At 37.5% G+C, this 124,025-nt stretch overlaps 2 protein-coding genes across 3 annotated transcripts; one reads left to right on the forward strand and one right to left on the reverse strand.

Moving 5' to 3' along the window:
* Positions 1–13,756: 13,756 nt before the first annotated feature.
* On the forward strand, positions 13,757–43,702 carry SAV1 (salvador family WW domain containing protein 1). The gene is made up of 5 exons (XM_006067077.3): positions 13,757–14,205; positions 16,472–16,915; positions 29,424–29,694; positions 32,969–33,112; positions 42,288–43,702. Exons 1-5 carry the CDS (start codon positions 14,112–14,114, stop codon positions 42,487–42,489), a joined length of 1,155 nt encoding a protein of 384 aa, XP_006067139.1. The 5' UTR covers positions 13,757–14,111; the 3' UTR covers positions 42,490–43,702.
* Positions 43,703–44,758: 1,056 nt separating this feature from the next.
* ATL1 (atlastin GTPase 1) lies at positions 44,759–120,537 on the reverse strand. Of its 2 annotated transcripts, XM_006067078.3 has the most exons (14): positions 120,368–120,537; positions 90,126–90,373; positions 87,993–88,127; positions 87,444–87,548; positions 83,358–83,408; positions 81,076–81,132; positions 61,884–61,976; positions 60,681–60,819; positions 54,789–54,916; positions 53,629–53,685; positions 52,533–52,604; positions 51,027–51,458; positions 46,949–46,963; positions 44,759–45,134 (listed from the first exon to the last, which is right to left on the reverse strand). In XM_006067078.3, the coding sequence occupies exons 1-14, from the start codon at positions 120,399–120,401 to the stop codon at positions 45,024–45,026; spliced, it is 1,677 nt and encodes a 558-aa protein (XP_006067140.1). In that variant the 5' UTR covers positions 120,402–120,537; the 3' UTR covers positions 44,759–45,023. The 2 variants fall into 2 exon arrangements, with proteins under 2 accessions (XP_006067140.1, XP_025151589.1); XM_025295804.2 differs by lacking the exon at positions 46,949–46,963.
* Between the last annotated feature and the right edge of the window lie 3,488 nt (positions 120,538–124,025).

Raw genomic sequence — 124,025 nt, forward strand, 5'->3', positions numbered from 1 at the left:
CATCCCTTCATTCTTTCTGGAGTTATTTCTCCACTGATCTCCAGTAGCATATTTGGGCACCTACAGACCTGGGGAATTCCTCTTTCGGTATCCTATCATTTTGCCTTTTCATACTGTTCATGGGGTTCTCAAGGCAAGAATACTGAAGTGGTTTGCCACTCCCTTTTCCAGTGGACCACATTCTGTTAGGATGTGGGCAGGAATCCCTTAGAAGAAATGGAGTAGTCATCATGGTCAACAAAAGAGTCCAAAATGCAGTACTTGGATGCAATCTCAAAAACGACAGAATAATCTCTGTTTGTTTCCAAGGCAAACCATTCAATATCACAGTAATCCAAGCCTATGCCCCAACCAGTAATGCTGAAGAAGGTGAAGTTGAACAGTTCTATGAAGACCTACAAGACCTTTTAGAACTAACACCCAAAAAAGATGTCCTTTTCATTATAGGGGACTGGAATGCAAAAGTAGCAAGTCAAGAAACACCTGGAGTAACAGGCAAATTTGGCCTTGGAATACAGAATGAAGCAGGGCAAAGACTAATAGAGTTTTGCCAAGAGAATGCACTGGTCATAGCAAACACCCTCTTCCAACAACACAAGAGAAGACTCTACACATGGACATCACCAGATGGTCAACACCGAAATCAGATTGATTATATTCTTTGCAGCCAAAGATGGAGAAGCTCTATACAGTCAGCAAAAACAAGACCGGGAGCTGACTGTGGCTCAGATCATGAACTCCTTATTGCCAAATTCAGACATAAATTTATAAGAAAGTAGGGAAAACCACTAGACCATTCAGGTATGACCTAATTCAAATCCCTTATGATTATACAGTGGAAGTGAGAAATAGATTTAAGGGACTGGATCTGATAGACAGAGTGCCTGATGAACTATGGACAGAAGTTCATGACATTGTACAGGAGACAGGGATCAAGACCATCCCCATGGAAAAGAAATGCAAAAAAGCAAAATGGCTGTCTGGGGAGGGCTTACAAATAGCTGTGAAAAGAAGAGAAGTGAAAAGCAAAGGAGAAAAGGAAAGATATAAGCATCTGAATGCAGAGTTCCAAAGAATAGCAAGGAGAGAGAAGAAAGCCTTCCTCAGTGATCAATGCAAAGAAATAGAGGAAAACAACAGAATGGGAAAGACTAGAGATCTTTCAAGACAATTAGAGATACCAAGGGAACATTTCATGCAAAGATGAGCTCGATAAAGGACAGAAATGGTATGGACCTAACAGAAGCAGAAGATATTAAGAAGAGGTGGCAAGAATACACAGAAGAACTGTACAAAAAATATCTTCATGACCAAGATAATCACGATGGTGTGATCACTGACCTAGAGCCAGACATCCTTGAATGTGAAGTCAAGTGGGCCTTAGAAAGCATCACTACGAACAAAGCTAGTGGAGGTGATGGAATTCCAGTTGGGCTATTTCAAATCCTGAAAGATGATGCTGTGAAAGTGCTACACTCAATATGCCAGCAAATTTGGAAAACTCAGCAGTGGCCACAGGACTGGAAAAGGTCAGTTTTCATTCCAATCCCAAAGAAAGGCAATGCCAAAGAATGTTCAAACTACCGCACAATTGCACTCATCTCACAAGCTAGTAAAGTAATGCTCAAAATTCTCCAAGCCAGGCTTCAGCAATACGTGAACCGTGAACTTCCAGATGTTCAAACTGGATTTAGAAAAGGCAGAGGAATCAGAGATCAAATTGCCAACATCCGCTGGATATGGAAAAAGCAAGAGAGTTCCAGAAAAGCATCTATTTCTGCTTTATTGACTATGCCAAAGCCTTTGACTATGTGGATCACAATAAACTGCGGAAAATTCTGAAAGAGATGGGAGTACCAGACCACCTGATCTGCCTCTTGAGAAACCTATATGCAGGTCAGGAAGCAACAGTTAGAACTGGACATGGAACAACAGACTGGTTCCAAATAGGAAAAGGAGTACGTCAAAGCTGTATATTGTCACCCTGCTTATTTAACTTATATGCAGAGTACAGCATGTGAAACGCTGGGCTGGAAGAAGCACAAGCTGGAATCAATATTGCCAGGAGAAATATCAATAACCTCAGATATGCACATGACACCACCTTTATGGCAGAAAATGAAGAGGAACTAAAAAGCCTCTTGATGAAAGTGAAAGAAGTGAGTGAAAAAGTTGGCTTAAAGCTCAACATTCAGAAAACTAAGATCATGGCATCTGGTCCCATCACTTCATTGGAAATAGATGAGAAACAGTAGAAACAGTGTCAGACTTTATTTTGGGGGGCTCCAAAATCACTGCAGATGGTGATTGCAGCCATGAAATTAAAAGATGTTTACTCCTTGGAAGGAAAGTTATGACCAACCTAGATAGCATATTCAAAAGCAGAGACATTACTTTGCCAACAAAGGTCCGTCTAGTCAAGGCTATGGTTTTTCCAGTGGTCATGTATGGATGTGAGAGTTGGACTGTGAAGAAAGCTGAGCACCGAAGAATTGATACTTTTGGTTGGAGAAGACTCTTGAAAGTCCCCTGGACTGCAAGGAGATCCAACCAGTCCATCCTAAAGGAGATCGGTCCTGGGCGTTCATTGGAAGGACTGATGCTAAAGCTGAAACTCCAATACTTTGGCCACCTCATGCAAAGAACTGACTCACTGGAAAAGTCTCTGATGCTGGGAGGGATTGGGGGCAGGAGGAGAAGGGCACAACAGAGGATGAGATGGCTGGATGGCATCACCGACTCGATGGACATTAGTTTGAGTGAACTCCAGGAGTTGGTGATGGACAGGGAGGCCTGGTGTGCTGCGATTCATGTTGTTGCAAAGAGTTGGAATCTACTGAGCAACTGAACTGAACTGACTGAACTTCTCCACTGGGGTATGGGTGAAAGATATGGCTCAGAATATTGTCTATACCCCTTGTGGAGGAACAAAGGTCCTTCTCTTTGTTTAGTGACTACATTATTATTATTTGGTCTCCTTTGACAGTTTTCCTTTGTTTCTGCATGTTCTCACTTCTGATTAAACTTATTCTTTGGCTAAAGTTTTTCCACAGACAAAAGGCAGACTGAGCACACAGGGGGCAAAGACCATTATTAGTTATTAATTTTGATATTACAATAAAGTTCAGGATTTAGATGGGAGCAGTTTTGTGAAAAATGATGTGTGTGTTAATGGGATGAAAGAAATGGAGACAGTAAAGAAAGGTTGAAATTTTTTCCCCTACATTCTCAGTTATTGTAATCTCAAATCAAAAATACCATCAAAGTCATTGGAAAGGTTGATGATACTATTATTAAGAAAATTATCTTGCAAGTGTTTGATTTCCAAAAAAATACAAATAGTTCATACAACTCAATAACAAAAAAAGTGAACAATCCAATCAAAAAACAGGCAGCTATTTCTCCAAAGAAGACATATATATGGCCAACAGGCACATGAATAGATGTTCAATACTCCTAATTATTAGAGAAATACAAATCAAAACTACAATGAAGTACCACCTCCTACTGATCCAAGGGCCAACATTAAAAAGTCTATGATTACAGGGGTAGGAGGAGGGATAAATTGGGACTTTGGGACTGACATATACATACTATGATATGTAAAATAGATAACTAATATGGACCTACTGTATACCACAGGAACTCTTCTCAATATTCTATAATAGCCTATATGGGAAAAGAATCTAAAAAAGAGTAGTCACAGTTCTGAACACCTGAAACTAACACAACATTGTAAATCAACTATACTCCAATAAATGTTTTTTTTTAAGTCAAAATAACAAATGCTGGAGAGAGTGAGGAGAAAGGGGAACCCTCCTGCACTGTTGGTGGGAATGTAAATTGGTACAGGCACTATGGAGCATAGTACGGAGATTCTTTTAAAAACTAAAAATAGAACCAGCCAGCAATCCCACGCTTGGGCATATATCTGGAGACAAACATAATTTTAAAAGATACATGCAACCCAATATTCATTGCAGCACTATTTGCAATAACCAAGATACAGAAACAACCTAAATGTCCATCAACAGAACACTGGATAAAGAAGATATGGCACATATATACAATGGAATACTACTTAGCCATAAAAAGGAATAAAATAATGTCATTTGTAATATAAATAGTACAAATGAACTTATTTATAAAACAGGAACAGATTCACAGACATAGAGAACAGACTTATGGTTGTCAAGGGGGAGAAGTGGGGGAGGGATGGATTGGGAGTTTGGGATTAGTATTGATAGATGCAAACCATTATATATAAGGGCTTCCCTGGTGGCTCAGATGGTAAAGAATCTGCCTGCAAAGCAGGAGACCTGGGTTCAATCCCTGGGTCAGGAAATAGAATGGATAAACAACAAAGTCCTACTGTATAGCACAGGAAACTATATTCCATATCCTGTGATAAATCATAATGGACAAGTATATGAAATATATGTATATGAAAATAGGATATGAAACATCAAAAGGGTATGAAATATATGTATAAAATATATGTATACATATGTATGACCATTTTGCTGTGCAGTAGAAATTAACACGAAATTGTAAATCAACTATAATAAAATAAATTAAAAAGATAAAAGCCCAAAAAGAAAAAATTGTCTTGGCTGCTAGATATGATCATTCAGTTCTATTAATTAATCATGTATGAGATAATTAGGCCCTTGGAAGTAAGTCCATATAGGCTCTAAATTTGGACTACACTATTATGGAAACCCTGAACATTAATTTGTTTAGAGGCCAAGCAGTACTGTGATTTTATTAATAAAGCAAATCAATGAAATACAGTATTTTAATGGTACTATTATAAGGTTTTTCCAGTAGTCACGGATATGAGAGGTGGACCATAATAAAGAAGGCTGAGTGCCAAAGAATTGATGCTTTCTAATTGTGGTGCTGGAGACTTTTACGAGTCCCTGGGATTGCAAGGATATCAAACCAGTCAATCCTAAAGGAAATCAACCCTGAATATTCACTAGAAGGACTGATACTGAAGCTAAGCTCCAATACTTTGGCCACCTGATGCTAAGAACTGACTCATTGTAAAAGACCCTGATGCTGGGAAAAATTGAGGGAGGAGGAGAAGGGGGTGAGATGGATGAGATGGTTGCATCACTGACTCAATCGACATGAGTTTGAGCAAACTGCAGGAGATAGTGAAGGACAGAGAAGCCTGGTGTTCTGCAGTTACGGGATCGCAAAGAGTCTGATACGACTTAGTGACTGAAGAACAACAACATTAAGTGATTTGTAATAAAAGTTCCAAAAAAACTTTATAGAAGTTGTAGGACTTTAGAGGTATCTGTGTAATACATGAATCATAAGGAAGCAATCTGTTATTTTTAAGCCTTTTATTTACATTATCCTTTAGGTTTCCTTTTCTACTGATTTCTAGGACATTCCCTGAATCCTTTTTCAATGGCTCACTGTTTTTCTGCCTTTTTTTTTTTTTTTTTTACAATATTCCAAGTCTTTGACATTCTAAGCCGTCACATTCCTCAACTTTCTCTTTCCATCACTTCCACCTCTACTACAAGTACTGGCTAGTGATCATACTTGCAAACTCTCATTAAAAACTCTTGAAATTCCCCTCTGACCATAACCTCCTTGTTCATGCCCTCCAATTTCCTGGCTCCACTGAATCTACCCTTTGTCTAAAATGTTATTACTAGTTCCTCAATCCTGATCAGCATGAGGTAAACAGCATCACTTGCCAAAGGCAGAGGATCTTGATATTTAAAGTCCTGTTCAGACTTGTCTTGACTAAATGGATGATTTGGGTTAAGTTTTTAAAATACTAAGCTCTTTAAGGAATCTTAAAGATGTATCGACATGGGAAAACCCAAAGCAAAGTCTGCTTTCTTTAAAAATTTTGATTTTTAAAGAAAATTGCTTAGGCTTTTCTATATTAAAGAGTTTTTAATATTTACTGACAGTTCATTTTCAACTACTGTTCTAATCCCAAATTTTAAATTGATTAGTCTTGGTTTGTTGGATTTCATCCTCACGTTTTTTCAAAAGGGTCACAATGCTGTAGTCCCTCAAGTTTTCACGTTCCATTGCCTTATTTGCTTGAATTGTCAGCACTTATCATCTTAATTTGTTACAAATTATATAGATTTCTTAAATTCCATCCTTTCCCAGGTACTTCCTCCTAGGATCTTCTTAAATTCCAATCTGGATTAATTGAGTTCCAGCTGTGCAGCTGTGATACTGAGACAAATTTATTTCTCTCCTAAGTTACAGTCACTATTTCTTTCATCTCTGTCCTCCTGTTTTTGTTTTGTTTGTTCTTTGTGGGTATGAGACTTATTTTTTTTAGAACTTAGCTTCTGGTAACTTACTATGATAGGATATATGGAAAGTTTACTTTCAGAATTCTTTTATGCCCCCAAATGTCTATTCTCCCCTAATTTTTGACTGACATTATGGGTGGATATGGAGTTGTTAACTAAAACTGATTTCCCCACATTTGTTAGAAGTCATTGTTCCATTGTCTTACCTAGCTGTCCCAGATGATTAAAAACCTGATGCTAATCTGATTCTCATTCCTTTATTCTCATGACCTTTACTTTCACTGGAAGCTTTTAGGATCATTTTATTCTTGATCTGAAATTTTACAATGTCACATTAAGACAAGGATCTTTTCTCATCAATTTTGTAGAGCACTTGGGAAATCCACTCAATTGGGAACTTCCTTTCCCTCATCTTTGAAAAAATATCTTGTGTTCCATTTTGATGATGCTCTATTTTCTCTTCTGGAACCAACATTTTCAGGATATTGGGCCTCTTATATAGAGCCTATTTCTCTTATCTTTTTCCTCATATTTCACACACCTCTGTCTTTTTATTCTGTTGTTTGGGAGATTTTCTTAACCTATTTTCCTAACTTTCTTCTGAATATTTCACTTGGCAACCCCTATCTTTAATTTCTAAGAGCTCTGTATTGCTTTCTGATTGTTTATTTTTCATAGCATCCTGTTGTTGACTTATGAATGCAATATCTTTTATCAAATATCTGTTGATGGTAATAGATGAGTATGGTATGGTGAGTACAAAGCATTTAAAGTACTCACCATACCATACTCATCTATCCTCTGAATTATATGTATTTTCTTTGGGGCCTATTTTTCTGTTTATCTTTTTATCATTCATGTTGAAAATTTTTCTACAATTTTAGTAATCCTCTGTTGTATATTTATGTTTAAGAACGACACATTAAAAAAACACTTGGGAGTCTTAGGGATTGGGGCCTATGGATTGGCAGACTTCCCTTTGAGATGAGTTGTTTGTTATTTTGCAGGAGCTACACTTTAGATTGCCAAGACCTTTGTTCTACGGCCATTTGATTTCTCCAAAAGAGAAAGATCTTTTTTAAGATTCCCTTTCTGGTGAATAAATGCCTAATGGCCTGAAAGTCTATGGTGGATGGAGAGAGGAAGTTTGACTTTCAATTAGTGCCTTTTTCCAGCTCCACATTTCTTTCCTATCTTTAACCGAACCAGTTACTTGCCAGTCCTAAGTTTCTCTTAGATGTCTGGCTTTATATGCTTTCATAAGTATCAATATTTTAGGCTGTGGCTTCCTCTGTCCTACTTCCTCTACTCCCTTCAACCTCTTTTCTACCTTGTCTCAATCCCATCACTCTCTAATTGAAATTAATTGATGTCATGTCTACTGAAGGCCCATCTTGTGTTCTCTTAATAATTATAAGTTTAACCTCCTTTTATTTTTTCATTGTCATTTAAGTGGAGTTCCAGGAGGGAGAGAAGATATATTTATGTAATTAGACTCTATATGGAACAAGAGACTTTCATTTTTTTCTCTTAAAGCTTTGCATTCTGGCTCTAACTATAAGAATCCTACTTAAACTGCTTTCTTGCAAATATTTCAAACAAATGTACTTTTCATTCCCTCCTTTCCCATAAATATGTTTACCTTGCACCCTCAGGCTAAAGCTTATTGCCCCAGAGGAAAAAAAAATCAGTGGGTTCTTCAAGAAAGCAGGCCACAAGATGGAGAAAAGGTGATACAAAAGAAGTTCCCCTGGAACTTCTTAAATGGAAGTAAAGAGATTTTAGCATGAAAAAGAAAGTTTCCAGGCTTGAGTAAGAGACTATAGTTTTAAGAGGTTAGTGAAATCCGCACAGCTCTTCAAGACAGATGAATGCTTTCTCTTGATTTCCATTTGGGGATTTTGCAAATCATCTTTGCACAAGGTCCTGCATCAGCATGGACTGACAACAGCAAAAAAGAAATAATGGTGTGGCTTGTTACATGGTATTTCTGATTATCCCTTGGCTCCCATGTAGTGTAAAAGGGATGCAGGTGTTTTCACAGTAGATCTACCTCAGGAGACCCTTCATAACAAGAATCTTGGGTAAACTTTTACTGAGTTCTCAAACAAAAAAACTTACTAAAAGCCAAGTAAATATTCATTATTGCAAAGAATAATTAAAGTTGAAAGTGATTGAAGATATAGCCAACGTTGGAAGAAAAAGTTTCCAGAGAGGCAAACAGGCAGAAAGGCCTATAAAGACAGAAAACTGAAGTCAAAAGTTAGCATTGTCAAAAATAAGAGATTCATTTTGGCTAGCCATCACAGTTTTAGAGGACCTCTAAATCCAGGCAATCATAGTATAAAATATACGAACAAGATCAAAGCTTAGTAGCATCAAATCTCCCAGCTTGATTCCTTTTGATCAGACTTGTGATACTAATTTTCCACATTATCTGGGGGTGAGGGATAATTCATCAGACACTAGAGTAGTCTGGGAAGCCAACTTAGTTTTTATACCAAGTATTTATATTTTCAGAATCTCTCCTTTATGGGAAATACTTAAAGCTTCTGCTTAAAGGGTACTCAGGAATTGACTCTCCCAGATTTTAAGAGCCAAAACTCTGGAGTGTTAAACAGGATTATTATTACTTCTTCCAGAGACAGATGAAACTTATCTTGTCATATGACCAGGAAGAGTGGGCTGGAGAGTAAAAGAGCCTTTTATTTATTTATTTTTTTAAGCCCTCCATATTTAGGGCTTATTAGCACTTGGAGAAGGCAATGGCACTCCACAGTACTCTTGCCTGGAAAATCCCATGGACGGAGGAGCCTGGTAGGCTGCAGTCCATGGGGTCGCTAAGAGTCGGACACGACTGAGTGACTTCACTTTCACTTTTCACTTTCATGCATTGGAGAAGGAAATGGCAACCCATTCCAGTATTCTTGCCTGGAGAATCCCAGGGACGGGGGAGCCTGGTGGGCTGCCGTCTATGGGGTCGCACAGAGTCTGACACGACTGAAGCGACTTAGCAGCAGCAGCACTTGGTTCTTTCTTGGACAATCCTTCATTAGAAAGTTCACTCTTTTAAATTTTACATGCTTTTAGCAAGAGAAAGTAAAAATAACATAACAACTTTGGCTATCTTTGAAAAGTAGTAGCTTGGCACAAAATTTCATTTTTATGCTAATGATGACTTTATATGATGCTGATATTTTAACACTTGCTTTTTAATTAATAATAATTAAATATTAAATTAATAATTAAAATATTTTCTTTATTGCTATGTTTTTAATTAAAAACTGTTCTTTAAAAGATTAAACCTAAATAATATTTTTTAGATAAAAACATAGCAATAAAGATAAATACTTTAAAAGAAGAGAAATCACCTATATGCCTACTAAGGTAATTGTTTTTATTTTTGTATATTTTATTCTGCCTATGTGGCACAACCCTGCAGGGCTGAAAGACACTTTGGAAATCAACTAGTCCAAACTCTAATTTTCATGTGAGAAAACTAAGATTTTCTCCACAGAGAATGCAACTGCAAGGGGGAAAAATATCACTATTATGTAATATAATATTAACCCTCTTAAAAGCTATCTTTGGAGAATTACAACTGCAAAATCTAGATTCCTTAATAAAAACTACCAGAAATCCAGAAATTTCTACAAAACAGATGTGAATTCAAAGTGTCTGGACTTATAGATTTGAATTCAAAGCTCACATAATGGTATGCATTGCTACTACTAATGCTGTCTGCAGATTGTTGATCCTGGAAAGCACTCTCCTTGATAAAAAGGCAAACTGCAGATGTTAAAAAGTGCACTTTTGAGGTTTTCTCTCTGATATAACTCAAAGAACTGAAATAGCAGTGAAAAAGGGGGGTGTTCTTTGTTGGGAACATGGACGACTTTCAAAATAACTGTTAGAATCTGAACTTGCTGTTACTGGGACAAGACCCAAAGTTGGAACAGAATACCTCCAGTTCTGAGACATGTCTGCTACTAATCAGGAATAAAATCTTAAGCAAAACATTTAATTTTTCTAGTATTCCACATTAGCCTAGCTGATCTCAGAATTTGTTTTGAATTTTAAAATCTATGACTTTTCCTTCCATGAATGTGAAAGGTATCCTGTATTTCCATCTCTGGGAAAACCTCAAGTGTAAAGACTTGGCTCTATTAACAAGGTCTTAACATGCTTTTGTCCTCTTATGCTCCTTAGTATGTCCTGGGCAGAAACCTGGCACTTTTTTGGCGCCCCCTTCCTTCCCTTCATCTCCTGCCTTCATATCCTATCTGTAACAAAACTTCAATGTCTCTCCATTTATGTTTCATCACTCTTCTCCATCCACATGCTCAACACTTTAGTACTAGGCTTTATATCCAAACAATAGGAACAAGTAACTGCTTTTCTGATGTCCTCTGAGAGTACAATCTGCTATTCTAATAAGCTTCTATTTTATTGTTCTTTTTTTTAAATTCAGATATAGCTGAGGTACAATATTATATGTTATAGGTATGCAACACAGTGACAATTTTAAAATCTATACTCCATTTTATAATTATTATCAAATATTGGCTCTATTTCTTGTGTTGTATAATATATCCTTATAGCTTATTTTATACAAATAATATTATGTATAAAATATACACTCCATATTCAATCTGTCAGCAAATCCTGTTGACTCTGTCTTAAAAACATGTCCAAAATCTGACCATTTATCATCATCTCCCCTACTGTTACCCTGGTCCAAGCCAGCAATAGTTTTTGAGCATCCAAAGTGATCTGTTCAAAACATTAACTCAGATTATGTCATTTCTTTGCTCAAAGTGAAATTCTTTACAATGATACAATGTTATCTAACTTCAACTCCCACTACTCTCCTCCTGTGCTCCAGCTACATAGACCTTTTTGCTGCTGCTGCTGCTAAGTCGCTTCAGTCGTGTCTGACTCTGGGCAACCCCATAGATGGCAGCTCACCAGGCTCCCCCATCCCTAGGATTCTCCAGGCAAGAACACTGGAGTGGGTTGCCATTTCCTTACATTTCTTCAAATTGCTGGGAATATGGTGACTTGCAGGGACTTTGCACTTGCTGTTCATTTTGCCTAGAGTATTTTTCCTTCAGATAGTTGCACTACCAATTTCTTTTGTCACTACAAAGTCTCCTCATGAGCTAGTCATTCTATACTAAGATCACAAACCCTTTTTTTCCTCTTATTTTCACTTCAGCATGATCACCATGTAGTAGAATACATTTTATTTATTTTTCTTCTTTATTGTCTCTCTTCCCCATGAGAGTAGGGATTCTTTGCCTATGTGTGTTAGTCACTCAAGTCGCTCAGTTGTGTCCAGCGCTTTGTGACCCCATCGACTGTAGCCCACCAGGCTCCTCCGTCCATGGAATTCTTCAGGCAAGAATACTGGAGTGGGTAGCCACTCCCTCCTCCAAGGGATCTTTCAGACCCAGGGATTGAATCCAGGCGTTGCAGGCAGATTCTTTACCATCTGAGCCATCAGGGAAGCCCCTACCTATATCTTTGCCTGCAGCTATATCCCAAGCACCTAGAACAGTCTGGAGCATAGCCGATGCTCAATAAACACTTTTTAGTTATTGAATAAATAGTGAGAGATCAGTGTCATGGGATCATAAAGTATATAAAGATGGAGACAGGCACTAGACAAAATGTCTTACTTGTTCATGGCAAAACAAAGTTTTACCATCTTCCTAATCTTGTGTAGTTGGAGGAGGAAATGGCAACCCGCTCCAGTACTCTTGCCTGGAAAATTCCATGGATAGAGGAGCCTGGTAGGCTACAGTCCATGGAGTCACAAAGAGTCTGCGAGGCTGAGCAACTTCATTTTCATTATATATAGTTCCTTTTGGAGTAGCAAGTGGCAACCCACTCCAGTGTTCTTACCTGGAGAATCCCATGGACAGAGGGGCCTGGTGGGCTACAGTCTATGGGGTTGCAAAGAGTCAGACACGACTAAGCCACTAACACACACACACACAATCTTGTGTAAGTAGAAAATTCCTTGCCTTTTGTTAGTTGTTTACATCTCTTGTAAGACGGCTCCTATCTTAGGGAAAGAAAGCACTTTCCATTGTCAAAGCCTCAATTTGGTCACTAGGGGTGGATCCCATGTTATTTTTCAAACGTTATCTTGAACATTTCACACCTTTGCTAAGTTAAATAGAAGAAATCAGGGTCTATTTTAGATAAAAATCCCAGTTCTTGACCTTTAGTGCTCAAAATTCTCAAAAACAAAAAGAAAGAAATCTAAGACAGGAGTATTTAACTCTATGAAAGAAATTTTCACATACTGAGGTCTGAAGAAGTCACTCTGGATTGCACACAAGTTTTTACCTTGGCTAAAATGCCGTTTGTGGATTATCCAACACATATTGTACATCTGCTTTATTAACGGGCTCATTAACTTAGAAGTAATCTGGTGACTGAGCAACCAACACTTAACAAGGCTTCCATGATCAAGACAAAAATTCAATGTCTTCCTTCCTGGGATGCCAATGCTGTTACTCCTTCAGTGATGACTCCCTTTCCACGTACCAAGGCAATAATAACTTCCTGTGTTCCAAACTGATCTTTTTTTCTTTTGAAACCTTGAAGGAATATATCCCTGACTTATTGAATGTTTTATTCTGATAAAACTATGCTGAAACCCATGCTTCCCCTCAGGACTTCCTCCGAGTTACCTGAGAAGCTGTCTTCTGGGCTTGTATTTCCCAGTTTGGCTCAAATAAAACTCTTTGTATTCCCATGAGAGATTATTTTTTTCCACTGACAACTCCATATTTCCAAGAGGAAATATATGGTAAATAATGATAGTGATAATTAAATAAATCACGCTAATATCAAATTTATCTTACGTCACAGATAGTAGAAACACCACTTTGGCTTCTTCCTCCGTTTTTTCCTTTATCAGAAAGACGCACACTCCCTGGCACTAACGGAGTGTTTTCAACAAAAAGAGAGATCTAGATTTCTTTGGGTGCAGCATTGGCGTAAGGGTGGCGTTTCTTCAACTCTACAGGCGTTCTGTGCTACTACGGGCTTGAATTTACCAGCCCCCAAAACTCCAAGAGGGACGTCCTCTTTCGTGGCCGAGGACGCGAATGCATCTTGGGGGGCGTTACCAGCTCCCTCAAGGTCTTGAGAGAAAAATCTGCGGGTAGAGGAGGTTCCTCTGCAGGAGCGCGCCACGGCCTCCTGCGCTCAGTCTGGCACGTTTTGTCCAAAGTGCCCACCAGACCTGCTCCTCGCCGAGCGGGAGTGAAAGCTGCCGCTGCTCCTCCCGAAGACGCCGAGGCGACCCGTTAGCTGAGAGGGCGGCCCCGCGTCCCCTGGCCCGAGCCACGCCCGGGAGCGGGTGGGGGAGGGGTGGCGGCGCTCGCGCAGCGTCGAGTTTCCCAGAATTCCCAGCGGCCGCAGGGAAAGTTTACGGGACGTAGGCGGTGACAGTGGCTGCAGCAGTAGCGGTTATTAGGTGGCCAGCAGCGGACCATGGCCCTGGCGGGGCGTTCCTGGCTCTTCTCTCGGAGTCCTCGGGCAACGACGCGGAGCCGGCTGACTTCCGGGAAGGAACTGACAAGCGATTGAGCGGTGACCGGCGCGTTTAGCGCCCCGAACATGCGGCAGTCCTTGTGGGCAACCCCGGGCTGCGGAGAGGCGGCAGCGGCGGCGGCGGCTCGGGAGGGAAGGAGGCGGTGGCGCCGGCGGAGGTGGCGGCGGGGACGCCCGGCGCCCGGCGCGGAGCCTTAGGGCGGCTGCTTGGCGTGGCCTGGGGCCTCGTGGTCAAGGATGCTGTCCCGGAAGAAAACCAAAAACGAAGTGTCCAAGCCGGCCGAGGTGCAGGGGAAGTACGTGAAGAAGGAGACGTCGCCTCTGCTGCGGAGTGAGTGTCGGGCGGGGTGCGCCCACACCTGGCCTGGGCGGCCGCGGGCTGCGGGGGACCCGGGCTGGGTGTCCGACGCCGCTCCCCGCGGCTTGTCTTTCCTTTTGGCCTCTGTGATTTTTTTTTTTTAATGCCTGGAGTGATGTTCGTTTTTTGAAAGCTGATAAAGAGTAAAAAACTTAAGTTAGTCCACCTCCGTTTCCCACCCCCCCGCCCCGGCCCCGTCCGGCCTCTCAAAATCTACAGACTTCCCTTCTGGAAGCTATGTTGTTGGTTTTAATTACTGGAAGAAATTCTTTAGGAAACAAATTGTGCTCATCCCCTGGTTCTGTAGGAATTAAAGGGATTACACTGGGGCACACGTTTTCCTCTTGTTACGTCGAGATTTGCATTGTGTTTGCAAGCACTGCGTTTGTCACTAGCCCTGCTCGAAGTTGTGCGAACGCTTGAGTAGAATTCTTAGTCCAGCTGTTGGATGATGACGTCCGGAGGTGAAAGCTGACCGTCGCTATTGTAGCTGCTGCCCCAAAAGTCTCGTCAGTTGTAGATCTCAGGGTTGAAGAGCCAAAAATTATATGTGTTTGGCTGGGTTCATGAGAATTTCTTCAAATAAAACCTCCTAGAAATCCGCCAAAGACTCAAAATAATTTCCATCATACTTTCGGGAAAATTACGAAAAAAGTTGTGTGTATGTTTATAAACATTTTTTAATAGAGTGCATTTCGCTGACAGTTTACTTATTTTCAATTTAAGTATTTGACTCTAATTTTCCTACTGAATCTTTTGCCTTTTTAATTCTTGCTTGTGTGTTCAGGACATTTGTGAAGTAAGGAGCAAGTTTTTTGGTGTTCATACTGAATGCTGGGCCCTTTGTGTAAGTTTCCTTCTTGGAAGCTGGTGACTTTGTGACTTAAGCATTACCTCATATTGTAATTGGGAAAGCTTTTCATAGAGGTTCCTAGTAATATTTGCCCAAGATCGCACAAAAAGGGGTGGAGAGCATGTTTTTCCATTATAACCACATCATCAACCTTCCAGATTTATCCTTGTATTTGCAGTGCTTTCTTACAGAACAGATCGGATGGGTACATCAATAACCTGAAACTTGATTTTTAAAAACTTTTAAAAATAGTTTATTTTTCATTTACGTATTCTCTGAGGATTTTGGCCAAGTTTAGGTTAGCTTGCAGTTAGCTTCAGATAAACAATGTTATTCAACATTCCTTAAAATCATGAAATATGTTTGCCACACCTTTTAACAAATAACTTTTGATATATAGTATTTTGTTTTAGTTTCATCAAATGTTGAACCTTGTTTATTCGGATACTAATTTTTGTCTGCTTGGCTTCTGTTACATATTAATATGCGTGCGTTCTGATACTGTCTACTTAGTGAACTAATAAAATGGGCTCCAGTTCCAGTTTTCTTCTTGTTTTAAAGGTGTTTGCTTTCTAACCAGGAATGCTTAAGGTATTTATTTAAGTTTTATATTCAGAAGTACTGTATCCTTAAAGCCATTGCCCTGTTTTCTTCTGTTTTGAATTATAATTGTTCTTAAAGGAGCCATGGTTTTAGACTTGGCGTTTTTTTGTTTGTTTGTTTTGGAACTGATTCAACATTTGTGTGTCTCTTTGAAATGAGATTAAAAAAATTTTTTTTTAATTTTCATAGCTTAAGTTTTAGTTTTTCCATCTTTTGAGTATTGTACTATTGCTACATAATTCCAAGAGTAGGAATGCCAGATTAATAATTTTTTAATTTTTTTTTAAAGGAATTCACCTTTACATGTTTGAAAACAGCATTATGTTCTGTTTCATTTTTTAAATTGTGTTTTACGTAAAGAAGAGTTTGGGGAATTTTGGAAATGAAGTACAGTCTGCAAAACAAACTAATGTTAAGTTACGCTGGTAAATGTATCCATTTGTTAGATTGTTTACTATTTTTATACATTTAATCATGAGTATTTCATTAATACGTATTTTGTAGTTTAACTTACTGATGTTTCATCATATTATGTTTGGTAGTATGCAGAATATGTTTGATTCTGCTAGAGCATACTTATAACACATTCATACAAATTATAAATTCATTTGAGTGGGAATATGGCAATCAGCCTCAATTTAAAATACCCAGATACTTTGCTAAAGTTTTTAATTGTGTTTTCTTAAGTCCATTGAAATTTTTCATTTTGGGGTAAGATGTAAATAAACAACTTTGGAAAAGCATATTATTTACTAGTCATTTTATTCTTTTGTTTTATTATAGATCTTATGCCTTCTTTTATCCGGCACGGTCCAACAATTCCAAGACGAACTGATATCTGTCTTCCAGATTCAGGCGCTAATGCCTTTTCAGCTTCTGGAGATGGAATAGTTTCAAGAAACCATAGTTTCCTTAGAACTCCAATTCAAAGAACACCTCATGAAATGATGAGAAGAGAAAGCAACAGATTATCTGCACCTTCTTACCTTGCCAGGAGTCTAGCAGATGTCCCTAGGGAATATGGCTCTTCTCAGTCATTTTTAACAGAAGTTAACTTTGCTTCCGAAAATGGAGACTCTGGTTCCCGATATTATTATTCAGATAATTATTTTGATGGTCAGAGGAGGCGCCCACTTGGAGATCGTGCACATGAAGACTATAGGTATTATGAATACAACCATGATCTCTTCCAAAGAATGCCACAGAATCAGGGGAGGCATGCTTCAGGTAACTTAAAATATAAATACGACATTAGTTTGTATATTTAGATTTATTAACACTTCATTCAGATGATGTTGTTTTCTGGATTTTCTTGGAAAGCCAGCAGATACTCCTAGAGAACTACTATTCTGTTTTGCTAGTCTTGCTAAGCCAGCTTGCAAATAATTACTCACCTGCACTGAGGGAAAGAATTTTATGTCCATTAACTCATCTATTTAACTTATTTTATAACAGCTTGGTACATATCTGAAGTCTATCTAGGCAGTATGAACTTTGAAAACTTAGAAATTTTAGTGTCTATAGTTGGATTGACTTTAGGTTTAGATTTGGTAGGATGGGATGGTTAGGATTTCAGAGAAACTGGACTTAAACCTGGGAAAGCAAAGGCAAATAGGAAGAATTGGGCATGGTAGGTGATACCATGGACAACTGCATCATAGCTTAGCTAGAACTTGCTCTGTTTTGTTTTTAAGAGACCTGTTTTTGTAGTTAAATAATTATTTCCCGGGTTTAAAAAGGCTGATTGTCAAATGGTTGGTTGTGTGTTGTGTCCTTTTGTTCTTTTTGCAATGGGGAAAAATATTTTCCATATAATTTTTTAAACTCTGCTTTGTGTATTTGCTGACTTTGGGACATAGTACAAGGAGCAGAAGAGAGAGGTAAAATGCACAGTTCTACTTTATTCCTGAAGTACTAAGTTACACTAGGTAAACTGAAGCAAGCTGAAAAATCAAACTTTTTCATCTGATTTTTTTCCTAGTAAGTTGTAGGCTTTACAGTTTGGCAGGATAAAAATAAAAAATATCTGATACATTTATACTTCATTCATTTGGTATTAATGTTTACATGTCTAGTATTTTCCCTTTTATCTGTGTCCTGATACCTTAATTGGGAAAACAAAACCTATATATGCCAAATGATCACAGACGAATTAGTTGTTGTACTTTGTGTAAGGGGAGTCAGAAGAGAGATCAGCATAGGCTAGAATGCATAGAGAATCGTTCGTGGAAGAGGTGGGATCTGAACTGTTTTCTTTGAGCTTGGACTTCAGATTGACAGGAGACATAGAAAGGACATTGTAGGTGAAAAATCAGTGAAAACAGCAGATGTGTAAATCCAGGGAGCTGTGTAGTTCTGTCTAGTTTGAAGTAATAAGTTTGAATAAGGTGGAAAAGAGATTAGTGATGCAACAGCAGGCTATACAATTTAAACTCAGGTCAAGCAGAAGCCGTTGCAGATTTCAAAAGGACAAGATTTTAATTTTATGAAAGCAGTGTTTAAACATTAGTTTAGTAGTTGTACTCGGAATAAATTGCTAGAGGAAAGAGGACCTCAGGTACCAGTGGTGTTAGAGACGAAGTACAAACTTATGATGCATTTGAAGGAAAAATGAGATTTAATTACAAGTTTAGGAGAAAATAGATCACATAAGTTTTGAAAGTTGAAGAATAGTCTGGAAAAGGTGGCAAAAGCAGCTTATTTTGTGAAAGCGCACATTCAAGTCTCATTGGGATACTTAAGAGGAGAGGTTTTCTAGACATAGAAATAGTGCAATGAAAATAGGTAAGTACCTTTTTTGTTTTTAAAGTGCTTCTAGGTTAAAGGATTGACAGTTGCATACTTTAGTGTTTATTTTGGCTATTTCTAATATCCACATTCAGAAAACTAAGTCATGGCATCCAATCCCATCACTTCATGGCAAATAGATGGGGAAACAATGGAAACAGTGAGTTGAATGACTTTATTTTTTTGGGCTCCAAAATCATTGCAGATGATGACTGTAGCCATGAAATTAAAAGACTCTTGCTCCTTGGAAGGAAAGCTATGACCAATCTAGACAGCATATTAAAAAGCAGAGACATTACTTTGCCAACAAAGGTCCGTCTAGTCAAGGCTATGGTTTTTCCTGTGGTCATGTATGGATGTGAGAGTTTGGACTGTGAAGAAGGCTGAGTGCCGAAGAATTGATGCTTTTGAACTGTGGTGTTGGAGAAGACTCTTGAGAGTCCCTTGGACTGCAAGGAGATCCAACCAGTCCATCCTAAAGGAAATCAGTCCTGGGTGTTCATTGGAAGGACTGATGTTGAAGCTTAAACTACAATATTTTGGCCACCTGATACGAAGAACTGACTCATTTGAAAAGACCCTGATGTTGGGAAAGATTGAGGGCAGGAGGAGAAAGGGACGACAGAGGATGAGATGGGTGGCATCACTGACTCGATGGACATGAGTTTGAGTAAGCTCCGAGAGTTGTTGATGGACAGGGAGGCCTGGGATTGCAAAAAGTTAGACACGACTGAGCAACTGAACTGAATATTGTGTAGTTTTTAACCTTAGAAATAGTTTGTTATCCAGTAGTGAGTTTTTTTATGGAGAAGGAAATGGCAACCCACTCCAGTGTTCTTGCCTGGAGTATCCCAGGGACGGCAGAGCCTGGTGGGCTACCGTCTATGAGGTCGCACAAAGTCGGACATGACTGAAGCGACTTAGCAGCAGTAGCAGTAGCAGCAGTGAGTTTTAAAAATAAAGTTCATTTTTATAAATTTTTTTGGAGTAATACCTGCTTGTTATAGGAAATTTGCAAAGTGCAGAAAAGTAAAGGCAAAGCACTCATGATACCAGAGGTTCTTTGTATTTAGTTATTTTGTTCTTGTTCATCTTTTTGCATGACATTCTTTTTGTTTTTTAAACAGTGTTGTAATTATACCCAACTGTATACCTGTATACCCAGATATACAGTTTCATATACCTGCTTTTTTACTTGAATGAGTTTCTTAATGTTAAGCACTATTTATGTGGTGTTTCAGTGCCCTGTAATTTTCCATTTGGTGCATGTCTTATGGTTAATATTTTAATTATTTGCACTGGATGTCAGTTGCACCATGAGAACTCTTAAGTTGTGGCATGTGAGATCTAGGTCCCTGATCAAGGATTGAACCCTGGCCCTCTGCCTTGGGACTATTAGCCACTAGACCATCAGGGAAGTCCCATTATTTTAAATGTTAGTGAGGACCTGACCTAGTCTGGGATCATTTGGAAAGGGGAGAAGTGGGACACATCTGTATTGAATGGCCTTGGCCACTGATGGTTATGGAGGGATGAAGGGAAGAAGAAAAGAGTCAGATAGGATTAGCAAACCACCTGTCTGTATAGGAGGTGCTGTAAAAAATAAATGGTTGATATAAGTGAATGGATCTACAGATTTCAAGTCTGTCCTAAAAATAATAGCTTTATAGCAATCAGTTTATCATTAATAAAGATTGTTGTTCTTCACATTTACCTTCCCCATGTATATTTACCTTTCCCATATATACTTATGTTGCAGACATCACTGATAGCTCATGACACTTTTATGCCTAAAGTGTGAAGAAATTAGTGATACCCAGTTAAAATCTGATAACAATTTAAAATATTTTAAAATTCTGACTTGAAAAGTATTGCGTAAATACTGTAAAAACTAAATTTCTACTGATCCCATCTTAGGATCCTACTTATGCAATCTGATACAGGTCTTGTAATTTTAATGACAGACTTTAAAACAACTTTTCCCAATTATATCTTAGAAATAAATAAAAGTTAATTGGATATTTTTTCAAATTAAAGAATGTTATTTTAAAAAAGATTTGTATTCATTGCAGCAGTGGTACATGCTTAAGAAATTTCACTTAACATTAATTTGTACCAGGACAATAAGATTAGTATTATACCTTTCAGAGATAAAAATGGTACTACTTTGCAGGAGTCACTTAAGTGGCAGGGGAGGATTAATAACCTATTATTAACCAAATAGAAAAGCCTAATGGCTGTCTTTTCCAGAGGGAAAAAGTCTGAATATGAGATAGTAGCTGGAAATTTCTTGAATTCATCTTGAAAAGACTTGAAACTTACTGTATTTTCATATGCTGGAGAGAGTTCAAGAAATTTGAATAAATGGAAAGGAGAAAGTAAGTTTGTGGGAGAGTAAGGATGTGTTCTAGACAGATTTATTTTCACAGGTTTTAAATTTTGATTGCTGTTACTAATGTAATAAGCATAAAAAAGGTATGGAAGAAAAGTTTTGTGACTTGACCATCTGAGCCACAATGGAAGCCCTGAGAGTAGTAATTCCTGCTAATTAGTTATTAAACTTTTAGGAAACACCTTGTCTCAAGGGTTAATTTCATCTTATTGTAGTTAGCAGAAGTACAAAAAAAAACAAGTTGTATAATATCTTAAAGGGTTTTGGGGCCAGGACGTTCTACATTTAGCAGTGAAATTTGACCTTTAACATTTTGGCCTACATACCAATCAGGCAGTTACTGTATGTGCCAAAGAAAGGAATTCTGCTGTTAACAGGAAGTCTTTAGTTGGAATACTAAAGGCAAATTGAATTCCTTTGTTTTGCGCCTGAATAATTTAGTTCTATGCAATTTTAAGTATCAAACTTTTAAATATTATTTTTAAAGACAGCTAAAGAAATCAAGTTATAAACATCCAATTAAAAAGGTTCAGGCTTTACCAAACAAAATACTGGAGTTGTGTTTACTCCAGGAAATGCATAATTATTAGTTAACCCTAATCTTCTTTTGAGGATGTGGTAATAATCCTTAGGGGCACAGTTTTACTTGTACTTATTTGGAGAGGAGGAAAAAGGCAGTGGGCTTTGTTTAATCCGTATAATTTCTTACCAACATCTTGATTGTAACATGGGATGTAATGTTTAGTATTATCTTGGAGCTCGTAACCTTCATTAGGATTCCAGATTCCATTTCATGCCTGCCAGTGCATGAGATGCAGCAGACATGGGTTCAGTCCCTGGGTCAGATCCCCTGGAGTAGAAAATGGCAACCCACTCCAGTATTCTTGTCTGAAAAATCCCATGGACAGAGGAGCCTGGCAGGCTACAGTCCATGGGGTCACATAGACTTGGATGCAGCTGAGCACAGGCACAGAGCTACAGATATTACTGATAATGTTTTATGTTGTAGATAGGTGATGTCCAGTCCTTTTGTACTGTACATTCATCTCCCAATAGGTTTTATAGAATTATGCAAATAATAGTTTGAAAAAATTTTAGTGCATATGGCAGCTTCAGAAAGTAGGAGTGGGGGTTTGTCATGAAACTAAAACTGTTTATAGCTAGCTCCTAAAAGGTTAGGAATCATGGTTTCACATGGTATTGGTAAAGGTGATGAGCCTACTTGGGATTTGCTGGACTTCGTGGCTCCCTTATCAACCTGTCAAGGTTTAGTTCCTGGACACAAGAAGTTTTATAGGGAGGTCTTTGTGTTTCTTCTAAATATAAATTTCAAGTTTATCATAGTTTAAAAAATCTGGTTTTTGGTACCTACTATTGTTTACATGTAACAGTGCATATGTTTCTAAATTTAGGCAAGTTCAGTATATAGAAATTAGGATTGACTAAATGGATAAAACTGTCAAGACTTTAATACTCTCCAAGCCTGTATGGTTTTTAATTACTATAATAGCTTTTTGTTTTTAATGTATCATTTAGAAATCTATTTATATAGTTCTCTCTCTCTATATATATAATATATATTATATATACATACTTTATAGTTCCAGAGGGACCTCTTTTGGGTCATAATGTTATGGTTCTTATCAATAACTCAATTTGAATACATTGAATTAACTGTGTTGTTGTTAAGTCGCTAAGTTGTGTCCCACTCTTTATGACCCCATGAACTGCAGCACTCCAGGCTTCCCTGTCCTTCATTATCTCTTGGAGTTTGCTCAGACTCATGTGCATTGTGTTGATGATGCCATACAACCATCTCATCCTCTATCACCCCTTTTTCCTCCCGCCCTCAGTCTTTCCCAGCATCAGGGTCTTTTCCAATGAATCTAGAATTCTTTCTAAAAATTGCCATCCTTGGTTGTGACTAGTACTACAACATCTTTCGTGATGGAAGTTTGCAAAAGTGTAAAGCTGTTGCGTGCTTAAACAGTATGATTGTAGATATTTCCTATGTGCATGTCTTTAATACGTTGGCTTATTTCTTTTCTGTTTAAATATTTTCTCTTTAAGTACTGAAGTTGCTTAAGCTACACTTACTAAATGTCCAGTTGCAAATGGCAGAAGCCAAAGTCAGCTTTACCAGAAGGCGTGTTAGCTTTGTTTTGTCTTATAGTCACCATATGTTTTAGAAATATATGATTTTCTTCCCAAAGGGTACTCAGCAAGAGTGATTTTGTTTTCTTTCTTGCATTTTCCTTTCTGCCAGAGTACTTCATAGGAGATGTTATGTATTCTGTTGCATCAGATCCAGAGACACATAATGACTGATTTCTCTTTTTGTGATGTTAAGATTGATCATGGGATCCGATGCCATCCCAATTCATCCATCATGATATTCTCTGTCAGCTTTTCACCTAGTGATTTGGAAGCCAGTATTGATTATTGGCTAGATCCATATTTCATTAGCTGTTGCAAGTAGTGATATTCTAAGGTTGTCATTTCTTTATTAGTTGGAATTCTGTAAAGAAGAGTTCTATAGTGAAGAACTTTGCTTAATTAATTATTCCTTTGTTAGTATTTTGGGTATTCATATAAGACAGGAAACATGCTGGACTTTTCCCTTTACTTATGTTTTTCAGAATAATTGCCTAACTGCCTCCGGAGGTAACCAATAAGTTTTTCTTTTTAGTATCTTCATGAACTCAAGAATTTTTAAGAAATAAAACATCATGTTTTATTTGAATTTCACCAGTTTTTTCATTAATGTCATTTTCTTTTACAGGATCCAGTGCAGAGTACCTCATTACATTTAGTTGTCATATCTCCTTAGTGTTCTTTGGTCTAGAACAACTTCTTAGTCTTTTCTTGTTCTTAATGACCTTGACAAGTTTTGAGAAATACTTGTCAGATGTTTTGTAGACTGTCCCTCGATTTGCATTTTGTCTGATGTTTTTCTCATGATTAGACTGGGCATATTGGTTTATGAAAAGAATACCAGAGGTGAAGTGTCTTCATCATGTCATATAAAGGAGATACATGATCTCTTTATGACATTATTGGTGATGTTAATCTTAAGCACTTGGTTAAGAGTTGCCAGGTTTCTTACTGTAACGAACACTACATGTTTATTCTTCCAGTTTTTGTCTTCATCATTCTTTCCCTAAGCACACCTATTATCTCTGATATTTTTAACATCTGTTTTTTGAGGCTCTTGTTTTTCTTCTTTTTGATCTTCCTCCAGGGAGTTGATTGCTTCATTCATTTTTCAATTTATGGCAGTGGCAGAATATTTAATTTCATTTTTTTCTCTGCTTTGGCTCAACATTTTTTTGAATGTTCTTTTTCATAAGTTTTGCACCTTTTTGCCGCTTCAATTTTTCTTACAGAAATTGATGTTCAGATCAGATCAGATCAGATCAGTCGCTCAGTCGTGTCCGACTCTTTGCGACCCCATGAATCGCAGCACGCCAGGCCTCCCTGTCCATCACCAACTCCCGGAGTTCACTCAGACTCACTTCCATCGAGTCAGTGATGCCATCCAGCCATCTCATCCTCTGTCGTCCCCTTCTCCTCCTGCCCCCAATCCCTCCCAGCATCAGAGTCTTTTCCAATGAGTCAACTCTTCGCATGAGGTGGCCAAAGTACTGGAGTTTCAGCTTTAGCATCATTCCTTCCAAAGAAATCCCAGGGCTGATCTCCTTCAGAATGGACTGGTTGGATCTCCTTGCAGTCCAAGGGACTCTCAAGAGTCTTCTCCAACACCATAGTTCAAAAGCATCAATTCTTTGGCGCTCAGCCTTCTTCACAGTCCAACTCTCACATCCATACATGACCACAGGAAAAACCATAGCCTTGACTAGATGGACCTTTGTTGGCAAAGTAATGTCTTTGCTTTTGAATATGCTATCTAGGTTGGTCATAACTTTCCTTCCAAGGAGTAAGCGTCTTTTAATTTCATGGCTGCAGTCACCATCTGCGGTGATTTTGGAGCCCAGAAAAATAAAGTCTGACACTGTTTCCACTGTTTCCCCATCTATTTCCCATGAAGTGGTGGGACTGGATGCCATGATCTTCGTTTTCTGAATGTTGAGCTTTAAGCCAACTTTTTCACTCTCCACTTTCACTTTCATCAAGAGGCTTTTGAGTTCCTCTTCACTTTCTGCCATAAGGGTGGTGTCATCTGCATATCTGAGGTTATTGATATTTCTCCTGGCAATCTTGATTCCAGTTTGTGTTTCTTCCAGCCCAGCGTTTCTCATGATGTACTCTGCATATAAGTTAAATAAACAGGGTGACAATATACAGCCTTGACGTACTCCTTTTCCTATTTGGAACCAGTCTGTTGTTCCATGTCCAGTTCTAACTGTTGCTTCCTGACCTGCATACAGATTTCTCAAGAGGCAGATCAGGTGCTCTGGTATTCCCATCTCTTTCAGAATTTTCCACAATTTATTGTGATCCACACAGTCAAAGGCTTTGGCATAGTCAATAAAGCAGAAATAGATGTTTTTCTGGACCTCTCTTGCTTTTTCCATGATCCAGCGGATGTTGGCAATTTGATCTCTGGTACCTCTGCCTTTTCTAAAACCAGCTTGAACATCAGGAAGTTCACGGTTCACATATTGCTGAAGCCTGGCTTGGAGAATTTTGAGCATTGCTTTACTAGCGTGTGAGATGAGTGCAATTGTGCGGTAGTTTGAACATTCTTTGGCATTGCCTTTCTTTGGGATTGGAATGAAAACTGACCTTTTCCAGTCCTGTGGCCACTGCTGAGTTTTCCAAATTTGCTGGCATATTGAGTGCAGCACTTTCACAGCATCATCTTTCAGGATTTGAAATAGCTCAACTGGAATTCCATCACCTCCACTAGCTTTGTTCGTAGTGATGCTTTCTAAGGCCCACTTGACTTCACATTCCAGGATGTCTGGCTCTAGGTCAGTGATCACACCATTATGATTATCTGGGTTGTTAAGATCTTTTTTGTACAGTTCTGATGTTATGCTGTCCTTATTATATGTTATTGAATAATTTGGGTTTTTCTCTGCCAATTATTTGAAATTGGCTGCTGTAGTTGCTAGAAAGGTAGGGGATTGAGTAGGGAAAAGGGTTGGATAGTGTGTTGGGCTAAGTAGTTTTTCGCAGTACTCTGTTCTTATTTCCACTTCTTTCTTTACTGTTCTTCTACCCCATCTGCTTTTGGCAGTCTTGGTGTATATATATATTAGATCTAGGGATTTTACCTCTCTCTTTCTTTTTTTTTTTATGGAAATACAGTTGATTTACAATATTGTGTTTATTTCAGGAGTATAGCATAGTAATTTGTTGTTTGCAGTTGTGTTCCATTATAGGTTATTACAAGATCCTGGGTAGGACTTCCTGTTGTTGTTGTTGTTGTTGTTTAGCCACTAAGTCATGTCTGACTCTTTTGCGACCCTTAGACTGTAGCCCTTCAGGCTTCTCTGTCCGTGGGATTTCCCAGGCAAGAATTCTGGAGTGAATTACTATTTCCTTCTCCAGGGGATCTTCCCAACCCAGGAACTGAACCCATGTCTCCTACATTGGCAGGCGGATTCTTTACCACTGAGCCATAATTTGCTGTGCTATATAGTAAATCCTTCTTACTCATCTAGTTTATGTATAATAATTTGTGTCTGTTAATCCCATACTCCTAATTTTTCCTCCTCTCCCATTTTGGTAAACATAAGTTTGTTTTCTATGTTTGTGGGTCTGTTTTGGTTTTTGTGTGTAGATTCATTTGTATTATTTTTTAGATTCCACAAATAAATGACATCATATAGTATTTGTCTTTCTCTTTCTGACTGACTTCACTAATAGTATTCTCTAGGTCCATCCATGTGTTGCTGTAAATGGAAATATTTCATTCTTTTTTAGGGTTAAATAACATTCCATTGTGTGTGTTTTATACATGTATACATGCCTTATGCATGTACACATATATATGTATACACACACACCATATCTTTTCAAGCCAGTTGTCTATTGATGGACACTTGGGTTGCTTCCATGTTGAGTATTATAAATAGTGCTGCTATGAACATTGTGGTGCTTATATCTTTTCCAGTTAGAGTTTTCCTCTTTTCCAGGTATATGCCCAGGAATGGGATTACTGGATCATATGGCAACTGTATTTTTATTTTTTTAAGGAACCTCCATGCTGTTTTCCTTAGTGGCTGCATCAGTTTACAGTCCCAGCAGTGTAAGAGAGTTCCCTTTTCTCCACATACTTTCCAGCACTTACTGTTCATGGACTTCAAAATGATGATTCTGGCCAGTGTGAATTGATGTCTCATTGTACTTTTGATTTGCATTTCTCTAACAATTAGCGATATTGAGCATCTTTTCATGTGCCCGTTGGCCATCTGAATGTCTTTTTTGGAGAAATATCTATTTAGATCTTCTGTCCATTTTTTGGTTGGGTGGGTTGTTTGTTTTAATACTGAGTTGTATCCGTTGTTCATATGTTTTGGATATTAACCCCTTGTTGATTGCAGCATTTGCAAATATTTTCTATTCTATGGGGTTATTTTCATTGTGTTCATGATTTCCTTTGCTGTGCAAAAAGCTTTCAAGTTTGATCAGGTCCCATTTATTTTTGCTTTTTTTTTTTTTTTTTTTTGGCTTTAGGAGACTGATCTAAGAAAATACTGCTACAACTTGTGTTGAAGAATGTATTGCCTATTTTATCTCCTGGGAGTTTTATAGTGTTACATCTGAAACTGATGGTGGGTGAGGCTGGTCCTGAGGCTAGTGCCAGCCCACTGGTGGCTGGAGCCAGGTTCCGATGCCGCTGCTGGGGATTCCAGGACCAGTGCTTGTATACTGGTGTGTGGGCCTGGGTCCTAGGCCCTCTGGTGGACAGAGACGTGTCGTTGCGAGACTCAGGGCATAAGAGACCTGCTGGTAAGTGGGCTGTGTCCCAGCTGGGTTACTTGCTTGACTTGGCCTGAGGTGTCCCAGTATTGGCGCCCATAGACTGGTGGGCACGGCCAGGTCCTTTTGCTAATAAGTTAAAAGGAAGATTCCAAAATGACACTTACCAGCACCAGTGGCCTTGAAATAGAACAAACTCCTGAAACATCGGCCACAAGTGTGTGTCCCCAGTTTCCGCCTGCCTCTCTGGGAGGCTCTCCAAAATTAGCTGGTGGGTCTGACCCATGCTCCTTTCAAATTATTGCTTCTGTCCTGGGTCCCAGAGTGTGTGAGATTTTGTGTGCACCATTTAAGAGTGGAGTCTTTATTTCTTACAGCCCACTGGTTCACCTGAAAGAGAGCACTGCTGGCCTACAAAGCCGGAAGTTCTGGGGGCTTGTCTTCCTGATGAGGAAGCCCAATGTGGGATTCAGATCCCTTGCCCCTTGGGGAGAATCTCTACAGTTAAAATTATTCTCCTGTTTGTGGGTTGCCCACCTGGGGGTAAGGGTCTTGACTATATTGCATTTCCACCTTTCCTTCCCATCTTGTGGTTCCTTCTTTATATTTTTAGTTGTAGAAGATCTTTTCTGCTGGATTCTGGTTGTTCTTATCAGTAGTTGCTCTGTGAATATTAGTAGTTGTATTTTTGGTGTGCCCATGGGAGATGCGTTCAGGGTCTTCCTACTCCACCATCTTGACCACATCCATTTCATTTCTTTCATGAGTGTTTTGTAGTTGTCAGCATACTGAGCCTGCAGTTTTTTGTTTGATATGTAAATATTTAAATTTTTGGAGCTATTATAAGTGGTATAATTTGTTTTCAGTTACTAATATAAAAATATTTAATTGATTTTGTATGTTTACCTTATACTTGATAAAATTCCTTAATAGTTTTATGGTACAGCCAGATTATTTGTTTTTTAGCCATACTATTTTTAAGAAATCACAAACTAGGAATAGTTTTACAAGTTCATTTTTGCTGTTTTAGATGAAATGTCAAATCTTAACTCTTGAATGAGATGAATTTTTCTTTTCCTCACTTTCCTTAGCAGTATACATGCCTAATTAGCTTTATTAGTAATTAAATATTTGTATGGTCTGGTGATGGAAGCATCAACCAAAAGAGCCTAATTTCATAGATTCTAGTTTTTTTTTTTCTCCTTTTGTAATTAAATAACAGTAACATTGACTCGGAGAAGGCAATGGCACCCCACTCCAGTACTCTTGCCTGGAAAATCCCATGGACGGAGGAGCCTGGTAGGCTGCAGTCCATGGGGTCGCTAGGAGTCGGACACGACTGAGTGACTTCACTTTCACTTTTCACTTTCACTTTAGCATTGGAGAAGGAAATGGCAACCCACTCCAGTGTTCTTGCCTGGAGAATCCCAGGGACAGGGGAACCTGGTGGGCTGCCATCTCTGGGGTCGCACAGAGTCGGACACGACTGAAGCAACTTAGCAGCAGCAGCAGCAACATTGACTAGTTTTAAGAAAAATTTTATTTCTAACAGTAAAAATCATGATTTTTAATGGGAGAGTATATAATTTGGATAGTTTTGAGTTTTTCATATGGTATATCTTTTAGCTATAATAACTGTTCTGTTTCTTCTCTTTTTCCTCTCAGGTATTGGGAGAGTTGCTGCTACATCATTAGGAAATTTAGCTAACCATGGTTCTGAAGATTTACCCCTTCCTCCTGGCTGGTCTGTGGACTGGACAATGAGAGGGAGGAAATATTACATAGATCACAACACAAATACGACTCATTGGAGCCATCCTCTTGAGCGAGAAGGACTTCCTCCAGGATGGGAACGAGTTGAGTCATCAGAATTTGGAACCTATTATGTAGATCACACAAATAAAAAGGCTCAATATAGGCATCCTTGTGCTCCAAGGTAGAGTACTGACTATTTTAACCCTTTTGTTTGGAGATTGTCTAATGTTAGATTTTGAACTTACATGTTCATCAAAGAGAAAGGTGTCCTGATGTTTGATTTGAAAACTTTATCTTTCACAGCTTCTGGACTTATGTTTAGTAATGAATGACTTTAATAAAACAGGATCAATATTCTTATGATCAGGTTCTGTTTTAATATGCCAGAATGTTTTTATTAAAGATATCCAGAGATTGAAATAAATAAAATACTTATCTTTTTACATTTAAATTTCTTTTAAAATACAGACCTACCTTTGAATGTGTAGACTCTACTTTTGAATTATAATGATGTCTTGTTGTTTATTCAGTTTACAGATATTTTATGTTCTGTTTCTTAACTGTTGCCAGGTAAGAAAGCAAAAATTGAAACTGTACAGAACATCTCAGATCTGTTTGATAAATATAGCCAGTGATCTTTTGGGTTATTCTGACTGATGCTGGCCTATCAGTAGATTTCACTGATAGCTAGACTTCTAGCCTTTGAATTCTGTAGCCAGTTGTCAGATATGGCTGTTGAGCACTTGAAAATGATTAATCCAAGTGGAGATGGGTTATAGATGTAAAATACACACTGGATTTCAAAGTACATAAACTATTAAGTAATGAAATTGTAAATGTTTGCAGTTAACAACATTGAGCTCTCAAGAACTGAGCCGTAAAATTAAAAATGGGTAGAATATCATCAGCATATTGATAGCTGTTGCTTAGTATCATCTAGCAGAGCACAGATGTTTGGTTAGAGCATACTTTTGCATTTTTTAGAACCATTATAATTATTTTGAAAATGCATTTTAATATTATCACCCAGAAAACTAAGCTTTATCATTATTGTGTTGTTTTAATCATTTTATATGTTTGGATTTATTAATTCAACTTCAAAAAGCAGGTTTTTTCCAGTGATTCCATTTAGTGGCACTCATTCAGTGTTCATTGAACAAGTGACATTGTTATCCCTTCAGAAGAGCCAGATTCAGCACTCTGCATTCGCCAGGCTCTGGCCCCACTGCCTGCTGTCCCCACCATCTCAGGCAGGCTGCTGCTACTCTCCTTGGCTTCTGTTTTCAGGCCTGTGACATGGGGATGATTTGTCAGTTGTCCCTCCCACCTGATCACAATTCTTAGCCAAGGGCAGGGATGAGTCCCACTTATTTACTGCTGTGTCTCCAGCACCAAACACAGAAATTCACACAGGTAGATGTTTGTTGAATGAATAAATGATAGAAAATGATAGAAATGTGCCCCCTTCCCTGCCAAAAAAAAAGACAGCAAAATGTGGTTACAGTTTGATGTCACCAAATGCAGACTTTCTGGTCCATAGAAAAGTTTGAGTGTATAGTGAGCTTAGTTTTCTGTTTGTCATCATTAATCTTATATTGTAGAATTTAATAGTTTACAAAGCAGTTTTACAGTTTGCCTTTCTCAGCAGCTCTGTAGACTTTAAAAAGGAGAGAGTAAACACCTTTAATCTCAGATAGGTAGTATTAGTAGCTATTTGATTGTCTGTATTATGCAATCCTTATACATAACTCTTTATTATACTAGGCCATTTAATCCTTAGAACAGTCATCTCTGGTATGAATTTATTCCAGTTATACAAATCAGGAGGCTAAAGTTTAGAGAAGAGAAGCAGTATTCCGTCTACATTCACACAACTTGTAAGTGGCCAGTTTGACTTCAAAGCCTCAGTTCTTTCCCAATTCTATTCTTTCCCATCCAACTGTGCTATCAAGGAATATTTCACTTTGCACCTATTTATGAAAGAGTTGAAGATAAAATTCAGTACCATTTGCACACTGATCTTTAAATTGTTGACTACAGTGTAATCCAACACTTACACTTTAGTCCTAGTTTAGTACTGGAATGACCTTTTCTGATATACACATAAACATTTATGTTTGGAGGTAGGCTCTTCCAGTTTTGTCTCCAAGTCTGGAATAGGCCAGTTTGCTCTCTCAGAATTCAGTCTTTCACCTTCAAGTGGTTCCTTGAACCTTCAAGCTTTCCTTAGCATTTTCCCATGAACAGCTCTCATCCCACCTTGCTGTTCTCCCTCCTTCCCCCAACACGTATAGGCTGTTAGAAATAATTGAAAATGTGGCCTTTTTTATTTTAAAGTCTCTGATTTAAAACAGACTTTAATCAGCTCTAACTCCCTTATGCTCTTGTAAGGTTGTAAAAGTGGAAAGGAAGTGGTATAGTTAGGTGGATAGTTCAAGCACAGTACTCATTACTACTTTAACATCTATTCCATACCCTCTTTGCAACCTAAAGGAGAAAGAAAATATCCATTCTTAACTTTGAGAAAAATTATCACCTTTTCCAACATGAATTTATAGCTAATTACTTAGTTATTACTAAAATTTATGATTCTAGTTTTAAGCCTCCTTATAAAGGTTATAACTTAGCTCTGAATTCTTTTATAGCCTCCTTTGACATTGCCCTTGAAAAGAATAAATATCAGCCAGAAAAAACCTCTTAAAAATATGTAAAGATTAGCTTCAGTTCACTTCAGTCGCTCAGTCGTGTCCAACTGTTTGAGACCCCATGAACTGCAGCACGCCAGGCCTCCCTGTCATCACCAACTGCCAGAGTTCACCCAAACTCCTGTCCATTGAGTCAGTGATGCCATCCAGCCATCTCATCCTCTGTTGTCCCCTTCTCCTGCCCTCAATCCTTCCCAGCATCAGAGTCTTTTCCAGTGAGTCAACTCTTCACATGAGGTAGCCAAAGTACTGGGTTTCAGCTTTAGCATCAGTCCTTCCAAAGATCACCCAGGACTGATCTCCTTTAGGATGGACTGGTTGGATCTCCTCTAAGTCCAAGGGACTCTCAAGAGTCTTCTCCAACACCACAGTTCAAAAGCATCAATTCTTCGGCTCTCAGCTTTCTTCACAGTCCAACTTTCACATCCATATATGACCACTGGAAAAACCATAGCCTTGACCAGCCGGACCTTTGTTGGCAAAGTAATGTCTCTGCTTTTGAATATGCTATCTAGGTTGGTCATAACTTCCTTCCAAGGAGTAAGCGTCTTTTAATTTCTCTATATATCACTAATGACCTATAAGTTTCCAAGAGAAGGTGAATTTTACTTTCCCTATAGTATAGTTTAAAAAAAAAAAAAAGGTGGTAGAAGTTTGGGCAAGAGGCACTTTGAAAAACAAATAGTATTCTTATACTTCTTGTTTTATTTAGGGCCATTATCCTAATGCACATTGATTCTGTTTCCTTAGTGTACCTCGGTATGATCAACCTCCTCCTGTTACATACCAGCCACAGCAAACCGAAAGAAATCAGTCCCTTCTGGTACCTGCAAATCCTTATCATACTGCAGAAATTCCTGACTGGCTTCAGGTTTATGCTCGAGCCCCTGTGAAGTAAGTGAATTTACAGCACAGATTTTTGTTGTGGGGTGAGTGGAAGGCTGAAGGGAGTCTCTGGGCTGCTTAAACCACACAGCACTGTGTTTTTTCTCAATGATATTGGGGTTTTATTTTAAAAAGGGATATCACAGCTTATAAAGTTTAAAAGTCATTGACTAGAAATAGAAGTTTTACAAACATTGCATCTTCACTTTCTGTTAATGTGTAGACCTAGGCTGTTACATAGAGATGCAGTGAAAAGCTTACATTCTCATACGGGTAGGATAACTTGCAAATAAGTGATACAATGCCTTGTGATAAAAGGAAGGACCTGGTTAAGTCCTAGGTACATAGGTGAAACCAAGCAGGACCCAAGGGTGGTGAGGAAATACGTGTGGTGACTTAGGTTCTGGGATGAGATGATATGTGTTCACTGATACCTTAGCTTTGTTACTCTGGGCAGGGTGCTTAACTTAGTTTTGTCCTCTGTTAATTGGAGATAGTAATAGTATCTACTCTTAAGTTTATTAAGTATTCAGTAAAATAATGCATCTAAAATATGTGTTACAGTGTCTTGCACATTAAAAGAACTCTCAGTAAATGATGACTGTTATTTTTGCACTAAAGGTATAGGATAGTGGTTAAGATCAGTCAGGAAGGAAACTATCTGGAAGGAAAGTGTGATTTCTGTCTCCATTACCTACTAACTGAGTGACCTTGGACAAGTTACTGAACTTAGTTCTAAGTGTTTTTACTCTACTGAAACATAGAGGATAGTAATTTTATCTACCTTACTTAATGTAGTGAAGCTTAAGTGATTATGCAGAATGGTACAGCAGCTGACTTGAGTAAGCCTTAGTAGTAGTTTATCATTATTATGAGTGAGCAAGGAAAGCTGCCCCCAAAAGGGAAATATATGGGGCTAGTTTTTAAAGATGGCTATGAGTTTGCTAGGCTCATTGAGGATATTTGTAGGATAGTAGGCAATGTTCGGAGAAGGCAATGGCACCCCACTCCAGTACTTTTGCCTGGAAAATCCCATGGATGGAGGAGCCTGGAAGGCTGCAGTCCATGGGGTCGCTAGGAGTCAGATACGACTGAGCAACTTCACTTTATTTTTTCACTTTCATGCATTGGAGAAGGAAATGGCAACCCACTCCGGTGTTCTTGCCTGGAGAATCCCAGGGACGGTGGAGCCTGGTGGGCTGCCGTCTCTGGGGTCGCACAGAGTCAGACACGACTGAAGTGACTTAGCAGCAGCAGCAGCAGGCAATGTTCAGGGCTTCCCAGGTGGTGCAGTGGTAAAGAATCTGCCTCCTGATGCAGGAGATGCAAGATATGTGGGTTCAGCCCCTGGGTCAGAAAGATCCCCTGGAAGAGGGCATGGCAACCCATTCCAGTATTCTTGGTGGGAAAATTCCATGGACAGAGAAGCCTAATGGTTTTGGCCCATGGAGTCCCAAAGACTCAGACGTGACTGAAGTGACTGAGCACATGAGGCACTGTTCAATATAATCATGAATAAATGAAATATTTGCCTCAGAGAGCTCTCTTGGAAGACAGAAGCACTCAGATTTAATCCAGTGTGATAAAGATCAGTGACTGATATATACAAAGTGCTGTGATTTCAGAAAAGGGGATGTTTGAAAGTATTATAAATAGTTAATGATAATGCATTGTTTCCTGAACCATCCTGTGCTAAACTTTCAGATATGTTCTCTCATATAATCTTCCCCAAACCTATTTTATAGCTGAAAATAACTTAGTCTATGCTAAGATCATACATATATTAAGTGGTAGATTTCAAACTTTTATCTCTAATTCCAAAGTTCATACTCTTAACTTTTGTTGTTTTCTTATTTAATAATTATTATAATTTATTAAGTATTAAATTTATGGTACTTTGCTAGGTATTTTACATATAATAATTGCATGTGTAGAGCTGTTGAAAATTATATAAGGTAACATTTTGTAGCCTTACTCTTTTGCATTTCAAAAACCAAACTCTCAGCATAAAATAGGCCAAAGAAGAGTTTTAGAAAGTTTAGGATAATTAGAATGATTACACAATGAATTTGGAATTCAGTTCAATTCAGTTGCTCAGTCATGTCCGACTCTTTGCGACCCCATGAAACGCAGCATGCCAGGCCTCCCTGTCTATCACCAACTCCTGGAGTCCACCCAAACCCATGTCCATCGAGTCAGTGATGCCATCCAACCATCTCATCTTCTGTGGTTCCCTTCTCCTCCTGCCCTCAATCTTTCCCAGCATCGGGGTCTTTTCCAGTGAGTCAGCTCTTTGCATCAGGTGGCCAAAGTATTGGAGTTTCAGCTTCAACATCAGTCCTTCCAATGAACACCCAGACTGATCTCCTTTAGGAAGGACTGGTTGGATCTCCTTGCAGTCCAAGGGACTCTCAAGAGTCTTCTCCAACACCACAGTTCAAAAGCATCAATTCTTCAGCACTCAGCTTTCTGTATAGTCCAGCTCTCACATCCATACATGACCATTGGAAAAACCATAGCCTTGACTAGACGAACCTTTGTTGGCAAAGTAATCTCTGCTTTTGAATATGCTATCTAGGTTGATCATAACTTTCCTTCCAAGGAGTAAGCGTCTTTTAATCTCATGGCTGCAGTCACCAACTGCAGTGATTTTGGAGCCCAGAAAAATAAAGTCAGCCACTGTTTCCACTGTTTCCCCATCTGTTTGCCATGAAGTGATGGGACTGGATGCCATGATCTTCGTTTTCTGAATGTTGAGCTTTAAGCCAACTTTTCCACTCTCCGCTTTCACTTTCATCAATAGGCTCTTTAGTTCTTATTCGCTTTCTGCCATAAGGGTAGTGTCATCTGCATATCTGAGGTTATTGATATTTCTCCCGGCAATCTTGATTCCAGCTTGTGCTTCTTCCAGCCCAGCATTTCTCATGATGTACTCTGCATATTAAATAAGTAGGGTGACAGTATACCTCCTTGACGTACTCCTTTTCCTATTTGGAACCAGTCTGTTGTTCCATGTCCAGTTCTAATTGTTGCTTCCTGACCTGCATACAGATTTCTCAGGAGGCAGATCAGGTGGTCTGGTATTCCCATCTCTTTCAGAATTTTCCACAGTTTATTATGATGCACACCATCAAAGGCTTTGGCATAGTCAATAAAGCAGAAATAGATGCTTTTCTGGAACTCTCTTGCTTTTTTGATGATCCAGCAGATGTTAGCAATTTGATCTCTGGTTCCTCTGCCTTTTCTAAAACCAGCTTGAACATCAGGAAGTTCACGGTTCACATATTGCTGAAGCCTGGCTTGGAGAATTTTAAGCATTACTTTACTAGCGTGTGAGATGAGTGCAATTGTGCAGTAGTTTGAACATTCTTTGGCATTGCCTTTCTTTGGGATTGGGATGAAAACTGACCTTTTCCAGTCCTATGGCCACTGCTGAGTTTTCCAAATTTGCTGGCAATTTGAGTGCGGCACTTTCATAGCATCATCTTTCAGGATTTGAAATAGCTCCACTGGAATTCCATCACCTCCACTAGCTTTGTTCGTAGTGATGCTTTCTAAGGCCCACTTGACTTCACATTCCAGGATGTCTGGGTCTAGGTGAGTGATCACACCATCATGATTATCTGGGTTGTGAAGATCTTTTTTGTACAGTTCTTTTGTGATTTTATCTATAAAAGATCTCAACTGACATCCTTTTGAAACTTACTACTATTCTTCTGTGTTTTTGATGGGCTTCTCTGGTAGCTCAGACGGTAAAGCGTCTGCCTACAATGTGGGAGACTCAGGTTTGATCCCTGGGTCAGGAAGATCCCCTGGCGAAGGAAAGGGCAACCCACTCCAGTATTCATGCCTGGAAAATCCCATGGACCGAGGAGCCTGGTGGGCTACAATCCATGGGGTCGCAAAGAGTTGGACACGACTGAGCGACTTCTGTGTGTGTGTGTGTTTTGTGTATTTTGCCACCTCTTAATATCTTCTGCTTCTGTTGCTGGTGCTACTGCTGCTAAGTCGCTTCAGTCGTGTCCGACTCTGTGAGACCCCATAGACGGCAGCCCACTAGGCTCCTCTTTCCCTGGGATTCTCCAGGCAAGAATACTGGAGTGGGTTGCCATTTCCTTTAGGTCCCTACTATTTCTGTCCTTTATTGAGCCCATCTTTGCATGAAATGTTCCCTTGGTATCTCTAATTTTCTTGAAGAGATCTCTAGTCTTCCCCATTCTGTTGTTTTCCTCTATTTCTTTGCATTGATCGCTGAGGAAGGCTTTCTTCTCTGTCCTTCCTATTCTTTGGAACTCTGCATTCAAATGGGTATATCTTTCCTTTTCCCCTTTGCTTTTCACTTCCCTTTTCACAGCTATTTGTAAGGCCTCCTCAGACAACCATTTTGCTTTTTTTGCATTTCTTTTTCTTGGGGATGGTCTTAATTCCTGTCTCCTATACAATGTCATGAACCTCCGTCTATAGTTCATCAGGCACTCGATCAGATCTAGTCCCTTAAGTCTAGTTCTCACTTCCACTGTAGAGTCATAAGGGATTTGATTTAGGTCATACTTGAATGGTCTAGTGGTTTTCTCCACTTTCTTCAATTTCAGTCTGAATTTGGCAATAAGGAGTTCATGATCTAAGCCACAGTCAGCTCCTGGTCTTGTTTTTGCCAACTGTATAGAAAAGAATTCTCCATCTTTGGCTGCAAAGAAATAATCAATCTGATTTCGCTGTTGACCATCTGGTGATGTCCATGTGTAGAGTCTTCTCTTGTGTTGTTGGGAGAGGGTGTTTGCTATGACCAGTGCATTCTCTTGGCAGAACTCTATTAGCCTTTGCCCTGCTTCATTCTGTACTCCAAGGCCAAATTCGCCTGTTACTCCAGGAGTTTCTTGACTTCCTACTTTTGCATTCCAGTCCCCTATAATGAAAAGGACATCTTTTTTGGGCGTTACTTCTAGAAGGTCTTGTAGATCTTCATAGAACTGTTCAACTTCAGCTTCTTCAAGTCTTAACTGGTTGGGGTGGTCATTTACTATGATTTATTTATTTTTGGCCAACATAAACATTCCCTTACGTCCATTTCAGTCTTCTCAGTTTGTAAATTCATGGCTGTTGATATGTGGCCTGATGAGGAGGTAAGATGATATTTCAAGGTTTTGGTCTAAAAGGATCAGTTTTTTCCTCTGTAAGTCAAATTTAAGCCTTGTTAAGTGTAATGTTTAAATAGGTTCTAATTATAGATATTATTCTACAAAGTATAAACAGTGTTTGTCACAAGTCTGGTTTTTATTTGATTTGAAATTCTGTAGACATTTATCCATAGAAGTTAAGGTTTGGTTCTGAGCTCACCTCCAGAAGCCTCTATCTTACAATCCATATAGTGTAGAAATGGGATGAGGAGAGATGGTAGACTCGTCTTCCCCTTTTCCCTCTCTTCTTTCAGTCTTGATAGCACTGACTACTGCTGCATATAGCCTTTGTTCATATGCTGATCCTGTCATATATAACGTGTACATATATTTCTGTTTCCCTAAGTTTGGAAGAATATGTGCCTGTTGACATTTGTTGTTTCTGGGAGTTGATAAGATTGAGCAGGGTTATTCTTTCTATATTGTTATTTCTGCTCTATAGCAATTGTTAGAAATAGCTAAAAAGCTTTCCTATTGAGGGGAAAAAGATAGTACTTAAATGGAATGCTTTGGTTCTTATGGAAAAAAAAACCACAAACTTCCAAAGGTTACAGTCTCTTTCAACTCTGGTTCTTTGAACTAGCTATAAAACTATAGGAAATTAACCACTTAAACTTTTTTCAAATAGATCAGAACTTTCCCAGAATGGGCCAGTGAGAAGAGTTTATTTATAAGTGCTGTTTAAGCAGTAAAGGAGCAAGTATTCCTTTACTGCTTAAAACAAGAGGTCTAGAAACCTTTTCTGAAGAGGATTAGAAGTGGTTAATATTGTCTGTCAACAAAAGATGAGTTGTTATCTATGAATTAGATAATGGAGAATCAATTACTTATCTCATCCCAGAGGTTTTAGCCAAAAAATTAGCTTGTTTCTTCTTCTTCTTTAACAAACAATGGACATCAACTAGCTTTCTAAAGTGCTTTAATTCTATCTCTAGCAGTAACTTACCAAAGTAATGTTTGTATATACTTCTAGAACTGGCTTAGAACAGATAATATTCTAATCATTTATTGGTTTTAGTAAAGTTAGGTTTCTAAGTTTGATCATAGAAGTCTGTAATGTATCACGTAATTGTCAGCAAGCTGAACTATAGGAGAATATTGAAAGATTTAATCTTTAACAGGAAAAAGACCATCAGGAACATGTTTACTTTGTTATTCCTCACATGCCCCCACCCCAGTCCCCAATAGTTTGTGGCACAGACTATTTTATTCCTGTGTCTATGATCCTGCAGTGTCACTGTTGACTCACTTCTGGGTATAGGAGGAAAGGGAGTGGGCATACTGTTACATAAGGCAAGCACAGGGAACTGGGGCTATATACCATACCTGGGGCCTGGAATAGCAGTACTTTCTGGGCTCCTGAAGGCAGCATCCACTGGCGTGTGAACAAGGTATTTTGGTAGCATTACAGCAATTGCTATTTGTGTATATAGGCTATTTATAGTACCGTTTGAATAGAATACTGATGTAGGTAAAATATAGCAAAAGAAAAGGATACTGGAGTAGTTTACATCCTATTTTCTGAATGATTTACCTGTACAGAGTATAGTGGCCAAAAGTTAAACTGAAGCAGGTTATTTGGCTCATTAAGAATAGGAATTACATATTTTTTTTTCTTTAAAAAATTAAATAGCAGGCATAGGCAGAGGGAAGTCACTATACAGAAATAGCAGGGGCAAGGATTTGGAATGGAAATTGACAGATTGCATACTTTTATCATTTATGGTTTTCTTTAGAGTGCTTTTTCCTCTTCCCAGAGTATTTTCACTAAGTACTCTTGATTTTCTTGCTTCTACACAAAATCCTATTCTTGATGCCAAATGCTGAGATTGGGAAGTCAGAAAGTTATCTGAAGCTTTTTTCTTTATAAAAACTTGAGTGTGTATACAGAATGATGTTGTTTAGTTGCAAATTGGGTCTGACTCTTTTACGACTCCATAGACTATAGCCTGCCAGGCTCTTCTGTCCATTGGATTTCCTAGACAAGAGTATTTAAGTGGGTTGCTGTTTCCTTCTCCATGGGATCTTCCCAACCCAGGGATCAAACCCACATTGCCTCCATTGGCAGGTGGGTCCTTTACCACTGAGCCACGAGGGAAGCCCAAACATGTCTTAAAAACAAGTTTGATATTTTCTAATATTACCATATTTATTCTTCTCCCTCCTTTTTCTTTCTGTAAAGTATCCAGATGATGAATGAGCTTTAACATGCTTATAGTTCACCTGGCATAAATTTAAGCATCTTGAATCAGTAGACATTGCTGAAATGCCCCTTAGCTATGGAATTCAGACTTAAGGAGATTAAGGGTTTTTGTTGTTGTTAGGAATTATGAATTTGTTTCAAACAAATAAGTGAAATCTTAAGCTACATGAATGGCAGAGGTTCTAGGAAACACCACCTTACAACTGTTTCTTCATGGAGACTTTGTATTTTTTGTAGTATTTCTCCAATTTGGCAAATAGTTGGCAAATAGTTTCTTAATGGAGACTCAGTATTTTTTGTAGTATGTCTCCCAGTTTGGCCAACAGTTGGAGTTTCCCTCTAAAGAGAATATAACTTATTTTTTATAACTTATTTTTTATAAACTTAGCTTTCTGCTAAGTTTATCTGTTAGTAAATTTGCAGTGCTCATTAATTAAATTAATAAATTTGGGGTCCAAACTATATTTACCTTGTGATTTTGTGCTTCTGGTATTCTGGTACACATACCCAAGTTGTATAGAAATGTATGTCAACATGCCAAGCACAGTACGTGGCTCATAGTGGCTGCTCTATGTTTGTTTGCTGTTTCCCTTTTAAAAAAAAAATTATATGGTCCCCTTGGAATAAGATGATAAATTAGTTACCAAAGAATCATTGGGTAGGAAATGTTATAAATTATTAAGAATAAATTTATTAGAATTTACAGTTAAAGTTCTTTCCTGTCTGTTCTGCAGTATGATTTGAGAAATATATAGGTATATGCCTTGCTGTAGTTCTTTTTCTAGTCTCAGTAGGTATTAATCATTCAGAACTATTATTCTCGTACATCTTGGTCCCTATAGTTTTCTACCTTTCTGATCTTTTAGTCACTGAACAACTATATATATATATATATATATACACACACATATATACACATATACACACACACACATATACACACGTATATACATACACACCTCTATAGGTTTCATCCATAAAATAAGATAATTGGATTAGAATGCTGTCTTCAGGTCCCTTTCAATGCAAAGTGTAAATTACCATTTAATAGATTGTTGTATACTTCGTCTCAGTATGTGATGTACTTACCTTTGAAAAGGGACTAAAAGCCTTCTGAAATGTATATAAATGTAAACTTACATGAGTCCATCCCCATATCATGCAGTCTTCTACAGGCTTTATTCTCATTCTGAAAAGAGCTGTTCTTTCCTTTCGGCTTGAGTTTTTCTGTTTTTTGTTGTTGTTTGTAATAGCGTATACTCAGCCTCAGGATTATGCAGCCCACTAATGATGGTTCCTTTTCATTTGTTTACCTGCTTAGTTCCTTGTTTGCTATAGTGGACAGTATACCTCAAAAAGCTTTATCAACACTAATGACACAAATGATCTTGCCTATTTTTTTGTACTGTTCTTTGAGGGACAGTGTGGTCTAAAGTATTCTTACCTTCCTGACAGTTAACTTTGGATGAACTTAAAAACAGCATGAAATGTGTTCTTCAAAATTACAGAACCACAGTGATTTGAAATCAGTGTTCACTATTACCTAGTGTTAATATTAGAATAACTGATACATAAGATGAACAAAATAGGTATTTTTAAATTGAAATGAAGTAATATTAGCAGATTTTTCCTCTTCCTAAAAAAGTGTATTTAACTAGCAGATAATAACTTGGTTATTTTTAATTGAAGTTTGTGGTTTATTAATTATAGTAAAATTGATACTTATAAAATAGACCAATTTACTAATATAAATATATATTTATGTATATGGTGTGAACATATGTCTGATTGTGTTTTAAAACAGATATGACCATATTCTGAAGTGGGAACTCTTTCAGCTGGCTGACCTGGACACATACCAGGGAATGCTAAAGTTGCTTTTCATGAAAGAACTGGAACAGATTGTTAAAATGTATGAAGCCTACAGACAGGCTCTTCTCACAGAGTTGGAAAATCGTAAGCAGAGACAGCAGTGGTATGCCCAGCAACATGGCAAGAATTTTTAAGTTAACTTTTTAAAAACAAAATTTAAGTTTTATAAGGGCTTTAAAATATTTTCACAGATTAAAAAACTGCAAATACTTTGGTTAATAAAGGCAGCTTACTTTTTGGAAATTACAAAGTTCTAATTTTACATGTATTTTGTTATTAAAAATATTATTTTATTGAGAAAAAATGAGTTTATCATTTTAAGGGCCAACAATGACACTCTAAATGCTGTATATCTGAAAACTGCTTTGCATATTCTTGATGGAGACAAATGTCATTTAACCAGATATTAAACAGGAAATGATCAGTTGGTAAACTGTCACAATAGTAGTACCTTTCTTTAAAAAACAGAGAAAGAGATAATGTATGCAGTATTTAAAAAGCGTTTACTGCTGTAGTATGGAATATTGTCTGGAATTGGATGGTTTAAGTATTACCATTGTGTAGTTCAAAACAAAACAGGACTTGGAACCTTTATTGTGATACATTTTTATATATAATATATAGGGTTACTCTTCCCTGCCCCCAGCTGTAAAGAACTGTTTTAAAACATGTTGGGAAAATATTTTTTTGGTATGAAAGGGTGAAGGACCTGTAATATTTCAGAGATAAATTTAGGTAAAAGGCTCCAGCCTGTGTGGGAAAGTTGTGTACAGTACTCAAGAGTTGCTAATGTTACTTCCTTCCTTTGGGCCAGGGCTCTTAGGGCATTTAGTAACATGGTTCTGATAAGACTGAGGTCGCTTCCCAACAGCATAGCATGCTGCCATCCTAAACGACTGGGTTGAGCTGCCAAAAATGACAATCAGGGATTCATTAAGAAATCTTAGTCATTAAATTGACTGTATGTATTTTGTAATCTTCTAAGAGTTTGTCACAGAAGTTTAAAAGCTGGCATTTTCCTCCGAACTTATTTGCCTTTTGGTTTAGTAGTTATTAAGACACTGTTGATAACTAGCACAGTACATTTGACTGCAGGCAAATTTATGGCACAGCTAGCCTATAAATCTCTACAATTCTGTGAATTTCAACACTTGTTGAAATAGCTGTTCAGTTATATTTACATGTGTTGTAAATATGTAAATAAATTTTTAGTTTAGGTAATCTTTCAAAATATAAAGTACTGCTAGTTAGATATCGATGAATATGAATTATTGATAAAATGTTGAAAATGTTAAATGTTTGATTTTATATAACAAGCTTATTAAATATATTTTTGTGGAAACTAAATGTGTTGCATTTGAGTCCGTGTTTTATGCATAATGCTTACAAAGGTTCTACTTTTCCATTCAGCAGGCCCATAGGCAAAGGAAGCAGAATGAAAGGGGTATCCAAAAATGAAAATAAGCCAGTGGAACTTTATCAGTGGGAAAAGTTATTTCTCAGACCATGTGATCAAACTTGGCTAAGATGTGAGCTTATATATCTTAGGAACTCTCACATACTTTTCCATCTTTATTCTTTACTTAATATTACCATTTCATTTAACTAAAGCTTAGCTATTTCTAAGAAAGTTATAAATTACTTTGTTTTAGAGCTCCTGGATAAGAGGCATTACTTTTTTTTTTCTTTCATTACTGCACATTTTTACCCTCTAACAAGTATGAAATTCCACTACAGATTTTAGTAATTAGAAATACAATATAGAATCACTGGTTTAAAAGAACTGGAAGGTACCTAAAAGGGATCAGCATACATATGTTAAAATGAAAAGCTAAATCTGTAATGGTGTCAACATTAAAGAAAATGCATTTTGAATTTAAGAAAGAGATAGAAACTTTTCCTCTTCTGTATCAGCACCTCCCAAACATTTCCAAATTCAGTTGTTTTTAATCTTAGGAACCAGAGTAAACTTTAATAATAGTTCACATGTTAAAAGAATAAACCTATGATGAATACATATCTTTGTGTACCAAATGAAAAAATATACAATGCAGTGAAACTCAAATACATATACAAAGTGATTTTTTTGTGCATTTTTGATCAAGAGGTTTATATTCTATATTAAACAATAATATAAAAGAAGCAATATATAGTTTCTGATAAAGCAACTGAAAAGCTCTCTTAGATGTCTTTTATAATAAAAGCTAATGGTATATGTAAGATGGTATAGGTTGAATCAAGCCTATTGAACTATGTTTTAACAAATGCATATGTGAAATAATTTAAAAATTCTTCTGTAGAAATTAAATGAGCATATCCAAATGTGGAGTAATATTACTACATGGTTTAACTATAACCCAGTAGTAGTATTTAGTAAATTCAAGCAGAACACATGTACCATTATCATAAATAGACAAATTCTTTAAATTATAATAGCATATTTGAAGACAAAATCAAGAAACTATACATGTTAACAAATGATATAACCATGCATACATATATCTGCTTATTAAACACTGAAGTAAAAGAACTAAGCTGTAGTGCAGTCTTCAGAGGTGCTTGGCATTCTACTCTGTTCTGATGGAAGCACTTTGTATGTTTGCATGGAAACGTAAAACAATATTTAATTGACAATTTGGTCATGCACCTGTATTTTTTAAATTTGGGGTTACATTTTCTTCTTTTCTGATTGTTCAGTAGATTCTGACTTTGGTGCAGGAAAAGCTTGATGATACAGATGTCTGTGGGTTGCTGCTGCACTGTAAAGCTTGTATAAAGCCTAGAAATAAAATAATCAAGATTATTTTAAAAAATGATAAAACATTTTATTAAATACACAGATATAAATTTTTTCCTTTTAGTGTAATTTATGGTACTATATAAAATTTAGCATGCTAAATTTGGAATCCTTAGTAAATCTGTCTAACATATATACTAATAACTAGTATCTCAGCAGTCAAAAGTATTTTCAACTCTCCAGTGTGTTGATATTACTACTTATGCAGGTTGATCTCTATGGTAAATGTTCTATCCTTGGACTGCATTTTCTTTTATCATTCCCACCTTTTGGAGCAGAGCTTCCTAACCACTATGTCCCAGGGATGTGGAAAACTCATATTGTGAATATTATTAGTTTTAGAGTAATTATGGGAGCTCATAACTTGTGATTGCCAATAGCTAATTTATTATACACAGGTAGAACACCTGCTATTGGACCTTCCTGATAGGTTTTTCAGAAAGGGACCACTTTTTATTCTCCATAATTTCCTGATATGATGATGGGCTTTCTCAAATATGCTCTTTTCCCTTGCTTCCACTAATCAGTTTATAGCTTACAAAACCTTTATTCAGAAACATTACCTTAGAAAGTCTTTCTTCATTAAAACTACCTCTGTCGTTGTTGTTTGTCTGTGTAACAGTGTTTGCATCATAGAAATGTTTACATACTGCTTTCTGAAGTGTCCATAAATATTTTTGTTTTTTTTAACCCCTCACCTAGTTTCTAAAATTCATTACCTCCTCTGACTTTCACATAATGAACACTCAGTTAAGACCAATTTATCTGATGTAATTCTAGAGTCTTTAAAAAGTCTGAGTATTTTTAAAGGTTGATAAAAGCTTGATATCCTTGAATAGAATTTCCAGGAAATTCCATTCATTTTTATCTTTTTGAGTCTATATAGCTATTTTGTTAAGTCTGAATTATACCATCATCAATTTACAAATGCATACTGGCACAACCTTAGTTCTATTCTAATTCTAATACATTCAGTTTAATCATTAATGTTTTCTTAAAAGTTCATATTTTTTCTTAAGATTTGATTTACAAAGTTGAAATTTATTTTTACTGTTTTAGTAAATTCATTTTACTGAATTTACATAAAATAATTCCTTTTTGACTTATAAATATTAAATATATCCTTGGTATCTGATTGGCAGACATAATCTAGTTATATATAAAACAGCAGAAACCAAGGAAAGAATTACATACTGTCACTGAAGATCAGTTTTGCTTTCTGAAAGTAATGACCTAAATGATTCCACAGAAATAACTTTTCTTATGTGAAAATGATTCCTTCATAGAAACTTAGATTCTTCCTCAGATACAGACTTTCTGCACATGTGCAGTGGGAGAAATGAATATTAATTTACAGGTCAGGTCCAAGGTATGCCAAGAAAGTTAGTCATGCTACGTACTGGCCTGAAACCTGCTTAAAGTGGTACAGATATCTCTTTCAGAAGCCAAAGTTGAAAACCACTTCTAAAGGTTGTAGCTCTGTTTACTCTGCATTACTTAAGTTTCCTCAAGATTTTCATAACTACTTGTTTCACTCTGCAGTAGAGCAAAATGCCCAATGTTAGAGCTTAAGATTTTTGAAAATTTCTAAACATTCAGAAGTAAAATATTCCTGATAATCAATTCTTGTGTTTCATATGCAGATAAAATTATATATCATGTTCAGAGTAAATTAAATATTTTAAAACCTATCTACATTGAGACATCCTTTAATGACTAGTTGGTTTGTAAAATAAGACAATCATAATGTTTATAAATATACAAATAGTTCTTAATTTAAGAAAAATTTAACTTACCTCATTTGTACTTCCCTGTGGTAAAGGCAGATTAAAGGGGAGAAAAGAGAAGTATATATCCTGCTTCATTAATAGCACTATGATAATCAACCTTATTTACATTAGTAATTTGAGAGCATTTAGGAACAAATACACCTTGAGAGAGGGGACATATGTATACCTACGGCTGATTCATGTTGATGTATGGCAGAAACCAACACAACTTAGTAAAGCAGTTCCTTCCAGTTAAAAATATTTAGACCATATACCCCTGCAGATTTTTTCAATTTAGATTACGTATTTAATCTGAATCTTCTGAAGGGCCCAATTCTATATTCATCACAGATTTCAGCAGCATATTCTAGGAGGGCTTTGGGATTTACCTTAAATAGCCCCTCTTCATCTTTTGAGGTTGAGGGGCTTTTTTGAGGCAGTGGCTCAGAGGATCCAATTTTAATTAATTCTTTTCCAGTAGTGCTACCATTTATCAGTATATATCTCAACTAGATTCTTCAAAGACACACAGTATATCCATCAGTTACAATTTGGTTTTAAAGAGTATAAACATACTCAATGCTGAGATAATTGTAGCTATCACTTGCTACCTGCAGACCATAAATATTCACAAGTCTTAACTCCAAAATTTTATGAAGAATCTCAACTTTAGTTTCACTAAATTTATTGAAATTTTCATGTGGTAATTGAAGATACTTCAAGAACGAAAGGTGAGATGATTTTTATTCTGGTGTGTTTATAATTGTTTCCCCTGTCCATAATCAATTATTTGAACAGCAGACCATGGTGACCCTGGGTTGGTTAATTGGACCATAGAGGACAACTGACCCAGAAGCAGCTGATCCAGAAGTTGACCTAGACTCATTTTAGGGCCTGGTACAAATGAATAAAGAGACAATCTGAAGTAATCAGATACTGTGTTGAGAGGTTTTACTAAAAGAGACAGTGATATGACTTCAGATGGTCATTTATATATGCTCCTAACAAGGGTTCTATGAAGGCCTACAAGACCTTCTAGAACTAACACCCAAAAAAGATACCCTCTTCATAATAAGGAACTGGAATGCTAAAGTAGGAAGTCAAGAGCTTCCTAGAGTTACAGGCAAATTTGGCCTTGGAGTACAAAACGAAGCAGGTCATAGACTAACAGAGTTTTGCCAAGAGAATGAACTGGTCATAGCAAACACCCTCTTCCAACACCACAAGAGAAGACTCTACACATGGACATCACCAGATGGTCAATACCAAAATCAGAATGATTATATTCTTTGCAGCCGAAGAGGGAGAAGCTCTATACAGTCAGCAAAAACAAGACCAAGAGCTGACTGTGACTCAGATCATGAACTCCTTATTGCCAAATTCAGACGTAAATTGAAGAAAGTAGGGAAAACCACTAGACCAGTCAGGTATGACCTAAATCAAATCCCTTATGATTATACAGTGGAAGTGACAAATAGATTCAAGGGATTAGATCTGGTAGAGTACCTGAAGAACTATGGACAGGTTCGTGACATTGTACAGGAGGCAGTAATCAAGACCATCCTCAAGAAAAAATGCAAAAAGGCAAAATGGTTGACGAGGCCTTACAAATAGTTGAGAAAAGAAGAGAAGTGAAAGGCAAAGGAGAAAAGGAAAGATACCCATCTGAATGCAGAGTTCCAAAGAATAGCAAGGAGAGAGAAGAAAGCCTTCCTCAGTGATCAATGCAAAAAAAGGACAATAATAGAATGGGAAAGATCTCTTCAGGAAAATTAGAGATACCAAGGGAACATTTCATGCAAAGATGAGCACAATAAAGGACAGAAATGGTATGGACCTAAAAGAAGCAGAAGATATTAAGAGGAGGTGGCAAGAATTCACAGAAGAACTATACAAAAAAGATTTTCATGACCCAGATAACCACAATGGTGTGATCACTCACCTAGAGCCAGACATCCTGGAATGCGACATCAAGTGGGCCTTAGGGAGCATCACTGTGAACAAAGCTAGTGGAGGTGATGGAATTCCAGTTGAGCTATTTCAACCTAAAAGATGATGCTGTGAAAGTGCTGCACTCAATGTGCCAGCAAATTTGGAAAACTCAGCAGTGGCCACAGGACTGGAAAAGGTCAGTTTTCATTCCAATCCCAAAGAAAGGCAATGCCAAAGAATGTTCAAACTACTGCACAATTGTACTCATCTCACACGCTAGCAAGTAATGCTCAAAATTCTCCAAGCCAGGCTACAGCAGTACATGAACTGTGAACTTCTTGATGTTCAAGCTGGATTTAGAAAAGGCAGAGGAACCAGAGATCAAATTGCTATCATCCGCTGGATCATTGAAAAAGCAAGAGAGTTCCAGAAAAACACCTACCTTTGCTTTATTGACTACACCAAAGCCTTAGACTGTGTGTATCACAACAAACTGTCGGAAATTCTAAGAGATGGGACTACCAGACCACCTGACCTGCCTCCTGAGAAATCTGTATGCAGGTCAGGAAGCAACAGTTAGAACTGGACATGGAACAACAGGCTGGTTCCAAATCAGGACAGGAGTACATCAGGGTTATACTGTCACTCTGCTTATTTAACTTCTATGTAGAGTACATCATGCGAAAAGGCAGGATGAATGAAGCACAAGCTGGAATCAAGATTGCTGGGAGAAATATCAATAACCTCAGATACACAGATGACCACCCTACGGCAGAAAGCGCCTCTTGATGAAAGTGAAAGAGGACAGTGAAACTTGGCTTAAAACTCAACATTCAGAAAACTAAGATCATGGCATCTGGTCCCATCACTTAATGGCAAATAAATGGGGAAGCAATGGAAATAGTGACAGACTTTATTTTTCGGGGCTCCAAAATCACTGCAGATGGTGACTGCAGCCATGAAATTAAAAGACACTTGCTCCTTGGAAGAAAAGTTATGACCAACCTAGACAGCATATTAAAAAGCAGAGACATTACCAACAAAGGTCCGTCTAGTCAAACCTATGGTTTTTCCGGTAGTCATGTATGGATGTGAGAGTTGGACTATAAAGAAAGCTGAGCACCGAAGAATTGATGCTTTTGAACTGTGGTGTTGCAGAAGACACTTCAGAGTCCCTTGGACTGCAAGGAGATCCAACCAGTCCATCCTAAAAGAAATCAGACTATTCATTGGAAGGACTGATGCTGAAGCTGAAACTCCAATACTTTGGCCACCTGATGCGAAGAACCGACTCACTAGAAAAGACCTTGATTCTGGGAAAGATTGAAGGCAGGAGGAGAAGGTGACGACAGTGGATAAGATGGTTGGATGGCATCACCAACATGATGGACATGAGTTTGAGTAGGCTCTGGGAGTTGGTGATGGACAGGGAAGCCTGGCGTGCTTAAGTCCATGGGGTTGCAAAGAGTTGGACATGACTGAGTGACTGGACTGAACTGAACAAAACCAAGGGCTTTCCTGGTAGCTCAGCTGGTAAAGAATCCACCTGCAATGCAGGAGAGCCCGGTTTGATTCCCGGATCAGAAAGATCCCCTGGAGAAGGGATAGGCTACCCACTCCAGTATCCTTGGGCTTTCCTGGTGGCTCAGATGGTAAAGAATCTGCCTACAGTGAAAAAGACGTGGCTTCAGTCCCTGGGTTGGGAAGATCCCCTGGAGGAGGGCATGGCAAACCACTCCAGTATTCTTGCCTGGAGAATCCCCATGGACAGAGGAGCCTGGTGGAGTACAGTCCATGGGGTTGCAAGGAGTTGGACACGACTGAGCGACTAAGCACAGCACAACAAAACCAATGCTAGTCAAATGATAGGTTTTAAGTATGAAGTAATCAACAAATAATTGAGTCACAATCAGCTAAATAAAAACTCAACTGTTTTCTCTCAACTTTAGGGATAAGAAAAACACTACCTAATCCATGTATTTTTTGAAAAATAGTGAGACATTGACTGGAAAACTATTTTTATAGTTTGTATCTGGCCATCTTGACAAACTCTATATAAAATTCTTAAAGTCATGTTTACCTGTATATTTTACTATATCTAACATAGTGTCTGGAACACAGATGGCATTCAAATAGGTGCTGCATTTAGTTGAAGAGAATTCAGTGTTCATACCTGGTCCCACAAGGCTGCAGCCACTTGGTCTATTACAGCTCCCAGCTCTCGGTATTCTCCAGAGTACCGGATGTATGCCCAGGTGCACAGGGTGATAAGGGTCAGTCCCATTATCATATTGCATAGGCTAGCTATGATGTCCAAACCAATGAATCCAGTCACACCAGCAATCACATATGTGATAAAGATGACAACAAACAGTGTGGCTGGGGTACGAGCTGCATGGAAGATATTTTTGCTATCATTGTGCTTGATATACTGGATGTAGAGTTCATCTATTTCAGTCTCCAACTGTTGCAAGTAACGCCGGCTAAATTCCTCCCCACCCATCTTCTTCACCCCTCGAAATAGCTTCACAGATTCTTCCTTAAGCTCCAGATGTTTGGTCTGCAGGTCATTAGGGGCCAGAAACGGTTTGTCACCGCCACAGATCTGTGTCGAATAGGAAGTATTATTTATGCAGTGCACAGTAAAACTAGCAACTGTATCACAATTTTGCACTTAGCTAGCTGAATCTGTTAGAACACATTAATAATCAGAAGGAGCCTACATTTTATTTTGTCAACCCACATCTTTCCACACTCCATTTCTATCAGGGGAGACTGTAAGTGGGACTGGTAACTTTATAGGCGACATATTAAAGCCTTAATTTTTATTCTCTTTTCAACACAGATTGGAATAGCCATTACTTAGTCCAATTTCCTCAAGGTGAAAAGGTTTCACTGATTTTTGTTTGGAGTCCATTCAGTATTTTCTTCAAGAGACTAAATGGAAACATGTTAAATGTTCATGGACCACTTTTTCAACTTTTTTTCAAAAGTTACAAGGGAAATCTCAATTACCCATACCGTTAACTATGGGTGAGATTTAAATATACATAGGAGACTCTCACTCCATTTCCCCTTTAATTATGTCATAAACACCAGACCATATACTATATTTCCCTTGATTCCAAGGCTCTACCAATTTGGGGTGCAGTCTTGATTTTATAACATTTTCAGTGGAAAGAAAACTCATCACATTAATAGATATATACAATAATCAGTAGATGCATCCTAATTTAGAATGTTACTAGTAAAAAGAGGAAATATAGTACTTAGAAATGTTGGCCCTTGTGGTTTATTTGTTTCTAACAAGTTTTTATACTTAAGATAGAAATTGGACTTGTGGAATATGGGGAGGTATAGTGGAGAGGGTAGCATGTTATTTTAACTACTTTAGATCTTATAAATAGTGGAAAAAATCTGTATTCCTCCACCCTTTTAAAAAGAAATATGTTAGAGAGAGAATTCATTTAAAATACATTTAAATTTTGCATATATCATGTTCTCTTGATTTGTTTTTAAAATACTTGAGGAATACAATAAAAAGAAATGTGATACACATAGGCTGAGAAAGCATAAGTCAAAGCCACTTCTGCATGTGTATACAGTGTAACGTGGAAGAAGAATGAGTTCATGGAAGAAATACTGATTTTACTTAAAACGAGATTTAAAATATTCTTACCTCTTCCATTTTTTTATTGTATGTATCCTTGGCAGTTGCCACGGCTGCTAAATTATTAGCTTCTGCTGTGGCCTTTGGACAAAGTACAAAGTATGATGTAAAATGTTGTTAGACTTCCACATATATACACACAACGTGCAAGAAATATGCAAAAACTCAAGGTCATCAGATAATTTAAAAAGTGCTGAAATACTTCTGTATCTTCTAAATTAGTAAAATTAAAAATTCAAAATGTATAAAATATAGCTTACTCAATAAACCATAGTTCAAAAATGAATTTTCATTTGGAAGATTATTCATCTAAAAAATATTTTTAAGCCTTTCACCAAATGTGTGTGTATGTGGGAGAATCTATAAATCCAGACACATGGGGAATAATATATACATTTTATATATACTAATGGGCTTCCCAGGCAGCACTAGTGGTAAAGAACCTGCCTGCCAGTGCAGGTAGACATAAGAAACACAGGTTTGATCCCTGGGTCAGGAGATCCCCTTGAGGAGGGCATAGCAACCCACTCTGGTATTCTTGCCTGGAGAATCTCATGAACAGAGGAGCCTGGCAGGCTGCAGTCCACAGGGTCAGACAGAGTTGGACACGACTGAAGCGACTGCACACATGTACTCATACATAAAACTATGTCAACTTTAAAGATTACTACTGATAGAACAGTGTATCACTGATAATATAAAGGAGGCATTAAGATTCAGAAATTAAAAAAAAAAAGTATGGAAAAAGCAAGTTTTTCCTTTCTTGAATGTTTATTTGTAGAGGCCACTTGTTTAAAACATGGACCTGGCTTTTCTTGTCACACGTATGAATCTAAACCACAGTGAGTCTTTTCTAAACAAATTTAGTACAAAGAGAATGAAGACTCTCTTGTATCTCAGCACAAGTGAGGGTGCTATATGTGTATCTGAAAGTGATTAGATGAATCACTTGCACAAGTGAGTCGTTATTAGAAAAATAATCTGATATATCACTCCATCCATTATTTTTATATGGTGATTTCTGACAGCCAGATTGGAACATATCTTTAACTTAGCTTTAGTGACAGAATGTTTTACAATGTCAAGACTCCTGATGAATAAATACCTGTAACATGGATTTGGGATGTGGTAATTCTTCACCTTGATAGATCTTTATATAAGCCTAAAAAATAGGAAAGAAAAAGACTCATGTTCAAGTAATTCCATTCAATATCTATGTTAAATTGTATTTTGAGGTCTAAGGCCTTGACAGTTCAAAAAAATTAGATCTTGACAGTTTCAGGAACTATTATCTTTCTCATACTTTTAATTCCCTCTTATTATTATTAGTTCTTGTTCCTTTTTCCTGAAAAGCCCTTTGCACACATTTGCCAATCTCAGTCTTCGCAAAGGCTTACCTACCTCACATCCTTTAAAACGTTCTCACATCCCTCTGCTAGGAGTAATGTTTTCAGTTACCCACAGGAATCTGTACCTGCTGCTGCCTCAAGCTTTATGGAACACATCTGTTCAAGGGCCCTGAGTCGCCTACTAAAATTCTATGCTCCTTCATGGTGTTTTATGCACAGCAAGAATTCAAATTTTAGACAACCTGTCACTTTTTGCTGAGAGTGGTGAAGATAAACAATCACGAAGAAGATATACAACCACATTTGAAATGACAAAACATCAATTTAAAAATTTGTTATTTTAGTCCTTGGAGCATCAATCCAAAAACCAGATTGATAACTGAAATCCATTATATATGTGCATTGGTTTAAAAAATGTGTTTGGGGCTATCTGAGGTAAACAGGTAAATGCAAATTTAAAATATTTCCATTTCAAATTGGCTCTTGGTGCAGAAAGCAGGAAATGTAGCAGAATTTTCTCCAGTAGGAAGGCAAAGTATAACCCATTAGGGAAAATCTTGAGAATGAAGGTAAAATTCAGTATAGGTCATAAGTGAAGACTATGTGACCCTGGGAAACACCTCCTCCCCGTAAAGAGAAGCAAGACTTTTCCAACTCCTAGATACATTTCTGTTTCGAAATAATTTCCCTCAAGATAAAAGGTGACAGTAAAGTTACCTCAAGGAATTTTCTCAAAAAATAATTTCAGAAAGCAAGCTCCGCTTGGGAGTCTAATAATTTTTTAAATCATTTGTATATATTCCTCATACCTTTGCCCGCCATATTTCTATAATTTTCTGTTGTTTTAAGTAGGAACTGCATTCCCAAACATGTCAAATGTAAATACTCACAAGTGCTCTAGAAATAATAATGATACCTTGAAGTACTCTACCAGACCTCGGCAGGTGATTTTGTTCCCATTGATCTCTTTAATGTCAAGGTTCTCGGGACTAAGCAGCCAAGGAATGAGGATTTTCAAGTTTTTGATGAATTCATCATCTATTTCTAAAGTAGAAGAAAATTCATCATTATTTTAAAATTGTTAAAGGCTTTCATGGGATACCATAAAACATCCGGTAATTACCTCTATTTTTTCCCCAGTGATAAAGCTATCACTCACCTTCTGATCATCTAAATTATTCCTTAAACCCACTTTTCTCAGGGTGAACTATACTCCTTGCCCAACTCCTATTGCTAGTCTTTCTCATCTCCACTCCAATTACATATTTATTTTGTCTTTCACCTATAAAATAGCTTTCTTGATATTAAACGATGCATAAATGTTTCACACCCCATTCACATAACCATGTCATGCATTCTGATGCCTTTAAGTCTTGTTCACAGTTTTATACAGAGAGAGTTATAAATGGAAGAAGGGCAGATATTTACTGTCTTATAAGATGTATTCCCTCCAGAAAGTATATCCAAAAGTTTTCTGTGTTTACTGTGCCAATCTTATGAAAAGTGTATAGAACTGTGTAAGGTGTGTTAGCTAGTACTCAAGTTCAAAAAGAAGTGAAATTAGGGCTTCCTCTAGTAGTGAAACTCAACAACACAAAATAAAACTGTAAGAAAAGCAATGGAGGCCTTTTAGCTAGCTGGTCAGAAGTATTCTGAGTTATTTAATACAACTAATGGTGATTGCAGCCATGAAATTAAAAGATGCTTATTCCTTGGAAGGAAAGTTATGACCAACCTAGACAGCATATTAAAAAGCAGAGACATTACTTTGCCAACAAAGGTCCATCTAGTCAAGGCTATGGTTTTCCAGTAGTCATGTATGGATGTGAGAGTTGGACTATAAAGAAAGCTGAGAATTGATGCTTTTGAACTGTGGTGTTGGAGAGGACTCTTGAGAGTCCCTTGGATTGCGAGGAGATCCAACCAGTCCATCCTAAAGGAGATCAGTCCTGGGTGTTCATTGGAAGGACTGATGCTGAAGCTGAAACTCCAATACTTTGGCCACCTGATGCGAAGAACTGACTCATTGAAAAGACCCTGATGCTGGGAAAGACTGAGGGCAGGAGAACGGGACAACAGAGGATGAGACGGTTGGATGGCATCACTGACTCAATGGAGATGGGTTTGGGTAGACTCTGGCAGTTGGTGATGGACAGGGAGGCCTGGCGTGCTGCAGTTCATGAGGTCGCAAAGAGTCAGACACGACTGAGCGACTTAACTGAACTGATAACACATAACACATTTTGTAGTATTAGGTTCAAGCTTAGCATTACAAATTTAGCAAAGTAACACAGAAAACAGATATTCAGAGGACTCTTGAACACAGCAATAATTTTTTAAATCATACGTAAAAAGCAGAGACTTGGTATATCCAGAGACTTGGTATCTAAGCAAAGATACCATGATTTTTAAAAACCTGAATTTCAGCAGAGTCACTGAGTTTTCAGGCTTTGGGATTGGTGATTTCTAAGGTCTTAAGGATAAAGATTCAAACCTTATGATTGTATTTTGCATGTTCCCTGCTTGTTACTGAAATATCAGTTTACATAAGAATTTATGGTTCTTTTCTTTTGCTTACTGTTTTATGACATGTATAAGCATGATGTTGGAAATTCTTCCAACATATTTTCCTTCATGTTTTGTACAGCTTTGAAATTTGTGTCCATATTTTATGAGGACCTGGACAGGAGTTTATTCAAATTTATTTTTTTGTTTGCATTGTACCAGTTTTTACTGATAACTGTGCTCTGTATTTGGAGAAGGAAATGGCAACCCACTCCAGTATTCTTGCCTAAAGAATCCTGTGGACAGAGAAGCCTGGTGGGCTTGTCCATAGGGTTGCACAGAGTCAGACATGACTGAAGCAACTTAGCATGCATGCATGCATTGGAGAAGGAAATGGCGACCCACTCCAGTGGGAGCTCTTGCTAACAATATTAGTGGAAGAAAAGTAAATACATGACCCAGAACATCTGCAGACCAGTTCAGATCAATTTGCGGAGGTGTGCTCATCAGCCTTGGCTCACTGCAAGTGTTCAATAATATGTGTGGGTGGATGATTATTCATAATGATTTCTGTTTTCATCATTTCTTCAAGAATTTTTGTCACAAGAGTAAAACCTTGCTAGGAATTCAGGATCTAGGTCAAAGAAGTTATCTGTAATAATTGAGGACACGATACATGCTTTATAAGAATTCCACATGGCAGATGCACCTATGGTGTAGGGCTGCTGTGGAAACTAACCAAGGAAGATATTTTTTCAGGATCATTTGACTCTGACAAGTCATGAGAAATACATCTTTAAACATAATAACCTTGCACTGGGGTTTGGCTATGCTTTCTGAAGTCTAACTGGAGCTGTTAAGGAAGCAGCTCCCCAATTTATGATGTGGTTACCTGGTCATTCTACAGGTGGTATTATAACACAGAACCACCTCAGAAAAAGGTTAACTCCTTGTTAATTACAAGATTGGATCTGCTATATGAGGGGACATATTCAGTAGGCACTTGGTAAGAACTGGTTGAATGCATAATGAATGAATGTGATTCAGTGCTTTTGGTCCTTTTGATTTCCTAAATGGGAAGTGATTCAACTAATAGCAATTAAATATAATCATAGTAGCATAAGTTTTAAATAACACTGGAAATAGTAAGATAGGATAACAATTTTGATAATGTGAGGGACCATGAACAAAAGATAATTATAACAATTACTACTATTGATAAATGAGTTAGAAAATTATTTCTGTAAGTGTATCTAAAGAGTATGTGAGAAACTATCATCAAATAATTTCTGCACAATTGTTTATTCAAGATGTTTTTTCCCCTGGAGGCAACCACTCAGATGACAGCCCTCTGGAGAACAGCTTGGCCAGAAGACAAGACATTCTGGATAGAAATAACACCATATTATAAGATTCAGGATGGGATGAAAAACTGATGGAGACAGCAGACTCAAAACTGCCCAAGGAAACACTGAGGCACACTAGAACATTTTGGTGCACAGAGGGATTTAGCAGTAGTCTTGTAAAGCCTCATTAAAATGGAACTTTTGACAGGCAACTGAAGCTGCCTTTCATTTCTCTTTCCCTCAGGCTAGCCACTTTGGTAAACTTGCAACTCATGGGTAACTGTAAACCAATTGTGAGTCAATATATGTTTAGATTATGAGTAAAATTTGATGAGGAACAAATCTATTTAAAACTGTGATTTATATCTGCATGATTTATCTTAAACTCTTTCCCTGAATTCTTTCATGGCAAAATATATCTGTTAATTTAAGAACTGTAGCTGTGTACTACAGGAAAGGAACAAGGCAGGGTACTTTTTTGTCCCAATAAAGGACTGTTGTTGAAGGCCTGCTCCTGCTCTGCCTGCTTATGGCTCTCCAACCCCAGAGAAGAAAGAAAGGCCTTGTGGGAGCCCTCTCTTTATGTAATTTATTCAAAACACATTGAAGCCATTAGGTCACTGCACAGTATTAAGAGATCTGTGTGCTCACTGGTGGGTTGGAATTCATAAGTGACAGTGAAATTATACAATCTTGGAATCCATGCATTAATATGTGCCTGCCTACAGTTGTCTGTTGTATAACGAAAAGACAATTTTAAACATGTATAAAAACAATTGCTGATGATTGATAAATTTGTATTAACTACAATGGTAAAATAAAAGGTATCTGAGAGAAAACACTATGGATATATGGGGAAAAAAAACTGGTTTGCTTTTTGAACTTGCCAGTTCCACAAAACTGAACACAAGTTGTTCAGCTGTCATTTTTTAAAGTAATTTTAAAGTCCTTTGAGAACAACTGTGCTGCAAGGCTTGTTATGCCACTGTCTCATTCCCCCTGGCACAATGCAGAAAGGCCAAAGTAAATTAAGCACATGTTTGAATTTAGTGGTGTACTCAATGCTAGGCTTACAAATAAAAAAGTCAGAAATGTCTTTGTACTGAGGTAGGAGGTAGATTGGAGAAGGCAATGGCACCCCACTCCAGTGTTCTTGCCTGGAGAATCCCAGGGACCAGGGAGCCTGGTGGGCTGCCGTCTATGGGGTCGCACAGAGTCGGACACGACTGAAGAGACTTAGCAGCAGCAGCAGCAGCAGGAGGTAAATAGGCCTCCCCCAGGATAAAGCAAATGGAGATTCATTCCCTACTGATGGAAACTCCAAGTCAGGAATAGCAGGACAATTAAGGGAGGAGGTTGGGCCTTTCCCAGACCAGGTATTTCTTGTTTGCGAAGTCAGGAGACCTCCCTGAACATACATGTGCAGAAAAGGCTAATTGCAGGCGAAAGGAGGAGCAACGTCAAGGGATGCTTTACCTAGATGCCTCTGCAGAAGGATCCATCTTGGCTAAGAGATGCGTGTGCACATATGGAAGGATCCTGAGGTACACCAAAGATGGACTGCTGCTGCTGCTGCTGCTGCTGCTGCTGCTGCTAAGTTGCTTTAGTCGTGTCCGACTCTGTGCGACCCCATAGATGGCAGCCCACCAGGCTCCCCGGTCCCTGGGATTCTCCAGGCAAGAACACTGGAGTGGGTTGCCGTTTCCTTCTCCAATGCATGAAAGTGAAAAGTGAAAGTGAAGTCGCTCAGTCGTGTCTGACTCTTTGCGACCCCATGGACTGCAGCCTACCAGGCTCCTCTGTCCGTGGGATTTTCCAGGCAAGAGTACTGGAGTGGGGTGCCATTGCCTTCTCCGAAAGATGGACTGTGAACTAGGCAAATCAAAATGACTGGCCAAAGGAAACTTGGAAGAAATGCCCCATAAAAGTAATTCAAATTGCCATGAGGGTGGAACTCAGGGACTCTCCCTCTGAGTCTGCTTGTGTGTCCATCCACACATACTGTACTTTTTTTCCCTTCTTGATAAATACTTTCCTTGTTTCACTACTTTCCGTCTTTGTGGGAATTCTTTTCTGCAAAGCCAAAGGGCCAGGGCCCTTGTCACTGACCACTGGTCTAGTGGCTAGGATTTGGTGCTTTCACCACCGCAATCCAGCCCAACCTCTGGCTGGGAACCCAAGCCCCACTCTAAACTGTTGCAGGCTGAGGCCATGTGAGATCAGTACTACCTTGGATTAACTGCAAAGCAAATATCTAAAGACCTAATGATTATTAGGAAGGATTAGCTTCTGCTTCTGCAGACTCCTGCCTCCACCTCCTGCTGCCCCCCTTCCCTCTTTTTTTAGACAATTTGAATTGCTTTGGAATCTTAAAACATTAGTCATATCTCTCTGTTTAAGAGATGATTACATACTATTACTTTGAAAAACACTCTGGGGCTTTTGGTTTTTTAAGAAACTAGTCCTCATCCAGAAGATGCTTTCATTATTAGTGAAGTTTTTAATGATTTATAATTAAATTTTTCAGCAGCAGTTTGAAAGAGCTTCACTTCAGTATTATGCAATATTTTTTTCTATCTCTAATTATATAACAATAGAAATATTCCAATAATATAGACTTCTATTTTCCCTTTTAATATAAATGAGGAAAATGTAAAAGGAAGATAATAAGGAGAATTTCTCAATGCAGAGGTAAGCAGGAACCTCTGAGAAAGGGTGAGGGTTACTGCCCCCAAGTGAGTGCAGGATTTAGTCTATTTTCTCTGTGTACATATTTGGCACCCATAGAACCCCACAGATCAAGGAGGTGCTCTAGCATGAGCTGGGGATTCTCAATCCCCCTGACAATTTCTAGTTAGCACACCCAGATCAGTGAACAAACTAAACTAGCAGCTATAAGCCCAGTGGATAAAATCAGACTTAGTGACATAAACACATTCACTAAAAGACAGACAAACCTTTCAGTTTTCCATCAAAGTTTGGATTGGTAGCTACTTTTAGGCCAGGATGAGGTAGCAGAAAACAGGAAATTTTGGTGAAACAGGAATGGATGTGTTTTCGAACATTCTGTAGTTCTTCATGCTGGTTCCCTGAGACCTGTAGTAAATAATTCTGAAGTTTAAATGACTTTCAACACAAACTGAACTCCAAAAGAGTTCTGTGGCATTTATATTTGCTATGTCTGGTCACAATGATAAAAAATGACATGACAGGGCTGATACTAAAAGTTTTGGGTCAATTTGCCACATAGCCACATTTAAGTATAGTATACATATGGCATTATTACTATAATTAACAAATGTCTACTCTTACTCAGAAGAGCCTTCCAATTTTTTAGTACAAATTAGTGGGATTTTACTCCAGCTAGTTCCTACAAATTCAAATTTTAATTCAAAGTACTCACAAAGACATGAATAGATCATAAGATATTCCTACCTTCTTTTCAGGAGGTACTCAAAGACAGCCTCTTGTCATTTGGTAGGTATACATTTAAATTCTAGAAAGACACCTGGATAGTTGGGTATTTACATATAAGCTAAACTGCCTCCTTTTTTCCTATGTATTAGACAGTTAATAGTACAAATTATCCTAAAAATAACCATAGCCTAAAAAAGTAAGCTTAGAGATCCTGATTATCAAGAGTTCTTTTTTTAATCTCCATTTTTTTTCTGATTACTCATTAGGTATTTTTTTGGATATCTGTTCAACTATTGAATTGTCATGACACAGACAGTTAACAGCCTCTTCCTAATATCACATTCTGTGAACTACTAGCAAAATGTCCTAAGATTGACTTTGGGGATCTTAAAACTTAAATATTTTCTTAAATTGACTTTAAGCCTCTACTAAAACATGAATCCAGATATTTGTACTGTCAATCTCCAACTGATTTAACTCTTCAAATTAAAGATTTTATCTTTATGAGTAAATCATTGTTTTATAGATAGCTACAAAAGAACTCTTTTTCTGAATCATAATTATCGATAATATTTAAAATTGTAATTGACATTTTATTAAGTATCACTCTTAGTTTGTTCACAGAGATACTATGAAGGTCAAATGAGTTTGTGGCTATTGAGTATCTATTCAAGAAGTCACTCAACAAAAATAATTTTAGATCACTGTTGGGGAAATGTCATGCATCTAGACAGCTAACAAACCTTGAGGCGTTTCTCCAAGAATTTGGAGCCACCGTCAGATCCATATGAAAATTCGTATGGGAAGCTCCAGTCTCGAACGAGAAATATCAGACTCTAAGAGACAATAAGAACAAAGGATTGATAAAGGAACTCTAAATCGCCTCCATCTGTTTTTTACTGAAATATATTAAATGATATTGCCATCTGAATAGTGTTCTTCTCCATATAAAGGAATTAAAAAGCAAACATAAAACCTAGGAAAGTTGTTTCTGAGCATTCACTCCTCTCTAGATCATCCTACCTGTTTCCACTGAATGTGAACAGAAAGCTGCCCCCCAAATGACTAAAGTTACATAGTGCCATTCAGCCAGTTTGAGGCATCTCTGTCAGTTTTCAGGAAGCTTTTTATGAAGATTCAAGTTTTATTTGAAGAAAGTTTTCTCCTTCCATCCGTCTAAATATTTTTCCTCTATTACATCTGTCCCCTTCTCTGGGGGTTCTCATCACGCATACCTAGTAGGCAGAGGGGCGGGAACCCAGGTTTTATGGGGCCTGAAAGTTATACAATCTGTGCAGGGGAGAGGGCTCAATAGGAAAAAGGTACAAAAATGGGCTAAAAAGTTGATATTTATTTACAATGAGAAAAATAACAAATTACAATTTTTAAAACACTGACAAATACCACAAACACATTTGTAAAAATCCAGAAAAATAACTAATATACCTTTGTAATACTTTTTTCTCCCACTTTTTGACTGCAAATGCTTTGATCACTTTTTTTTTTTTATCACTTCTTCACATGACAATTTTGAAATATTTTCTGTTAGAAAGCTAATTCAGTCTTCCCTCTAACAAGGCCAAAATTTTTATTGTAAAAATGTTTTTTATTGCTAATAGTTTAGAAATATTTCAGCTGCACAACTTGTTATTTATAATATCATATTTCTTCATCTGTTAAATTGAGATAATAAGGGAGCCAGCCTCACAGGACTACTAAATGAAACAGTACACAGAAGACATTTCGAACAGTACCTGGAACAAAATGCTATGTTAGCTACTTGATTTGATTTTAATGGCCACATAGTATTTTAGCACATGGACAGAACTAACTTATTTTGCATTCTCCTAGATGTTTTCCAGTTTTTGTAAGTACTATTCTAAGAAATGCATTGATAAACATCCCTGAAGCTGAGTATTTGTTTATATCCAGAAGGATTTTTATCAGGGACTGTGTTCCCCAAATTAGAACAATCATTAGAATCATTTGAGAGGCTTTTAAAAGTACAGAATTCTTGGGCCCCCCTCCACACCTATTGCAACCAAGGTAAGAGCAGCTTTCCTTTATCAAGTGCCTATTGTAAGTCAAGCACAACACCAGTATCATACACATGATGTATTTCATGCACTGCTGCCCCAGGAGAGGTTACAATTTATTATTAGTCTTAAAAGAGATATATAAAAATCACCTTCACCCCCCCAACCTGATGTTAATCAAGTAATTTTCCCAAAGCCACAAGGCCAGAGTGGAAGAGCTGGCATTTAAACTTTAGAAAATTCCTGCTGCACTGCCTCAAAATTAAGTATAGAAAACATAGTTTACAATCTGACACATTAAAGCATTCTTTTATAAGTTAGATTAAGTTATACTTCAATTTTAGTATCTGGAAAAATGCAGGAACTTGAGGGAAAAATTAGAATATTTTAATGAAATTAGCTATCTTTAAAAGTCTAAGCGTTAACATCTCTGGGCTTCTAATTGAGCCTTTTAGTCTTGCCCATTAAAATTGATATTGCTTTTAACTCTCTTTTAAGCTTTCCCATCCTTTCTTTCCCTTTACAGTTTATCTGTTGAAGAACCTACAAATCTGACCTGGAGAGATTTCCATAACCTGAACCTTGCTGACTGCATAGTCACAGGGCAGTTCAACATGTTCTTTTGTCCTCTGAATTTCCTACAAATTGGCAACTGGATACAGAGTCTTGATCTGACTCTGGTTTTACTTTTTGGCAAGATTCTATGAAGCAGAGTGTTCTTTTATTAGGAGGCACATAGTATATGATTATTTCTCCTTTGGTGAACTTACGTTCAGATCAGATCAGATCAGATCAGTTGCTCAGTTGTGTCCGACTCTTTGCGACCCCATGAATCGCAGCACGCCAGGCCTCCCTGTCCATCACCAACTCCCGGAGTTCACCCAGACTCACGTCCATCGAGTCAGTGATGCCATCCAGCCATCTCATCCTCTTCGTCCCCTTCTCCTCCTGCCCCCAATCCCTCCCAGCATCAGAGTCTTTTCCAATGAGTCAACTCTTCACATGAGGTGGCCAAAGTACTGGAGTTTCAGCTTTAGCAGCATTCCTTCCAAAGAAATCCCAGGGCCGATCTCCTTCAGAATGGACTGGTTGGATCTCCTTGCAGTCCAAGGGACTCTCAAGAGTCTTCTCCAACACCACAGTTCAAAAGCATCAATTCTTCGGTGCTCAGCCTTCTTCACAGTCCAACTCTCACATCCATACATGACCACAGGAAAAAACATAGTCTTGACTAGATGAACCTTTGTTGGCAAAGTAATGTCTCTGCTTTTGAATATGCTATCTAGGTTGGTCATAACTTTCCTTCCAAGGAGTAAGCATCTTTTAATTTCATGGCTGCAGTCACCATCTGTAGTGATTTTAGAGCCCAGAAAAATAAAGTCTGACACTGTTTCCACTGTTTCCCCATCTATTTCCCATGAAGTGGTGGGACTGGATGCCATGATCTTCGTTTTCTGAATGTTGAGCTTTAAGCCAACTTTTTCACTCTCCGCTTTCACTTTCATCAAGAGGCTTTTGAGTTCCTCTTCACTTTCTGCCATAAGGGTGGTGTCATCTGCATATCTGAGGTTATTGATATTTCTCCCGGCAATCTTGATTCCAGCTTGTGTTTCTTCCAGTCCAGCGTTTCTCATGATATATATATATTCTCTGCATATAAGTTAAATAAACAGGGTGACAATATACAGCCTTAACGTACTCCTTTTCTTATTTGGAACCAGTCTGTTATTCCATGTCCAGTTCGAACTGTTGCTTCCTGACCTTCATACAAATTTCTCAAGAGGCAGATCAGGTGGTCTGGTATTCCCATCTCTTTAAGAATTTTCCACAGTTTATTGTGATCCACACAGTCAAAGGCTTTGGCGTTACATTACCTTTGCTTAACTGAAGCTCATTCTTCAGGAGATTTCTCATTAAGGGCTCATAGGAACAACATTCTTTGTATTCCTACATGCTAATAACATTTTGTGCCCTTGATAAGTGAAAGTCAATTTTGCTGGATATAAAATCCTTAGCTCACATCTTCTTTCCTTCAACAGGGACACGGCTTAGTTAGAATTATGGATATTTCTTGTTTCATTACAGTGTAAGTCCCCCTCACCCCCATGTGTATGTGTGTGTCCTGTGGATTCTTGTGGGGAAAGGAGAGATTCCTGTGGAGGAGAGCATTTAAAAATATCCATATACACTATCTTTAAATAGTCCACTATCTTTAGATAGATGTTCATTCTTGTCAACATTTTTGTCAAAATATGATAATTTGTATTTAGAACATTTCTACCTAAAACATGCACTTTGAAAATAGAGGTTAGATAAGAAGCAACTTTTGCAAAATAGAGGTTCATGAATCAGTGTAAATGAAACCAACTATGTGGATTTGGCTATATTTTGCATTTTTCTTGGAAGAGTTTAGTCTCTTTTCTTGGTCTTTTTCACTGGGCATCTTCCCAAATCAACCAAATGAGGACCATGTGTAGAACAGGATCAAAGATGAAGTCTTATTTTCCTAAATAAGTACCCTATATCCTACCTACCTCTAGTGTCAAATTCTAAGTTGCTTCTCTAATGTTCCCATCCAGTGCTGAGCTGGTATAAACTGGCTCTCCAACAACATCAACATGCCTTGATTTGTGGCATTTGACAATTTCTGCTGTGCAAATGTGCCTGCCATAGCTGATTTCAAGCTACTAACAGTTTAATAACTGGCTTATGTAACTCCTGAATATTTACTACTTAGCTCTCAAAGTGGTATAAGCCAGCTACAGTACACCCACTGTCCCCATCCCCTCCCTAAATAATGCATATGCTTTATGTTTATCCTGTATGGAATGCTATGAATTTCAGTCCTTATTTCAAAATCCATCCATTGTTCCACACTGCTGAATTTTGATTTGTTCATACATATAGGTCGAGATTTAAAAAGTCAAGAATACAGATTACTCTAACTTTCTCAGATAAAAATTTCTGAAGTCATACTTTTAAAAAATAAATTAAATCCAGTCAGGCAACTGGGGAAAATGATGGACCTACACTTTGCATATCCTTCAAGTGATCATAGGATGAAAATTATGAAAAACATTGAAACTTTTGTTTATTTTCCTTTGAAGACCATTCAAAAGGAGTGCTATAGCACCACTATTAGTGAAAAATGGAAAAAAGTTCAAATGCTCAACAACTGGGAATGGTTATATACATTATGGCATATTAATATATTACATAGCTATTAATATTACAAATGTGTGGAGTGTATCCATACATGTATTAAGTCAGTATAAAAAGGCTTACATGAAAAAATGTTATCTGAATTATAATGCTAAATTTATGTGCACATCCATTATAAGTACATGAAAACACTCCCAAACTCCTAGGAAAAAACTGTTCTAGAGTCATGTAGCCAGTGAATACCTGAACTGGTTTAACCTATTTAATCAATCAATTTCAGTTTTAATTTCAGCTTCAGGTAGTAAGTAAACACTGGAACTCATTTTAAACCTTTCTAAGTAAGTAATACCTCACTTCAACCAACAGTCCACTGGAAGCCAACCAGTGACAGCTTCATGCTTTAAAACTCAGTCAAGAATTAGAAGAATCACCTCAGAAAACTAACAGGCTATGTAAACCCATTGCTAACCTCTATAACCAGACACAAAACATGCTTCTGTATTAAACAACAAAAAAATAATTAAAAAACTGATGTCAACCCATTCTTGTCTCTGTAAACCATGAAAATCCAAGACAAAGCCCCCAACTCTACATAATAATCATTTGTTTTGCTCAATGAAACTCCCAAGTATAACTCTTTTACTAAATTAACCAATAAACTCAGCTCTGGTTTTCGTATCAGGTTTGAGTGAAGGTCTCATCCTCCAACAATTCTGAAGTCCTACTAAGATAGCTCTGAACGCCCTCACTGGGCAGTATTCCCTATGAACCTCAGGTTAACATGTGTACTTTCCATGTTCCCTGTTCCCAAATTCCATCTGTTGAAATTTACTTAGAGGTGAATCTGCCTCAACAATGATAAATCTGAGTTCTAATTTGTTTCACTGAGCTCTTGCTGCTGATTAATTTGTTATCCTAGAATTTTTGTTATAAAGACTCAGTGGGTCTTTATATGGGTCATTAGTTCTATGTCTCTGTAAAGGGTAATTCAACCTTTTTTTTGGTAAGTGTACTCATTGAATAAAAAATTATACCTTTTGTATAATGTTATTAGAACTTTTGGTTTAGAGGTATATTATTCAGTAAATATTTTTGCCATTAATCTTTTTTTTTGGCTGCTTTTCCTTCTTTTGTTTGAAAATTCATACAAAGTATTGTCTTGTATTTTATCTTGAATTGTCTTGTGTCACTGAATGTATAAGGAAGTGCTTTATAAAGAACACAGGCAAAGACCTGTCTTAAGTAGTAACCAGATTAATCAGGATGCTCCAAAGACTAAGGGTTGGAGGTCTGTTAAACCAGCAACAAATTTATGCAGAAGTAGTCAGTCAAATTTTGCCTTGGGTTCTCTACAACACTTAGAGGCCATTCTCATTCTTGTCAATTTGCAAATTACTTTGTTTAGTCCATAATGTAGGATCATTGACTATCAGATTATTGACTGTACGTAGCGCTGTTCTAACACTTGCTTGAGGACCCAGGTGCTTTTCATAAGCACACAATTTGAGCAACTTGTTTGTTACAGGCTTGTGTATATCAAAGCTGCAATCTTCTCCTGGAAGAATTTCTGCTTCCTATTTGTATTGCATTACAATCCTAATATTTGCATTTACAGTAATAAATTACCCTTAAAAATTTAGAATAACATTGTGTTAAGCTTCGGACATGTCAAAACAAATAATAAAAATAAGATGTTCTACAAAAATGAAGATAAAATAAAAAACACTCATTAGTCAGCTTCTTTAATGAGTAAACTGAGGCCTCAAAACAAACTGCTGACTCCAGAAGACTCAATTTCACTCTCTAACCTTCTGAAATTTACCCTACTGACAGTGTATCTCTCTCTGCTCAGTTTTATCTTCACCAATCACTTCACTCCTTCAATACATTTTTTCTTCCTCTGACCTCCTAAATCATTTCCTTAGTGATTTTTACAGGAAAGAAGTAGTCATATTGCCCCAACTGCTTAAAGCTACTATATCTGAAGACTATTGTATAGAAGTTGAGCTTAAACACTGGCCTCAGTTATAAGGAATTTCTTTTAGCACAGGAAGACAGAAATTTGCTGCAGAATTCAGGATCCTGTTGCTTAGTATCCTGAATTATCAGTTATTTTCCAACTAAGTTCACTTAGTTATTAGTCCCTCTTGTTAGGTTGGAAAAAAATTGTTAGGTTAGAAAAAATTGGTTAAAAGTGGTAAAAAGACCGGGAGAGCATTTAAATATCCCAGCTCATCATAAAAAAATAAGAATAAAAATTTTAATAGCCTTTCAGGGGCAAGAAATATAGAAAAACACAATGCAAGGCCATTTCAGAAGACTTTCTCTGAGATGAATTGGACATCGACTAAAAATTGTGAACAAAACAAGGATGAATCAATAGGAAACTTTAAAAATAGACTTCAGGAAAATTTCAAACAATACTCTCAGTACTTAAATAGCCAAAATAAAGGGAACATTATCTTCCCTTTTTAAAATGGGCTCAGAGGAGAGCGGGATGACAGCGGATGAGATGGTTGGATGGCATCACCAACTCAATGGACATGGGTTTGGGTGAACTCCGGGAGCTGGTGATGGACAGGGAGGCCTGGCGTGCTGCGGTTCATGGGGTTGCAAAGAGTTGGACACGACTGAGCGACTGAACTGAACAGACATAAAATACAGGAATCAGAAAAAAAAACTTGAAAGAGAAATCATCTACTTAGAAATTTACACTTGATGGCTGGCTTTTCAGACAGGCTTTTGTATAGGGACACCTATAGATACTTTAAGCAGAAAATCTGCTGAAAGAACCAAAGTTTCATATTAGCTAAAGATACCTACACTGTACATGATTAAAAAAGAAACTGAAGAATCTCTTTGAGTAAAAGCTTCCAAGGATACAGACAGAAAAATGAGAGAATAATCTATAACAGTCCAGGTTGTTGGTGGTGGTGTTTAGTTGCTGAGTCCTGTCAGACTCTTTTGTGACCCCAAGGACTGTAGCCTCGTCACACTCCTTTGTCCATGGGATTTCCCAAGTAAGAATACTGGAGTGGGTTGCCATTTTCTTCTCCAGAGGATCTTCCCAGCCCAGGGATTGAACCCACATTTCCTGCATTGGCAGGTGGGTTCTTTATCACTGAACCACCAGGGAAGCCTGAGTACAGATTAACCTCTTCCAAATTATCATAAATCTTGCTTTTTTATACATATAAAAAGGTTAGGTCATGGCAGTTATTAAATCAACAACATGGTCAACATCCAAGATTCAATGTCTTTTATGGCCTATTTCTTGATCCAATAGTCATGGCTTATCCTCCCTACCTCAGAGCAGGTACAGTCTTGTCTAAACTACTTGAAGCATCTATAGATTATGCACTAAGACCACCTTTAAATCCAATGATACCACATACAAACTGTTGCTAACTGAGAACATCTCACTTTTTTTCTGTTAGTCTTTACTAATTAAATGTGAAAACTTTTAAATTATAAACCATCAATGTAATACTTTCAATTCAGAAATCCTACTACCTTTTTCCATTGAAAAAGAATTTTATGATTGTGTTTCTGCAGTTCAAGAAGGGGCCACGCCCAGGATAAGCATTTTGGACACACATATCAATTTTTGACTTAAACTGTTTGTTCAAGGGTCTTATCTTAAAAATGTAAAGAGGTAATACTAGGCAGGATATGTAATAGCTACACCAAATCTTGAATCCAGGTTTTCCAATTTTGGGTCCAATAAGTTTATTTGTATGCAAACTATATATAATCCTAAATATGCATATAATGCCATAATTCAGTTCAGTTCAGTTCAGTAGCTCAGTCGTGTCCGACTCTTTGTGACCCCGTGAATCACAGCACGCCAGGCCTCCCTGTCCATCACCAACTCCCAGTGTTCACTCAAATTCATGTCCATCGAGTCAGTGATGCCATCCAGCCATCTCATCCTCTGTCGTCCCCTTCTCCTCCTGCCCCCAATCCCTCCCAGCATCAGAGTCTTTTCCAATGAGTCAACTCTTCACATGAGGTGGCCAAAGTACTGGAGTTTCAGCTTTAGCATCATTCCTTCCAAAGAAATCCCAGGGCTGATCTCCTTCAGGATGGACTGGTTGGATCTCCTTGCAGTCCAAGGGACTTTCAAGAGTTTTCTCCAACACCACAGTTCAAAAGCATCAATTCTTCAGTGCTCAGCCTTCTTCACAGTCCAACTCTCATATCCATACATGACCACAGGAAAAACCATAGCCTTGACTAGACGGACCTTTGTTGGCAAAGTAATGCCTCTGCTTTTGAATATGCTATCTAGGTTGGTCATAACTTTCCTTCCAATGCCATAATTAGCAAGCATTAATTAAATGTCTGCTGTATATAAAGTAGGTGGTGTGTGTATACTCAGTCATGTCTGACACTTTGGTACCCCATGGACTGTAGCCTGCTAGGCTCCTCTGTACCTGGAATTTTCCAGGCAAGAATATTAGAGTGGGTTGCCATTTCCTATCCCAGGGTATTTTCCCAACCTAAGGATAGAACCTGTCTCTTCTGAATCTCTTGCATTAGGAGTCAGATTCTTTACCACTGAGCCACCTGGGAAGCCTATAAAGTAGGTGGTCTAGACTAAACAAAGTTAACTGCAAAGGTTATGTTCTTAACATATTTATAATTTAACTAGTGGGATGGGATTTTCACATTCAACTATAAGACCACAAGCTATAGTTCAGTAAGCACCTAGCATCAGAAAGAGGACGAGAGGCATTAAGGGGTGGTGGTGAAATGCAAGGGCTTTGAGCCTGTGGCCTAGGTTGAAGGCCAGCTCTGCAACTTAAAGATACATGTGGCCTAGGACAAGTTTCTTAACTACTCTAAGCCTCGGTGTTTCTCCATCAGTTAAAAAAAAATAGAAAGGGATAAAGAAGGAGTAACAACATTACTTATTTTATATAACTATAATGAACATTCATGTGAATCATGTAAGAAATATACTGACCATGGGGACTGGCACAAAAATAAGAGTTCAATAAAATATTATTATTATTATGTAGGTCTTCCAGATATTTTATGAATCTACATAAGGACACTGGGGGAATCCTGATCTATACCACTGACCTAATTCTGAGTAGCCAGATGAATATTTTATTCTAATTTCATACAATTCTCAGATTACCTAAATCGCTCTCTGGACAGAATGTGATAAGGCACCTTTCTCAAACTGCTGTCCTTTTCCTCAGCCCCACCAATAGAATGTCTTTTCCTTTCATTTACAGCCCAAGCAGCCAAATAACAGCTTCTCATTTTCTCAGTGAAATCACGCATTTCTCTGGTATCACTTGGCAGTTTGAGTCATCATAGATATTTGACCAAGGATGTTTTGTTTTGAAATTCTGAAGTAGCTGAAATCACTATCAAATTTTATTCCTGAGAGGAACACTCAAATCACGGGAATAAAGGGTCCTTAAATATAATTAAGTAAACCACTGTAACATAATTTCTGATTTGCCATGCTGCTAAGTCACTTTAGTCGTGTCCGACTCTGTGCGACCCCATAGACGGCAGCCCACCAGGCTTCCCCGTCCCTGGGATTCTCCAGGCAAGAACACTGGAGTGGGTTGCCATTTCCTTCTCCAATGCATGGAAGTGAAAAGTGAAAGTGAAGTCGCTCAGTCGTGTCCGACTGTTCGCGACCCCAAGGACTGCAGCCTACCAGGCTCCTCTGTCCATGGGATTTTCCAGGCAAAAGTACTGGAGTGGGTTGCCATTGCCTCCTCCATATGTGGGACCAATTTGGACAGGAAAACTGTGAGAAACAGAAGGTTTATCCTAATATAATAGTACATTATCATAAGCTTCCTCTACTATTATTTTCTAGCAATCTTCAGTTTAAAACTGGAATGGAGATATCTGCTCACCAATAATTACAACTCCACTGAAAGGAACATGAAGAATTGAGTTCCACTCTTATTTCACAAAGAGAATTCAAATTGTTTTTTTCCCAGCTTTTGTGAGATATAATTGACATATAACACACTGTGTACATTTAAGGTCTGCAATATGATTATTCAATACAAATATATATTGTGAAATGATTACTACAACTGAGGTAGCAAACACCTCTGTCACCTTAGTTATGACCTGTGTATACAGGTACGTGGTGAGTTAAATCTATTCCAAAGGTTTAGGGTATTGATGGGCCTCTAAAAATACCAAAATGATTAATAAAAATGCTATGGGAGAAAATTGGGATGAATTAATCCGTTTCTTCTGTGTTAGCCACACAACCAAAATACTGATAGCACTCTTACCAATCTATCTCAGGGCATCATGCCCTAGAGAGGTTCAGAAATAACTGGATATATTCAGGGCTTTGGCTTAAAGGGACTAGGGTTCAGGAATATTGTGGCTTGTATCAATATTTAACCTTACTGAAGAGTAAACTAATTAAAGTCAGCTCCTGTAGACTGACTTACAAAGATACCCACCATAGAAATGCCACTGGGAAATTACTGATATCTAAAAAACTGGCTCAAGAGAACCTTGAGATTACACATTAGTAAACTGGGAGATGTTTCCATTTCTTTGTAGCCTATATAATTAGAGGACATGAAATGGTTACACAGTAAACTCCTAAGCTGTTGTAGCCAACAGGCACATTTAATAATATAATATTCAGTTCAGTTCAGTTCAGTCGCTCAGTCGTGTCCGACTCTTTGCGAGCCTATGAATCACAGCACACCAGGCCTCCCTGTCCATCACCAACTCCCGATGTTCACTCAAATTCACGTCCATCGAGTCAGTGATGCCATACAGCCATCTCATCCTCTGTTGTCCCCTTCTCCTCCTGCCCCCAATCCCTCCCAGCATCAGAGTCTTTTCCAATGAGTCAACTCTTCGCATGAGGTGGCCAAAGTACTGGAGTTTCAGCTTTAGCATCATTCCTTCCAAAGAACACCCAGGACCGATCTCCTTTAGAATGGACTGGTTGGATCTCCTTGCAGTCCTCAGGAGTCTTCTCCAACACCAAGTTCAAAAATATCAATTCTTCGGCGCTCAGCTTTCTTCACAGTCCAACTCTCACATCCATACATGACCACTGGAAAAACCATAGCCTTGACTAGACAGACCTTTGTTGGCAAACTAACGTCTCTGCTTTTTAATATGCTGTCTAGGTTGGTCATAGCTTTTCTTCCAAGGAGAAAGTGTCTTTTAATTTCATGGCTGCAATCACCATCTGCAGTGATTTTGGAGCCCAGAAAAATAGCCTGTCACTATTTCCATTGCTTCCCCATTTATTTGCCATGAAGTGAAGGGACTGGATCCCATGATCTTGGTTTTCTGAATGTTGAGTTTTTCACTTTTTCACTCTCCTCTTTCATTTTCATCAAGAGGCTATTTAGTTCTTCTTTGCTCTCTGCCATAATGGTGGTGTCATCTGCATACCTGAAGTTATTGATATTTCTCCTGGCGATCTTGATTCCAGCTTGTGCTTCATCCAGCCCAGCGTTTCGCATGATGTACTCTGTATATAAGTTAAATAAGCAGGGTGACAATATACAGCCCTGATGTACTTCTTTCCCGATTTGGAACCAGCCTGTTGTTCCATGTCCAGTTCTAACTGTTGCTTCCTGACCTGCATACAGATTTCTCAAGAGACAGGTCAGGTCTTCTGGTATTCCCATCTCTTTAAGAATTCTCCAGTTTTTTGTGATCCACACAGTCAAAGGATTTTGCATAGTCAATAAAGGAAAAGTAGATGTTTTTCTGGAACTCTCTTGCTTTTACGATGATCCAACAGATGTTGGCAATTTGATCTCTGATTCCTCTGCCTTTTTCTAAATCCAGCTTGAACATCTGGAAGTTCATGGTTCATGTACTGTTTGTTGAAGCATGGCTTGGAGAATTTTGAGGTGGACTTCTTAGAGTCCACCTTCCATTCTATTTTCAGCTTAGGCCTAACATCAAACTTCCTGTTATTATGACATTATAGAACAAGTGAAAACCCTCTCCACCATGTCAGTCCAGCAGAGTTGAGAGGGCACGAGTGACAAGCACACAGAGAAAGCTGGAGAGCCACACAAATGGAAAACCTGCCTTTCCTTGGGTAACAAATAACTAATGGCTGACCACTGAGCACAGAACATTAGAGGAAGACAGTCTTGCCTGGTATTGAAAAACAGTCTATAAACAGCTCATTTAATGTGCACTTCAAATAATGTCTAACAATCAGAAAAATTCCTAATAGAGATTTTGACCCAAGGATGTAATCATCTCGTTGTAGAGCTATATGGGACCTGGTGTGCCCTATAACCAAGGAAGAAAAATTCATAGGCCCAAGTACAGACAAATTTCCTACCATACCTCATGAGGTATTTTTTATCAGGTCCTTACAGAAAACTGGAAATTATTTTCTAATGTCCCTGTCAAATATTTATGGGTATTACATGTTTAAATTAATGGAACTGTATTCATTCTCAACCAAACCTCTTGAAGTCCTATGGCAGAAGAGCTAAAGAACAAAGTTATAATTATTTTTAAAGAACAATTACATTAATGAGGTAGCTCTTGCTGGACTGTTATACTTAAGATTCAAGTGCTCACAGTGAGCAAGACAAGTGGGAAAGTAAGTCATGTCAGAGAATGCTATGTCTTAATAAGAATTTACTTCTTGTACTAAATAGTCTACAGCTGGCTTTTATAGGCTCCCTTGGAAGATTTATTAAAATTTGAGGAATTTTACAAGTCAGGAGACAGCATGTCAGTAGCCTGAAATTGGCCACAGTAAAAGTATTTACACCACAGAAATCAGCAAATGCTACAATCAGACCCACCTCCCACTTCTCTCTAGCCAGTTACAAACATTAACCAGCACACCACTGGCTAAGCTTAATATTTCAAAGTTGCTTTTAAACTGAATCCACTTTTAGTTCTCTAAAAGCTTTTAGTTCTCTTTCTAAAAACATAGTTTTAAAATACAATTATAGATATTTTGTTTGTTTGGTAGAAATTGACTTTTGGTTTAAAAATCAAGTTAATCTGTTAATTCAGCTATTCATTTCATTGGCTAATTGCCCTCTCTATTGCTGTCTAAGACAGATCTTATTTATTATTTACAGCTTCATTCTGTTTCAGAGTTAAGAATTCTATTTTAAATTTGTCAAATTTAATTAATATAAATTATTATTTTAAAAATATCACTGCCCATCACTTTATTTTATCTGCTGCTGCTGCTGCTAAGTCGCTGCAGTCATGTCCAACTCCGTGCGACCCCACAGATGGCAGCCCACCAGGCTTTCCCATCCCTGGGATTCTCCAGGCAAGAACACTGGAGTGGGTTGCCATTTCCTTCTCCAATGCATGAAAGTGAAAAGTGAAAGTGAAGTCACTCAGTCATGTCCGACTGTAGCGACCCCATGGACTGCAGCCTACCAGGCTCCTCCGTCCATGGGATTTTCCAGGCAAAAGTACTGGAGTGGGGTGCCATTGCCTTCTCCATTATTTTATCAGGCAGTATTTTAAATTTCTCCACAGTTTTATCCAAACAAATAAAACTGCTATTTTCTTAGAGGAAGAGGATAGGAACAGTGACTAGCTAAAAAAAACTGCTGAATTAAACTTTTATTTAAAAGTTATTTTATTTCAGAATTTTTTCTATGTTTTTTCTAATTTAAATGTGAATCATTTTGCTGATATCTTAAATGTTGTTCTGTGATTCGAGTATATTTACATTTTGTATTTTAATTTCGTAAGATATAATATTTTTGTTTTGAATTTGGTTGCTTTAATCTTAAATTATTAAATAGCTTTGGAAGCCACTTTTACTACTTAATGAGTTTCTCATTTCAATTTCAGATACTTAGATTTATAAGTCAAAACCTGTTCAGAAGTCAATGTTAACTCAATCATAATTTTTTCTTTTGTAATGCCAACAGTTTACAAACAAGTAGTAATCTCAAAGTTTTTTCTATTGTTTGTTTTCAATTCATTGTTTTTTGTTAGTTTTGTTTTACCAAAGGCCTGTTTGCCTATCGATCTATCCATCCATCTGTCCATCAACAGAGCACTGGTTGGTTTCTTTTGGGTTCAGTTTATCTAGCCAAGCATAAGAAGCAGTGACACCTGCTGGTAAGACTGAAAACTCCTTTCCAGAATTACTATGGAGTTACCCAATATATGACACCACCCTTATGGCAGAAAGTGAAGAGGAACTCAAGGGCCTCTTGATGAAAGTGAAAGAGGAGAGTGAAAAAGCTGGCTTAAAGCTAAACATTCAGAAAACGAAGATCATGGCATATGGTCCCATCACTTCATGGCAAATAGATGAGGAAACAGTGTCAGACTTTATTTTTCTGGGCTCCAAAATCACTGCAGATGGTGACTGCAGCCATGAAATTAAAAGATGCTTACTCCTTGGAAGGAAAGTTATGACCAACCTAGATAGCATATTCAAAAGCAGAGACATTACTTGGCCAACAAAGGTCCGTCTAGTCAAGGCTATGGTTTTTCCTGTGGTCATGTATGGATGTGAGAGTTGGACTGTGAAGAAGGCTGAGCACTGAAGAATTGATGCTTTTGAACTGTGGTGCTGGAGAAGACTCTTGAGAGTCCCATGGACTGCAAGGAGATCCAACCAGTCCATTCTAAAGGAGATCAGTCCTGGGATTTCTTTGGAAGGAATGATGCTAAAGCTGAAACTCCAGTACTTTGGCCACCTCATGCGAAGAGTTGACTCATTGGAAAAGACGCTGATGCTGGGAGGTAGGATTGGGGGCAGGAGGAAAAAGGGATGACAGAGGACGAGATGGCTGGATGGCATCACTGACTCGATGGACATGAGTCTGAGTGAACTCCGGGAGTTGGTGATGGACAGGGAGGCCTGGCATGCTGCGATTCATGGGGTCGCAAAGAGTCAGACATGACTGAGCGACTGAACTGAACTGAACTGAACTACCCAATATATGCCAATGAGTTCTGAGGTAGCAAGTTCAGAGAAGAGAAAAATGAAAGCAAATAGCCCAATTATTATACAATACTTCAACTATTAACATGAAAAATTATTTTTAAAAAGACAACAGAGTCTAATAGGTATTATAAACCACACAGGAGACTGTAAGCAGAGATTCATTTCATTCTATCTCAACTCCTCTCCCCACTTGCTTCTCCAGATCTCAGAGGAGAGACTCACCCTCCTTCACTCACAGCATACCAACATCTTTCATACAAAGGTCCCTTTTTTTGTTTTACTTTATCATATTTTCCCCAGATTCCCACTCCCATCAACTGTCTGCTCTCAACCACACTCACTCTAACATAAATTATTTTGCATATGAAGAAGTTTTAAATAATCACAAATAGTATCATGTTATAGAACTCGAACTTTCCCCCATTAATTTAATATAAATTTAATACTTTAGTCATGTTACTTACACTAGGTTCATTGCCTTCGGATGTTGCAAAATATTTCAGAGTATGTCTTTCAACCTATTTTATGTATCCGTTCTTCAAGTGATGGACACCTGTGCTGGCTACACTTCCTGCTACTAAGGATCTATGAACGCTACAATGAGTATCCGTATATATATTTGCCCTGCTCCACAGAATGGCTGCTACAAGCTGCACTTATTAACCAATAGGGTCTGAGTGTTCCTGTTTATCGAAATTCTAGCTATCATTTGGTATTTATCCCCATATTCCACATTTTTCCTATCTAATGAGTGTAAAAGTGGTATCTCATTTTAATTTTTAACTGATTATCAATAAGACTTAACACTCCTTAGAAAATGTGTTAGTCATTCAGGTTTCCTTTAACAGCCTAACTTTTAAATTAAGTTCAGTTTATCATTTTTTAATGGTTTGGGATTTTTTAAGACTTTTTTTAGAATAGTAAAACTGAGAGGAAGGTACAAAGATTTGCCATAAATATACCACCTGTCCTGACACATGCATAGCCTCTCCTACAATAAACATCATTCACCAGAATAGTATCTTTTTTTTTTTTAACCAAGAATAAAACTACACTGATATCATAATCATTCAAAGTCCATAGCTTATTTGAAAGTGAAAGTTGCTCAGTCGTGTCTGACTGTTTGCAAACCCATAGGAATAGTCCATCTCTGGAGAAGGCAATGGCAACCCACTCCAGTACTCTTGCCTGGACAATCCCATGAATGGAGGAGCCTGGTGGGCTACAGTCCATGGGGTCGTGAAGAGTCGGACACTACTGAACGACTTCACTTTCATTTTTCACTTTCATGCATTGGAGAAGGAAATGGCAACCTACTCCAGTGTTCTTGCCTGGAGAATCCCAGGGACGGGGGAGCCTGGTGAGCCGCCGTCTATGGGGTCGCACAGAGTCGGACACGACTGAAGCGACTTAGCAGCAGGAATAGTCCATAGAATTCTCTAGGCCAGGATACTAGAGTGGGTAGCCTTTCCCTTCTCCAGCAGATCTTCCCAACCCAGGGATCAAATCCAGGTCTCCCACATTGCAGGCAGATTCTTTACCAGCTGAGCCACCAGGGAAGCCCAAGAATACTGGAGTGGGTAGCCTATTCCTTCTCCAAGGGATCTTCCCAACCCAGGAATCAAACTGGGATTTCCTACATTGCAAGCGGATTCTTTACCAACTGAGCTATGAGGGAAGCCCATAGCTTTTCTTAGGGTTTGCTCAAAATGTTGTTCATTCTATGAGTTTGGACAAATGTCATTATATATAATGACATATATCCATCATTATATCTTAAGAGTATTTTCACTTCCCCCCAATTCCTCTGCGCTCTGTCTGTTCATTTCACTGTCCCTTATGCTGCACCCATGGTGCACCCTAAACCACCCCGAAACAATCTCTTCATTGTCTCCATAGTTTTGCCTCTTCCAGAGTATCATATAGCTGGAATCATACAGTGTACAGTCTTTTCAGATTGGTTTCTTTTATTTAGTAATATGCATCTAAGATTTATCTATGTCTTCCCTGGTAGTTCAGATGGTAAAGAACCTGCCTGCAATGTGGGAGACCTGGGTTCAATCCCTGGTTTGGGAAGATCCCCTAGAGAAGGGAATGGCAACCCACTCCAGTATTCTTGCCTGGAGAGTTCCATGGGCAGAGGAGCCTGGAGGGCTACAGTCCATGGGATTGCAAAGAGTTGGACACAACTGAGTGAACACTTTATGTCTTTTTGTGGCTGATAGCTCATTTTTTTTTCTTGTTGAATAACATTTTGCATTTTTTTTTCTTGTTGAATAACATTTTGTCGTCTGGATGTACCACAGTTTGTATATCTATTCAACTACTGAAGGACATCATGGTTGCTGTCAAGTTTTGGCAATTATGTATAAAGCTGCTACAAACATCTGTGTGGAGATTTTGTCTGGATGTAAGTTTTCAACTCCTTTGGGTAAATATGATCATTGGATTGTATAGTAAGAGTATCTTTCATTTTTTAATAAATCACCAAACTATCTTTGAAAGTGGCTGTACCATTTTGCATTCCTACCATAAATGTATGAGACTTCCTGTTGCTCTACAGCCTCATTTGCGGAATATGTGATGTTGTCAGTGCTATGGAATTTGGCCATCCTCACAGGTGTGTATCGGAGAAGGCGATGGCACCCCACTCCAGTGTTCTTGCCTGGAGAATCCCAGGGACGGGGGAGCCTGGTGGGCTGCCGTCCATGGGGTCGCACAGAGTCGGACACGACTGAAGTGACTTAGCAGCAGCAGCAGCAGCAGCATAGGTGTGTACTGGTTCCTTTGCCAGTTTTTGATGGTCATCCAATTCTTAACTGCAGTACTTCCTTGCACATTCTATACATTAATCCCTTGTTGACTTTTGACACTGTTAGTACCTTCTACCAATCGAGTCACTTTGTTTAGAGTCTTCTGATAAACAGAAATACCCTATTCTGAAATAGTAATATCCATCAATTTTTCACCACATTTTTTGCTGGGGGAGTCTTAGTGAATAAATGTTTCTTCACACTAGTTCAGAAGGATATTCTCCAATATTTATTTATTCTCCAATAAAATATTCTCCAATATTTTATTCTATTAACTTTATACTTTTAAATTCCTTATTTAGTTTTTTAATACAATTTGGGAATCCCTTCCATATATGGTGTTCAGTATAAATTCAATTTTTTTCTTCAAAAAAGTGAGTTAGTTTTTCCAAACCCTCCTTTCCCACTGATTTATGATGTGACCACTAATGAATGCAAAGTTTCCATACAGAGAGAGATATTTCTGAATGCTGTTTAGTTTCATCATGTTTTTTCCCTCATATCTGTGCAGAATCGCACCATTTTCATTGCTATGGTTCTCTAGTATGTCTTCAATCCCCCAATTTGGATTTTCTTTTTAAAAACTGACTTAAAAGAGAACTTAATTTTTCCAGATAAGTTATAGAAAAATGTGTTGCATTTCTCAAAAAATTCTGTTATAGTTTTAATTGGAATTGCACTGAGTTTATTGGTTAATTTGGGGAAAATCAGATTCTCCACAACATTAAATCATCCCATCTGGAATCATACTATATCTCTCTGGCTTATAAAAATTTTTCTTTATGATCATTATTGAAATTTTGAAAATATTTTCTCCATAAAGGTTTTTATATTTTGTATTTTTCTACTTAACTATCAAAGTTTTTTCTTTCTTTTTTTTTTTGCTATTGTGAATGGAGAAAGAAACATGACTCTCTCAATTAATATACCTGGTTATAGTCTTCAGGAAACTCTTATAAGAATTTATCATCATTTAATACCCACTCACCTGAAATGGCTTCAGAAATGTTTCTTCCATTGCCAGCCTGCCATATTCAGTGAAAAGCTACAAGGAAAATCACACATCCGCACATACACACACATGCACCCACACACACAAAGAGAGAAAACTTCAGTATCTTCTTGGCTTTCTTTCACTAATTTTTTTCTTTAGCTGTAACATAATACTATATTATTAAGACTGCAATAATCATTGTAAGTAATTAAGTATTAGATTAAGTAGAGCTACAGTAATCATATATTTTAAAATTAAGGACATAGAGTACATTTTAAAATGAAGTTTCCATTTTAAAGATAACACCTTTTATATCTAGAATGTAGGACAATTTTTTTGTGGGGAAGATAAGAGACAAAGAAACATGTGAAATGACCTTTCAAAGCAAAACTTGCATAGATTAGACCAGAGAGCTATAAACTAAGTAGGATAATTTACAAAAATTGTTGCCTGAGGAAATTTAATGGCACAATGGCCGTGATTGTTACAAAGGCATACGTGTTTGAGCAAGCTCTGGGAGATCGTGAACGGCCAGGAAACCTGGCGCGCAAAGCATGGCGTGGAAGTTCAGGGGGTTGCAAAGCGTCGGACACGACTTAGCAACTGAACGACAATAACAACAGACATTTGGTTTAAAAGTGAAGAATCAAATAAATCACCCTTTATTTTTTATTGCTCCCAATTGAGAGGTACTGTATCATTTTGTTTTGCCAGAAATGTAAGGTTTTAGAGAACACAGACTTGAGGTGGTCCCTGTGATTGGGTCTCTGGAGAGAGTTCTGTTCAGACTGGCCAAGTGGGTTTCCCGATATGTACAAAGGAAATGCCACTTCATCACACAAGAGTAGCAAGCTTCAGAGGCATCTCAGAGTTGGGGAAGGGTGCTGACACAGGGGACTTCCCTCCTTTGGCCTTTTAGAATTGCCCCCAAAGAACTACATTGCCTCTCCTGTGAAAACTTTGGGAATCTAGAAAGCAAATGATAGTACCTAGGTATCTGATTATAGTAATTAAATGAAAGTCTGGAATATTATATTTAAAAGCTGGTCTGGGGATCAGAATCATTACTCATTTTCATCAGAATCATATACTAACATAATTTGAACTCACAGTCTTTTCTGAGAAAGGATGAGGTGATGCCATTTACAGGAAAAATTTTTAAATGATCTCGAAAAGAGACTGATTACTTACTCAATATCACAGTCCAAAATCAGTCCTTTTTTAGAAATCTTAAACAGGTACTGGACAGTGCCATGTCATTAACTGGCTAGGTTATGACACACACCTAAAGAAGCAGTTGTACTCACTCAAAGAAACATCTAACAATTATTCAGCATATCGTCTATTTTTCATAATTGATCAGTGTGATGTACCAGAAACATATTTGGGAGTAACGCTAGATGTGAACTCCAAATAATAGTTCCAGCCTCACAGATCACCCTGTGCTATTATCCTTTGTTATCTGTTACACTGCATAGGGCCCTTATTGCCAAGATAATATATTAAAAGCAAAATTTTCTGTAAAATAAGCAGAGGGAAACTATCAGAGAAACAATAGATTTTTCTATTAATATGTAGCTATTAATAACATGAATTGAAAGAGAGAAGAGAGTGTGACAGAGATGAGAACTACCTTTAGGAAATATCTAATCTTCTACTAATTTGAGATTTAAATGCGGCCTGGAGAGTGAAAGAAACACTGAGTCCAATCAGATGATGAGATTTCTATTCCCACTCTGTCACTAACTGGCAACTCATTCTTTTTCAGAAACAATTTCTCATTCATAAAATATTAAGGATAAGTTAGGTGTTCCTGAGGTTTCTTTCAGATCTAAAATAGAATTCTATGAGTTACCATCAGGTGTTCACCCATAGCTATAAAGTGGTCCACAGGAAAAAAATCTGGCATATAACTGATATTATACTAACAATTATTAAATCCTTAACCATAAGACTTCAACTTCACATTTTGGGCCATTTTTAAACCAAAAGTTCTTTTTCCACTCTAACGTGCCATATATTTTCCCATATACAGGGTCGACAAGCAAGTAGCTTTACTGAAACAAAGGACTTTGAAAACTGAACTAGAAAGAACATAAGCATACAGGGTTAGAACAAGAAACCTGGAAATGTGACAACTTCCATTTGGTTATGTTTTTAAATCTTTCTGACTGTTACCTTTTCCAAGTACAAGAAGGCCTGACAAAATCTTAAAGTTCTGCTATCCATGCCCAAAAGATTACCAGATATATAAAACAGACTATAAATATTGTTACCTGAAGGTGCTGAAGATCATCCTCTTGGACATTTTGAGATAAATTATAAACCTTGATTAAGAAATAAAATCAAAATGAGAAAATAATAAGCAACAAACTAAGCACTTATTTTGCTATTCTCTATTTTTGAAATATCAGTTATCATAAAATCAAACTCTCTCATGTATATTCTTCTATAATGATATTTGTAAGACCTTGAGAGAGAAGTAAAGAAAGCCTGAGAGACAGTACACAATGCATTAATACAATGATCATAAAACTGTTCCAGAAATATAGTAGCCACCTGTTCTGGAGGCAGAATGTTAAAATTATTTTATGAACCTAATTCATCAATTAGTATTAAAATAATCATTCTTATAAGCTTACTAAAATAATAGCAATCTGGATCTTAATAACCCATATATAAAATTTTGTCTTGAAAAATTATATTGGCTTCTTTACAATCAATTGTTTAAGTCTATAGAAAATTTCATCACAAGGAAGTTCTGAATATGTTGCTTACATCCTCAGACACATGCTTTATTGCTTCATGAATAGATTAAAGTAAAACTCTTTTTTTTCCTGAGAAAGAGGATAAATATCAGTAACTTCAAAGAAAAGTTAATGATGTTTGTTTATGTACTGATACAAACAGTATACTTTGTGTACTTTTTTCAATAACAGATTACTTCTCAGAAAATAATAGTCATTACTAAGGACTTAACAGATTTTTCAGTGAAAATATTTAATGTCTACAGGAAAAATATAAATAAAAATTATTTAAAAGGCAAAAATAATCCATTTTTAACTGACTTGTTAGAAGTTAGATATTAAGTCAGTATTTTAAAGGCTAATTAAATTAAGAAGTATATTTTTAAAAGTTAGTCAATCTTACGGCTACCTCAATGAATAGATCATTCAGACAGCGTATCAACAAGGAAACATCAGACTTAACAACACACTAGATCACACTGACTGAACAGATACATAAAGATCATTCCGTCAAAAAGCAGCAGAATATACACACTTCACAAGTGAACAGGAACCATTCTCAAGGACACGTCAGGTCACAAAACAAATCTTAATAAATTCAAAGAAGAATGAAATCATATCAAAGCAGCTTCTCCAACCACAATGGTATGAGACTAGAAATCATTCACAAGAAAAAAAATGGAGAAAAAAAGCAGGAAAATGTGGAGATTAAATAATGTGATACTGAATAACCAATGGATCATGAAAGAAATAAAAAGAGAAATTTAAAAATACCTAAAGATAAATGTGAGCAGAAATACCACACATCAAAATCCATGAGATGTAGCAAAAATGCTTCTGAGAAGGAAGTTCATAGCAATATGGGCCTACCTCAAAAAACAAGAAAATTCCCAAATAAACAATCTAATTTTACACCTAAAGAGACTAGAAAAAAAGAACAAAGCCCAAAGTTTGTAGAAGGAAGGAAATAATAGATGAGAGCAGAAATAAAGAAAATAGAGATTAAAAAACAATAAAAATATCAATATAACTAAAAGCTAGTTGAAAAGATAAATACATTTAACAAGTCATTAGCTAGACTCACCAAGAGAAAAAGAAAGAGGGCTCAAATAAATAAAATCAGAAATGAAAGAGGAGAAATTACAACTGATATCACAGAAATACAAAAGATTATAAGAGACTACTATGAACAGTTATATGTCAACAAATTGGATGACCTAGAAGAAATGGATAAATTTCTAGAAACATGCAATCTCCCAAAACTGAATCATTAAAAAAGAAAAATCTGAATAAACTGATTACTAAAAAGAGACTGAAACAGGAATCAAAAAGCTCCCAACAAACATAAACCCAGGACCAGATGGCTTCAATGGCACATTCTATAAAACATTCAAAGAAGATTTAATATCTATCTTTCTAAAAACATTCTGAAAACTTTTTCAAATCCTTTATATGAAGCCAGCATTATCCTGATATCAAAACCAGAGAAGGACACCACAAAAAAAGAAAACTACGCCAATTCCCTGATGACTATAAATGCAAAAATCCTCAGCAAAATATCAGCAAACTGAATCCAACAATACATTAAAAGAATAAACAAACCACAATGAGATACTACCTCCTACCTGTTAGAGTGGCTATTATTGAAAAGATAAGGAACAGTTACATGTTGGAGAGGATGTGGAGAAAAGGAACCTTCATATACTGTTATTAGGATTGTAAATTTGTGCAGCCACTAGGGAAAACAGTATGAAGATTCTTAAAAAAGTTAAGAACAGAACTACCATATGACCCAGCAATGGTATTTATCTGAAGAACATGAAAATACTATTTAAAAAGATATATGCACCCTTATGTTCAATATATCACTATTTACAGTAGCCAAGATACAGAAAGTCCTTATGTGTCCAACAATGGATGAATGGATAAAGAAGATATAACACATACATGCACACACTGGATTACTACTCAGCCATAAAAAGAAGGAAATCCAGCCTTTGTGACAACATGGATGGACTCTGATGATATTATGCCAAGTAAAATGGGTCAGATGGATAAAAACAAATATGTTATTTTACTCACGTGGAATAAGTGAACGAATAAAATAAAAGTGAACTCACAGAGATCAGATTACTGGTTACCTGTGGACAAGAGGGGTGAGGGCTGGGCAAAATGGATAAAAAGGGGTAACTATGTGGCGATAATGGATACTAGACTTATGGTGCGATCACTGTATTCAGGATGGGGTGTTCCCGTGTATACCCGGGGCGGATTCATGTTGATGTATGGCAAAACCAATACAATATTGTAAAGTAACTAGCCTCCAATTAAAATAAATAAATTTAAATTAAAAAAAAAGGTGAACTATAATATTATACACCTGAAACTTATACTTTTTTTAAAAAAACTAGTCAATCATAGGTTATAATCATGACTTTCATTTTAAAGTTCTTTATAAAAAAGTTCAGTCTTCCTTCTATCCATCTTTTCATTGTCCTAGCTACACATTATGCCCTGCTTTCCTGTTCACTAGGTCCATTCTCCCTACAGGCTTATGATCTCAGCTTTGATTTACTCATCCTAACCATTCTGCCTTTCCTACCCTTTAAAATTATTTTACCTTTCTTTAATGGTCTGTTTCTTGGTCACTTTCTCTTCTTGCTCTTTCTAGTGAATAGAAAATATCTAAAAATTGTCTTAAAATGTTTAAGCTATGCGTGCTATGATCATAGTAAAAGCCTTAAGGGCTTTCAGGACAATTATAAAGTGTACAATAACTTCAAAAACAATACTTAAAAAAAAAAAGAGAGTGTGAGAAAAGGAGAGAAAGACATTTACTTTCCTAAATGTACTTTGTGTGTTAGTCGCTTGGTCATGTCTGACTCTGCGACCCCATGGACTGTAGCCTGCCAGGCTTCTCTGTCCATGGAATTCTTCAGGCAAGAATACTGGAGTGGGTTGCCATCTCCTTCTCTAGGAAATGTACCTTAAGGCACTATAAAAAGTTGTGTGTGTGTGTGTATGTGTATATATATATATACATATAATTTTTACATCTATAAATTTTGTTTCATTAAATAAAACTTAGAATACGTGGTTACAATGTAACTACATACATTAAAATTATTGAGTTTGAAGATTGATGGAAGCCGCTCAGTCATGTCCAACTCTTTGTGACTCTATGGACTGTAGCCCACCAGGCTCCTGCATCCATGGAATTTTCTAGGCAAGAGTACTGGAGTGGGTTGCCATTTCCTTCTCCAGGGGATCTTCCCGACCCAGGGATCGAACCCGAGTCTCTTGCATTGCGGGTAGACACTTTACCGTCTGAGCCACCAGGGAATTGTAGACTTTAAATAGAAAAAATTATCAATAAGATAATGTTTTCTGATTAAAGTAGGCAATTTGAAAACTGATCAGAAATTAGATTACAGCAATTAAAAACATTCTACTCTTATAGAAATAATAAGAACTGGTATGCTAATTGAGTCAAATAATATACATATAATGTACATTTCTGTTGTTTGTCTCACTACCACATTTACATAGAAATATATATATTCATAATTTTATTTAAAGAAATATCCATCAAAATGGATTTATTTTATTCCATACCTGAATTGAGCTGATCATTGTGCTAAGGGCAAATACTGTGGCAGAATCTCTCAAAGTTGACTGACTATCAAAGGTTCCCTGAGTATCCATCAATAGCACTGCAACCTGTAGGCAAGTAGAGTACATTATTGATATTTTATAGAACATGCAGGGCATTAGGGTTACCACAAAGTTAATACCATAAGGACTAAAGCAAACCATCAGCAATGAATATTTAATAGGTAATTTTTCACACGTGCCATAAATGCCACTGAAAACAGAAATATTAATTTGCTGCTGAATACTGTAATGATTAATTTTCACTGGCAATCCAACAAAACAGAAATAGCATTGCTAACTGATCTGCTGTTCTACTGTCCCTATGATTTTGCCTACTGTGATCAACAGCAAGGAAGCTGGGAACATGAAATAAGATGCTACCCACTTCTCTTTTAAACTTCATGTCAAATGGTCAAAATTAGTTTTTAAAAGAGCATTTTTGAGGATCCTGAAAAGTGGTAACCGCTGGTAAGTGAAAATTCAATTTTCTTTAAGAAGCTCACATCATACCTTTTTACCATCAGGTTTATCGATAAGGAAGATTTCACTCCATATCTGGATTCCGGTGGTCTCTCGTTCAGACCCACCTCTCCACGAAAAACCAGTCAATGGTTCATTGTGATCTCCAACCCAATCAACTGATTCCTGTAAATTAAGAAAGTCTATGATACTAAACTAAATATATAGTACAGGTTCTTCTACTCACCCGTACCAGTTAGTATTCCTCTTCAACTCTAGACAAAAGGAAAACAACATATACACATCTATTATACTGATACAATTGCTTTATTTACACATTCAAAAAAATTGATATGGAAGAGCAATCCTATGTCACATGTTATGCTACGTCCTGCGGATACAAAGATATCATTCCAGATAAGAGGAAGCTCACAGCCTAATAGGGGGACAGACATGTTAACAAAGTATTATGATGCGTACATGCATGCCAAAATGGGTGTGTATTTTAGACATAACTGGAAGCATATAGAAAGAAACAACTTAGTTAAGACATCACAGGAGAAGTGATATTAGAGCTAAGACTTGGAAGATGTTTAGGCATTTCCCAGGTGAGCAAACTCAGCGAGGGCATTCCAGAAACATAGAAATAAAGGTATGAGAGAGAATATTATGTCAAGATATACACAATAAGAATATACACAAATGCTTCTCTAGATTGGGGAAGGAGGGAACAAATGGCAGGAGGATAAGCACCTAGCAATAGGTGCAGAACAACAAAATCAAATCTGTTACACTTTAATTTGAGCAAATACTATTTAACATAAGCAACGTGAGAAGCATTATCAAGTATTTCATTCTAATGTTTATTTCACAATTAAAATTATGGTTATGCCTGAAACTACATAACCTGAAAGAATGGAAAGTATTCTAATTTTGTTCATTCAGTTTTCCTACCTGTGTTAAGCAGTGTACTAATGTTGGTATGACAGAAATAGAAAATGGCAAGAATTTTGTTTGTTTTAAAAGCCTGAATGTATTTTAGTCATTCTGTTCTTAGTTTGTTTGGAGGCTAGAGATAGAAGATGTTAAAGTTAACATTACAAAGCTGTTCAAAAATATCTCACCTATATAAAAGATCAGTCCAAAATGGTTAATTATTATATAAATGCATAACACAAAGTTTCTTTGGGTAGTATGTCCTCTATTCTGCCTCAACATCCATATTTGCATCTGAATTGCTATGGGTAAAAGGGTAGATAAAAATACTGATATTCTCTCAACTTCTTTCTGTTCCCCCACTCTAATCTCCTATTTATCCTTCTGCTTTTGGTTGGTTGCATGCCCCTTAAAGCCTCTTTTCTATGCCACACTATTATTTCAAATGTTACCACGGTGTAGGTTGCCTTTGGGGGTGGGTTAAAGGTGAGAACTGAGTGGGAAAAGATAACAGAACTTTGTGAGGTTAACAGCAAGATACACTTGATAGGATTTGGGGCTACCCAGGTATTTACATTTCCCCCCAAAAAACAGATATACACTTCAGATGTAACTACATGTAAATGTTACAACAAAAGAAAAAAACTAAATAAACACTGAAATACATAATAATGATGTATATTGAAATATTTATAGGGAAGAATACTGAAGTCAACAATTTACTTTGAAATGAATCAAAAATAAGATAGAGCAATGGATTGAAACAGGGAAGAATAGCTGGATACAACAAAAGTAGTAAAGCAAGATTATTAATGTTATTGGTACAATCTAAGCAGTGCACATCCAGGTATTCACTGCAAGGTTCTTTGAGCTTTGCAGCATGTATGAAAAATGTCATAGTAAATGTTGGGCACAAAATGATTATAATAAAAATTATGACAAAAGTTATTCGACATTTTAAACACTAACATGTAAAGTTTATAACTGTATCACTGTACTTGTCTATTTTCAGAAGAATTTTTTAAAATGTGTTATGTTCTAAGGGAAATGTAGCAAAGCAGCTTCAGACAAAGTGGCCTATATAGTTTGGTCCCCAAAGCACCAGAGTTGGAATGGTTACACGATAGCATTTTTAAACTAGTTCATCTTTAGGGAACATAATAATGGAAACATTAGACACTACTATAAATAAAAACACAAACGGACAGAAGCACAGAAATCAGAAAACTTTTTAAACTTCTTCCCTACCTGGTTATACATGAATCTCAACATGAAGTCCATTAGGAAGGATTTTCCTTTTCTAAATGCTCCAGCCACAGATACAGCAACGACTTCCTTGTCCCTGACAGCCTCTGAGAGAAGGATCCGATTTAGAGCAGTTTCATCTAATTCAAAGGAATGGTCATCTTTGACAATGAGGACTTGAACTGGTCCTGCCTTTTTCACTGGCTCCTCCTCCTCGGAGCTCCATTCATATGTCTTTTCTGAAAACCCACCTGTTGAATAAGATAAGAATTTATTCAGAAATCGTCTCAGAACACAGGAAATGTGTATGTACCTCTTGACTCTCAAACATCTGAAACAGGAGCACAGTGGAATTTGTTGTTGTTCTGTCGCTAAGTTGTGTCCAACTCTACGAGACCTCATGGACTGTAGCATGCCAGGCTCCTCTGTCCTCCACTATCTCCCAGAGTTTGCTCAAATTTACGTCCACTGAGTTGGTGATGCTATCTGACCATCTCATCCTCTACTGCCCTCTTCTCCCTTGGCCTTCAATCTTTCCCAGCATCAGGGTCTTTTCCAGTGGGCCGGTTCTTTGCATCAGGTGGCCAAAGTATTGGAGCTTCAGCTTCAACATCAATCCTTCCAATAAATAGTCAACATTGATTTTCTTTAGGATAGACTGGTTTGATCTCCCTACTGTCCAAAGGACTCTCAAGAGTCTTCTCCAGCACAGTTGGAAAGTATCAAACTGTGGTGCTCAGCCTCACATCTGTACATGACTACTGGAAACACCATAGTTTTTACTATATGGACCATTGTTGGCAAAGTGATGTCTCTGCTTTTTAATATGCTGTTGAGGTTTGTCATAGCTTTCCTTGCAAGGCATATCTTTTAATTTCATGACTTCAGTCACTGTTCACAGTGATTGTGGAGACCAAGAAAATAAAATCTGTCACTGTTTCCATTTTTCACCCTTCTATCTGCCATGAAGTGATGAGACTGGATGCCATGATCTCAGTTTTTTAAAGGCTGAATTTCAAGCCAGCTTTTTCAGTCTCCTCTTTCAACCTCATCAAGAGGCTCTTCAGTTCCTCTTCACTTTCTACAGCGGAATTAGAAATGCTCCTTTTATTGACATATATGCTGTCACTTACATTGTATCTCAGAAAGACTTATAGCTCATCTTTCTCATCAAGTGGCCAAATTAAATAGAATTTTATTTTTAAGAAAGCTCTAAATCAATGCAGAGATCTCTGTTTATTGAGTGAGAAAAAAAGATCAAAGCAAAGGCCTCCACTTTTGGAGCAAAAGAATAAAATAGCTTTAGTTTACACTTCATCCCTTAGAAATAAGTTTAATTATTCACATTAAGGATTCTTGTAACACTTTTTAAAGCTGAACATGTGTAGGAAGAAATACACAGAGGGACTCAGAATCACATATTCTAAAATTATACTTTGTAGCAATGGAAGTTACAGATAATTAAATTGAGTAGGGCCAGATTATAGAAGCCCTTCAAATCCATGGCAAAGTGGTCTGGATATAATTCAATCAAAAAATAAAAAGCTTTTGAAAGTTAACTTGGTGTGGAGATCTTATAAACAAGGTGAGTGACTCTGGGAAATGACTAAATCTCTTAGTTTCTTCATCTGTAAAACAGAACAGGTACTATTAATAGTATCTATTTACTAGAGTTGTTGGAAAGATGAAGGGAGTTACTACATGTAAAGTGTTGAGAACAAGGCTGGGCACACAGCAAACCCATTAAGGTCGGCTATGATCATCATCACTACCACTACCTTGGGATTACAAATTGAGCTAAATATTCCTGAAAGAAGTTTCTACCTATTTTCTATAAATTTATGTGTGTTTGTGTACGTGTGTGCATGCATGTGTGTTTTCAAAGTTTTGTATTTAATTGTCAAAATGCTATTGCTGACAAAGGCCCTATTTTAGAAATCGTCCCTAATATATAAGGATTTCTGAACCCTAGACTTTGGCATTTGTAGTATATTACAAAACAACTTCAATGTGTCAAGTGATATATTCTTAGATCCGTAGCCTTTTTAATGTACCTTCATAATGTCCTCCCACTTTGACTCTGGGGTTAGCTAAGTGATTTGTTTTATGACACAGCAGAGGATGTGAGACATGACGCAGCAGAGGCTTGAAAGAGCACTTGTGTGTTTCCATTTTGCTCTTTCACCTCTGCTGTTCATCCTGAGAGTATCCCTAGACTAGTATGCTGCAGGATGAGAGACACTTGAAGCAGAGGCATACTGCCCAGTTCCAGCCAGGGCCCCCAGCAAGCCAATCCCCAGCCACGTGAGGAAGCCCAGTCAAGACGAACAGATTTGCCTGACAACAATTTCAACATGTGATCAATAAATGCCATTCTTATATGCCCCTGAGGTTTTATGACCATTTATTATGCAACATAACAGGCAATAATTAACTGATACAACCTGCAACCCCTTTCTTTAGAAAGGCAGTATAGTGTAGTGGTTAAAAACACAGGCTCTGGAACCAGATGGCTGAGATTCCAATCAAGACTTCCCCATTTCTTAGCTGAGTAACCTTAGGCAAGTTGTTTAACCTCTTTGTGTCTACCTCATAAAGTTGTTGTGAATTAATATACACATGTAATATACTTAGAACCCTGGCTGGTATATGTATAAGTATTATTACAGACTTAGCAAACTAGAGCCAAATATGTAACTGGCCTTGCTCAAGAAAAACAGGTAAAAATTCCTGTATCAGGCAATCTGCCATAGATGCTTTCTTGTGTTATTTATTTATTTCAATACTCCACCAAGTTATTTATTATTATCTGTATTTTTGATATACAAGGAAATTAGGAGTTGGCTTAAATCACTTTTTCAGGATCATACATACTAGCGTTCACACAGTAATTGTCAATTTGGGGTTAGATCCCAGATTGATTTTAGTGGGCACAACTTCTGATTTTAATGCAAGTGTCTCCAATATCTGAGGTCACATTTTTGTTCTAATTGATGTGGTCTGATAGATACATTTTATGCTATCAGGTTAAGGAAGTTCTCTTCTACTTCTAGTTTACTATTGATTTTTAAAAATCATAAATGGAAAAATGAATTTTATCAACTGTCTTCTCTGAAGCTATTGAGATGACCATATGGTTTTTCCTCTTTAATCTATTACCTTCCTAAAGTCGCTTGGTCGTGTCTGACTCTTTGTGATCCCATGGACTGTGGCCCACCAGGCTCCTCTGTCCATGGAATCCTCCAGGCAAGAATACTGGAGCAGGTTGCCATGTAGTGAGTAATGTAACTTTTCACTTTTGTATAAATCTAATATTTTCAGGGTGCAGAATATTAATTATACACAATTAGATACAGGTTGCTAAATTTTTTTAGGATTTATACAGCTATATTTATAAATGAATTTGAGCAAACTCCGGGAGTTAGTGATGGACAGGGAAGCCTGGCATGCTGCGGTCCATGGGGTCGTGAAGAGTCAGACGTGACTGAACTGAACTGATTCATAAATGAGTTGAGTCTATAACTTTCCTTTCTCATTTTGTCTTTGATTGGTTTATTAACAAAGTTACATTGGCTTTACAAAATGAATTAGCAAATTCTTCCTTTTCTATCTTCAGAAAGAGTAGTAAAGGATTAAATAGTTTTATGACATTTTGATAGGACTTGCCTATAAAACTATCTGGGTCTAGCATTTTCTTTGTGAGATTAATTTGTAACTGCTATCTCAATTTCATTAATACTTATGATGCTATAATTATATTAGTAGTAATAAAGCTTTTTATTTCTTCTTGAGAAACTTTTGGTACATTATATACTTCTAGGACTTTTTCTCCATTGTCTAAAAGTTCAGACATTATATCAAAAAAGTCAAAGATGTGAACTGTATCATTAGCCAACCTGACCAAATTTGACATCTAATAATTGCAGAATCATGCATTTTTTAAAGTTCATATGGGGAATTTACCAAATAGACCATGTACCAGTTCATAAATCAGATCTCAGCAAGCTTCAAAGTATTAAAATAATATATATTTTCTGATAGTAGAGAAATTAAAATAGAAATCAGTAACAAGAGGATATTTAGAAAATTCCTAAATGTCTGGAAATCAGCAGTAAATTTCTAAATAACCTATGAATAAAAGAAGAAATCATAATAAATTAGAAAATGTTGTACACTAAATGATCTAATGAACATTCTAATCCATTTATCAATTCGTCTATCTACAAACTGATGCAGCAATCCTACATTATCTTAATCAAAACAGCTTTATGAAAAGTCACTATAAATAGTGGGCAAACCCCTCCTAGTTTCTAATTATTATTGGTTGTGGCTATTTTGATCCTTTCCATATGAATACTAAAATCAATATGTTAGTGTGTAGTATCTTATTTATATAGAAGTAGAGAAAATATGACATGTTAGAATCTTGCTTAGAGGAAATTTATACCTGGAATGCATTTAGTAGAAAAATGTTTGAAAAATCATAATCTAATATCCATCTCAAGATGAAAAAGAATGGCAAACTAAATGCAAAGAAAAGGTAAGAAATAATAAAGATAGTATCACAAATCAATAAACTAGAAGATCAAGATTAATTCAATAATCTAAGACCAAAGAAAAAAGAAAAATTCCCACAGATTATCACTATCAGAATTAAAAAAAGATATCACACAGATCTTACATTATATTTAAAAATAATATGAGAATATTATGAACAATTTTTGTTAATAAATTTGATAATTTTAATGAAATAGATAAATAAGAAATAACATCATTTATTTTAAAAACTACACAAGAATAAATACAAAATAGAAATAATCTTATAGCTGGAAAATTAGCTAAATTCATATTTTAAAATCTTCATGCAAAAACAAAACAAAATAAAACTCCAGGCTCAGCTGGTGAGCTTCCATGGTAAATTTTTCCAAATATTTAGAGAAAAAAATAATAGGCATTTTACACAAACTCTTCCAGAGAACAAAAATAGGGCACCATTCTCAACTTGTTTTGTGTTTTCAGCAAAACTATCATACCAAAACGTGTCAAGAATATTTTAAAAAGGAAAATTATAAGCCATTGTCTCTTAAACTCAAAAAGTTCTAAAAATACATAGCAATTCAACTCCAGAGACAATAAAAAATCTAATACACCACAACTACATGGTATTTATTTATTAAAGAAATTCAAGGTTAGCTTAACATTCAAAGGCAAGCAATTGGCTATATTAAGTAAAAGGGAAAATAATTTCAACAGATTCATAAAAACAGGTATAAAAATGTAACACTTATTTCTGATTGAAAAGAAACTCAACAAATTAGGAATAGAAGGAAAATTCTCTAATCTGATCAATGGTATCTACAGGTATAGCTAATATTATACTTAGTTTTGAAATAATGAAGATTTCTCTGAAATTAGGGATTTGACATGGATGAGTACTTCTAATTAGCATTACACTGAAAGTATCAGCCAGTGCAACAGGTGAGATAATTCACCAAAGATAAAAGGGCAGGAGAACAAAAAATCAAATATCATTATCTACAGATGACATGATTATGTATGCAGAGAATCCAAAAGAATATGTAGATAATTAATAAATTTAGCAAAGTTTCTGGATATGAAGTTGATTTCTTATATGTTATATACTTGCAGCAAAAAGTTACAAAATGAAATTTAGAAAAGCCCTCACAAATATATAATCAGTTGACTTGTTCTTGGTCAATTAACTTTTTGTAATAGTTTAACTGGAATATAATTTGCATAACATATAATTTATCCATTTAAAGGAAATAATCGATTTGATGAACTATCACCATGATATGCAGATGACACCACCCTTATGACAGAAAGTGAAGAGGAACTCAAAAGCCTCTTGATGAAAGTGAAAGTGGAGAGTGAAAAAGTTGGCTTAAAGCTCAACATTCAGAAAACAAAGATCATGGCATCCGGTCCCACCACTTCATGGGAAATAGATGGGGAAACAGTGGAAACAGTGTCAGACTTTATTTTTCTGGGCTCCAAAATCACCGCAGATGGTGACTGCAGCCATGAAATTAAAAGATGCTTACTCCTTGGAAGGAAAGTTATGACCAACCTAGATAGCATATTCAAAAGCAGAGACATTACTTTGCCAACAAAGGTCCGTCTAGTCAAGGCTATGGTTTTTCCTGTGGTCATGTATAGATATGAGAGTTGGACTGTGAAGAAGGCTGAACACTGAAGAATTGATGCTTTTGAACTGTGGTGTTGGAGAAGACTCTTGAGAGTCCCTTGGACTGCAAGGAGATCCAACCAGTCCATTCTGAAGGAGATCGGCCCTGGGATTTCTTTGGAAGGAATGATGCTAAAGCTGAAACTCCAGTACTTTGGCCACCTCATGGGAAGAGTTGACTCATTGGAAAAAACTCTGATGCTGGGAGGGATTGGGGGCAGGAGGAGAAGGGGACGACAGAGGATGAGATGGCTGGATGGCATCACTGACTCGATGGACATGAGTCTGGGTGAACTCCGAGAGTTGGTGATGGACAGGGAGGCCTGGCGTACTGTGATTCATGGGATCGAAAAGAGTCGGACACGACTGAGCAACTGATCTGATCTGATCACCATGATTAGTTTTATAACATTGTGGTCACCTCCCAAAATACCCACATCCTTTAGCAGTAATCCCCATTCTTCCTTACCTACCTCCAGCCCTAGGCAAACATTAGTGTATCAAAGCTTTGCCTATTTTGGACATTTCATATAAATGGAATCATACAGTAGGTGATGTGATCTTTTGGTGACTTTTCTTGATTTAGCATAATGTTTTCAAGGTTTATCCAGTACATGTCAGTACTTCATTTTTTTATGGTCAAATAATATTCCATTGTGTGAATATACTATACTTTGTTTATCCATTCATTAGTTGATAGTCATTTAGGTTGTTTCCACTTTTGGCTACAATGAATAATGCTGTTATAAACTTTATGTACAAGTTGGTATGTGTACTTATGTTTTAATTTCTCTAGGATGTTCAATTGATTTGTGACAAAGATGCTAAGGTAATTCAATGGAGAAAGAACAGTCTTCACAACAAACGGTACTGGAACAGGATATCTAAATGCAGAAAGTAAACCTAGATATATTACACTCTACACAAAATATTGACTCAAAATGGATCACTAACCTTAAGGTAAATCCAAAACTATTAAATTTTTGGAAGAAAATGTAAAAGAAAAGATTTATGACCTTGTATTTGGCAATGATTTCTTAGATACAATTCCCAAAGCATGACCCATAGTTTTAGTCTCTTTAGGCTGCTACAAAAAACTACCACAGACTGGATAGCTTATATATAACAAATTTTTTTTTTCATGGTTCTGGAGGGTGGAAGTCTGAGATTAGGGTGCCAGCGTGGTGCGATAAGGACCTTTTACCAAGTTACATATTTCTCATTGTATCCTCACATGGTGGGAAAGACTGCAGAGTTCTGTGGGATCTCTTTTCTAAGAGCATTATATCCATTCATAAGGGTCTACCCTCATTTCCTCATCACCTCTCAAAGGCCCTACTTTCTAATACCATTTCACTGGGCTTTAGGTTTTCAACATATGAATTTTGGGGAGATGAAATGGTATGGGCCTAACAGAAGCAGAAGATATTAAGAAGAGATGGCAAGAATACACAGAAGAATTGTACAAAAAAGATCTTCACAACCCAGATAATCATGATGGTGTGATCACTGACCTAGAGCCAGACATCCTGGAATGTGAAGTCAAGTGGGCCTTAGAAAGCATCACTATGAACAAAGCTAGTGGAGGTGATGGAATTCCAGTTGAGCTATTTAAAATCCTGAAAGATGATGCTGTGAAAGTGCTGCACTCAATATGCCAGCAAATTTGGAAAACTTGGCAGTGGCCACAGGACTGGAAAAGGTCAGTTTTCATTCCAATCCCAAAGAAAAGCAATGCCAAAGAATGCTCAAACTACCGCAGAATTGCACTCATTTCACACGCTAGTAAAGTAATGCTCAAAATTCTCCAAGCCAGGCTTCAGCAGTACATGAACCGTGAACTTCCTGATGTTCAAGCTGGTTTTAGAAAAGGCAGAGGAACCAGAGATCAAATTGCCAACATACGCTGGATCATGGAAAAAGCAAGAGAGTTCCAGAAAAACATCTATTTCTGTTTTATTGACTATGCCAAAGCCTTTGACTGTGTGGGTCACAATAAACTGTGGAAAATTCTGAAAGAGATGGAAATACCAGACCACATGACTGCCTCTTGAGAAATCTGTATACAGGTCAGGAAGCAATAGTTAGAACTGGACATGGAACAACAGACTGGTTCCAAATAGGAAAAGGAGTACGTCAAGGCTGTATATTGTCACCCTGCTTATTTAACTTCTATGCAGAATACATCATGAGAAATGCTGGACTGGAAGAAGCACAAGCTGGAATCAAGATAGCTGGGAGAAATATCAATAACCTCAGATATGCAGATGACACCACCCTTATGGCAGAAAGTGAAGAGGAACTAAAAAGCCTCTTGATGAAAGTGAAAGTGGAGAGTGAAAAAGTTGGCTTAAAGCTCAACATTCAGAAAACGAAGATCATGGCATCCGGTCCCATCACTTCATGGGAAATAGATGGGGAAACAGTGGAAACAGTGTCAGACTTTATTTTGGGGGGCTCCAAAATCACTTCAGATGGTGACTGCAGCCATGAAATTAAAAGACGCTTACTCCTTGGAAGGAAAGTTATGACCAACCTAGATAGCATATTCAAAAGCAGAGACATTACTTTGCCAACAAAGGTTCGTCTAGTCCAGGCTATGTTTTTTCCTGTGGTCATGTATGGACGTGAGAGTTGGACTGTGAAGAAGGCTGAGCGCCAAAGAATTGATGCCTTTGAACTGTGGTGCTGGAGAAGACTCTTGAGAGTCCCTTGGACTGCAAGGAGATCCAACCAGTCCATTCTGAAGGAGATCGGCCCTGGGATTTCTTTGGAAGGAATGATGCTAAAGCTGAAACTCCAGTACTTTGGCCACCTCATGCGAAGAGTTGACTCATTGGAAAAGACCCTGATGCTGGGAGGGATTGGGGGCAGGAGGAGAAGGGGACGACAGAGGATGAGATGGCTGGATGGCATCACTGACTTGATGGACATGAGTCTGGGTGAACTCCGAGAGTTGGTGATGGACAGGGAGGCCTGGCGTGCTGCAGTTCATGGGGTCTCAAAGAGTCAGACACGACTGAGCGACTGAACTGAACTGAACTGAACTGACAAATATCCAGACCGTAGCATCCATAAAAGAAAAAATTATAAACTAGACTTAATTAATTGAGAATGTCTGCTTTCAAAAGATATTATTTGGAAAATGAAAAGACAAGCCATGGACTTGGAGAAAATATTTGCATATCATATATCTGATTAAGAAAACTTATAGAATTCATAAAGAACTTTCAAAACTCAATGATAATGAAGAAATACCCAATTAAAAATAGGAAATAGAGTTGAACTAACACTTAACTAAGGAAAATATATGAATAAATTGTACTGTACATTATACCTTGAATTTTACTGTATATTATAATTTTTAAACAATCAAATTCCATTTACATATCATTATTAAACCTGATACATCTAGTAATAAATGTGCTGGTAAATATTTAACAATCAGCTCTTAGAGGTAGGTGGGTGTGGAAAAGTCCTGATTTGTAGCATTTGCCAATTTCTGTGCTATAAATACTACCACTATGACCCAATTCAATCTACCAGAGTGACTCACTGAGTGTGGAGCTGGGAAAAGATGCACCTGGTCAGCTCTTAAAATCTAGTATAGCCGACTCTAATGTACCACTGGAATCTAAAGAAAGATATTTAAGACTTATACAGAAAAATACAAAACATTACTGAAAGAAGTATATATGTGTTCTCAGATTAGAAGGGTCTCTGTAATAAATGTGTCAATGCTCCCCTGGATTCTTTGACTGGTTATAATACCGATCAAATTCTCAGCAATCTTTCTCGTTGTTTAACAAGCTTATTTCTTTATTGTACAAATCCTTTTTATGAAGATTAACTAGCTCATATGGAAAGGCTAAGAGCCAAAAACACAAAGACAATATTAAAGACAAAGCTGGGGGATTTACACTAACAGACACCAACAGATACTTAAAACTTACAATAATCAAGGCAGAGTGGATAAAGGATAAACAAGTAAACAAATAGAGAAGACCAGAGATTTCAGAAACAGACCCACAAATACACAAGCAGCTGACTTAAAACAACGTGCAACTGCAATAAAAGAAGAAAGTATGATCTTCAATAAATGATGCTAATTCAACTGGATATTCATATAAGGGAGGGAAAATAAACCTTCAACTCTAGCTCTCACCATAAATAAAAATTAATTCCAAATAAATCTTAGATTTAAATGTGAAATTGGAAAAGCAGACAAAGGATACAAACAAGCAAATAACAAAAACCACAATATCAAATGATTCCACACATATGAAAAGATATTCAGTTCAGTTCAGTTCAGTTACTCAGTCACATCCGACTCTTTGTGACCCCATGAATCGCAGCACACCAGGCCTCCCTGTCCATTACCAACTCCCAGAGTCTACCCAAACCCATGTCCATCGAGTCAGTGATGTCATCTAACCATCTCATCCTCTGTCGTCCCCTTCTCCTCCTGCCCTCAATCTTTCCCAGCATCAGGGTATTTTCCAATGAGTCAGCTCTTCGCATCAGGTGGCCAAAGTATTGGAGTTCCAGCTTCAACATGAGTCCCTCCAGCAAACACCCAAGACTGATCTCCTTTAGAATGGACTGGTTGAATCTCCTTGCAGTCCAAGAGATTCTCAAGAGTCTTCTCCAACACCACAGTTCAAAAGCAGCAATTCTTCAGTGCTCAGCCTTCTTTATAGTCCAACTCTCACATCCATACATGACCACTGGAAAAACCATAGCCTTGACTAGACGGACTTTTGTTGGCAAAGTAATGTCTCTGCTTTTTATTATGCTGTCTAGGTTGGTCATAACTTTCCTTCCAAGGAACAAGTGTCTTTTAATTTCATGGCCGCAATCACCATCTGCAGTGATTTTGGAGCCCAGAAAAATAAAGTCAGCCGCTGTGTGTCCACTGTATTCCCATCTATCTGCCATGAAGTGATGGGACCAGATGCCATGATCTTAGTTTTCTGAATGTTGAGCTTTAAGCCAACTTTTTCACTCTCCTCTTTCACTTTCATCAAGAGATTCATTCTCTTGATGAATCTTGCAAATGAAAAGTGAAAAATATATTGATACATTTTTATATAATAGATTTATAAAATTCAGAGATAACTCCTTTCATTAGCTGGGATGTGAATCTATATTCTCAGATACTGCAGGTGGGAATTTAAATGGACATAGCATCTTCAGGCAGCAATTTGGCACATAATTATAAAAACTACAAATATACATTCTTCTTGACCCAGCAATGCCATTTCAAAGAGTTCATCCTGCAGACAGACTCGTACATATTGAAAATACCAGAAGCAATGTTAATGCCCATCAACATGGGACTAATTAATAAACTATGATCCATTCGTCTATGAAGTATAAGGTAGTTATAAAGAATAATGGAGAAGGAAACGGCAACCCACTCCAGTACTATTGCCTGGAAAATTCCATGGACTGAGGAGCCTGGTAGACTACAGTCCATGGGGTCACAAAGAGTCGGACACGACTGAGTGACTTCACTTCACTTCATAAAGAATAAAGAAACTCATTTGAAACAATTGCCAATGTATATTATGAAAAAACAATTCAAGGTATAAAACAGTGTGTATTATATAGTATGGTATCATTTGGGGAAAAATATGTGCCGGAGAGTGTGTTCGGCATGTTTGAGGAACAGCAAAGGGTGTATAGGTATCGGCAGCAACTTGGCAAGGGTATGATGGGCCAGATTATGCAAAATAAGACAAGTTAACATTTGAAAGGATCTTGGACAGAGTGGATATTGGGAGTGAGAGAAAGAAAAAAGGCATCAGTGGATGTTTGTATGTGATTATCCTCTCCAACGTGTAGGTGTGGATGTGATGTATAACTTTGAACTTGTAGTTTAGATGTCCAAGGTCTTTGAAGAGCTACCAGTAGGCTTACTGAAGAGGAAGGAGATTATATATTAAGTATGACGTAAGCATGCTGTAAAATAAAATAAATATCTGAGTTGTGACTTTAAAATAATGAGGCAGTTTATGGGAAAATGTCTCATCACAATGTAAGCCAATTGCCATATTAAATATTCCTTTTTGGTTAGCAAACTTTTAAAAATACAGAAATATTTTGTTATTAATAGAAATGAATCTGTGCAGTCATAAATATATAATCATTAGTTTGTATCTCATCTAAAGTTAAGAAAGACTTCCTAGCTGAAACCTACTGTACAATCTATATATATATATATATTAATGGTAAGCAACATCTACATATAAAACTATTCAGATAGGCTACAACCCAGATGTCTACCAACTGATAAATGGATCCAAAAAGTGTGGATACCCATACAATGAAATATTATTCAGCAATTAAAAAGGCTAAAATATGGATGAACCTTGAATACACAATGTTAAATGAAGGAAGCCAGTCACAAAGGACCACATCCTCTATGATTCCATTTATATGAAATGTCCAGAAAAGGCAAATCTATAGAGGCAGAAAGTGGTTTAGCGGTTGCCTAGGGAGTGGAAGCGGATTAGGCGGTGATGTCTAAGAGGTACAAATTTTCTTTTGGGGGCTAATGAAATGTTCTAAAATTGTGGTAATGAAGGCACAGCTCTGAATACACTAAAAAACCACTGAATTACACATCTTTAAACAAGTGAATTGTATGGCATATGAATTATGTCTCGAAATATTTTAAAAACTATTTAGAAAAACAAGTTTCTGTGAAAGAAAAAAAGAGGTCAAAATTGAAAACAGATTGAAAATATCTGGAGAGCAGAGATTGTCTTACATTTCATAAAAACTTGTAACAGAAGCTTACACAGTAGGTACTCAATAAACATTTTTATGAATTTGGTAGAAAATAACCAAAAGATATTAGAATATATAGTATAAGCAAGAACAACAGTTTTACACTTGATTTATTATTCACAACTATATTTTATCTAAGCAATAAATATTATCCTTGTTCTGAAAGAATTCAAAAGTCCTCTGGAATATATGCCAAGTCTCTTTAGCACCAGATTTCAACCCTCTTAAATATGTTTTGCTGAACTAAGCTTAGTTTCAATTCAGAGTACTATGTAAATCTTTAAAAGGCAGAAAACAGGTCAGAAGAAAATCAGACGGGAATTAGCATTTACTATGAATAATACAAATGTACAGCTTACAAGGAGAGAACCAAAAAGTATATATCATTTCACCTTTTTACATATTGAATCTTATACTCAGTAAAGGGGTTTTAGGGACTTTTCTGTTCTATGTGATGTTTTAAATCAATGGAAGCTGGCCACTCAGCTACTGAATTAAGATATGTTGAAAAGGAACTTCAAAAACTTATAGAGAATAATCATTTCAATATACTGAAAATGCTGTGGTGTGTATTTCTAATTTTAATTATAAACTCTATACTTCATCTCTCCAGCAAAAATCAAACCCTGAAAGATGACTAATTCTGAGTATACTGAAGCTTTTATAGACAAAAGACATAGCACCTAGGAAACTGTCTCTTGGCAACTGAAATTAAAAGGAAATATTATTTCTTCTTAAACTATTAAATCTTTCCTAACAGTAGAAGTTGAAGAATGACAGAGAAAACATTTGAATGAGCACCTGAGACTGATTTCCAAAAACATAGCCAAAGGATATTTACTCAGAAAGGGACAAATGGAGTTGAAGAAACAAACAAAAAAAAGTATTAATTCATAAAATGAATTTTAAGATTGTTTCAGTAAGAGTAGAGATTTAAGTTACAATGAGATGATTACACATAACAGACCACAAAACACTACTATGCAGATTCTCAAATTGTTCTGCTATTAACAACACTTTGAGGATGAGGGTTATAAGGAATAATGCCGCTCCTGCAACTTCAGAGCTTCGATGAAACAAATTATTTAGCAGGCTGTTTATTTTTACTGAATCCAAAAGCATTCCATAAACAGTAACATCTCTAGAAGAACAATGCCATCGTGATTAGGGCATTTTATGTATATATACATATAAAGTATATATACACATATATTTCATATATTCATGTATGTACATGAAAAGACTTCAATCCTAAAGGAAATCAACCCTGAATATTTATTGGAAGGACTGGTGCTGAAGCTGAAGCTTCAATACTTTGGCCACCTGATGTGAAGAACCAACTCATTGGAAAAGACCCTGATGATGGGAAAGATTGAAGGCAAAAGGAGAAGGGGGCGACAGAGGATGAGATAGTTGGATGGCCTCACTGACTCAGTGGACATAAGTTTGAGCAAACTCCAGGAGATAGTGAAGGACAGAGAAGCCTGGCATGCTGCAGTTCATGGGGTTGCAGAGTCGGACACAACTTAGCAACTGAACGACAACAAAAAAGAAGAAAAATGAATGGTTAATAGACATAGGGGAAAAAGTTCAGTCTTCTCAGTAACTGAAGAAATGCTAATTAAAAGGAGAATCTAAAAAATAAAAAGAGATAAACATTTTGCCTTTATAACTTGCAATGGTTAAAAAATATATACACTCAGAAATTAAGAGCATTAAAAAAACACTAAAAACTATACATACCCTTTAATGAAACAGTTCAATTTCTAGGAATTTATCCTAAGGAAATTAACGTCAGGATTGTGCATATGTATTTATTTACATAAAGGTTCATTACATCATTATTTATTTAACAAAAAATTGGAAACAATCTAAATCTCTAACTCTAGGGTATTGTAAATAAATTATGTCACAGCTATACTCTGCAGAATATGGAGCCATCTGAAACCATGTTATAGAAAAATACCTAATCATGAGAAAATATGTTCACATATTTTAAGGAAAAAACCAGATGGGAAGTGTTAATTCCAAGGAAAGAAAACAAACAAATCCACATGCAGTTATACTGTGTGGTTTCTAAGGAACTGTCTCACCCTTTAATCATCTCTGAGTCAGCTATTTTGAAAATGGGTGGTTACTCCTTCTGCTGAACATCATCCGTGTCATGCTCAGATCTATCTCCACCATTCTAAGCTCTTCTCTATATGGCAGAAACTGGAAGTGTGGAAACTATAGTACAATTCTTACAATTCCTTCTTAGCCGGATTCTGGTTTAGACTTTGCCCATGAAAGGCACTCATGACATTTAGAGGCAAGAGTGAAGAAGAAACCTTTTACTATCTTCTAACAGAGTGGACAGATATATGAGCAGATAGTACTTATGATGCTTGCAGCATATGTCAAAGGAACAGAACTGCACCAATTCACACAGAGAGTAGCCAACATTTTGAAGGTACTTTGAAGAAATATATGCCTGGACCTTTGGAATGGGCATGGAGTATAAGAATATTTGGTCCCATGTGAATGCTCAACAAAGGGCATTTACTGTTAGAGGAGGTTCTCAAAAGTCAGATGGACAAAGTGACTGAGTCATTTTGCGCATGTCAGTCAGCCTCCTACTCCAGCCACTCCTGCTCAGTAGGCCCATAAACTAAACCAGCAAAAGACATATGAAGATCTATATTAATATCAGACAAAATAGCCTTTGGGCAAAATGTATTACTCAGAAGAAAGAAGTTCACTATACAAAAGCAAAAGGCTCAATTCATCAGGAAGATGTAACAACTCCACATTTGTGTGCACCTAACAATGGCACCCCACTCCAGTACTCTTGCCTGGAAAATCCCATGGACGGAGGAGCCTGGTGGGTTACGTCCACGGGGTCACTAAGAGTCAGACACAACTGAGCGACTTCACTTTCACTTTTCACTTTCATGCACTGGGGAAGGAAATGGCAACCCACTCCAGTGTTCTTGCCTTGAGAATCCCAGGGACAGGGGAGCCTGGTGGGCTGCTGTCTATGGGGTCGCACAGAGTTGGACACGACTGAAGCGACTTAGCAGCAGCAGCAGCAACAACTTAGCTCAAGATCCATAAACAAATCTTAAGGGAATATTAAGAGAAAATTGACAAATCTACTGTCACGGCTTAAAACATCTTTCATAATTTAAAGTACCTATCAGATATCAGTATCTGGTAGATCAAGCAGTCCAGAAATCAGTTAAGAGTTTGAAAGATATAAGCAATACATTCAACAAGCCTGAGCTAATCAACATACATAGCACACTGCATCAACAATTCGTAAACAAAAAGTGCTATTCACACTTACAAGGAATATTTCTAAAAATTAAACATGTAGTAGGACAAAAAACAAGTTTCAACAAAGTTCACAATCAGCTATCCTATGAACCCAAAATGCCTAATATTGCAGCCACTAATCACATATGATTGTTTAAATTAATTAAAATTAAATAAAACAAAGTGTTTGGTTCTTATTCTCACTGGCCATACTTCAAATGCTCAAAAGACACACATGGCTAGAAGTTACCACATTGGATAGTACAGATATATTGGGCTGGCCAAAAGATCTGTTTGTTTTTTTCTGTAAGACAGCTCTAGTAGCACTTGTCTTTAACTTCATTCAAGACAATTTTGTTAGACTGTATTATGATAGTAGTCATATCAGTGTGCATTTAAAAAAATCAAAATTGATGAATTTTTGTGTAGCCATTTTACTACTGAAGATGGAAGAAAAAAGCAGTTTTTTCAGCATATCATGCTTTATTGTTACAAGAAAGGTAAAAACAAAACTGAAACGCAAAAAAAGATTTGTGTAGTATATGGAGAAGGTGCTGTGACTGATCAAATATGTCAAAAGTGGTTTGTGAAGTTTTGTGCTGGAGATTTCTCTTTCGATGGGCATCAACAGTTTGACAATAGATGAATCAAGATATAAATTGAGAACAATCAATTATACCACTTGGGAGATAGCTGACACACTCAAGATACCCAAACCAAGTGCTGAAAACCATTTGCACCAACCTGGTTATGTTATGTTACTCACTTTGATGTTTGAGTTTCACATGAGTTAAGCAAAAACCTTGACCATATTGCCTCATTTAATTCTCTACTAAAAAGAAGTTCTGTTTTTAAACTGTAACATGCAATGAAAAGTGGATGCTGAACAATCATGTGGAATGGAAGAGATTGTGGGGCAAGTGAAATGAACTACCACCACCCACAGAAAAGGCCAGTCTTCATCCAAAGGTGATGTTGTGTATGTGGTGGAACTGGAAGGGAGTCCTCTATCATGAGCTCTTTACTGTTGTTGTTCAGTTGCCAAGTCATGTCTGACTTTTGTGATCCCATGGACTGCAGTATGCCAAGCTTCCCTGTCCCTCACCATCTCCTAGAGTTTGCCCAAGTTCATGTCCATTGCATCAGTGATGCCATCCAACCATCTCACCCTCTGTCACCCCCTTCTCCTTCTGTTTCAATCTTTCGCAGCAACCAGGTCTTTTCCAATGAGTCAACTGTTCTCATCAGGTGGCCAAAGTACTGGAGCTCCAGCTCCAGTCCTTCCAATGAGTATTCAGGGTTGATTTCCTTTAAGATTGACTGGTTTGATCTCATTGCTGTCCAAGGGACTCACAAGAGTCTTCTCCAGCACCACAGTTTGAAAGCATCAATGTTTTGGCACTCTGCCTTGTTTACGGTCCAGCTCTTCCAACTACACATGACTACTGGAAAGACCATAGTCTTACTATATGGACCTTCTGGAAAACCAAAAGATTAATTCCAACAAGGACTGCTCTCATTTAGACCCACTGAAAATAGCACTTGATGAAAAGTATCTGGAATTAGTCAACAGAAAACACACAATCTTCCATCAGGATAATGTAAGATCACATATTTCTTTGATGACCAGGCAAAAACTGTTACAGCTTGGCTGGGAAGTTCTGATTCATCCACCATATTCATCAGACATTGAAACTGTGTATGTCCATTTATTTTGGTCTTTACAAAATTCTCTTTGTGGAAAAAAGTTCAATTTCCAGGAAGACCATAAAAATCACCTAGATTGGCTCTTTGCTCAAAAAGATAAAAAGTTTTGGGAACAGAGAATTATGAAGTTGCCTGAAAAATGGCAGAAGGCAGTGGAACAAAACTTCAATAAAGTTCTTGGTGAAAATGAAAAATTTGTCTTTTATTTTTACTTTAAACTGAAGGAACTTTTGGGCAAACCCAACAGAACGTTTCTATCACCATAGAAAGCAGTGCTACTGTACAACATACACTCTGACTAGAATAAAATTAAGTTTGAAATTAATAACAAAAATGTACTTTCTATACATTCATAGGTAAAGAAAGAAATCACTGTGAACATTTAAAATACTTCAAACTGATTGAGAATGAATCTACTGTATCTCAATACATGTAGGATACAGCAAAATTTATATTTAGAGAAAATCTATAGCCCTAAATGCATACATGAGAAAAAGACAAGCTCAAAATAAATGAGCTTAGTATCCAACTTGTTAAGCTAAAAAGAGAATACAGAATGAAATCAAAGAAAGTACAGGAAGGAATTGAGAGAGATGCACAAAAGCTAGGTAAATATAAAAAGAAAAAAGGAGAGACTAACAACAAAAAATACAATGAGGAAGATAACAGATTAAAATTAAGCAGGGAAAATAATAGAATTAAAAACAATCTCAAGCAAGTTGCCAAAATGGACAGATTCCAAGAAAAATGTAAATTATTAAATCTGACTCAAGAACAAACAAAGTTTTATTTGTTCTATAACCAATACGGAAGTTAAATCAATAGTTCAAAATCTTACTATAAGGAAGACAGCAGGTCCAGATGGTTTAATAGACTAGTTTTCCTAAACTGGATCATTCTAATCTCATACAGGCTTTCCTGGTGGCTTAGTCTGTAAAGAATCTGCCTGCAATACAGGAGACCAGGGTTCAATCGCTAAGATCTTATGGAGAAGTAAATGGCAATCAACTCCACCATTCTTGCTGGGGAAATCCCATGGACAAGAGGAACCTTGCAGGCTACAGTCCATGGGGTTGTAAGAGTTGGACACAACTTAGCGACTAAACCACCACTCTAAACCACCAATCTCATATAAATGCTTCCAGAGAATCAAAAAGAAAAGGAAAAAATTTCCCCCTCTCATTTTATAAAGTTACTATAACCTTGATACCAAAGCAGACAAGGAAAGAATAAAAAAAGAAAATTAGTTGTAAACATGTTTGGAAATACCATTAAAAGATTAGCAAATCCAGCAATGTATTAAAAAAGGTAACACAATATGCCTAGCTTGAGTTTATTCCAGGAATGCAAGATCAGTTCAACAAAGACCTTTTAATATAATTAAACATATTAAAAAATTAAAGAATAAAAGTCATATGATTATCTCAATAATTACAGAAAAGTAGTGATTATAATTCAATATCCAGTGATGATTTCTTAAAAATATTCCTTAGGAACAAAGAACACTCTTAATCTGATTAAGACAAGAAAAATACATAAAAGGCAAAGATTAAAAAGGAATGAATGATGCAATAACAACTGCAAATGATAGGTTTTTTATGTACAAATCCTAAAATATCAAAAGGCAATTTAGTTGAACTAATATGAAAGTTTAGCAAGATTGCTAGATATGAGATGAATATGTAAAGATCGATTGCATCTTACATACTATTAATAGCCATATATATATATGCTGCTGCTGCTGCTGCTGCTAAGTCACTTCAGTTGTGTCCGACTCTGTGCGACCCCATAGACGGCAGCCCACCAGGCTCCCCCATCCCTGGGATTCTCCAGGCAAGAACACTGGAGTGGGGTGCCATTTCCTTCTCCAATGCATGAAAGTGAAAAGTGAAAGTGAAGTTGCTCAGTCGTGTCCGATTCTTAGCGACCCCATGGACTGCAGCCCACCAGGCTCCTCCATCCATGGGATTTTCCAGGCAAGAGTACTGGAGTGGGATGCCATCGCCTTCTCCGATATATATCACATCAGATCAGGTCAGATCACATCAGTCGCTCAGTCATGTCCGACTCTTTGCGACCCCATGAATCGCAGCACACCAGGCCTCCCTGTCCATCCCCAACTCCCGGAGTTCACTCAGACTCACGTCCATCAAGTCAGTGATGCCATCCAGCCATCTCATCCTCTGTCGTCCCCTTCTCCTCTTGCCCCCAATCCCTCCCAGCACCAGAGTCTTTTCCAATGAGTCAACTCTTCGCATGAGGTGGCCAAAGGACTGGAGTTTCAGCTTTAGCATCATTCCTTCCAAAGAAATCCCAGGGCTAATCTCCTTCAGAATGGACTGGTTGGATCTCCTGCATACACGCAATTGATACTTGAACAACACAGGTTTGAACTGTGCAAGTCTACTTTTACATGGGTTTTTTTCAATGAGTACACAGTTGGCTCTCCATACTGGGAAGTTCTGCATCCATGGATTCAACCAACTGTGAATCATGTGCTATGTTTACAATTCAGGTTGGCTGACTGTGTCTAAGCAGAACCCACAAATATGAAAGGCAGACTATGGGACTTGAGCATCTGTGGATTTTGGCTTCTGCAGAAGCTCCTGGAACCAATCCCCCACAGATACTGAGTGATGATTATAGTAGGGGAAAATTCATAATGGCAAAAAATAAAAGAATGAAACTATAAAAACAAATGACAAGCAAGCCCTTCAAGTAAAGTTTTAAAACTACTACAATACATTAAGAAACAAAAGTTAAATAAATGAAGAAATATGGCATGGATGCAAATATTTAATATAGTAAAAAAATCTTGATTCTATCAAATTAATCTACAAATTGGATGCAATTTTAATGTAAAAAATTCAAATGGGGCTTTCCAAAGAACTTGAACACCAAAAGCTAAAAATAAAGAACAAAAAATGATATCAGGCATATAAACCAAAGAGCAATATGATAGAAGTAAATCCCTCCTTATCATCTCAGTTCAGTTCAGTCACTCAGTCCTGTCCAACTCCTTGCCACCCCATGAACTGCAGCACACCAGGCCTCCCTGTCCATCACCAACTTCCGGAATTTACCCAAACTCATGTCCATCGAGTCGGTGATGCTATCTAACCATCTCATCCTCTGTCGTCCCCTTTTCCTCCTGCCCTCAATCTTTCCCAACATCAGGGTCTTTTCAAATGAGTCAGCTCTTCGCATCAGGTGGCCAAAGTATTGGAGTTTCAGCTTCAATATCAGTCCTTCCAATGAACACCCAGGACTGATCTCCTTTAGAATGGACTGGTTGGATCTCCTTGCAATCCAAGGGACTCTCAAGAGTCTTCTCCAACACCACAGTTCAAAAGCAGCAATTTTTCTGCGCTCAGCTTTCTTTACAGTCCAACTCTCACATCCATATATGACCACTGGAAAAACCATAGCCTTGACTAGATGGACCTTTGTTGGCAAAGTAATGTCTCTGCTTTTTAATATGCTGTCTAGGTTGGTCATAATTTTCCTTCCAAGGAGTAAGTGTCTTTTAATTTCATGGCTGCAGTCACCATCTGTAGTGATTTTGGAGCCCAGAAAAATAAAGTCAGCCACTATTTCCACTGTTTCTCCATCTATTTGCCATGAAGGGATGGGACCAGATGCCATGATCTTGGTTTTCTGAATGTTGAGTTTTAAGTCAACTTTTTCACTCTCCTCTTTCACTTTCATCAAGAGGCTCTTTAGTTCTTCTTCACTTTCTGTCATAAGGGTGGTGTCATCTGCATATCTGAGGTTATTGACCTTTCTCCTGGCAATCTTGATTCCAGCTTGTGCTTCTTCCAGCCCAGCATTTCTCATGATGTATTCTGCACAGAAGTTAAATAAGCAGGGTGACAATATACAGCCTTGACATACTCCTTTTCCTATTTGGAACCAGTCTGTTGTTCCATATCCAGTTCTAACTGTTGTTTCCTGACCTGCATACAAATTTCTCAAGAGGCAGATCAGGTGGTCTGGTATTTCCATCTCTTTCAGAATTTTCCACAGTTTGTTGTGATCCACACAGTCAAAGACTTTGGCATAGTCAATAAAGCAGAAACAGATGTTTTTCTGGAACTCTCTTGCTTTTTTGATGATTCAGCGTATGTTAGCAATTTGATCTCTGGTTCCTCTGCCTTTTCTAAATCCAGCTTGAACATCTGGAAGCTCACAGTTCACTTATTACTGAAGCCTGACTTGGAGAATTTTGAGCATTACTTTACTAGCGTGTGAGATGAGTGCAACTGTGCAGTAGTTTGAACATTCTTTGGCATTGCCTTTCTTTGGGATTGGAATGAAAACTTACCTTTTGCAGTCTTGTGGCTACTGCCGATTTTTCCAAATTTGCTGACATATAGAGTGCAGCACTTTCACAGCATCATCTTTTAGGATTTGAAATAGTTCAATTGGAATCCCATCACCTCCACTAGCTTTGTTTGTAGTGATACTTCCTAAGGTCCACTTGACTTCACATTCCAGGATGTCTGGCTCTAGGTGAGTGATCACACCATTGTGATTATCTAGGTCATGAAGATCTTTTTTGTATAGTTCTTCTGTGTATTCTTGCCACCTCTTCTTAATATCTTCTGCTTCTGTTAGGTTCATACCATTTCTGTCCTTTATTGAGCCCATCTCTGCATGAAATGTTTCCTTGGTATCTCTGATTTTCTTGAAGAGATCTCTAGTCTTTCCCATTCTATTGTTTTCCTCTAGTTCTTTGCACTGATCACCGAGGAAGGCTTTCTTATCTCTCCTTCTATTCTTTGGAATCTGAATTCAAATGGGTATATCTTTCCTTTTCTCCTTTGCTTTTCACTTCTCTTCTTTTCACAGCTATTTGTAAGGCCTCCCCAGACAGCCATTTTGCTTTTTTGCATTTCTCTTTCTTGGGGATGGTCTTGATCCCTGTCTCCTGTACAATGTCATGAACCCCAGTCCATAGTTCATCAGGCACTCTGTCTATCAGATCTAGTCCCTTAAATCTATTTCTCACTTCCATTGTATAATTATAAGGGATTTGATTTAGGTCATACTTGAGTGGTTTGGCGGTTTTTCCCACTTGTAATGTTAAATATATATGGATTACCCTCTCTAATCAAAAGACAGTGGTATAATGGATTAAAAAACATGATCCAACTCTGCATTGTCTACAAGAGATTCACTTTAAATCCAAAGATATAGATAGGTTGAAAGTGAAAGGATGGAAAAAGATATTTAGTGTTTCCCGTAAGCAAAGGAGAACAGGGGTGACTATATTAATATACAGACAAAATAGAGTTTAACTGAAAAAGTTTTAAAGAAACAAAGAAGGACAGTATCCATTAATAAAAGGTTCATTACAGTAAGAAGATATAACAATTATAAAAACATATACATCTAATACCAGGCCATCATTTTGATATATGGCAAAACCAATACAATATTGTAAATTTAAAAAATAAAATAAAATAAATATATATATGGAAAAAAAAATAAAGCTGAAAGAAAATTAAAAAAAAATATGTGAAGTGTTAAGCTGGAGATTTCAATACCCCACACTCATAATGGATTGAACAATCAGACAGAAGATAAGCAACGGAAAAGAGAATTTGAACAACACAGTAAATCAACTAGATCTAACAGACTTATAGAGAACATTCTACCAAACAACAGAATAGACATTCTTTTCAAGTACATATAGGACATTCTCTAGGATAGATCATATGTTAGACCACAAATTAAATCTTGGCAGATTTTTAAAAGATAGATATCATATAAAATATTTTCTCCAATCCACAGTAGAATGAAGTTAGAGATAAGTAACAGAAGTAAAATTAGAAAATTCACAAATCTGCGGAAATTAAGCAGCATACTTATAAACACCCAATGAATGAAAGGAGAAATAAGAGAAATTAGGAAATGAAATGCAAATAAAAACCACAATGAGATACCACCTCACACCTATCAGGATGGCTACTATTCAAAAAAACCAGAAAAGAACAAGTGTTGATGAACTGTTAATGGGAATGCGTTACAGCCATTGTGGAATATAGTATGGTAGTTCCACAAAGAAATTAAAACTATTAACTACTATATGATTCAGCAGTTCTAGTTCTAGGTATATATCTGAAGAACTGAAAGCAGGGTCACAAAGAGATATATAAACACCCATGCTCACAATAGCATTATTTACAAATGATAAAATGTGGAAGCAACACAAGTGCTTCCTAACAAATAAACGGATAATCAAAATGTGATATATATATAGCCAATGAAATCGAACTGGGGTCTCCTGCATTGCAGGCAGATTCGCTACCAGGGAAGTCCCAAATGAAACATTATTCAGTTTTAAAAAGGAAGAAAATTCTGACGTATGCTACAACATGGATAAAACTTGAGGACACTATGCTAAGTGAAATAATGCAGTCATAAAAAGATAGATACTTGATTCCACTTAAGATACTCAGAGTAGTCAACAATCATAGAGGCAGAAAGTAGAATGGTGGTTGCCAGGAGCTGGGAAGAGAAGGAATGAGGAGTTCGTATTTAATGGATACAGATGTTTGCAAGACGAAAAGAACTCTGGAGATGGATGGTGGTGGAGGTGGTATAACAACTTAGTACCACTGAACTGTACACTTGAAAATGGTTAAGATAGTAAATTTTATGTTATGTGCATTTTACCACAATTTAGAAAATGAAAAAGAGACACGCAAAAATTTAAAACCAAATAAGAGAAAACTATATAACTTTGAGATAGAGAAAGATTTCTTAAAATACAAAGAGCACAAACCATAAAGAGGAAAATATTAACTTGACTATTTTTAAATATGAAACTTGTTTACTAAAATATACCATCAAGAGAGCAAAGTCACATCACAAGGTAGCAAAGGACAAAGAAAAAGGAAAAAAAGATAACCTGACAAAAGATTGGCAAGGGCAAACAGGTACAGAGAAGGGAATGCTATGCTATGCTATGCTGCGTCACTTCAGTCGTGTCCGACTCTGTGTGACCCCATAGACGGCAGCCCACCAGGCTCCCCCATCCCTGGGATTCTCCAGGCAAGAACACTGGAGTGGGTTGCCATTTCCTTCTCCAAGGCATGAAAGTGAAAAGTGAAAGTGAAGTCCGTCAGTTGTGTCCGACTCTTAACGACCCCATGGACTGCAGCCCACCAGCCTCCTCCACCCATGGGATTTTCCAGGCAAGAGTACTGGAGTGGGGTGCCATTGCCTTCTCCAAGAGAAGGAAATACTAATGGCTAATAAATGTATGAAAATATACTCATACCTCATTGATAATCAGAACACAGATTCAAACTATAGTGAGATATAATTCTACATCTATTATAATACCAAGTGTGGGGATTATAAGTAAACAAAATACTTTGGAAAAAAATACACTCTAAATTTCATTTATTTTAGGTTCTTAAAAATGTAAAGCTAATATATTATTTAGTGATAGATTGTTATATATGCAAATATTTACACAAAATATACATATATATATATTAATGATATATATAAATTCCTGATATAAAATGATCAGGAAATAGGAAACACCAAATTTATGAAAGTATTTATAAGGAGATATCGCCATTAAGGAGCAGCTGACAGGTAGTGTGAAAATACTGATAAAGTTCTATTTTTTCAGCTTGGGAGGGGGGATTCACTGTTACACTTTTTAAAACTGAATATCTATGTTTCATTTTTCTTTTGTATATACAGATATTTTAATAGAATAATTTTTATGTAAAAGAGCCTCTAAATTTTAAAATATCCAACTATTTTTTTTTTTACTAAAATTTCTCACAATCTTTTTCCTGATGATCACAGGTTATACTTACAGTCTAGTCACTGGTTTCTGAAGATAAAGTCTGCAGAGTTTGAAATGGAGCAAAGATATAACCCAAGAGCTATCAAGACAAGATAAGCAGATATAAAGTATAATATGTATATTAAAAAGTATATAATATACTTTTATATATAAAAAGTAAAGTATAACTCTCTATATATAAATGTATATGAAAAAAGATATAGGGAAGGCAAATTAAGTCAGAATAATGTGGAAGGGAGAATCTGTAGGAGAAGAACATATATGATCCAATAGAAATTTTATTTCGTTTCAGGAGGAACAAGTATATAGAAAATGAGGTAAGTACACAGAGACAGTCTCATTTCAAGGGAAACAGAATACAGCCAATTGGAAAAGAAAGATCTGGAAATTATTATAATCAAGATTTTTTTTTAACCTTTCCTTAAATAACAAAAACCTAAAAATTAATTTTCAACAAATAGACATTTCCTATATTTAGTGTGTGGAGAAGGAAATGGCAACCCACTCCAGTATTCTTGCCTAGAGAATCCCATGGACAGAGGAGCCTGGCAGGCTGCAGTTCATAAGGTCACAAGAGGTGGACACAACTTTGCCACTAAACCACCACCAACATACTTAATGTGAGGCTGAGTTTATTTAAAGAGGCAGGAAAAGCTGACACTAGCTGACACTTTATTGCAAATATTCTTCTTCTAAAGTAATATTGCACTGACAGTTTGTTAAATACAGAAAACTCAAATTTCCATGTGGCATCTCAAGTTTTTAAGCAGCTGTAATTAACAAAAACAAATAAACAACGAATACACTTCTGTTTTGTTTCTGAGAGTACATAAACTCTAAACCCAACCCGAAAGGCTGCTTTCTGGGCTACTGTTTCTGATATTCATCTGTCTCCTTTATCTTCCACACTAGCATATGCTTTGCCTTCTTTTCTAGTTCAGGGAGATCAAGTTTATAGAGCATTGATTTCTTATACTAGCTTAAGCCTACACAGGTTTGTTGTGGCACCTGCTGGCTTTCTATTTTAATTCCTTGTCTTTATCACACGGACCAGGTAAACAAACAACCGTAAATTTAAATCCTAGATCTGTAACATAAATTATCAAACCTCTGGTAAGTTATGCTCTCTGAATCTCAGATTCCTTATATATCAAGATAAGGATAATAATGCCTATGTTTTACGAACTGACTTTTAAATGCTTAAATTTATACAACCTTTTAGTTCAGTATAGATTCAGGTACAGGTGGTGGGATTCTCAGTTTTGGAAGCACAGACTTGCTTCCCTTATACGTATGGGTATGATTCTCAACCACCACCCAATTCTGGGTGTCAGCAGAGATGCGTTTCTGTTTTCTAGCCTCCATGACCCTTATAAAGACCTAACAGGTCTCTGATCACTCAGACAAAAATAGTATCTGTTACTGGTTCAACAGGGTCCTTATCTGATTTTTAGGTCCCTTGTACACATTTTGCAAGTATCGCTCTTATACTTTTTTTGGAAATCCTGTATTTTCCAATTCTGGATAGTTGACCTTTCCCCTCTGCCCCACCATTTCTAATTTGTCTGAAAAATATTACTTAGCTAGATGATAAGATCAGTTTACTGTCTTCTTTTCTAAACTATCACCTGTGTTTTTTTCTCATCGGAGACCTCTGCCTTCTATGAGGGCCTGTCTTCTCTATTGCCTTCACGCCACGCCCCATTATATACAAAAACATTCCAAAGCATTATGATATAGAATATATAAGACAACTCTAGGTTTTAATCTCAGTTTTTAAACATACTAAATATTATATCACTTTCACCAAGTTATTTAACCTACCTAAGACTCAGCTTTTTAATCTGTAAACAGGGACTATATCTTGACAAACTTAAGAGGCTAAAGATCAAATACAATGATGCAGATGAATGTGTCTTGAAAACTACAAATCTATACAATATTGTATAGAAATGGCAGAAAATATTATCCATTCAGCAAAATACTGGTAATGACAAAGGATCCGAAGTCAAACTGCCAGAGTTGGAGTCCTAGCTCTATTATTTGCCTTTTAATATGTAAATGAGAACTATAATACCTACTTCACATATTAGCTCAAAGATGTTAGTTATTATTATTATTATTAAATGCCTATTATGTTAGGCATTGTACTAGATGCGGGTGATAAAATGGAATCAAGGCAGACATGGCCAACATATTTGCCAAAAACTTACATCTCTTACTCCATATGCTACATTTTCTAAGTCATGCCATGTACACTTTACAGCAAAGAAATATCTGAGTAGTAAAGCATTTCCACATAAGAAAGATAAGAGTCCACAATTTCACTATCTCTTTTTATGAAATTTCCGGTGAATACATAGTGACTGTGCTATTTCTTTTTTTAATTCATCACTTGACTCAAAACTCTTCAGATGACTTCTGGATAAACTATCTGGAATATGTTTCAATCAAATGTAAATAGGACAGTGTTTCTCAAAGTTAATATCCAAAGATGATCTGCTTCTCAATAACCTAAAATGCTAATTAAAGGCAGATTCCTAGACCTTATTTCAGACACAGATTCAAAAGCTCTGGCTGGAAGATGTGGGAATCTGCATTTCTAATAAGTTCCCAATGTGATTTTTATGCAAATCCCATTTGAGAACCACATTCCTATGAAAGAAAAAAACACTATGTGAGAAATTTGTAACCAAAGGAAACACAGAAAAATTATGATCCAAAGCTTCTTGAAGAAGAAAAATTTTAGTCAACAGAATAAATTTTCACATGCCTGTCTCTTAATAGGGTTGAGTTAAGAGTGTACAGAGATTAAGGCCAAAATTGACTTGAACATACACACCTTAACTGTGAGTGTTCAAAAAATTCCTATTTTAGAGACCAAGGGAAAGGGAGGAGAAGGAGTATTCTGAAAAAGTTTACCCATATTTCAGAAGAAGCAAACAAAAGCTGCCATTGCAACAGTCATGGCTACTAAAACTGGGATTTGGTGATATCAGATATCAGAAAATGGAACTGCTTTCTCTTAAACTCAGGCAACTAAAGACAGATACCCCTGCTCCAGCCCCCCACATCTACCGTAAACCTCTGATAATCCCTAAATGTAGACTTCGCTTATTTGGGAGTTAAATTGGTCCTGTGACCAATCAGAGGCAAGAGAAAATAGGATCTTTTGATGAAAGATATACAATTTTCATAAAAGGTAACCAAAATAACTAATTAAAATGTAAATTTATACCTCACAATCTGATGGACAGTTATAGAAGAGCTGTCAGAGACACTGAAGAAAGTCAATGAAAGAGCTCTGAACTCCTAGTGGATGTTAACTTTCCCAATAACAATTCAAAGCTAATGAACAAACACTATTCCTCTATCCACTATGCCACAGTGGTCTGAAGTCTGCTCTGGTGCTGATAATAAAATGCCCGAAGATGGCAGTGAGTTTGGCACTGTGACTGGAATTAGTCGGGAGCCCAAAGAGGAAAAAGAAGCCCAACCTGCCCACACTACGGAGTCTGGAGCAGCAGAGCGGGCGGGGCTGCGATTTCTCCTGAATCACTGCACTCTCTCTTCTCCGCCTGCGTGAGCGCCGCCCACCCACTCGCGGCAGCGTGAACCCCCTGGGCCTAGTCTCTCCTTCCCCCTCCCCTCGGCCTGGTGCTGAATCATGAGCCCGATATCTCCAAAAGGTAAAACCTAAGAACAATGCCACCCTTAGCGCTGGCCTGAATGGGGCACCAGGTTGGGGTGGGGCAAAAGGCTGGAAACCACAACTTTGACCCCCTTTCTCCCAAATTCCCTACACAACCCCCGGATTAAAAGGAGTGCTGCGGTGCTATGGGATTCCCAAGCGGCGCCCCTTCTCCCGCGCGTTGCTCGTGTCTGCAACGCCCGGACCTGGTCCCGGCGCGCTCCGCTTCATTGTTCCAAAGCTGCCCGCCTGCCAGGAGTCCAAGCCCTGCGAGGCCAGCGAGTTCGCAGCTCATGGGGAAGGGGTGGGGGCTCTCCACTCCACGCCCCTCACCACAGTCCCCTGCCTGGCCTCACCCCTTCCTGCCAACCTCCTTTAGCTAAAGCCAAACCATCGAGTCCCCTGAGGCGACCGGGTGGGTGCTGTCCAAATGCTGGGAGGAGGATGGGGGATGGGGGTGGGGGAAAGGCCGGCGTCTGCGGCCTGCATGTAGCTGCAGCCTTCGCCCCTTCGCCCCACAGTGAGAGAGATGCTGCTTCCATGGGTACCGCTTGGCCACGGTTCCTCCCGCCCAACAGGGAGCCGCTCGGCTGTGGCCATCTCCCAGCCCTAGACGCTGGCGCCGAGCAGCCCTCAGCCCTCCTCATTTCCAGAAGCCGAAAGCGGAGGGCCAGTCCCTGTGCGGGCTGCAGAAGTCACCATATGCTACTCACCCCAACTGTTTCTGTCCCTGCGGTTCTTGGCCATGGTGGTCCGGGGACTGGTGGCGGTGAGGCGCTGTCAGTGCTTTCCTTCCTCTCCCGGCTGCAGGTTGCTGGCGGTGGGAGGCTCTGTGCCCTCGCTGGGCGCAGTTCCCTCAGACTCTGAGGATGTTGCTGTGGCGCTGGTGGGAAGGAGTGGGGAGGAAAAGGGAGGAGAAAGCGGATGAACCAAGCTCAGCATCACAAGCCGGAGTTCACACAAAAACCAGCGTCACACCCTCCCTACCTTGGCCCACCCCCAGAGCCTGAAGACAGTGACAGATGATGTACTGCAACATTTTCGATGGAAAACACATACAAATAAACAGCACCCCCTTAAACACTCTCAAAAAACTTAACAGCATTATACAGTCAGAACTACACAGACCAAGATACTGCATGATTCTGCATGTTCAAAAACCTGTTTCCTCCACCAGTTACATATGAGTAGAAATATGCTGGCAACATTTACAGAGCCGAAAAATTAAAATAATCTGCATTTATCTATCAGGCACCATTTCCTCCCTAATTTAAAAGCAAGGTCATGATACTAAATAGGGTATCATGCATTTTTGTACCTGTATACTGAACAGGCCTGTCTTTTAAAATTGGGATAGCATACTTAGATTAAGAAGATCAAGACTTGGAGAAGGAAATGGAAACCCACTCCAGTATTCTTGCCTGGAAAATCCCATGGACAGAGGAGCCTGGCAGGCTACAGTCCATGGAGTCAACAGGAGTTGGACATGACTTAGTGACTAAACCACCATGTTAAAACCTCTCAAGTTGGACTTCCCTGGCAGTCTAGTGGTTAAGACCCATGCCTCCAATGCAGGGAGTACAGGTTCGATCCTTGGTTAGGGAACAAAGGTCCCACATGCTGCACAGTGCAGCCAAAAACAAACAAACAAAAAACCAAACAAACAAAAAAGATCAAGACAAATATAAGTTGGAGATTTATCATAATCTGTAACTAACTCCATGTATAATGGGCAAAATTTCCACTCGTTTTACAGAGCTATCATATGGAGTTACATTAACAAATATTCTAAGTCATACATCATATTATGAAAGAGCCTTGGCAATAAAGTTGCAAACAATTTTGACTAGAAAGCAAAAGGCAATAAATATTTTAATAAATATTCTCAATCACTCTATTTTCACGAGTTCCTTCCTCTTTACCTATCAATTTCATTTTCAGCATCCTAGAAACACTGTTCCTTCATGCTACCTGACCCTCAAGATACTGTTATCCCATTCCTCACCTCCTCAATCACTTTTCTCCTGAATCTGGCTGTTGACTATACTCTACACAGATCAGTTCTGCGTGGGAGATTACTGCTAGCTTCGTAATTATCAGATCCTAGATCTCTGTTTATTCCCTCATTATAAGCAATTCTTCACTGAGTTCCCTCAATGTAATTTACTATATGATGGTTTCAGACAGGATCTCCATTTATGCTGCTGCTGCTGCTGCTGCGAAGTCACTTCAGTCATGTCTGACTCTGTGCGACCCCATAGACGGCAGCCCACCAGGTTCCCCCGTCCCTGGGATTCTCCAGGCAAGAACACTGGAGTGGGTTGCCATTTCCTTCTCCAATGCATGAAAGTGAAAAGTGAAAGTGAAGTTGCTCAGTCATGTCCGACTCTTCGCAACCCCATGGACTGCAGCCTACCAGGCTCCTCCGTCCATGGGATTTTCCAGGCAAGAGTACTGGAGAGGGGTGCCATCGCCTTCTCCGCCATTGATGCTATTGATTCCCAAATCTATTCATCTAGTCTTAAGCTTTCTTGAGGAAAGAAAATCATCATTCCAAGGCTGAGTCTGTAATTGCCTAAGGCCATCTTCACTTTGTTTTCCTACTGACACTTCAAAATCAATATGTCAAAAACCAAACTCTCTCACTCACCATTGCCAAATCTTGTGCAATCCTATTTCAGTTAATTGTTCTATGACCTCAGAACACTGTAAACCAAGTTTGAGTGAGTGAAGTCGCTCAGTCGTGTCCGACTCTTTACGATTCCATGGACTGTAGCCTACAAGGCTCCTCTGTCCATGGAATTTTCCAGGCAAGAGTACTGGAGTGGGTTGCCATTTCCTTCTCCAGGGGATCTTTCTGACTCAGGGATCAAACCTGGGTCTCCCACATTGCAGGCAGACGCTTTACCATCTGAGCCAAAGGGGACTGTCTTCAATAGAGTTGCATTCCATAAACACTAATGAGCCAATATAGGATGATAGAAATTATCTCACTCCATACCTACAAACCAAATGCACTGAACAAAAACAAGAATGTTCTGCTTTTCTTATATTTCTTTATTATAATTCTTAGCTCACATTCCAGCCTGATAATCCCTTTCAGGTGAATCCCATTAGAAAGGAGTACAGTAGGGACTTCCCTGGTGGTACAGTGGCTATGACTCTGCACTCCCAATGCAGGGGGCCTGGGTTCCATCCCTAGTCAGGGAACTAGATCCCATATGCCACAACTGAAAGATCCCAAGTGCTGCAACTGAGACTCAGTGCAGCCAAATATATAAGTATTTTTAAAAAACCAAAACAACAAAAGAATACAGTAGATTCTACCCACCAAAGTTATATATACAATTCAACATCTATTCCTAATTGAAGAAGGGATTTATTTTTTTAAAAAACCATTTTCTCCTGTTGTTAATAAGTAATCTGTGAGATAATACTTGAGACTGTGTGAATGTCTTGGCCAAGAACTTTGTATTCAACGGTTTTTAGCATCCACTGACATCCCTGGCTGAATCAACTTCAGATTAAAATCTTTTTAATACCTTTTCTTCTATACTTTACATTTAATAGCTGGCATTTCCTCTCCCACCTTTGTTTGTTAAGTACCACTATCCACTTCACGAATTCATGTAATCTAAAGAAAAACTTTATTGTATTATTTACCATCATTATTCTTTGTAATGCTCAAATTGCCCTAAATTTGACCAATGGTAGCCCCTTCAAGTTAACACCTGTGTCCTTGTGACATGTCCTATTTGTCTTTCATCATTTCCCTTGTTTTATGGCACAAGAAAATGTTTCAAGTTTCCCTGGTATTTTTCCTGCCTCAGAACTAGTTCCGCCAAGAAACTCAGGCTGCTTTTAATGAGAAAAGGAATTTAGAAACCAAGATCTGAGTGCTAGCTGTGTTCACTGCTAGCTGGAATTTCACTGTTTCTAAACTCTTTCAGTGGACATTGTTAGAACATGTTTATTTTTCAAAACTGTTAAGTTTAATCTACTCTAAAGAAATACCCCCAACAGTATGAAAATACATACACAGTAATTTATTGAAGCATTTTTTGTTATTGTAATACATTGGAAATAAGCTAAATGCCCATATATAGGAGAATATGAGTGACAGTCCTCAGTCATTTCTGACTCTTTGCGACCCCATGGACTGTAGCATGCCAGGCTCCTTTGTCCATGGAGTTCTCTACCCAAGAATTCTGGAGTGGGTTGCAATTTCCTTCACAGAATGGAAAACTATGCAGCTATAGGAAAGAATTTTAGAAAAGGTAGAGGAACCAGAGATCAAACTGCCAACATCTGCTGGATCATCGAAAAAGCAAGAAAGTTCCAGAAAAAAACCTACATTTGCTTTATTGACTA

The sequence above is a fragment of the Bubalus bubalis genome, chromosome 11 (assembly GCF_019923935.1).
Source record: "Bubalus bubalis isolate 160015118507 breed Murrah chromosome 11, NDDB_SH_1, whole genome shotgun sequence".
In the NCBI taxonomy this organism is placed as follows: Eukaryota; Metazoa; Chordata; class Mammalia; order Artiodactyla; family Bovidae; genus Bubalus; species Bubalus bubalis.

Excerpts from the sequence above, each read along its gene's own strand:
- SAV1 (XM_006067077.3), top strand. The coding sequence starts at position 14,112 with ATGCTGTCCCGGAAGAAAACCAAAAACGAAGTGTCCAAGCCGGCCGAG. Across the intron at positions 14,206-16,471 it reads GACGTCGCCTCTGCTGCGGA|ATCTTATGCCTTCTTTTATC; the intron begins GTGAGTGTCGGG and ends GTTTTATTATAG. Across the intron at positions 33,113-42,287 it reads TATGCTCGAGCCCCTGTGAA|ATATGACCATATTCTGAAGT; the intron begins GTAAGTGAATTT and ends GTTTTAAAACAG.
- ATL1 (XM_006067078.3), bottom strand. The coding sequence starts at position 120,401 with ATGGCCAAGAACCGCAGGGACAGAAACAGTTGGG. Across the intron at positions 83,409-87,443 it reads CAATGATCAGCTCAATTCAG|GTTTATAATTTATCTCAAAA; the intron begins GTATGGAATAAA and ends TTCTTAATCAAG. Across the intron at positions 53,686-54,788 it reads GTCTGGTAGAGTACTTCAAG|GCTTATATAAAGATCTATCA; the intron begins GTATCATTATTA and ends CCTATTTTTTAG.